Source organism: Colius striatus, chromosome 22 (assembly GCF_028858725.1).
Source record: "Colius striatus isolate bColStr4 chromosome 22, bColStr4.1.hap1, whole genome shotgun sequence".
Classification (NCBI taxonomy): Eukaryota; Metazoa; Chordata; class Aves; order Coliiformes; family Coliidae; genus Colius; species Colius striatus.
In genome coordinates, this window is record NC_084780.1 from 7,869,188 (window position 1) to 8,002,316 (window position 133,129).

A 133,129-nucleotide genomic window follows, 5' to 3' on the forward strand; every position below is an offset into this window, starting at 1 on the left:
GCAGGTGGGTTGGCTGATAGAAAGCAAAGAGATGCTGCCGGTGAACCTGGAGGGACCAGGGTAGGGAGATCCCTGCACCTCTAGCATTGAGTCCCATCCTCTCTGTGACCTCTCCTGAAGCTCCCTGTTCACCCCTTCCTCTCTCATGATGTTAGGTCCCCTCTTCCCTGCCCCACTGGGTAGAGCTTTCCAGGGAACACAAGTCATCACTGTGGTCATCAATCCCCCTATTTCCCAGTCAACTCTGGTCATGCTTCACGTTGCTAGAGACCTACTGGTTGAGCAACAAGCAGCAAGAGCTGGATTCTCTTCCTACCAGGTGAGTTTGGTATAAGTTACCTTGATGAGGACTCTGTGCTTCCATTGGACAATGAATCGTGTCAGAAGGGTGAAGGGACCCTGCCCTGGAAGCCAGAAACACGAGTACTTAGCTCCACAGACTCTGAGGATGGCACTGAAGAGAATCCAGAGACCAAGCAAGCTGCAGATGAAGCCTCACGTCACCTTCTCCACCATCAGAAAGGTAGAGGACCAGCACTCCCTTACCCCATCAGTTTTCATTAGCTAAATAACACTTGCCCAGGGCTCTCACTGCCAAAAGGGCCTGTCTGGCTTTTTGCAGGCTCCAGGAGGTGAAACAGGAGAGTCCACTCTTGGGTCAGTTGTGGTGGGTGAGCACTGAAGGCTCAGGCTATGGCCAGCTCTGAAGGGCTCTCTGGAGAAGCAGCTTTTTCTGTGAAGGCCATTTTCTCACCTTGCAAGTCGTTAACAGGTTCTGCCCAGACATCATTGCATTGGGGCTGAGGGAAGGAGCAGCAGCTCAGTGGTTTGAGCTGGGTTTGCTGGGCCAGTCAAATCAAGATTGCTGCTTATGGAGTCTGGTGTGCAGCTGTGTGTAAATGCTCAAGGCCAAGAAAAGTTTATTGGAGCTGCAGCTAAACCTCTACCTGTGCCATTTCTAAGCCACATAAGGCAGGTTTAAATCCAAAACATCTAGTTTTGTGCAGTCCTCTGCAAAATAATGTCTCTCCTTTCTGCTTTGGCCTGGAGAGCCCTCAGCATCTCAGACTCCAGTTGTGTTACTGTTGCTGGGGGGACACAGGACAGCATGGGCTGCAGCACCACATTTCTTTCCATTTTATTGTTTTCTTTTGAGTGTTTCAACATTTCTGAACCTGTCAGCTGAGGAAAGATGACCCAGCTTTTCCAGCATGATAATGGTTTAAAAAGATGCCACATAAATCAAATGAAAAGTTAAAAACAGAGACCCAAATCTTGTTCTGCTAAATCCAGGAGAACACAGCAAGTGAGAAGTGTAAAGGGGGAAGAACAGGACCCATTGCCATTGCAGATCTAAGAGTAAAAGCCTGATAAACATAAAATGAAAGCAAAGGAGACATTTCCATTGCAAACAAGACAAGTCTACCTCTGGGAAGAGACCCACAGCACTAGGCTGTAGAGTTTGCTTCCATGCTTGCCTTTGTAAAGGCTTCATCAGCCTGAACTACACGAGGGTTTTGAAAGCAACGCAGCAGGAGCCAGGTTTGTCTGGAGGCTGGCAGGCTCTGGGCTAGCAGGAGTCTTGGTCTCTGGTTTGCAGCTGGGCTGCAGCACTTTTCAGCAACCTAAGGTTACCTGTGGAAAGAATGGAGACTCATTTGTGAGACCAGACAGGAAGCAAGAGCTGAGTCAGGAATCCCAGAGAAGCAGCAGAGGAGACTTTTCAGTTCTGGGCAGGAAAAGCCCTGCTGATCCAGGCCAGGAGAAGGCTCTTTTGCTCCTTATCTGCACAGTATCATTGCTGGTACCAAAGAAGCAAGAGTAAAAACCTGTCAACAGCTCAGCCCTGTTTTGCTGAGTCAGGATCTTGCCAGGACTGGTGCCTGCACACCGGCCAGGCTCAGCTGGATTAGCAGGTTAACCACAGGCATCTGTTTCCATTTGGCTGGATTGCATGGATCAGGCCCCAGGACTGCCCTGCCCACTAGATCTGTGGTGGGATCCAGCTTTAGAGAGGGCTCCTGCTGACTTGAATTGTCTCCAAACTCTCATCTCATCCAGTGCCCCTCAGGCTCATGTCTCTGCTGAATTCAATGCAGACCAGGGAAAGCAACAGGACAGTGGTATGGGGGCAATATTTTAAGGGTATATCAAAGCCTGTGTATCCTGTGACTCTCTGGACAGCAGGAAGGAGGGAGGCAGTCCTGATCACATATTTGAAACCAGTTTGTCTCATCAAGAGCTTCCAGAAGTGTCTCTCAGGTTGACCAATGTGATTTTATTCATTAGGACCTCGCCAGCCACAGAAGAACATGTGACCCCACTGCTGCCTTTGCCCCCAGTTCATGTGTTAAAGAGACAAACAGCAACTTGCAGCCCTGCCTGCAGACAGCCCCTGAGCTGCACTGAGGAGCAACTGTGGCAGCACAGGCAGAGCCACAACCCCCTTCCCTCCCCACCACAGGCCCCAGGTGAATCCTGTGACCCAGCTTTACAAGAGGCATTTCAGGCTGAAGACAGGTTCCCTGGGTGCAGCTGGGGTTCCCAGCTTGCTCCCCTAAGGGTGGCACAAGCTCCTGCACAAGGTGTTGCAAAGAGATGCCCAGCTTTGCCTCTATCCATCGCCTCTGGCAAAGCTGCCTTTTGCCATGACCCCCAAGCTCCTGCAGAGGACACAGCACCAGGTGTCCTTGCTTGAAAGGATGGGGATTAATAAAGCAAAAGGCATCATAGTAGACTGATGAGTCATTAAATATTTCTGTCTTAGCACATAGCTTTAAGTCAGGAGCAGCTCTGTGAAAGCTGCATGAAGGGAACTAACATGCCTGTGAGATGTCAGCTCTGGCTGCAACAGGAGATGCAGCTGCCATGGGGCCTGGAAGTAGGGCAAGGTGACTATTTAGAGTTCTCCATCCTTCTCTCCAGCTGCTAATCCAGAGTCAATGAGCCAGCAGAGGCAAATGGCCCCAGGGATGTTTGATCCTGCACAGCTTTTTTATAGCTGAGGGGTTGTGTAGCTGCCTGCAGTTAGGAAATCATCCCAAGTCTCTTCACCAGCTGTACACGAAGTAACTTGCAAGCAGGTTTTAAAGAGGTATAGCTTAAAAGCCATCCCAGTGATAAGTTAAATGCCTTGAGTCCTTGAGAGCTTCGTGCCAAAACAACTCCCAGGATCCTGCTGACTGGGGCTGATGCCTTGAGCTCAGCAGATAAATGCTCTGGAACAAGAATATGTTGCTGGAGGGAAGAAGCACTAAGCTAGTTCACAGCTTCTTTCAGATGTTACAACAAGTGATACCAAGGGAACAGAAATTAGCTGCTTTTAGTGTGAGGCACCCAAGATCTGGAATTTTTAGGCACACTCAGTGTCAGCCATGGCTGGGGGCCCCTGGGGATCCCCTGCCCTCCTTCCACTGAGGGTTGCATCCCCTGAGCATCTCACCTCCTGGCAGCAGCTCTCTTGGGCAAATGAGGCACCATGGTTTGGAGGAGCTTCTGGAACCCTTTTACCATGGAGCTGACACCTTCCAGCAGCCCCCAAAGCTTCTTCACCCTGCAGAGAAATAATAAACAGGCCATTTTTAGTGAGTGGCAGCTGCAGCAGAAGGGGAGGGTTTGGAGCACAGGCTGGGATGCTCTTTTTCATAACCTAGCAGTCCTGTGGTTAGCCACAGCCATCCCCTCTGAGAGCTTGCTTCAGGGAGCAGCAGCCCTCCTGCAAAGGGGATGCCTCTGAGCCTCTTGAGGCAGCAGATGTGCATCAGCTTGCCCTGGTCTATAGGACAGGAGCCCACACAGCCCATTGCACACCCCAATGCCGAGCTTGGGGGATGCCTGTGTGCCTCCTGCTGATCCTGCCCCGTGTCCCTTCACATGCCCCACCACTGCTGGAGGCCCAGCCACTGGGTTCTTTATCTCTCTCAGCTTTGATGCCTCTGTCAAGATGTTCTTACCCCTTCCTGAGAAAAGCTGGCAGCCTGTACGGCTGCAACAGGACCTTTGACAGCGGATCCTGCAGTCCAGTCACCTGCTCCTTCCTCCCCAGATACAGGCCTGTGCCCATAAATGACAAACACAGAAGTAAATAAAGACCAGCAATTAGCAGTAACCCAGTAAATGCAATAACTCCTCTTGCCCAGCAGCTCTTGCTGCAGCTCAGCCTGTAGGACCTGAAGCCCAGGCCAGAATCCAGCTCGAGCTGCTCTTACAAAGCCTCTTTGCAAACTGCTACTGCAGAGCTGGAAACATCTGCTGTAACAGACCAAGGCAGCCCTCCGTGGCCCCAGCCACCCCCAAGACTGGCACCCCAAGTCCTCTACCTGGCAGGAAGCAGTGTGTGGGGCTCTGGGACAAGCTTTGGCACAGGTTGGAGCGTGTCCCGTTGGACTGGGCAAAGTCGTTCCTCCCACACATGGTGGGGAAGCGGAAGTTGCCATCGAAGTAGTTGAAGCCAAAGGCATCTGAGAGACACAGGAAGGGTGTTTGAACACGGGTCACGCTGCCAGGCTGCCCCTGGGGGCTTGGGGTAACACTTACTGTTCCTGTAGAGGAAAAGGGCAGTGTCCTGGTACCCTTGGGAGAAGATGTCATTCAGGACCTGCAAGGAGAAACGCTCGAGGTCAGCAAAGAGCCCGCAGGGAAGGCAGCTGGGGCACTGCCCTGTGGTAACCAAAACAAAGCTGGGCGGGAGAGCTGGTGGACTTACCATGGTGCTGGGGGGAAAGAGAGCGTAGCTAATCCTGCAGAGGTTCTCTATGGAGATCTGAATGCTGCCATTGAAGATCTGGAAGCAGTAGAAGATGGCAGGGCAGTCCCGTGGGCAGATGTCCAGCTCTCCCGTGAACGGGGACACGGTGATCACAGCCTCCTCCAGGCTGGAAACGGGCTGCAGGCCTGTGAACCCTCCATCAACATAGCGCTGGGGGAAGCAGAGGGAGGGTGTGCTCTGAGGATTTGCAGGCTGAGGGGCACGGGGTGTCCCTGAGAGCTCAGCACACAGCTGCAGAGGGGACATCTGCTGCCACCCTGTCCCACCACATCCCCTCTCCCACCACCTCTCCTGTCCCCACCACATCCTCTCTCCCCACTTGCAACAGCATTTCTTCCCTCTCCTTGCTTTATATCCTGGCCCTCATCATCTGTCCTGGTTTCAGCTGGGATGGAGTTAATGTCCTTCCTGGCAGCTGCTCCAGGGCTGTGTTTTGGGTTCACACTGCAGAGTTGATAACAGAGGGATGTTTGGGTGTCACTGAGCAGGGCTGCACAGCATCAGGGCTGTTTCCCCTCACCCTGTCCCACCAGTGAGTGGCCTGGGGGCAGTGGGGGAGGCTGGGCTGTGCACAGGGAGCTGGGGGGGAACATGGCCAGGAGCCCAGCACAGGGCTGTTCCATGCCATGGGAGACACAAACAGGTCACAGTGCACCAGCTGCTCCGGGGTCCATCTGCACAGGTTTCACCATCACACTGCTCTGCTCCTCCCTCACTGAGGGGCAGCAGCCAGGCACCCACCTTTGTTGGCTTCCCTGCGGTGTTCTGCTGAGCAGGATCTGAGCTGCCCATGGTTGGGGGAGTGGGGGAGGATCCTCCCACCAACTTTTGATATCTGAGCCATGTAAGTCAGCAGCAGAGCTGATGGAGACACCTGCACTGTGTGCCAAAGCCTCAGGAGTGCATCCACTCATCTCCCTTTGGACATCCCCAAGGCGAGACCCAGTCATCCAGCCCCTGTCAGCAGCAGAGCAGGGCAGGGCTCTCCACACGGCAATTGCACCCAGCTGTCAGCTTAGGATGGGATGAGGAACAAGCTAAAAGGCTTTATCATCTTCCATGGACTAAAGAAGAAGCCTCCACACGAGTGCATCTCTCTATGTCCCGCTCTGCTCAAGGGAATGTAAAGTTCCAAGGCAGGGACACGCTGCTGGGAGCGTTTCACTGGCGCCACTCACCACACCGCGGTAGGACGGAGGGATGAACCCACAGTAGATGGGAAGAAAGCAGCTGCAGAGCAGAGCCTGGGGGAGCAGAGGGATTACAGAGGTAAATGTTCCTGTCAATGTTCTCCTGGCCAAAAGCTGTTGACCGAGTTCCTGCAGATTGAGGCTTGGCAGCTGGTCTGGAGCCAGGCTGTCGGTACCACGTGGACTTTGCACTTTGTCAAGACAAAAGGGTTCCAGGAGAAAACATCTCATTTTGATGAGGCTGAAATGCTGCTCAGGGGAAGGGCAGAATGCTCTGGGGTGTATTTCTAGAGCTGCAGCAGTGAGTCCACATCTCACTGTCCAAGCACAGCCCTTGGGTCATGGCAGGGTGAAGCTTTGGGGTCATTTTTTCACATATTTGGGTTTGGGGACACAGCCACGACCTCCTCACGCTGCATTCTGCTTCTGCTGGCATTTGTCAATGGTAAAGCTACTGCTGGGCTGTTTGCAGCCATTTCCCATCAATGTCATCAGCTGGGAATGAGTATCCTGGGTTGAGCTAGGACAGGCACCGGGGGCTGAGCTCCAGCACCTCCAGGGACTTGCCATCCTCTCTCCCCGGGACAAGCAAGCCCATGACCTCATAGTCAGCTCTGCTAGGGTTTTACCCTGGCATCCTTTCCTCAACAGCTAAGTTAATGATTAATCAGCTACCTGTTGTTTGGCAGCACAGATGCTTCCTCCAGCTCTTTCATCCCAGGAAAGTGCTGATGCAACAAGGAAGACAATTGCCAATGGGATGTGGCTGAGGAGAAACTTGCCCAGAAAGCTGAGCAGTCACATCAGCATTAACACAGCTCTTTGCAAAGAGTCTCTTTGGCTAGAGCTGGCCAGCATGTCAGCATCAGCTTATTGAGGCTGGAAATAAACCTTCTGCTTTTTTAATGTGATTTATTCCTGCCTGACTCTGGACCAACATCTTCCCCCTTCCCTCCAAGCCTCACGTTGCTCTCTGTGGTGGGGCTACACCTTGAGCAGAACACAGTGCAGTTAAAGTCATCAGTGCCTGGGTACCTCCACTCCCAGCAGTGGAGAGAGAAAGTAAGAAAGTCCCTTTACCTGAATGAGCTCCTCTTTAGAGCTGAACTCAGAGGCCATGACGTTCTGGCCGTCCATCACCCGTGTCAGGGAGATGTGCAGCCGCCCTGAAGCCAGCTGGTAGGAGTCCTCTGGGAGCATCCGCTGTAAGACAGTCTTGATATTGGCCAGCAAGCTGCACTTGGGAGAGAGGGGGCCCAGGAGGGTTTCCCTGACTTCCTTTGCCATGGCAAAGAAAAATTCCTTCAGGTCATCTGACACAGAGAGGAGGAGAAAGACAGAGAGTAAGGCACAGTCCCTGCTGCCCTGGCAGTTGTGTTTTTTAAGCTCCTCTTTAACAAGCCTCTTGCAGACCCTGTGCATGACCCCAGGACCACGCTGCTGCTGTGATGGGGGACACTGTGGCAGGTCAGGAAGGGGGAGATCACTGCCATGATATCCTCAAAGGACAATGAGCACGATCCCACTGGTGAAATCCCCATCTGCAGGGGCTCGAGATGTGCCTGGCCAGGGGTTAGGAAAAGGCTTCAAAGAGCCCTGTGAAGGAGGATGGAGGTGCAGACACCAAGTTACTGGTGCCAGTGTGTCTTGCACAACACATTCCTGCCTTTTGCCTCCAATTTTGCAAGTGAGCAGCCTCACAGAGGAGCTGGCACAGCTGGAATGTGAGGCCAAGGGGCAGAACTCCACCTCCCCTCACCCTGTCTTCACTGAGCTGGGATTCTCTGCACATCTGAGCTTCCCTGGTGACCTTCCAGCCAGTGTCAACAGTCATTACATGCGTCTGCACATCCCAGAAGCTGGATTAAAGGAGCAGAGCTGCAGGGCCCCAGCCCAGGGCTCAGGAGACACTGAGTTTTAAAGGCTGCCCAATGACTGGGGAGAAAGGGTTGCAGCAAACCCCATGCTCAGCCTGATCCTGGAGAAGGAGCTTGGTCCCTCTGCTGAAATATGGAGCTCCCCTGGGGGAATGCCCCTCCTTGGGTAGTCACCCTTGAAGCAAAAAGCTCATCCAGCTCCCAATGCTGCAAAGAGCCAGCCCTCAAGCGCCTCAAGCCCTCTGCACTGCCACAGAGCCTCAGGCTGCCTTAGCACCGTGGCCTTGCAGGGGCAAAGCTTCCCACGCTGGCTCGTGAGACTGCTGTAAGGGCACAGACAGACACAGGGATTAAATGGAGTGTCCTGAGGGCAGCTGGAGCAACACAGGCGTTAAGAGGGGTCACGAAGGTCTGAGCAGAGGTTCAGGCCGTGGTGTGATGATTAAACCTCGCTGGGCTCACGCAGGGTCCGAGGGGATGTGCAGGGACAGCCCAGGCAGGGGACGCTCCCACAGGCACTGTCTGGCTGCTCTGTGCTGGAAATGGGGGAGAACCTGGGGAAAGCTGCCCATGAGCTGCCAGGTGGGAGCTGAGAGCTGCCCCCAGCTTGGGGGGCTTTGGCTCTGGGTGAGGCTCTGCCTTGGGCGAGCGAGGGATGGCCCTGGCATGCAATGCTGTGCCCATCCTCACCTGCACCAGCTGGCTGGTGACAAGCATGTGCCCAGGAGGTGACCTGTGGGGTGGCAGAGGACAGCCTGGCTCAGGGAGCTCAGGTCTGGTCAGGGCAGAGGCTGGGTACACAACCACAGTCACCCCATCAGGAGCCAAGCACAGCTTTAAGCCTCCCTTTGCCCCCACCTTCCCCAGTGTGAATTGGACAGAGCTTGTGCCACACTTGTTTTCATGATTCGAAACCCAAGCAGAGCCCCTCAGTACCCAAAAGGCCTTTCCTTTCCTTCCCCTGGGGAGGATGTTTTGGGCACAAGATCATCTCTCAGTGACGGTGCCCATCACCCTTGCAGAAGCAGACCCCCGTTTCAGCAAGAGCAGTTTCCAGACTGTACCTGTCTGTAGAGGAGTTCATCCACATAAGGGCAGAAAGGTTCCTTTCTGCTCTGTCTAAATGCATTTGCCAGAGGTTTGCATTCCTCTCAGCTGCAGCAGAGCAGTTCTGTCACCCACCAGAGCTTTCAGGGGCTGTGTGTTTCCTCCCCAGCTCCTCCATCGTTACTGGGACCCTGAAACCCCTGCTGCTCCCAGATGTTCCCAGTGCCTGAAGCAGGGCTTGGATCAGCCTTTGAGGACTTAACACTTGTTTACACCTGAACACTAATTAGAAATATGGGAGGATGTGATTATTAGAAGTGGATTAAGGGCTCTGAATTAATTCTACACATAGGTGCTCTTATTGCTGGGGGGCCCATTTCCACCTTGCCTGAAGAGGTTCAGAGTTGAGTCTGTTTTGCAGCAATAAGAGAAACCCCAGCCCAGGTCTGGAGTGGGAGCTGCTGCTGCCTTGGGCACGTCAACTGATGAGCCCTCGAGCTTTTACCATGGGGGAAGGTGCTCCACTGTCTGGAGACGGGAATCAGGCTGGGATTGTGCTCAGAATGCTGAGTGGGATAACCCAAAGCAACATGCAGCCAGGGCTGTCAGCTCTGTGGGTACCTCTGTGACCCCCACCCGTGCCAAGGGACCTGATCCACGGGGGACAAAGGGACTTCACGTGGGCACCTCCCTCCACGGCCACGTGGACTTGCTTTGGGACACATCTCAGCACTCCTTGCACCTTGTAGGAGAAGGGAAGGAGATGTGCTCCTTCAGCAGGAGGAGGAAAATGAGCTAATAAAATGCATGTGTGTCCAGATCTACCCAAGCAGTGTCTCCCCAGCCTTGGGAGAGAACATCCCGCCAGCAGTAACCGGCTGCTTTAGCTTGCGGCAGCCGCAGCGCATCAGGGCGGCTGCCACAGGGGGCAACGTCTATGGCTTTCCCTTCTGCCACCTGAGTGACAGCAGCCACTGCACCCTCACTGGGCTTTAGGGCACGAGCTCTTCTGTTCCTCTTCTGAAACCAAACCACCTTCAGGAAGGCCCCGGGGCAGGGAGCAGCTTACCCAGCCCGATGCCGCACACCACGGCCGCAGCGATAAGCGACCCGGCCGACGACCCGTAGACCTTGCAGGCTGACTTGAGGAGTTCAGGAGCCAGCTCCAGGAGGGACTGAACCACCCCGACCTGGTACAGGGCCAGGAAGCCACTGCCTGAAAAGGAGAGGGAGAAAGGGGTGCTGGAAGCCCGGGCGTCCTCCTCGGCCATCTCCAGGCTGAGCTGGCGTCTCTGCCTCGATGTCTTGGGTTGGTGTTCTTCACCAGCTGAACCTCAAGCTGTCTTCTTCTCTGCCTCCTCCAGGCTTAGCTCTGGCTGCAGAGGAGTCCAGAAGATGGACTCAGCACCCTCCTTTCTGACAGCTCCCCAAGGTGTTCAGATTCACAGGTTTTAACTGCTGCCTGTGCTAAAGCAGACGTTTTCCTCTGAGCAAAACAGCTCCTGTAATCCTCAGCCACCAGCAGCTCGGATGCTCCCCTTATGCCCAGGGACCTGCAGTGCCCTGGGAGCCCTCCCAGAGATGCTGCCTGTGTTACACTTGGAAGTGTCCAGGTACAGCTCCTCTTTGCTTCAGGCTTTTGTCGTCAAGGGTGTTGTCCTAAATAGGATTCTCCATCAATCCCAGCTTAGGCACAGCTCAGCACTGAGTGAGTAAAGGCTTGTGTAAGACACTTAAAACCAGAGGGTGTTACACAAGCCGTGGATGCAGGGTGTTATGCTGGGTTGGGTTTGAAATAATTTCTTCTGTTTGCACCCCTTTGGGAGGGTTTTGTCCTCACCTGACTCATGGAGATCCTGAGGGGCCAGAACAAGGAGATGAGTTTGGTTTTCTCTTCCCCTCCGACACTGTGAGAGCCCAGAGAGATGCCTGCAGCAGCCTCATGATCCCCAGACCTGGGGTCACTGAACAGAAACCAAACTGCCTTTGGGCTGTTCTTGGTGCTGGGTGGTGGGTAAGAGCCAGGGAGGTTTCCAGTGCCCAACCTGATGCTGCTGCCAACGTGCAGACAGAGAATTGCTGTTTTGAGCAGATGCATTCACTGAATAGAGCTAAATATTGTGCTGCTTCTGCTGTCCAGACACAGTGACCACACTAGGCAATGAGGGTTATGTGTGTTAATGCCAGGTTGTGTATACATAGATGACCTGGGCAGGGGGACAGTGACAGGCTGAAGGTCAGAGCTTTCCTTCCCTGTGCTGGCCTGGCCAGGGCAGGACAATGGTCCCAGCATCCTGAGGCAACCTTTGCAGTGCTGTTTTACCCCAAGTTTTCATATGCTTTTCCTTGGCCTCTCCAGCCATTGCTGGGGCCTCATGGCAAGTGTCCTGTGGCACCTGGGGACAGACACTCTCCCACCTCCATGTGCAGGGTGCCTCAGGCCTGATGTTTCACTGCCCATCAGCAGCTGGATGTCTCCTGCAAACCCCCTAGGTAAGTATCACTCAGCATGGCCAGGGCTGTCCATCTGCAGGCAGAAAAAGAGCCAAAGCTATCATGTTGCCATGACTGATCTGAACATGCAAGTGCACAAGTGTTGGCAGGCTGGAAGAAAGTGTTCCCGTGCTCCCTGGGCATCAGCTCAGGTGATTACCTGCATCAGGCCCCTGGGGAATTCAGCATGGAAGAGGCACACGGTGTTCCTGCTGCGCTCAGCGTTTTGCACCTCCTTGGTCAAGCCCATCCCCAGCTGCCAAGCTTTGGAAGGGCTCCAGTGACGCCCCAGGGCCTGCAGGAACACGCAGGGGCCCCGGGACGGCATCCCGGGACACAGCATCTGCCTGGCCGGGTGCCACGCTCACGAGAGGTGAAGCCGTGTCATCAGCTGCTCACAGGCAGCAGCTTCTGCACTCATTGGCTCATGAGGCGATTTTCTAAGGCACCCTCCCCCTCCTGGCCCTCAGCAAAGCAGGATTAGCAGGGGCTAAAGGCGCTGGAGATGTGAGATCCCAGAAGCAGCCTTCACACTGAGCACTGGGCGGGCAGGGGGCTGTGTGGGGTGCAGAGCTGCCTTTTGCCCAGGCAGGATGAGTGCCCAGATGGCCGGTGTCTGTGATCCCAGGGATTGTCAGGCGATGTCTGAGCTGTGTGAAGCCACAGAGGGGCCTTTAGGGAAGGATGAAGGTAATACCCAGAGCTGGAACCCAATCAAAGCCCCAGGGCTAATAACTTGCCTTTCTTTAATACCTTCTTAATATCTTCAGTGGACACAGGCACTCAGGGTCCCAATTTTATAACCAAGAGACGAAGCCAAGATGCTGGAGTCGCTCCCAGGGAGGGGCCTGGGCTCAGGGAGCTGGCCCTGGGTGCTGCCACCATCCCTCTGACATCCCTGCTTTGGGTTGGCTTATTTGGGACCAGAAGCCTCTTGTGCAAAGGGTGCTGGAGGTTTTGCTCTCAGTTTTCCCAGCACCACTGGGAGGGGAGGGGAAAGTTCCAGTGAGCACAGAGGAAGGGTATTTGGTTCAGCCACGACATCAGGAGAGGCGCAGGAGAAGGAAATGGGAGAGGTGGCTGTTTCATTCAGCTGTGCTTTGCCTGGCAGACACATCCCAGGTGCCCAGGGGAGATTGTGTCCTCCAGGAAGTCAGCACAGAGACAAAACCCTTTTCTGCCCCATGCAAATCCCAACCCACACCTCATTAGCTCAGAAGCAAAACAAACAGTGGCATGTGATGCTCCTGCCAGTCCCCCACCACATCCCATCCCATCCCCAGCTCACCCTGCCCCAGGCACATCCCATCCCATCCCCAGCTCATCCTGCCCCAGGCACAGCCCATCCCATCCCCAGCTCACCCTGCCCCAGGCACACCCCAGCAGTCCCCAGCTCACCCTGCCCCAGGCACATCCCATCCCATCCCCAGCTCACCCTGCCCCAGGCACAGCCCATCCCATCCCCAGCTCACCCTGCCCCAGGCACACCCCAGCAGTCCCCAGGGCTCCAGGCAACAGCAGTTTCGGTTTCTCCTGCAATAAAACTCTCAGCCTGGTTCCCAGCCAAAAGGGAGCACGGTGCTGGCACTGTGCTTCTTCCTGGTGTCCTCAGGTAGGACCCAGGAGTGGGGTTTGATGTTTTTCAGACTCCAGACAGAGCCTCTGCCAGGTGCCCTCCCTCCTTGGGGCTTTTCAGCAGCCTCTGCAGAGCCTTTCCCTAAAGGCTTTGCAGCCAGGGGCATCTGGCTGGGGAAGGGCTGGGATCTGGCTGCTTCCCCGTTTTGCTTTGCTCAGGGTTTCACCAGGGCTGCAAAGATCAGGGCCTGGGGGAGAGGAGGTGCTGGGCAGACACAGGCTGCCACGGGGGGCCCGTGGGGACTGTGACTCCAGGCATGGCACTGGCTCAGACCTGCAGGCTTGTTTGCGCCCATTGCCACCTTCAACCCACCCAACCCCTTCAGCACAGGCTGTGCCTGGCCCTGGCACGGGAGATGCTCCCGCTGGTGCCACCACACTGAGTGCTGGCAATCCCCTCCCAGCCCCAAACTGCTTTAATCCATGGCCTTACTTAGGGGTCTGGGCAAAGATTAGCTGGAAACATTCCCAGGGATTAGGGTTTAATCACTTTGACATTTCACATCTTCTTAGGGCTGGTAGGTGAGACCCTGGCAGCTGTAAATCCTCTGGGGCCTGAGGGAGTCACAGCAAGGGCAGCTCCTGCACCACCTGGGAACCAGCTTTACCCAGTTCTTGGTGTCTGAGCAAGCTGCTTGGGCTAGTAAATCTTCTACTTGAAAGCCACTTTGCATCTGGCCTGAAAGGAGCAGCCCAGGCGAGCAGCAGCAGTGGGTGATGTCTGTGCACAGCACTCTGCCCTCAGACACTGTCAGTGCAGGACGGTTTATTGGAGCTTTGAGGGGTTTTTCCCTGACCTGGGCTCTTGGCTGACAGCTGAAGCTGCAGAAATTGTGTTGCACATTCACAGATGTGGATGGAAAGGCAGGGGGAGAAATAGACCTGCACAAGCAAACAGGGAGGTCCAACACAGGCACTGGGTGAGAGCTGAAACACACACACAGGCTGAAGTCTGGGGGTTGCTTGGTTACAGAGTCTTTGCCCCCAGGCTGGTGGGGTTTCAGCATTTCATCCTCTTGTAACTCTCACTGTGGTTTCCCTTAGAGGATTTTTCAATGCACAGCTCAGAAGGTCACCCCCCATCCAGGTCACCAGGGGGCCTCTCCCTCCCCTCTCTGCATCTGCATCCTTGGGTTCCCAGGCTCCACAGGCCCTTGGCAGCAGCTGGTGTCAGTCTGGGCTCTCACACTTGTCTGTGCTGAACTGGTCTCTGTCCTGCCGAGACAGAAGGAAACGTTCAGGAGGCCCCTTCCCCACTGACCTGGTGATATTGGTCTCTGCATGGCTTTAGGAGGAGCTTCTCCCCAGGGAAAGCTGCAGTGGCAGCAGGTTGCAGCAGTGCCAGGCACCGTGAGGCATCTCACGTGCTCCCTGTGGCCATGCCCACGCTGGGGGAAGGCAAAGGCAGCCCAAACAGCACGGGGCAAGATCCAGCACCCAGTCACACCCCACCCAGGACAAGCCAGCGTGACTGCTACCCCCCAGACCTGTCAGCCACCCTAGAGTGACACCACTTGCCCTATTCTGCTGCTGGAAGCTCACCCCCAGACTCAGTCCTCCTCCCTACCTGGAGCATTTTGCCGTAGGACAAGGGTGCAAAGGAATCCTCCAGGTAGCGGGTGCCAAAGCCCATGATCCTGTTCACTGCCTGGTTGCAGATTCCGGCCACCTTGGCCGTGAGATGCACCGTGAAGGCAAACTGGATCTCCTGGGGGCTGGCATCAGGTCTGCTGCTCGTCATCTCCTTGTGCACATAGGCATCAGCCAGGTGCTTGAAGGAGCTGTAGGACATGTCTCTGAAGAACAGCCGGAGCCGTGCGTCTGCCTGCACCTGGTGAGCAGCGAGGGAACACACGCTGGGAGCCGACACCGCGGCGTGTGGCTGAGGGAGGACGGACACACAGCCACGAGCACACCCAGCCACGGCAGCAAGAGGTGCCACTTCCTTCCTCTCACTGTTCCCCCACCCCAGGGAAAGCCAGGTCTGCTCATCCCCACGGCAGCCCTGCTCTCACCTGCCTGTCCAGCTCATCTCCCGCGCTCTGGAGCAGGGCGACGATCCTCCTGATGGCTTCCTCTGCAGAGAGATCCCAGTTATGCCCTTTCCCCAAGCCTCAGCCCAGGGGGATTCCCTGAGCAATGCTTATCCACACCCATCCCTCCCAGATCTGCTTCAGCCTCTCGCCAAGTGCCTCGTTGTCTTCAGCAGAAACACTCTCCTGCATTTGAGGTTTTTTCTCCCCTGATGCTGAAAATCTCCCCAGGAGTCTGTTCAACTGGTCAGGTCAGGTAAGCCCCTGTTCCCTGGCCTGTCACTTCTCTCTCAGGCTTAATCTGCCTCATTTGAGCCCCTGGGGAGTCACTACAGCCAGTTACCCAGAGCACAGTTTCAGGTAGAGAAACTCAGGTTACAGCAGGCTGGTTGTTCTGGGCATTATATCTTGGATGCTTTTAAAACCTTTCCTGTAGGGATTCCATCCTGTCCAAAGCAGTTTTGAGGCTGAGGGTCTCTTTCCTTTGCTGTGTGAAGGTCCATCTGCTGTTTTTCTAGAGCAGCAGCAATTCTGATCCGAGCCACAGAACGGTTGTGGCTGCAAAAGCCCCTGAAGTTGCTGCAGCCCCAGCCCTGCCCTCACCCTGCCCAGCCCAGCACTAAGCCTTGGCCCTCAGCACCTCAGCTTTTAAACATCTCTAGGGTTGGGGTCTCCATCTCCCCAGGGGCTGTGCCCCAGGGACTCAGCACCCCCAGCCATCCCTAGTGATGGTGACTCCACCGTGCCCCCGGGACCCAGCACCCACAGCTCGGCTCTGCACGGGGACGAGCCTCCTGCACACGTGCTCTGTGTCTGCCCTGGTGCTGCTGGCTGTACAAGGGCCCCACTCACCGGCCCCAGGGGCACTGGCAGGCGCTGGCAGGTCCCCGTGGGCAGGGGCTGCGCTGCCCTGGCTCCCGCTGCCCTGCACGATCAGCCCGATCTCCTCCGACACTCGCGTGTAGTGACCGTCACGCTGCTCCTGGGCTGCTGGAACAAACACACGCAGGAGTCAGGGTTGGGGTGGTTTGTTGGCCATTCATTGCAAAGCAGAAGCAGGTGAGGCAGTGGCTGCACCCTCGTGGTGCTCGTGCCCAGGCTGGATGAGTGCTGAGCCCCAGAGAGCGGTGGGCTGAGCTCCCTGAAGCACCCCGAGCGGCTGCAGCTTGCCTCGAGCCCACTGAAGCTTCACAGAAGTTCCCTGGGTGGGTTTTGCGGAGGGGAAGGGGCAGGGGTGGGGGCAGTGAGGGTCTCACCTGGCCTGGCCGGCGCCTGGACGTGCCTCAGGGGAAGGCAGCTGGGTCTCTTGGCCTTTGTCCCAGCTGCCATCTCCCCCTGCTCCCCCTCCACGTGCTTCTTGAAGGAGAAAACCCTCCTGAGGCCAGGTCTCCTCTTCGGGGCTCTGCTGGAGTCCACTCGGGGTCCTTTAGCCCCTTCTGGTCTGTTCTGGGGGGCTGGGGCACCCTTCTCCTTTGCCTTTTGCCCTGCATGTTCCTTCTGCTCCTCTGGGCTCTTCTTCAAGAGGAAATTTAAGGCACTTTTGAACCAGGTGTGCTGGATTTTGCCCTGAGAAGCGTTTTTGGTGCTTTTCCTCTTGATCTCCAGCTGCTCTTTAGGAGCCTCCACAGGAGCTTTGCTGTCATCATCAACAACCTCACCCAGGTTCTGTACTTTGGGTTTCTCCTCCTGCTCCTTCCTGGGGCTGTGTTTGGCACAGGAATACTTGCAGAAGTCGCTTTTTGACCGTTGCAGCCCATCTGCCTTCCTCCCTCCCCTCCTGGCTCCCTCCTTGGCTGCCGGTGAGTTCTCGCAGCAGCTCAGCGAGCGCCTGACGTACATCTCCAGCACCTTCTTGGCGCCTTGCCTGTCCAGGGAGAGGATCTTCCCCGAGGGCTGCCTCTCCATGTCCCTCCACAGCTTCTCTGCAGACACACACTGCACCTTGCTGCAGACAAAAGCAACACCTTCAGCCTGGTTTTCCCTTTCCCCAGGACACTGCGTGGTCGGGTTGGCCACGGTGCAAATCAGCCCTGCTCTGGCACCCAGCGTGCTTGGGGTGTCTGACACTGCTCCCAGTAAATGATCAACCTCTTATAGTTGTTGTCTGAGTGCTCCTTTACTCAGGCTGCACACACAGGGGTTTATGATGGGCTGTAGGAGCTGCTGGGAAAGGAAGTGAAACTGCAGGGAAGGGAGAGATGAAACTGGGCAGGTTCCAGAGGGAGAGCCTGGTTACCTTCCAGAGGGTTTAATCCAGCACAGGTATCATCCAGATACCATGGTGCTGTATCTTCCTACTGCAACCTGTTCCCATGCTATGATGTAAAGCTCCACACCAGGAGCACCATCCCCCCAGTTTTAGTATCTCCCCTTAAAGCCATGGCTGCTAAAAACAACCCCTCCAACCATTCCCCAACAGAGCTGGTGCTTCCAGTGCTTGGAGAGGCCACGGGAACGTGGGCTCTGGCAGATATCCTCAGCCACTGCCAATATTGGCTGAGCAGCTTCCAGTGCCAGCCCCTCTCTGAGCTCTCACCCCTGTAAACAGAGCTTGGAGCACCTGGTCCTGCCTTTCCTTTCCAAGCAAAATGAAACAGATGCTGCTGCTGTTGAGAAAAGCCAAGCAGCGAGCTGTGCCTGTGCCTCGTGCTGGCTCGGCTTCCAAAGCCAATTTCACCCTTCAGAGAAGGAGACTCAGACCAGACTTTCTCCAGCACTGACCAGCACAGGGGAAGCCAGCACCGAAATCCAGCTGCATGAACCTCCCTGAGCTGAGCATCAGCACAAGGCACAGGCACTCCCACCCAAACCTGGCCTTTATTGGGATCAACAGGGCAAATTCCCTTCATCCAAGACACCACCAAAGGCAACCAACCAGCCCAGAAGGGATCACTCAGCCAGATGTAATCACAGCAAAGCAGCAGCCCCCGTCCTGCTCTGGCCACACCATCCTTGATTTGCTCTGCTGGGATTTACCTTTCCATCAGGATTTCTGCCCTTCTGGATGGATGTCAGGACAAGCTCCTGGGCTGTGGGCACGAAGGGTTCTTGGGCTCTCCTGGGAGGTGCCTTTTTATACACCCAGAGCCAGCAGCTGGCTGAGTCAGCTCCTATTTTTAGCAGCCATTCAGGTAGAAGGGCCAAAGCTTCCTCCTGGGATCCCCACTGTCAGCTCCCCATGGCACAGGAGCGTGGGGTGAGTTTCACCGAGGGACTGAACCATTTCCTTACGATAAACTGCAGCAAAACAGCATCAAAGTCACCTGGTGGCAGCTCTGCCCTCTGACAGCAGCTCAGAACCAGCCCTGGGCACGTGGCTTTGGCTTGGTCAGTGGCTCTGGTGTCACCTGTGGCCTCTGCTGGGTTGGCTTTGTAAGGAGAAGTCGGAACTTGCCCAGGGAAATGGGGTTTGGGTGCCACAAGCTGATGGCCCCACTCACACCCGAGCAGCTTCCAGCACAGTGGCTGCTGGGGGCTGGTGTGTGGCCACAGACACGCTGGGGCACGCTGTGATGGGTTGTTGCCTAACACTGAGCAGAGCTGGGCTGCAACAGCTCTGAAACCCACCCTGGGGACCCTTCAGACTAAAACAGCAAACAGGACCAGCCTCAGGACCCAAATCCTCTGCACACACGTGGCTCCCACTCACCCACCCCAGCACGGAGCATCCCCCGGGGCCAAACCCACGGAGCAGACCTGTGCATCCTCACATCTACAGCCTGCCCTGCACCAGACAAAGCTTCTCAGCCCCGGAGCCCCCTGTGCCTGCCCCACCTCCCGCAGGCTGCTGCCGTGTCTGTTTTGCCACCTGATGGCACGGTGTGGCACTGCAGCTGATGGCATGGTGTGGCACTGCAGCTGATGGCACGGTGTGGCACTGCAGCTGATGGCAGTTTGGCACTGCAGCTGATGGCATGGCTTGGCACTGCAGCTGATGGCACGGTGTGGCACTGCAGCTGATGGCAGTGTGGCACTGCAACTGATGGCACAGTGTGGCACTGCAGCTGATGGCAGTGTGGCACTGCAGCTGATGGCATGGCTTGGCACTGCAGCTGATGGCAGTGTGGCACTGCAGCTGATGGCAGTTTGGCACTGCAGCTGATGGCATGGTGTGGCACTGCACCTGATGGCAGTGTGGCACTGCAGCTGATGGCATGGCTTGGCACTGCAGCTGATGGCAGTTTGGCATTGCAGCTGATGGCATGGCTTGGCACTGCAGCTGATGGCACGGTGTGGCACTGCAGCTGATGGCATGGCTTGGCACTGCATCTCGCAGCTGCAGCACAGCCTCTGCTCTGCACAACTCCTCTGCAACATTTCCCCCCCAGCAGTGCTGCCTTTTCATCCCAGTTTTCAGCTGGGATCATGGTGCTGCCCAGGTCCCTCCCAGGTCAAACTGGTGTTTTCCTGCTCCTGGGCTCAGCCTGGAAATGAACCTGTCCCAGGGTTTTCCCTCTGCCTGTGCCACCCGTTCCTGTAAGTGTGGGAGTTGCAGCCTCTCCCTCTGCGCTTCTCCTCAGCTTTCAGCAATGAATCAGAGCCTGCTATTGATTAGGAATCACCTGGCTTTGTTTCTCAGCATCCCCATCTACTCCTGGAAAATGATTAACCCAGCCCTGAGGAGCTCTGTGCTCTCACTGGCACATGACCACATCCCTTCACCAATCGATCCCAGGGGCTGAGAAGGAGTTTCACAATCGATTCTGTTGGGTTTTTCCCTCTGCAACATCCACAAAACAAAGAGCCACATCCACACTGGTGACCTGGGCACCTCCAGTTTGGAGATGTGGCTGCTGGAGCCCATCCCAGGTGAGGCCCAACATCGTCCCTGCTCCTGGAGGGCTGATTCCTCACAGGTAACCTGGGAAGTCTGTGACAAGATGCACCCTTTGTGGAAGGAAGGATGAAGTCAGACTGTTGGACTCTGGTTTAGGGGCTGCCAAGCCTGAGGACAAAACCTGGGTGCCCACAGGAGCTGGTTTGAAATGAGGGAGGATTAGATTTCCCAGTTTCACACCTTCAACCAGCAATAAGTGGCATTTTCAACCTTTACCCAGCCCCAGGGCTTTATTTCCTCAGTGCAAAGCAGCCTGAAGGGATGAGAGGGTACTTTCAGATGTGAAACCCCTCACACACTGTTCCCTGCAGGTCACTGGCAGTGCCTGGGCTGCCAGCTGGTTCCTGCTTTGGGCTCTCAGTCACTGCTGGGTTTGTTCCTTCTCACAGTGACATAGACAATTACAAGGAGCATTACATGGAGGGAAAGGAGCTGCAATAACACCCAGCACTGGGTATCCATGAAGCCTGCAGCTCCAGCCAGGTATTTCACTGCATCACTCGTGGGAGCAACCTCCCAGGAGACAGTGAGACTGCAGCATCCAGCACATGTGCAGTGTGAGGCTGTGCTGCAGGGGGAAATGGCTCAGATTCAGAGCAGAGTGCTCACACTCAGGGCTGCTGCTCACTGCAAAAGCACTTCATTCAGGACATGCCTGACCTGGTGCTCTCTGCCCAGCACATCTCACTGCAAGAGTGGAATGGTCTTTACCAGCAAGTTTGAACCTTAAAGACAAGCATCAAAATGTACAGAGCAAGAATCACACATTCCCTCCCCAGGGGCAGAGGAGAAACAAGCAGCAGAACAGCCCCATGCTCCCTGTGCTTTTGGGGCTGGGGGACAATTTCTGGGTGTGTTTTGCTAACGAAGCCTCAGAGATGTCACAGCTCTGGCTCTGGACAGGTTTTGAAATCCAGGACCAGCTCTGTGGCCTTCTGCCCAGGAGAGGAAAGAGACATCAGCAGTTCCCAGCAGAGCACAAGTCCATCACCTCAACCACTGCAAAGATTCCCTATGGGGAAACCTCCAGTGGGTCTTCTTTCAAATCTTCGTGCTCCTCATCCTCCAGCTGCTCCAGCTTGCTGCATTTCTCGTGGATGATCTCCCCAGGAGTCTTCAAAAACCTGCAATACATCTTCCAATGGCTTTCAGGGCATATCCACAAAGCAGGCTGCTGGAAGCCCTGCACCCATCAGCTGAGCTCTGGAGCTCCCAGAGGGCATCTGCCATCCCTGGGCTCTGCTGAGGATCCCAGAGCTCGCTCTGCACCCAGGACACACCAGCACTCATCACACCAGAGACAGCATTTGGAGTCCAAACCCGTCCCAGGGAAGCAGCCAGCACTGCAAACAGGAGGCTCCTGACTTATTGCCACCCCTTCCTCTACTTGGAGGTGAACCTCAGAGCTGCTGTCTCTGGGGAACAGGAGAGTCCTGTCCAGGTGGGTGGGCTGGGGGCCATTTCCCCCAGCAGCAGCTGCACTCCATGCAGGAGAGCTGGTGGATGCTGGCCCAGGCCAGGCCCACGGCCCTGGGAAGTGCATCAGGTGGGATGTGGAGCCCAGGCAGCCCAGCTCCTGCCTTGCAAAGGACAGAGCCTGGACACAAACCTACTGGGGTGTTGTGTTTGAGGGGGAGGATCTCGCTGGATGAAGCAGCTGCCACCAGCCCAGCACCCTCCCAAGCCCCATCTGCACTGTCCCAGGCAGCTCACTGATCTTCACCTGAACAACAGCTTCTGCCCTGGCTCCTTCTTGATGATGTTGAGTTTGTAGTAATGCCTGAGAGCCCGTGACATCTTCTCATATGTCATGTTCATCCGGTTCTGGGGGAGAAAACGACTGGGGGATGCTGAGCAGGAACAAGCAGCAGCAGCTGGTTTGGGGCTGTTTGCAGCAGAACCACACGTGGGACACTCAGGGTGGCTCCTGGGCATTGTGGGGTGCAGTGTGGGCCTGTAGCCAGCCTGGCTTCTGGCTGCACAGCTCGTGGTTTGCTTTCCAGGGCTGGGGAAGCCTCCCTCGTTACTCACCAGGTCACCAGCAGCCCTGGGTCCACCCTCTCACCCTGCCCAGGCCCTGTGCCATCAGCTCTGGGCAAAGGGCCACGAAGGTGACATGCAGAAGCCCAGAAATGACAACTCTGATCTGAACTGCATTTACCTTGTGGTTCCCCCAGAGCTGGGCAAGTCCATTTGGGTTTACAACCCTGAAGACTTTGGCTTCCTTGTCTTCCCACTTGATGTAGGGCTCGTAGCGGCTGTCAGAGAGCAGCTGGTACACGTAGTCCCACAGCAACCTGCAGTCTGGGCACCAGGGCACACAGTCAGAGCTCCCACTGAGGCAGCTGTGCTTCAGGGAGGGTCAGTCAGCAACAGGACTGCACATGTTCCCAGGGGTGATAAATGCAAGGAGAGCCCAAGGCTCACACAGGGCTCGAGCAGCCAGGATCGTTGCTCAGGGGGGGAAACTGAGGCAGGGAAGCACACACTGATACACACAATAAACAGGAGCCAGATGGGCAGACAGGACAAGGCACAATCTCAAGGAGCCAGGCTATAAATTCCTATTTACCTGCAATTTTCCCATCCACTGTGGCTGACAGGGTTGCAGGGAGAGAGCAGATGGCATCTGCCCTGCAGCTGCCCTCCAGGCTGGCATGGGAGAGGTTCAGGGGCTCTGTGTGGCTGTGGCACGTGGGCTGTTGTGCACAAGCCAGGCAGGAGGAAACAGCAGCTGGGGCAGCCTCAGTACTGCAGTCCCTCCCTGCAAAAAAACCCAAAGCCCACTGTGGTGCCTGATGGTCCCAGGAGATCTCCCAGAGCCCCAGAGCAGCTGGGGAGGAACAGCCCAGGCTGGTTGTCAGCCCTGTACCAGCCCAGCCCGAGGAAGTGTGTGCTGAGGAAGGCCTGGCACCTTCCTAAGGCAGGAGCAGCAGCAGGTCCAGGGAGGGATAAACACAGAAGAAAAGCTGGAGTGGGAAAATACAGCAGAGAAGAGGCATTTCCCTGTAAACTGCTGCAGGAGCATGTTCCTCATTCTCCAGCTGAGCAGCTCAGGAAAGCACACCCAGATGCAGCTCACTGCAAAGCCAGACCCTGCTGGACTCCCACCTCAGCTCCCCCTGAGCAGCCTCACTAGGGCTTCTCCCCACTCCATCCATTGCCACAGCAGCTCTATTTAAGCTTCTCCCTGCTTCTTCCATCCTTTCTTAGCTACACTGCAGGAGGACTCATCTCCAGCCAGAGCTGTACCTCTGCCTGGCTACTGACCCCTCCTGATCCAGGTCTCAGCCTGCAGAGAGGCTTCCTGATGTAGCCACAGCCTTGCTGGGGGATCAGCCTGGTGCTGTCTAAGCCTGATTCTGCCCAGACCTGCTTCATTACTACAGGCTTCCTTCATGACCTGGACTTTCTTGGACCTGGCTGCCACCTCCTGGACTGTCCTGCTTGCCTTGCTCAGGTAATGTGAGATGGGTTCAAACCCCAGATGTGTGCAACCCACTACAAGTGAGGGCAGGCTCCCCTTGATGGACAGCTGCCATTCTCCATCATACCTTCCTCTGTGCTCCTGGCTTCTGTGAAGGGTGAGTTCAGCAAAGGGCTGCACACCAGAGCTCTCCTCTGAGTCTTAATGTACTGGAGTATTTCATACAACACATCACCTGCAGGGAAGGGAAGTCTGCTCAGATGAGTGACTGAGAACATCTGTTACAGCATCTCTCAGCTGATGGTGCTGCAGAGTAAGAGGTTATTCCCCCTCCCAAAGCATTTATTGGACATTAGGAAGAACTTTTTTCCCTGAGAGGGTTGGAATGGGCTGCCCAGGGAGGAGGGGGAGTCCCCAGCCCTGGGGATGCTGCAAAGACACACGGCTGAGGTGCTGAGGGATATGGTTTAATTTGGTGGTGGGCTGGGCAGTGTGAGCAGCTGGACCCGATGATCTTAAAGGTCTTTTCCAACCCAAATGACTCTGTGGCTTGTGCTGTGCTTGGATGGGCCTCAGAAAATCCCCTGCACTGGGTCTAACCTGAGCTGGGAGCTCGGTATCTGAAGTCATCCTTGGTGAGGATGCACAGCGCCTTGCCGTTCATTTCAAACCTCCTCTCGTCCGTGTGCCGCAGGGAAAACTCCTCCTCAGCCCATCTCAGCCAGTGGATCACGTCATCCTTGCTCCACAGCGAGGGCTGGATTCCTGGAACCAGGGGCAGCCTCTGAAACAACTCAGCCCCAAGCCTCAGAGCTGCTGAGGGGCAGGAGCTGGTACTGGTCGCCTCCACTGCCAACCTTTCCCTCTACACGAGGCGCTCACAGGTCAAAAACGCACCAAGGAGAGAAAATGGACCCTGATGACTGGTCCATCTCGTTCCCCGGGCTGCAGGGCTTATCAGGGCTGTACCCACCGTGTCCCACCCTGGGGGGACTCTTTCTCAGCACAGGTTTTGCTGAAGTACTCACTCAGCCTGCCTGGCAGCCCCACGACGTGCCCCGGGCTGTGTCCGGCCTCGGCTGCGGGAGCTGCGACCACGGGGCTGGAGAAGCTGGCTGACACCTTACCCTGGGGAGAGCAAACACATCAGAGGGCAAACAACCCCCAGCTCTGCTCTGGAGATGCCTCCACAGCACTAAACCCTGCTCAATAGCTCCACGCTGGTTTCTCACCCAGCTCTTTCACGCTGGCTCCAGGTCCTTTACCAGCCCCAGCACCAATCCCTGGCTGCCCAAGACAGGGTTTGTAGCCACAGATCCCACCCTCTTCAGCTCTTTTGTACATCTGCCAGGAGGTGCCTGCCCTCAGCCCTGCTCTGGGTGTGGGTTATCCAGCCCCATGGCTGCAGGGAAGGTGGAGCAGAGCCTGCAGTGCCCAGGCTGGCTGCTGCTTCCCACAAGGTGCTCACTGGATGCCCAGGGTTAGGACAGTACTTCAGTTATTTAAAGCTGTGACAATGCAGCTGGCAACAGTGCTTGGACTTTGTCTTTCAACCACTGTATGAAGAGAGATCTTTAACTTTTCCCTTAGTGATCATTTAGGCATAAGGTGGAAAGAGCCCTCCCACACTTCAGGGAGCTGGCCACTCACCTTCCTCACCTGCCAGTAAGTCCCAGCTCCTCCAGCATCACTCCTCTCTCTCAGGAGCTCATTAAGGAGCCCCTTAAGCCTCAGCCAAGGGGTGAGATGGTTGGTGCTGGGAGGAGAGGCAGCCCCAGCACTGCTGCTGGGGTCTGGGGGAGGGCAGGGAGGGGTCAGCATCAGCCTTGCTCTGCCTCTGGGCTCATCCAGAGCATGTGAGCCAGAGGGAGCTCCCATCCTGCCTTCAGGCAGATTTGAACTAGTACTGGCAGCCAAGCAGATGTTTCCCCTTAAAAACCTGTTAACATCAATCCCAGCAATTCCTCAGCTTCATTCTCTGGAAAATCATCAGTTTTGCCTGCAAATGGTATTGTGTGAAGCTCTGGGCACTTCAATCCACCCTCAGGCAGAGGTTTGGAGGTTAGAGCAGCCAGTGCCCCTCAGCTCTGTGTGTGGGGTGGGGAGAGGAGCTGGGCCAGCAGCATCTAAAGGGGGTTTTGGTTTCCTCCCGTTGCTGTGACTCTCCCAACGGCATCTGCAGTTAAACCAGAGCCAGCGCTGGACATTCCCAGGCTCTCAGGGCACACGGGGCACGAGCTGCAGCCGCGGGGTTGTTGCTTTCTCCTGACTTTATGCTCTTGCTTTTTACCCCTCGCACTTCTGAGATGGCATTTGGAGAGAAAATACTGTCCTTGGAGAGGGGAAACAGCGAGAAAAGGGGGGTGCCAACAAAACCCTGGCTCTGTGTCAAGTGGGACTTGGGGGGGGGGGGGGTTGGAGGGGAGAATCCCCCTGCTCCAGGCTCTGTGGGGCCGTTTGGAGATGGATCCACAACCCCCCCAAGCTGGGGCATCAACTTCACACCCTCGTTGCAGCGGTGGGCGGCTCTCACCTGCATCCCGGGGTCTTTGAGCTGCATCCCGGGGGGCTCTCACCTGCATCCCGGGGGCTTTGAGCTGCATCCCGGGGGCTCTCACCTGCATCCCGGGGGGCTCTCACCTGCATCCCGGGGGGCTCTCACCTGCATCCCGGGGGGCTCTCACCTGCATCCCGGGGGCTTTGAGCTGCATCCCGGGGGGCTCTCACCTGCATCCCGGGGGCTTTGAGCTGCATCCCGGGGGCTCTCACCTGCATCCCGGGGGGCTCTCACCTGCATCCCGGGGGCTTTGAGCTGCATCCCGGGGGGCTCTCACCTGCATCCCGGGGGGCTCTCACCTGCATCCCGGGGGGCTCTCACCTGCATCCTGGGGGCTCTCACCTGCATCCCGGGGGCTCTCACCTGCATCCCGGGGGACTCTCACCTGCATCCCGGGGGGCTCTCACCTGCATCCCGGGGGCTCTCACCTGCATCCCGGGGGGCTCTCACCTGCATCCCGGGGGGCTCTCACCTGCATCCCGGGGGCTCTGAGCTGCATCCCGGGGGGCTCTCACCTGCATCCCGGGGGCTCTCACCTGCATCCCGGGGGGCTCTCACCTGCATCCCGGGGGCTCTCATCTGCATCCCGGGGGGCTCTCACCTGCATCCCGGGGGCTCTCACCTGCATCCCGGGGGGCTCTGAGCTGCATCCCGGGGGCTCTCACCTGCATCCCGGGGGGCTCTCACCTGCATCCCGGGGGCGGGGGGGTGTCCCGGAGCTGCCCCGGGGCCCGGCGCGGCCACGTCCCGTCTCTGCGGGCTCGGCGCGATCTTTCCGGGAAACGAAATTGAAAGGATCCGGAGCGACGGGAGGCCGGAGAGCGGCGGGAGGGGCAGCGGCCGGGGCCGTGTGGTGCCATCGCCCTGTCCGGGACCGGCGGGTGCCTGAGAGCCGTGCCCGCCCGCCGGTTGCGGTGCCGCTGCGGGCGCTGTCCCGGGGCACCGCCGCGCTGGGACGGACGCGCTCGAACAGCGGGGAGGCGAGGGCCAGGGGCCGTAACGAGCCGCGTCCTTACACGGGCACAGAGCACGCCAAAGCGCCCCGGGCCCGCCGGACGACCCTGCCCGCGGGCACGCGGAGTGGCCCAACGACCCTAATGGCATGCTAATGATATGCTAATGAGCGCGGGAACGTCAGACGGTGCGCGGCACCGGCACCGCGCGCGCCTCCACCTCCCTCGCTCCCCATTGGCCGCCGGCGCTGGGAGCGCGGCCAATCGGGTGGCGGCGGGGGCGCGGAGGGGGCGGGGCGTGGCGCCGGGACCCGCCCCCCGCGCGGCGGAGGGAGCGGCCTGGGCGCGGGCGCGGTGAGTGAGGCCTGAGGGCTGGCGGGGGGCGGCCGGGCTCGGGGCTCGCCCCGTGTGGGGCCTGCGGGGGGCTGCGGGGCCTTCCCGGCCCTCGGTGGGGCCTGCGGGGGGCTGCGGGGCCTCTGTAAGCCGTGAGGTGGGGGGTTAGAGACCTTCTCTCTGCTTTGAGGGCCTGGGGACTGCCGCCGGGCGCTCTGAGGGAGGGGGAGGGCCCGGGGGAGGCCCTCGGTGTCGCTGCGGGCGGGGAGGAGGGTGTCTGTGGGGCCGAGGGAGTGTCTGTGGGGCCGAGGGAGCGTCTCTGCTGGATTTGGAGGGGCTGGAGGGTGCCGCCTTTCTCCCGTGGGCGCTGGGGGAGGCGCGTGTGGGGCCTTGTTGCCATGCGCTGAGGGAGAACCTTCAGTGAAGCAGGGGATGCCCCCTCCTGCCCCGTGAGTTGCCGGAGAGGAGGCCTTTGGGGCCTCTTCTGCACTCTGTGTTTGGCAGGGGGCAGGGACTGTGCTCCCTGCAGTTATTGCGGCATCCCTGTGCCTCTGACACCTTGCCCCTGCACTGTGTGGGAGGCCTCGGGGCCTGTACTGTGCCCAGTGCCCTTTGGTAAGGCTGCTACTTGTGACCACCACACCCGGAGCTGGAACACTGTTGGTCACAGTGCCTTCCTATGCATGCTCTGGGGTTGTAGGCTGCTGCTTTCTTAAGCAGGTTTTTTAAGCTTGAGCCTACCTTCCCTTTCCTCCTCCTGTTCAGGCCCCACAGTGCTATCCAAGGGAGCAGGAGTTTTTAAGGGGTTTTCCCCAAATGGATACAGTGTGTGAGGCCTCAACACTCCTCTGCTCTTTGTGTCGTGACTTTTGTTGTCTCTGGTTAAGACAGTGTCACAATCCTTCCTGCTGACATTAGCAGCAATCACAAACTGTTAATGAGAAGAAGGTTGTGGCTGGGGAATCAACAGAAAGGCTCAGCTCTCCCTTCCCAGGCATGTCCTTTTTTGGGAAGCCTCGCTAACAGAAATGTATCATCTAAGGTCCATGTGAGCACAGTCAGGTTTGCTGGCTGTGCCCAGTATAAAGTCAATGTTACAATTTTCTGCTGTGTTCCAGAGCCTTTCCTGAGCTGTACACACCAGTAAGCTTTGTTTCCTTCCCCAAAGTATTTTTAACCCATCAGAATTGAGAAACCCTCTTACTTGAGCTGATTTGGTGATAAATCTGATCTTACCTCAGCCTTTTTGAGGTGCTGCCTTCATGTCTTGGCATGTCTTGCCTTCTTGGGATCCAAGAGGTTTCATAAGCACCTGCTTTGAGTTTTCTGTTCAGGATGTTGCAACATTTTTATGTGTGGCACTTCAGTCTGTCTTTATAGGCCAAGAGAGGCAAGAATCATGTCTGAGGTTATTAGTTGATGCTTTCAGCACGAAGTTGGGGGCATGTTAGGATGTGTCTGTCACTCGACCTCATGTTGAACTCATTCCATGTGCCTCTGCCAGGCAGCCAAGTGTTTAGTTCCCAGTGTAGTCAAAGGAAGCAGAGTTTATTATTTAAAAGTAATGCTGTTAACTCCACTTTAAATACCTGAAAACCCAGAAGTAGACAATTTATTGTAGAGAAAGTACAATCCTCATTAATAAATGCAAAATGAGTCTCCCTAAAACTTGATCTTGGGAAGTGGCTCTGGAGCTGCTGAGTTGTTCTTAGAGATCTCAAGGAAATGTGTGGATAATGAGCTCTTTCTTTAGAGGAAAAATACTGAGTTGATGCCTGCTGATAAAGGCCACTCCAGCTGTCTAAAGGATCTCCTGGTTTTTAAATGAATGGCTTAATAGAAACAAAATGTAGCTGGAGGATCAGTTCATCACTGGTCAAAAACTGTAAAAAACTGTAAAGCTACATTCATTTAGGTTCAGCTTTGAAAAACAGATGAGGCTGGCAAAAATGGTGAGGCCATGTTTAATAAAAGGAAGGTTTCTTCAATAAATGTAATTCTGGGTCTAGAAAGTGTAGCTGGGTCTCTTGGAGCCCCAGCCCTGTGGCTCACTCCGCAGGGACAATGGCTGGTTCCATTCCCTGGTGCCCAAGTGTGGCCTGTTCACAGGCTTGGTTAAGCACATGCCCCAAGTGTAGGGGTTTTCTCAGTTCAGTAACCACTGATGTTGTTTTTCTCTCAGGGGTATCTGTTTTATAACTTGAGTGTTTGCAGTTCTTGCTTTGGGATGTTTTCCTAGCTTGGAAAAGGTGGAGTGAAAGGTCCCTGAAGGAGGTGAGGAGGGAAAAGCAGGAAGAGGGAAACTGTTCCCAGCCGCTGTGTTGCAGTGACACAGCTTCTAGTAGGACTGGAAATAAGCTGAGTGGGTTTTACAAGTCTCCCAGTGTGTGTGCAGTTAATATCATCTGCTAGTTCATCACAACTGGAACAAATAATGGAGGAAAACAAAATAAGGAAGCTTTAACCCATGTGAAAGCTGGCTAATTTCCTTTTCCCCTGGGTGACTGGCTTAGCAATCATGGCATTACATAATCTCTAGCCACAGAAAACGTTACGTCTGCCTGGAATGTTATCTGCTGTGGCAGCTGGGAGTTATGAATGAGCCCCTAATCCATTGACAGAAATGTTGTGGCAGGCACTTGCAAAGCCCCTTGTAGCCTAATGCTTTCTGAGAACACTGCCCTTGGTCAGGTCTTAGTGCCTGATAACAGACTCGGGAGGTGGAAGTTTATGATAGCAAAGGCCTTTTATACAATGATGGGTTTCAGACAAGGGCTTCCCTGCATGTGTTGGGAAGGAGTTTCTTCACAATTTTCAGACAGTTTCCTTTAATCCTTGTGACGTTTTTTCAGAGGCCAACTAAGGAGTAGTAAAGAAACAGAGATTATTTCAATTTCACTACGTGCCCATTTGCCATTTCAATTTGATTTGTTAAATCAGTGGAGCTTCTCTAATGTATTTGAGCACAATCTTTCATCTCTTACAGGCTGTTTATTCTTTGTCAGACCAAGTTGAAAATATGAAAACCCATGAGATTATTCAGTGGTCTTCAAACCAGATGATTCAGGTGTATTTGTGGAATGGTTTAGCTGTAAGATTTTGCTCATCCCCAGTTGCTGTGAGTTCTGTTCTCATGGTGTGGAAATTGCCCAATGTTTGAGTCATTTTGAACTGGGCAGCTTTTAGCTTTTACCCTTAATGCTGCTTATCTTTGGATTAAGCTGTACTGCACAGCAAATGAAAACCTTTTATTTTGAGGATGACAGAAAGCCATTGATTTGGATGCTGCACTAATGGAGAACAGTATTGATCGTGTGTGTTTCTTGGGCGTGTGTGAGCAGCAGGAGGGAGAGGAGCTTTCTCCTTATCGCCTGCCAGGACAGATCCCAGTTTCAGATCCTGTGTCGAGGCCTGAGCATGTGTCTGCCCCTCTCCCTGCAGCAACCTCTCCATTTTCAAAGCAGGCTGTGGTCAGACATGCTGTTCTGGCTGCTGCTGAGTGGGATGCAAAGCTTGCTGTGACTTAGCTCTGCATCCCTGCTCCCAACCTGCTGAAGATGGTGCTGGAGGATGTGGATCTCTCAGAAAGACTTAAATCAACGTATTTGATAGTGAGGAAATGTGTTTATGTGCAGTTTTGCCGTGAGGAGCAATGATAAACAGCCAGGATTGTGATGGTTAGCTCAATGTGCTGTGCAAGATACTGAAGTGGAACCAGGCTGACTCTGTTACCTAGTGTTGGATGAGCAAGGAGGAGACTGGATTTCTGTTCACTGGTAATTAGAAAGCTGTGGAGAGCTTAGTGCATTAGGGCTGTGCTATATTTAAATGGTACCCTGTCTGTCAGATGTTCCTATTACAGAATGTTCTTTGCCAAGATCATGGGGTGAGCCTCTGCTTTTAAAAGCTGGTTTTTTAACTCTCAATTGTGTTCAGAAGATTGGTTAATATGTGGTGACTGTGTCTGGCTTCACTTTGTGCTGCTCAGTCATTCCAAGACCATTTTGAAGGTGTTGTGGAAAACTGCAGGAAATGCCACTTCACCACTGGTAGAGTGGAATTACTGCATTTATGAAAGATGAAACTCTAATTAATGCAGAAAATAGATTCTTCTCCAGTCTCTCAGGCTGTGGGTGGCAGACACTTAGTGCTATCTTTAATGTAGAGACTGTGGCTGCTGAATTAAAAATAACAATTCAAAACAAAACCTCCTGTGAACTCTGGCCAGACACATTGACAGCCATGAGACTCTGAGGCTTTCCTTATCCCAGAGGAGCCGGAGCCTTGACAGCGAGCATGCCTGCACCCTGGTGCTGCCCCAGCAGTGTCCCACAGGTGGGGCTGGAAGAAGCATTCACCTGCTGCTGAGTGTGCTGAGGCTTCAGCCCGTGTGAGTTTTGGTCCAGATTTACACCGAGCTGCAGTGAACTGTTCTGGGAAATGTTGCTATTTTAGGACTTTCCATTGTCAAGAATGACCTTATTCAGTGCTCAGATGGGCACCTTCCCCCTGCACCAGCACCTCACTGTGTGTGTTGACTGAGGCATCAGCTCTGCTTTTTCACATTTGTGTTTTTCAGGGGTATTTCACCTTTTTTGTAAACTTCCACACCAGGGAGCTACAGTTCCTGGCTCATTTGGCTGAAACGTGACACTAGCCAAATATTTTCATGAAGGAATTATTAGTCACCTAAGAATGAATGGAATGGAATATTCTTAGAAAGTGCTATAGCTATGCCTGGCATGTAAAATATTTACCCAGACATGTAAACAAAGCAAGAGGCTCTTGCCAATGTGCCACTGTAAACCTCAGTTATTTTGAAAGCATGAGCAAGATGTTTTTCAGCTCTTGAAAATAAGGTCTCAGGTTCTCTGGTGACACAGATTGACAAGAGTGCTGATGGTTGGCTTTACCTAGCTGAGATTTTAACCCCTGCTCTTGCCTTCCTAAAAATAAATCAAGATGTGCTTCCCTGAAGAGCTGCCACTGTGATAATAAAACTCTGGTGTTTGTTTTGGTTTGAGATTACTTTCAGAGTTTACTAAGGTGGCTGCACTCTACAAGGACATGCCTTGTGTTTGTTTTGCTTTTTGGTACAGTCTGTATCTCAAGTGTGAATTAAACAACTTGCTTGACTCCAAGAACTCCCTTGTTTCCTTCCTATAGCACTGCCAGTCTTCACTCTGAGCCTCTGCTCATAGGAGTCAGAGTCATTTTGGTTGGAAAAGACCTTGAAGCTCATAGAGTCCAACTCCTCACCTCACACTGCCAAGCCAAATATCTCTAGGGATGGGCAGTGCACCACCTCCCTTGGCAGCCCATTCTAATACTTAACAGCCTTCTCAGTGCAAAAGTTCTTCCCAATGTCCAACCTAAACCTCCTCTGGGGCAACCTGAGCCCATTTCCATTGAGTACCTCAGCCCATCAGCCAGATGGTGCAGCAGGGCTTTATCTGAACTGGCTTCCCGTGTCTTGCCCCACTGACTGTTGTGCTGAGATATGGCAAACCCTCGTGGGGACAGCAGATAATCACCCTGGCACGGACCCCGTGCCAGCCTGCCTTCTACCAAGTTAGGTAAAGATCCCCTGTGCTGGGTTATGGTGCAGTTTTGCCAAGCCTGGTTCTGCTCTTCCTCACTGGACACACACTGCTGCTGGACTCTGAGCTGGTGACCGTCGTGGCTGGACCAGAGCCCCAGGGCCCTGTGCTGCAGGTGGAGGGGCTGACTTGCAATGCTGTGCTCTCTTCCCATTCCCATCCCCCTGCTGCAGCATTGCCTCAGGCCCTGAAACAGAGGTGAAGGGGTAAATCAGAGCTTATTCAGGTGCATCAGTAAGCAGTGAGGTCCCTCAGGGCTGTAGGACACAGGGACTGCGTTTTCAAGACTGAAATACTTTAAATTGAATTGCATTTCATTACACAGCATGCAGCTTCTCTGGGGTTTTTAATGCACTGTGCTCTGCTGTGAGATCTCTGGTGAACAGCTACTGTAACTGCATTCAACTTTCAAAAATCTGCCATCTATTGTTAGATTTTTAAGCTGCTGCCATGTAATTGGTTACAAATGAATGGCAGTTGGAGTTATAACAGATGAGCTGGGAATGAGTGAGCAGTTACTTGTTGGGATCCCTTCCAGAGAAAGAAGGTGGAGTTTGGGTTTGGTTTTTTTTCAGAAAGGCTCACAGCCTTTCTAAAATAAGAGTCAAGGCAAGTAGATGCTTTTTGCTATGGGTGGAACATCAGCTGGCTTTCTGTAGGAATCTAACAGCTCAGTAAGTCCAGAGAGGAGTGTTCATCCTGAGTGTTCCCTTGTGTGTAAAATAATCCACTTGTTTGAAAGCTGTTGTGTGTTTCAAAATATACTGATGCTTAACACTCCAATCCTCATCTCAGTGGGATCCACACTGCCTAGGTGCTCTGCCAAAAGTAGAGTGTGCTTTATCCTTTACGGTGCTGCAAGTTGGGTGTTGGTGTTAGAACCCTGCGTTGCAGGGCAAACGTGCAGGTGGTGGTGGCAACAGCTCCAAGTACTGTCCTTTGGGTGCTGTCAGCAGCTCTTGGCTCTCCTGAGGCTGCTGTGGTGAAGGAGACAGAGGGGGTTATGGTGTGTTCAGCCCCTTGGTCGTATGCTGCAGGGGTAATTTGTACTGTGCTGTCATCTCCTTGCTGGTTTGGGATTTTATCCTCTGTTGCTGTAAATTTCTTTAAGCCTCAGTCCAAGTTCTGCTGGCCTCTAGAATGTGTATGCACGTGGGTTTGTACCTATGCAGAAATTGGGGTAGTTAATTCCTCTCAGCCCGTGTGAGGGATGTGTAGCCAAGGGGTATTTAACCAGCAAGGGTTTAATAAAACTGTGCCTTTTCTGCCACATGATTCCTGCAAAAGCAGGCTGGCCCAAGATTTGGGGAAGCTTTTGCTGAAAATCAGCAGCTCACAATAAAGCTGTTTGTTACCATACAGGCTTTCCTGTTCAAACTTTTAATGAATCAGCTGAGGGGGAGACTTTTAAACTGAAATATTTAGATGAATCAGACATCTGGGCTTTGGGGGAGTGACCATTGCTGCACAAACAGTTTAAACTCTGAAGCTTTGCTGTGACTTGGTGCTTCCCTTTACTAAAGAAGGATTTCAGGCTATTGATGCTGGTAGCACTGGGAACATATGAGCCGCCAGTAAGTAAGGAGCTGTGGTGTTGGTGAGGGGCTGCTTTGCAGAGGGTTTGCTCCAGAGTTACAGTAGGAAACGTGGGTGATGGTTTCTGTCCAGGAGTCCTGCTGGCTGCAGGTATATCAGACTTGGGGTTAGAGCCTTCTCAGCAGTATTGTTGTCCTTCTGCTTTCTTGTGACTTGTAACTTAAGTGGCTAAGGAGAAAAACTGAGGAAGAAAGTGGCATTTTAAAATCCAGAGTTAAGGTAGCTCTTGCTTTTATGTTTTGTTAAAACCTTTTTTCCCCTGAAGGCTTTGCAGAAGGTGATGGAGCAGAGAATACAGGGCAAAACTCTGTTTCTGCTGCTGTTGCTCCTGTTGGAAGATTTTTACATCAGCATTTGGAGCTTAATCTGAGGCGAAGACAAAGTGTAACTCAGGTGTCACCTGACTAAAAGCTTTGTGTATCTCAATATTGTGTATTTTAGCAGGGGAGCATTTGTTTTTCCTGTCTCTAGAGAAGAAGATCCTGTTTGTAATTGCAACAGCTCAACTTTCACCAAGGTTTTTCCCCTTATTGTGGTCAGATCTGCGTTCTCCATCTATCTAGAGAGCAGAGATGTATTTTGTACTGGCACGGGCAGCTCCATTTAAATTGCTGACTGCATTGGATCAGATAGCAGTAGCACAGCTGCCATGACTGTAGTGTTAAGAAGCTTTTTATGTGGATCAAATATACAAATCATAATTTTTCAGCTTGCTTGGTTGTGCTCTTTGACACTGGCACGTTTGAGCCTGAGGCAGAATCACCCTATCAAAGCACCAACCTACTGCCTTAGGCAGAACTCTTATTCCCTTCTGAGGTACCCAGCAGTAGGACATTGCTGGATGCACTTCATCTGTGCCAGTGGTTGCTGCCATGGAGTAACTTTCCTATGTTGGAAAAGCCTACTTCAAGTTAATAAAGCTCAGTGAGTTTGCTGTGTGTGTTATGTTAGTCTTGCTGATGATGGGTTGGCAAAAGAAACGATGCTGTTGGTGTTGGGTGCTGGTGCAGGGTGGTGCCATCAGCAGTGATCAGCATCCACCCTGTAAACCAGGCACTGGCACCCACAGGAGGACCTGGTGAGCCACAGGTCTCACGTCAAGGTGTGGATGTGCAGTGTTAGACCATCAAATCCATGGTGCAGGCTGCAGTTTTGAACTGCATTTGTAGAAACAGTGGATTTTTGTTTAGACCCAAGTAAACCAGCCAGTCTGTAAACTCTGCTAACAGTGAGACACTATGCACAGAATGGGAGAAAACAATCAAGCATTTCATCAGCCTTCTCGCTGTCTCTTGCCAGAATTTGGAGGCTGCCCTGCATTGCATCAGTCCTGCTGGACATTATTTTCCATCTATACTTTGAAGACAGATGGAAAATGATTCCTCTGTATATTGATAGAGTTATTTCATAACAAGGGAAGAGCCTTTTGTAATGTGCCTGTGCTAGTTCAGCCTATAAATCAGCCTTTCATTGTCTGGTTGTGTTTGTGTCTAGAGCAGAAGATGAGGTGAGGATCATTAGTAGGTGTGAGAAAAGCCTGTTAAAGGCTCCAGGTAGATTTCTTTATCTGATGCAATTTGGGTGAATGCACTTTTATGTTGTTCTCCTGTGGTACTGGCATATCTACAGGGGCCAGGGAGTGGCCAGCCTCAAACCTGCCAAGTCTCCCGTTGCCTTGAGCATCCCTTGTGTGATTCCACTGCACAGGGCAGTGCCTGGGGCTCAGACCCTTGTGCTAGAAGGTGTGTGTGCCCAGGGCAGCCTGAGGACACCAGTGTCTCTGCTTATGGAAGACTTCATGCATGGCCCCTCACCTTCTGGAAGAGGATAAAAACTGATCTCCTAGACAAGTCTTAAAAGTAGTAATGAGGAACCAGATTTGTACTTGCCAAGTGGAAAAATGCTTTAAAAAAAAAAACAAAGACCAAAAAACCCACCTGCTATGAGAGTGAGAGACCCTCTGAATCTTAAAATACTTAAAGACCCTAGTCTTTGGCTGAAAGCAGGGAGCAGAAGGATGTGCCAGTGCTTTAGAGGCACCTTCTGTAAACTCTGCAGGACTGGCAACGGGAGCCTGTCACTTTGGGGTTTGAGTAGATAATTGATAGGGTTGTGTTTATGACTTGTAAAAGTCATGGCAGCCTCTTGCATGTTAAACTCTGGATGAGTTTTATAAACTGTGCTGCAGAGGTGTTTTGGTAGGCAGGTTTTATACTTGTTTGGTCTATTCCAGTTTCCTAAGGATGGTGTTATTCCTTCCTGGGAATGCAGAAGCAAAGGAAGCAGAGCATAAGACAAGAGGCTCTGTTGAGACTAGAGCAGGCACAGCCTGGCAGGTTTTTTTCCAGTGCCCTTCTGTGCTGGTTCCTTTCCATACCTTCTCCATTTTATTTGTTAAAATCTTGGGGGATTCTGAAGTTACAGGTGTGGGAATGACAGAAACTGGGGCCAAAATTCCTAGGGTTGGACTCTGGTCTCATTCAGAAAGTTTCCCTTTTGGCCTTTCCTTCTGGAGTTCTCTTTCTCTGCACAGCCCTCTGGAATGCTTCTCTGCCACTGGAGAAATGTCCTTGCCACTGAGCTGAGCTGACATGGTCAGTTTTCCTTGCTCCCTGTCCCTGGGAAGTGTGCATCCACTGATCAAAAGCAAATAGTTGTTATCAAACTTTAGCAAGTTGGATTGCTGCAGAGTTTGGTTGGTTTTATTTGGGTTTTTTCACTTAACCCAGTTTCAAAGCTGTGTAGGGGCACAAGAGCAGAGCAGCTGAGAGGAGATGAATGTGGGCGGCGAGTACAACACGAGAGGCCAGGTTCAGTACCCCAGCATGGCTGCTTCAAGAAACAGGACAGTTTTGGCATATGCCAAGGGTGTCTTTTAAACAAATTAAAGCAAGGGTGAAGTTTCTTGAAAGCTGTACAACTGTGTTAGAAATAGCGTGTGGTTCTGAAGGAGCAGCCTGGAGAACTGGGTCAGGCACACCCTGCCTCTGTGTGCTTCCTGCTCACCGATTGCTGAGAATAATTGCACATGGGGATGTTTTGTAGGTTTCAAGGAGTGCTGTCACCTTAAAAATTGGATGTTTGGAGTTTGGTTGAAGTCACTGTGGTTAGGCTGTGGGTTAGGAAGAGTGGAAGGTTGCTAACTGTCTGATTCACTCAGTGTGCCGCTCGGGCTTCGCCGTTCGCAAACCCGACGGTGACGTGACGTTACTCACTTCTACTGTTTTGCTCACAACTTCCTTCTTGTCATGCCAGGTGACAGTGAAGCAGTGCATAAGCTGTAGATGTTACAGTGAAGGGCTTACTCTTCAGTGGATTTTAACAGCTCAGCTTTTCATGATTTTTCTTGGAAGTTTCTGGGAAGTTTCTGACCTTGATGCTGAAATGTCATGGTGGCTCTTCAAGAAAAAATCCCAAGGGTAGGGGTAAAGTAGAAGGAATACAAGAAAAAGTTAGAAAACAGCCAGTTTGTTCATGAATTCCCAGCTCCCAAAACCTCGTTGTCTACAGGCTCTAATCCTCAGCTCCTCTGCTGACTGCTCCCTACCTGCTCCTTCAGGATCTGGGCAGACAAGTCACTAAGAAGTCAGAGTGCTCATTCAAATGATCAATTCTGTGGTGCCAGCCAATTTGTGTTTCCCAGAGGGTAGAAACATGCATGGAAACAGACCTCAAAAGGAGCTGGTAACCTGCTAGGATGTGTCCTGCTAACCCCAGGGTAACTGCCAGTGCACGGCCAGGGAGCTTTGAGTATTGAACGTGCTAAGAGTCAGCCTAACACCCAGTTAGGTCACAGGCCTGATGCTCTGGCTGGTCCTGAACAGTGTGTCTGTGTTTTCTCTCATAAAAGACTTCCCTGCAGCACTTCCCAGGGCTGTCAGGAGGAACAAGAAGTTAACATTTGTAAAAAGCTTTGAAGCTGAATAGTGCTAATTATTATATATAGGTATTTGTTCTCACCACAGATAGTTCACTTTGATCCTGGGTGTGAAATGACATTTGTAAGGTGGTCAGGCTTGAGTATGACCTTCTGAAGCCTTTATGTGGTAATCTGCTATTGGGTTGCATGCATGATTGTGACATATTTGTCATGTTAAATGACTAGTTTGGATATTTACTGCACCAGCCAGATGTGCTAAAGGAATCCTTACTCATTGACCTCAATTCTGCTGACACATAATGTGTAGGGAAACTTCAGTTTGTAAGTGGTTCATGCTGTTTGGCAGCACTTGAGTGGGGCTCATAAGACAGACTTCTCGTGAAGGTTTGGAACAGAAGTGTCCTCTGCTAAAGCTTTTGCCTGGGTATAAATTGCTTATTGATCCAACTCCCTGCCTAAATTCTCCTCTCTGCTGAGTAAGGCATTAAATAATTAAGGGACTGTTCAGACAGTGCAAGGGGAGCTTTATTGGCAGAACTGCAGCTGCTGAGCACTCTTGAAATTCGAGAGAGCCCTGAGAAGTGAATTTTGTGTTTATCAAGCTCTCTTAAGAGTTCTTGTCAGGAACTTACATGTGATCTGGAGACACCAGTGTCTTTAGATTTACTCTTAAGACAGCAAAGGTTTATGGATTAAATAGACCCCTGGTTACTTTAAAACCTCTTTTTTCTTCTTCCAAGGTAAGTGTAGGAGCAGAACTGGCATCATAAGCCTCTCAGAAGCACGGTTAAGTATCTGAAGAGAAATGCCTTTTGAGCCTGAGGGACTTTCCTTGTGGTACTAGATACAGGGATCTGAGCTTCACTGCTTGTGAGTTTGTTTCAAAACCTACAACCTGCTGTTTTCTCTCCTAGCTCTGCTCTCAGGAAACGCAGCCAACTCCTTCCATCACGGAGGCCCAGCATGAATGTGAACTGTGCCGCTGGGACAGACTGGTCAAGGAATCAGGAGTCCAGTTGCTCTGTGGAAAACAGAACTGTAGCAGTCCACGAGGCAGAAGAAAGCAATGTGGTGCTAGGCAGTCACAGCCCTGCAACAGCTCCCAGGATAGAGGGTAAGGATAATGCCTTTATCTTATAGTAATCTTTAAGAAGGAATTGTTGTTGTTGTTCCTGAGGGGTTATTCAGCCTGGAGAAGAGGAGGCTGAGAGGACACGTGATCACTCTCTGCAGCTCCCTGGCAGGAGGCTGTGGTGAAGTGAGGGTCGAACTCTCCAGTAATGAATTATAGGACAGAGGAAGGGGCCTTAAGTTGCCTCAGGGGAGGTTTAGGTTGAAGATGAGGAAGAAGTTTTTCCCTGAGAGGGGTGTCAGCCCCTGTGCCAGGCTGCCCAGGGAGTGCCCAGCCCTGGAGGGATCCCAAAGGTGTGGAGCTGAGATGCTGAAGGCTGTGGGTCAGTGCTGGGCTGGGCAGGGTGAGGGCAGGGCTGGGCCTGCAGCAGCTTCAGGGGCTTTTCTAACCAAAATGATTCTGTGATTCTAACAGTTGTGTATATGGGCATCCTTTGGCATTGTGTGACTCTTCCTACTGTAAAGGGACAACCCTGCAATGCTGTTTTTCAATACTTGCAATGTCCCTTTGTCTCTCTCAGGTTTAGGTTCTGAATACCGACACACTGCTTGTCCAGCAAGTCCCCAGCTCAGTAGCATGTTGTCTGCCCCTGAGGACACCCACAACTGTCATTTCCAAGAGGGAAACAAGAGACAGACAGAGTACTTCAGTCCCCAGGAGCGCCATGGCTGCTGCGGCAGTTCACAGACAGCGGCTCCGGAGAAAGTGACGCTTGTGGTAGATGGCACTCGCTTTGCAGTGAATCCACAGATTTTCACTGCTCACCCTGATACTATGCTGGGAAGGTGGGTGATTTCCACTGTTTTCAAGATACCTCAAGGGAGTCCAATGTTTGCTGAAGTGGAACAAATGCCAAGTGTTTATTTTGCAATCTCATCCGTGACTCTTGCAAAGTGCGGTTGACCTCATTCAGAACTTGGCTGTAAGTGAGGTCTTGAAGACAAGAGCAGATGTAGAGAGAGTGGGTAGTTCTCTAGATAACGTTCTCCCTTCAGTCTACTTCCTTCAAGCAATGTGCACTTTTAGCTCAGCATGGTGTGCATCTGCCTTCTCCCCAGGTATCTGCCTTGTTTGTGAGCAGTACATCTGTTCACTGTCGATAAATGCCCTCCCAAATGGGGAGCGTGATAATGCTCCACCCCCTCCTGCTATTATGATACTCTCCTGTAAGAGAAGTTAACTCAGCTTCTTGTAACATAGCTTAAAGGTCTGAGCCTATTGATGGAACGAGGAGCACTCCTTTTCTGTGTTGGCAGTACTTTCACTCACCTCAGACCAAAGGGAGATGGATTGCACTGAGTGACTGACCCTTGTGAAGGTCACTTTGTAAAACAAGGCATCAAAAGGCTCGTGGCAGTTATCTTGCATAGCCTCAGAGAAAGAGCTTATTACCAGTGTTTCCTGACCCTCTGAGCTGTTTCTTGTTCCATATGATACAGTAGTGACAGATCAGAGATCAGCTATGGGAGGACTAAGCTGAGACAGCTCTTGTGCCTGTTTACTATGTAAGAGGTTTGAGTCTAGGTTTCAGGTTACTGTATGGATGTGTCACTGCTTGTATTGTTTGACCTCAATGCACCTGTTGGTCTCTAGAAGGAATGGATTTAATATACCTGTGCACTTACAAAGATTTTTGTCTGTTCAGAATGTTTGGCCCAGGAAGAGAATATAATTTCACCAGGCCAAATGAGAAGGGAGAGTATGAGATTGCAGAAGGAATTAGCTCCGCAGTGTTCCGGACTGTGCTGGTAAGCAGATGTTTGCAGACTGAGAAGAGAACCCATCTGTCCCACGTACAGAGCTGAGCCATCTCACAGGCAGCTGCACACCCCCTGGGACATACTCTTTTGTTACTGTTGTGCATTGTGATTTTTCTTAAAGAAGTTCTGATTGGCTCTGCTGTGACTCAGTTGCTCCTGTTGCCTTTGACCTGTCTCGTGTCATGCCATTGTAGTTCCTGAGCTGTGTCCTGACCTTGTGGTTGCATATACAGGCATATTGCATCTGAGGTGTTATCAAACCCTATGCCATGGGAAAAGCTTTAGCTGGAGCTTCCTGTTTACCTGCAAAGAGATGTGGATTCTCAGAGAAGCAGGGCTGGTTTTGCTCCTCACAGAGCTTTGTATAGCCTCTGTAACTCTCAAATGTTGGTTGTCAAAACAAAGAACTCATTCAAAATGATCAGGGTCCAAGATAGTCTTATTTTTTCTCTACCAAACCTCCTTTTTTTAACAGGATTATTACAAAACTGGAATCATTAATTGCCCTGATGGGATTTCCATCCCAGACCTTCGAGACACGTGTGACTACCTCTGCATAAACTTTGATTTCAACACAATCAAATGTCAAGATTTGAGTAAGTATGAAGAGAAATCAGCTCTTAGGAGGTCAGCTGCAATGTGTCGAGCACTCTGATCCTGGTTCAGTGCAGTTCTTACTCATGTATTTTAGCTTGAGCAAGGAGGAATGGACTCCACTAGATGGCTGTATGGGTTGCATTTAAACAGCTTCCTTTTTTGCTGGATCAATCCAGACAGCAGTGATTGAATCCTGCAGAACACAGGCACCTTGCTCAAAAGAGCACATTGAAATCATCAAAACTCTACCTTCCTCTTGTACCAGAGGCTGAGAAGAGCTTGGTGTTACAGCCAAACAAAAGGAAGGCTAAAAGCAGGGCTGTAACTCCTGTCTGAAATGAATGGGAAGTGTGGAGCTGGGACAGATTTTCACACTGTATAAAAAAGTTCATCATATGGTTTCTGTCTCATCAGGTGCTCTGTTACATGAGCTCTCCAATGATGGTGCTCACAAGCAGTTTGACAGCTACCTGGAGGAGCTCATTCTGCCCATCATGGTGGATAGTGCAAGGAAAGGGGAACGTGAATGCCATATTGTCGTGCTGACAGATGAAGACACCGTGGACTGGGATGAAGATCACCCACCTCCCATGGGAGAGGAGTACTCACAAAGTAAGGGCTGTGTAGTCAGCACACACTCAGACATCTGGCTGTAAACCCAAAGTAGCTCTTGGAAATGAGAGCTGCTTTTTTACATGCGCAACTGCAGGGATGCCAAACATGGGAGCAAGGTTCCTCCTTGTAGATTCTAATAACTTTTCTTCTTTCTCCAGTCCTTTACAGTTCCAAGCTGTACAGATTCTTCAAGTACATTGAGAACCGTGATGTTGCAAAAGCCGTGTTGAAGGAGCGGGGCCTGAAGAACATTCGCATTGGGATTGAAGGTAAAGTCTTCAACAGGGGAAACTGAAGCAGCTGGCTCCATAGTCAGTGAAGCCTGGTTTCCTGTGCTCTCTAGACATTGCCTGGTTTGCTCTGTGTTTTCCTAGGCATTTATTTCCATGAGACTAGTAGAAGCTGGGTATGTTTCTTCACCTCTGTCACGTTACACTGCAACTGGCCAGCGGACTTAAAAAGTTAAGGGAAAATGAAAGGTGTTGCAGTGTACACCAGCAAGCCTTGGCTCTTCAGGGCCGAGTAGACAGGAGCCAAACACTTCCACCTGCTCATCCAAGCATTTCTTTAGGGAGCTTAGAGCATGTTGTGCTCTGTCCTGTGAGACTCTAGTAGCTGTTCTAGCTCACCAAGTGGCACCAGCCACAGTGACTACACAGGGGAAAAGGCAGCAAGCCCATGCTATGGAGTGTGAGCATTTGTCTATGAAGTCCTCCCTGCCCAGCTGTTCTTTTGGGACCTTACTTGTGCAAGTCAAAGGTGTGTATTGTAACTGCCTGGCTGTCTCTGTTTTCAGGGTATCCCACCTGCAAAGAGAAGGTGAAGAGGAGGCCAGGTGGCCGCTCAGAAGTGATCTACAACTACGTTCAGCGGCCGTTCATCCAGATGTCCTGGGAGAAGGAGGAGGGCAAAAGCCGTCACGTCGATTTCCAGTGTGTTCGGAGCAAATCTCTAACAAACCTTGTCACTGACGACGTTTCAGAGGACCATGAGGTTATAATGCATCACCCCCCACAGGTAGATGAACTGGACAGGCTGAATGCACCTTTCTCCCAAATGGCTGTTAATGATCTACCGGATTAGCCGTGGCTCAGGGCGGATGGTCCTGCTTGGTGTGGGAAGGACTCGGCGGAGTTTCATCCCAGGTGATGGAACAGACTCCTGCAAGGTGCTTCGTCCTCACTCGTGCTCATACCACGTTGTCATATTTCAAAGCATGTTAATAATGAGCCACACTCTGTAGGCTAATTGTGCAATCAAAAGCAACATCTGCTCAAACAAAAACAACTTCTGCTGTTTATTTTTACTACAAAGGCTTCCAGATTGGTGGGTGCTGAATATTTTATCTAAACTTCTGAAGGAAGAACAGAAGTATTTAGAAATGTCTTGTTTGACCTGAGAGAGGAAGTTCTAGGCCTGTCAAGACAAAGCTTTCCATTAGGCACTTAGCTCTGCTTTTGTGATAATCAGTTGCAAAGGACCGAACATCAAAGCAGGACAGATGATTCTCTTTCATCAACCAGCACAAATGTAGCACAGTTGTGACAGCAGTGAGCCTGAAGGAATGACAGCAGAACCCTGAGTGTGGAGGAATCTGTTTACACTGCCACCTGGCTTTGCATCCAGCGTGTTGCCCTGCTGTTCTAGGGAAAGATGAACTAGATCAGTAGGAAGCATACACCTGCTCACAGGAATTTCCCACATTACTGCTGGAATTGCTGTTTTAGGGGTGTTGTCTGTTCAGTAAAGCAAGTAGATCATGCTGACAAAAAGCAAAAAAGAAGAGACTGTAGTTGATATTTTACCAACAAAGTAAATCTGTTCAGTAGCCTAATAGATGTAAGAAGCTTTCTAGAGGTACCTGTGCATGCTAAAGACTTTCATTTGTCTCCTCCATCCCCTTGCTAAGACAAAACAAAAAGCCAGTGCAGACACATCACTACCTGAGGTAGTAAAGGATTTTACCCTTGGTCTCATCAACCTTAAGCAGTCCAAGTTTGTGTAGACTGTCCAAGGAGCCCTCTCCTGTGTCAGCTGTAAAAGGCCAGCTACTTGCTTCCTGATGTGGAGCTGACTGGAGGGGTTTGCTGCCAGGCAGGTAAGAAATACCCAGCTTTCAGTAGAGAAAAATGCACATACCTGGGAACAACTCTCCTTTGCTGCTCTGAATATATTATCCTGGTCTGTGGTTAAGGCTCTGCTCATTTGGGGTTCAGGGCCAACAAAGCTGTGACTGTAGGTACAGACACGGGCCAGGCTGGTTGAGCTCAGTTAGTTACACTGGAGCACAGAGTTCCTTGTAGGCTGCTTAACCCCCTGAGGAGCACACAGGGAGTTCAGTACTGCTGCACTGAGCTGCTCTGGCCATCAGGAGGGGCTGCCTTACAAAACCATCATTTCTGATGGCTGCATAGAGGTTTTATGTACCCAAACCAGAGTCTTGACATGGTGCTCACATAAGAAAAAGCTGAAACCCATTCAAAAGAGAGAAGGAGAGAGCTCCTCTGCAAAGGTGTTAAGTTCAGGTGAGTTCTGCTCTTGCAGCTGGCTGCTATTGAAACCTGTACCACTTATGCATTGAGTTACCTGGCCATACTTGGCAAAAGAGAGGTAGGTATCAGTCTGCCCCTAGAAGGTTTATGCCTTTGTTGTCAGGGTTGCATCATCAAGTGAGTTTTTATTACCCTCTGCCTGTCTGCAAAGTGGATGGCAGACTTGGCATTGGTGGTTGTTGTTACTGGTTGCTGCTAAGGATGTTTGGGTTTGTTTCAGGTTAAGTAACACAACAGTATCAAGCACAAATTGTTTTCTGAGTGTCATTTTAGTGAAGAGTAACAAAATCTCTGCCAAGGCATATACTTGCTGATATATTTAGTTCCCATTTATATGGATGCAGGTTCCATTCTTTACAGTGTTTCTGTTCTTAGCTTCTTTCCTAAGTGCAGCAAATAGATCTCTTCTTTTTATAAGTGCCTATGGGAAGATTTCCAAGAGTGCTTCAGGACCCCCTGAGAGTCCCAGGGCTTCAGCTCTGCAGGTCCACCCGACTGCTCTTGAAAAGTCCTCCCTGTTTGTCGTTGGATCAGTACTGAGAAGTGTCCTTCAGTCTGTGCACAGTGGTGCTGTGCAATTGCTTCCCATTATTGCTCTAGATGAATTCTATTTTTATAGTAGAGAAAGGCAGACCTACAGCCCATTAACCTTCCAGCTAAGGGCCAGAGCAAACCCGTTACTTGTCTTGGTAAGGAGCTGTTCTCACAAGTGAAGCAAAGGCACTGGTGAGACTGGCCCCCAGCAGTGATGGAGCTTCCCCAGGCTATATGGATTTTCATTTGTGTGTGTGTATTTATTTTAGAGCAGTGTAAGTTTGAAGTAAATGTGTATTGGTATTGACCAGCTGACTGGGAGCTGGAGCTAACACGTGTTGTGCTCAAAGAACCCGAGATGTGGGGGCTGTTCAGTCCTACAGCAGTGTCAGGGCCGAGCATCAGAGTGCCACGTTCAGCCACATCAAATCCCACCCACGTCTGTCCCAAGGCCCAGCATTAGCTCAGGCCTCTCAAAGGATTTGGCCAGTTGGTTAGCAATAGCCATCTTAACTGTAACCAGCCCCTGCCTGAGGGTTAAAGACTGTCAGTGCCTGGTAGGAGCTTGTTCATACTCTGCATCCGTTGGACCTTCAGCATGGGATGGAGGGATCCGGTTTCCAGGACTTCCATGCAGTGTTTCCCACTTCAGAAAGCCCACTGTAAGTTACTGGCTTTCCCAAGTAATTAAAGATGAATTTTGTTAGAGTGAGTTCCCCTGGAACACTGAATCAAATCCAAAAGGTGTGTGTTTGCTTTTCCTCCTCCTCCTGTGGTTGACTACTTCAGGTACAACATCAAGTTTCGTCTTGTTGTGGCTCCACTGCCGTGTTACCCGTGGTGTGGGTGAGCTCCACACCTCTATGGTTTCTGTATTAAAAGTATCAATTGCATGTGGTTTGCTTTTGTCTCTTAAGAATTGTTTTCAGCGTGATGTATGAGAATGGGCAGGGGGAGAGGTTGCTAGGAAGGGTTGTTTCACCCATCTGAGAGGGCAGCACAAACAAAACATGCAGCCAAACTCTTTACTAAGAGGATTTATTTACACAACACAATGCAAAGATGGCTCCATAAAAAGTTGGCTCCCCCAGAAACACACAGTACATCTGCCAAATTTTACAGTGCAATTCAGTAACAGCTTTCAAATATTTACACAACACTTTCAACGTGCAGGTTAAGGCAGAGTCAGGGCACAGTGATCAGTTTTGTGCTAGGCATCATCCAGAGATGAACTGGCAGCATAACCCGTGCTCAGACCCCTTGGAAATTCAGATTGGAATTACTCCTAGAAGTCCAGCAACTGCTTGCAGCTTTGTAGAAGAGCTGAAAGATACACCCAACCTCAAGAGACAAGGCAGCAGCCAAGAACAGCGTTTGTCTCCCACAGAGAGGGAACAGGCATACGGAAATCTTCATGTCTGCAGGGCCGTGTGGCTCCTGGGAAGATACTGCTGTACTTTATCTCCCTAGTGTTAGGAGGCAGGCTTACAATGCAGCTGATAAAAACCTACTGCTGGAAAGGTGTGTCCAAGAGAACTATATCCCAAGACATCCAACTTCTACTGCAAGACAGCAGCAGGGAGGTACCCATCTGCTCCCTGTGCCTCTGGAAAGCTTCACCTTAACTCAAGCAGTGAGCAGCCTGAGGTCTCAGCAGACTTTAAGACACATGCACTAAAAATGCAGCACAATACATGTTACTACATAGCTGGGGTTTTTCACAGCCAGTTATCACAACTTACAAGTGTTTAACTACTTCATCTTTGGTAAAGAAAAATGCCAGTCCCTTTTAGTAAAGGGCTACTACTGCAGCTACCAGCTCGAAATCCTTTAGTCCCAATCCACAGCAGCTGTAAAGGATTTGGACTTCTTGGAGGTTTCTCTTTTAAGGCAGTAACTAAGCTGTGAGGAACTTTAGAAGCACATTTTGATATTCACACCTCTTGGTTTTCTAATGGCTTGTAAGGCAACGTTTCAAAGGTGTAGAGGAAACTGCAGGGTAAGGGGAGAGATCAGTTCCAGAAGCTGGCATCAGACCTTCATAACAAGTGAAAAGGGAGCAGAGGGGATCTTACTGACCAGCTGCTAAAAAGCCTGATCCCAGAAATCATGGTTTCAGTTAGCCCTTGTATTCATCTGAGGAAGCCCTACTGACTACAGTGCTGCTGGTACTTCTCACTGAGATCTTTGCATTTCAGCTTCATGTGACCCATCCAGCTGTTTATGGCAACTCATTCAGCTCCTGGGACCCACGGGGACAGCACAGGGATGGGCAGGGAAAGGGGCTATAGAGTTATCACCCAGTTTTAGCTATGTACATTACTTTCAATCCCCTGCTCAGGCCTGCACCATGGCACTCACAGCAAGAGACATCTAGGTAAAAATTCCATAAAAGCACCTATTTTTTAAAAAGCTTCACTCCAAACCCATTTTCTTTCATCTCCTCATCTAGAAAGTCAGGACTAAATGGGACTGAAAGTCTTCCTTTGACACACTGCACTAGCTTTGTTGGGGTTGTCTGTGCTATGGAGTTAGTGCTGAGCACCAGCAGAAGCTGACAGGACTCCCACCAGTTCCCTTTGCTCCTCTCCTTTAGAAACCTCATTGTTTATATTAAAGAAACCCTGCAAATTAAAGCCTGGAAGCAGGCAGGGCCCAAGATTAGGAAGTGCCCTTCCAGCTGCTAACTACAAAACAGGTTCAAAGTGGAGCTCACAGTTAGAAAAATGAAGTACCAAAAGCTCAGCTGAGGCAGAATCCTCCTTCCCAAAATGCAGCCGTGTTCTGAGAGATGCCTAAGCAAGGAAAGGCACTTTGGGGCTCTCCTGGAGAGTGTCCTTGATCCTAACGGAATGTACTTGTAGAAATTACACTAGGCAATGGTCAAAGAGTGGACAGGGTGGGTTGCACTGCCCCAGAGGTGACCCCACGAGGCACTGTCTGGTTGGAAGCCTACAGGGACATGGTTCACAGCAAGAGGAGCTCCATAAGGAAGAGCCAAGGAGGCCTCTGTCAGCAAGAGCTGGAAGAAGCTGCTCCTGTTCTGCTCAAACCCACGAGCAAAACAAGGTGGTTTTGTCTCTAAACCGTTGAAGATGCAGCACATCTTAGGAGTGGCCAAGAGATGGCAGCAGCAGGACTGGGAAGTCTCAGGGCTGACCCGGCTGTACCCACCAAGGATCAGGTTAAACAAATTCCCCTCCCTCTGCCCTAATTCCAGCTGCAGTTTGTTCTATGCACTGGTTACTGACCTGGCCTTTCACGCAGCAGGTGGGAGCCGGTGGTCTGGGTGCAAGAAGTGGCCCTGTTTCTCCTGTCACTGTCTAGAAAAGTAAAGAGAACCTGATGCACAATCTTTTAATTTAGAGAAAATACTCAGTGGCCTGAGGGTCACTGTCTTAGTACCAAAAGTAAAGTGCACTGCAGCTGTGACAGGTGAGGGATGCTACGAAGAGGCTTCCAAGGAGCATTATAAAAACAGCACTACAAACTAAGGTTAAGGCAATACAAGTTGTGTCCTTCTACTAGCCAGTTTACTGGAGAGTTGTCTATCTCAAGCTTTTAATTATTGCTTTGTTTCCTCTGTACTGAAGTCCTCAGCCACTGGGGAAACAGTGCTGGCAGAGTTGGCAGACTGAGCTTGTCACTTGATGCAGGACTGGCAAAACACTCCCTATAAACACCAGGTGCTTCCAACAGCCAAGTGAAGGCTTGCTCTCATCTGCTGGACTGTACAATCTGGCAAACAATGGAAAAAGATAAAACTCTTGCTCCTGAAGCAGCAAAAGGTGCTTCCAGCAAACAACACAAAGGGTTGGTGGATGTTTTTCCATGGCACAGAAGGAGAATCCTCAGCACCGAGGGTTTGTAGGAGAGCAGGGTCCTGGTGTCTCTCTGAGACTTGAGAGCCCTCAAGTTTTCTTTAAGAAAATAAAAAGTTCTTTTATGGGTATAAACCCAAAGTAGAGGAACAGAATCCCACAGTTCAGAAGTCCCAGGTACGACTCTACTACTTTCCTCCTTTCATGTAGGATGGGATTGCTCCCCGGGCTGTCAGACCTTCAAAACGCTTGTAGGTGTAGTTGATAAAAACCCAGTCTTTGTTCTTGTAGTCTGTCTCTGGGTGGTTGCTCGTTGCCACTGGTGAGACACAGGAAAAGCAAGATTACCTTTTGAGGACAGCAGTTTCTTCTCACACAAAAAGCCTGGCTGTGGAGTAAGGGAGAATGCTCCCAAGAGCTGCTCTAATGTGGGCAGCAAAGGTGGCACTGTGCTTTGACACCTAAATACAAGGATATTTTAGAGCCTTACACCACAAGATACCATCCCCTGCTGTCCCCCCCCTCCCTACCCCTGCTCTCAGCATTGCACTCACTAACAGGAATCAGCCAGTACCGAGAGGCACCGGCAGGGCTGGGCTCACAGGACGTGCTGGGAGCTCTGCTGCCTCTCAGAGATGCCCTTTCTCAGGAAGCTCCCACACCACTTCCAAGTCTGCATCCCAGCTCCTGAAACCCAAACTCCAGCTTGCACACCCCTGCAGCACCACGAGACTGCCAAGCCGAAAATCTGATTGCAATAAAACCAAACCCTTGCATCTGGTGAGATCCTTTGATTAACAGGCAAGTGACATTGCTCTGCTGGAGCAGGGGAAGGATGGCTTGCATGCAGAATCAACACATTTACCTGTTGGTTTAAGGATATCAGATTCTGGAAATTCATCAAAGTTTGAGGTATCATCAATGCTTTTAATTTCTATTGAAATTGCAGCAGGTCTCTCTCTGCCAAGAAGAGCAGTTTCAGCATTAAGATTTCAAAGGCAGAAGCAAGCAGGACTCAATCACTTTCTTAACAGAATCAAAGACCAAAGGTACCTAAAACTTAGCAAGCTTCAGATAAGGAATACTCTCACCCACACCTAGATATAACAAATACCAGTCAAGCTGCTGTCTTCTGTTCAACCAGACTAGCCTTAAACAGTCCACAGAGAAGAGCAGCTCCCTTTTCTGCAAAGCATCTTACCTGATATGCTCCCAATCAACCCCTTCAAAGAACGGGTTACTCTTTATTTCCTCCACACCAGATGCACCAATTCTGTGCTCCCATTCACAGCAAAATCTGGGATGGAAGGAAGAATGAAAATGAAGGCAGAATGAAAGGGAAAGCATTCCATCCAGAAATGGAACAGCTTTCCAAACTGATCCTACTGTGGTTTCTTAATACATAAATGGAGAAGATTAAGAACTCCCACTGCAAAACCAACACACAAAGTGTCATGTCAATGCTACAATTAAGATGTGGTATTACTGCACACCAGGATAACGTGCCCTTCAGGATCAGTGTAGAGCAGGGGGACACACAAAGCCTCAAGAGCTAGACATTTATATTTCTGTCCTAAGGAAAGTGACAATATCAAATGGAAGAGCAAGAGTCAGCATGCACTGGGCTATGTTTGTGTGCTCCAGGGCACACAATGCCAAAACCATGGCTGCTGGAAGGAACAAGCTCTGCAAAAGGACTTCAGGTGCTTCAGTAGAAGCTCACAGGCAAAACAAAGAGCAGAAGTGGTTGTGTTTTGCCAGACTAGCAGCACTTACAGAGGAGCTTCTGTTTACCACAGTTTAGTTGCAAACCACTAAGTGACGTCTGAGAGACAAATATATTTGATGAGGGAGTTCAGCATCTGATGCATGAGCATAAGAGTCGGCAGCACTGGGGTTCCTCAGGTGAAGCAAGCCTCTCATGGCATCTACTACATTTTGCAGGACAAGAAAATCAGTATTGTATTAACTGGCAAAATCAGCACTCTATTAAAGCTGGCACCTTAGAATGAGATCCTTTGCTTTATCAGATATTGGGACTTCAGGGGGAAATGTCAGAGTCTCTTTCCAGTTCATGACTTTCTTGTACGTCTCCTGAGGAGTCTCAGAACAGAACGGTGGGTAACCTGAAAGGAGACCAAAAGGCAACCTTGTAAAAAGCAAAAGTAATTCCTGCAGCTCCTGAAGTCTACAACACCCCAGGACAAAGCTCACAAACCATGCAAGGAGTGAATGCTTGCAGAACCTGGCCCCAAGCACACACACCCAGCTCACGTCCTGCACCACCAGCGGCTTCTTACCGATCAGCATCTCATACATGATGACCCCCAGGGACCACCAATCACAGAGCTTGTTGTAGCCAGTCTGCATGAAAACTTCAGGGGCAATGTAATCCGGGGTCCCCACTGTAGAAAAAGCCTGCAACAAACACCACCAGTGATGGATCTTTAAAGAAAACTGCCTGACCTGGAAGCAGGAACTTAGACAGCGATGGTTCTTCTGAGGAACACACCAGGTTGGCTTTAAGATCCTTTAGCAAAACTGTTTAAAGCCTTTATTTTAAGATACATAGAGATAAAAAATCAACATGTTCAAGTGAAGAAGCCTTAAAATACCACCAGGAAGATGGGGAAAGGTAGCACTGTCTGTAGACACCTCAGAATGAGTCATTAGTTCCTTGTATTGAAAGTGGCAAGAACTGTTACTTTGAGCTGTAATAACATCAATAATTATGGCAGTGCTATACTGGGCACATATGTCAGCAGCTGCTCGGCAGATGGATGAAGGACAAACTAGTCATTCCTTGAGGACTGTGAAATGGATTGGTGCCTGTCATTTCAATGTGAGTGCAACACTGAAGTACAAACGCAGCAGCTCAGCAGGGAACATTTCCAAGCAGGTGAAATGTACTTACCAGCTGCCTTCTGTTTCTTTTCCAAGTCTCTGCTTTCCTTTTGGAATTCATGTTCTGGAAAGCTAAAGGAGATTGTTATGTATGTGACTGAATCCTACTGGTTACCCAATATTATGTTTTTACACCAAAACCATCACACTAAAAATCTCCTTTATGATATCAAAAAAGGTAGCCATGGCCTGGACAGACAGCCCTGGTCAGGGGTTACAGTCCCTGCTGCTCATCACTGGCCCCAACAGCCACTTTGTCACCACAGCAGAGGTGGAGCTGTTTGTGGAAGAACACCTTAATTCACCTCACTGAAGCCTCATCAGAGATGAAATAGTTAACCTGCCCCAGCCTTGCCCTCCTCAGCTAATCTGGCACAACCCCTTGAGAAAATGACTGACTATTCTGTGTGCCCACTCATTTCAATGAGTAACACATGAGATGCAGCTGACATCTCCCAAGCCAGGCTGAGCTTTCATTTGAGGCTTCTTACACGTGGGAAGAAGGGCTACAGCTGAGTCTGTTTCAGGGACAAGCTGCTCAAGATGAAGATGGATTTATACACTCAAGTAACAAACTACTCTTAAAAAGACATCTTACAGAAAATCAAAATGACCCCTCAAGGTGATTATTGTAATTAGAGCCCCCACTGTGGCCTTCCAGCCTCTGAACTGAGTTATGTCAGGCACCAGGAGCAGATACCCATGTGAAGGCAGGTAACTTACTGAAGTCACTAGGAAGACTATGGTTCAAGTTCCTGTAAAATTCTGTTCTGTGAGCTTTCTTTAGTCCAGTACACAGACCAAAGTCTGAGAGTTTCACATGGCCCTAGGAACAAAGAAAAACCCAAAATGCAAAGTCAGTATGAGACATTATCACAGCAAGTAAACAGCAGGTAAAGTTTTCTGCTTCTTCCCCTCCATTTCTGTTGTATGATCAATAGATGTTCTGTTCTTGCATTCCTTGCTTTAGCCTAGGACTGTGTGTGTACACAGGATCAAGCTATTCATACTTTCATCACTACTACACAGAGAAAGCCCAGTAGCTATTTAGTGCAATAAACTTCTGCTCCTGCAAGCTCCTGGCTGCCTCAGAGGGAAAGTGAAGTCTGCAGAGGGAGCTGGAGTGCCTAGACTGCGTGTTGATTCCAACAGACAGGAAGAAACCCCTTCAGTTCAGTGCCTGGATCTGCAACCACACTGTCTAGGTGCAATTTTTAGATGTGCATCTAAAATATTCATCCTTTTTGAAGTCCTGAGCTGATCTACAGCCAGATGCAGACATACTGACACCAGTAACCCCAGCAGTGCCTTATGAGCTGCCCTGTGCTCAAGGGTCCATTTACCCTTGGCAACTTTTTTCCAAACAAGCTCAATTTTAAGCAAACCTGTACTGAGCAGTAAGAGTGAAACAGCCTGACTCTGTGCAATCTGCCTGCAACAACCACCCAGAAGCAATGGGGTGGCCAGGCCAGCCTTCAGAGCTACATCCTGATTCTGAAGAAGGGAACACCTCCCTTTGCAGTCTCCCTAAAGGAACAGCTACCTCCTTTGCATTTGATGTGATCATCTACCCAAGAGCTGGCAAGTGTGTGTGTAACATGTGAGACTAAAAGGAAACATCTCTGGCTGAGGGGAGAACTGAAACTGTGTTTTATATTGCAGCTGAAACACCCAAAAATAGCTTTTAACTCTCAGAAGAGCTCAGTGAGCTGTGAACACATCTGGAGGTGGGGGAGAGGTCTTTCCTGGCTTGTTTTTTTCCCCCCCAGCAATAGGGCACACATGCCCTTGAGGCTAGATGGAACAAGGCTAAGAAAGAAGCACCATGTTCTTTCACAAATGACAACACTAGCTCAGGTCAATATTAAGAGTGACAAGACCTATTTACTACTGCCCAGCCAGCAGTTACCAGGTACCTTGCTATCCAGAAGAAGGTTGTCTGGTTTTATGTCCCGATGGATAAACCCTAGCTGATGGATGGAATCGATGGCTAGCACAGTCTCAGCTATATAGAACTGTGTCTCCTCTTCTGTCAGTGTGTCTTTCTTCATCAACAGTGTCATCATATCACCTAGAAGCCCCCCAGAAATAGCAAAGGTAAATACAAGTCAACTCTTTTCTCTTGTATCACTGCACATAGAGAGGCCTGTACTGTAACTGCATTCAACTGAGACAGCACAGAAACATCCCTCAGCCAGGAGTCAGCTGTGGACTGCTGCCACTCTCCACTACACATCTGAGTCCCAGATTAAAACAGACACTTTCAGGTACAGAGCTGTTACAGATTGCATTTCTGCAGTGTCATCTCAGCATTCTTGTGGTTTCAACAGTCACACACATTGCACTTTCACTGTAGCTTCTCAAGGGAGTTACAGCAGCATTATCATTCCAGGACAAATATCATCATCCTCTGAACAAAAAGGGACCTTAAAAGCTGTTTGTGCTGCAAGCCAGATACAAGCCAAAGGCCAGAAAACAAGTGGCAATAGTGTGGTTCTGCAGGTGGCCAGTGTGCAGCACAAAAGACTAGCAGAACATTAAGACCATCTGCAGCTAGCCAACCCAAGCACACAACCTCGAGCCAGCCAACCCAAGCACACAACCTCGAGCCTGCCTCAAAGAACTCCACAGCTGAACTCCTAAAAGCAAAAAGCTCCACAGTGACTTCTTTGCCCACACGTGATGCCCAGTACAAACAGCAGGGTCTGGTAACCACACACACTCTCATCCCAGGCTACATTTGTAATGAGGAAATGAGAAACCTGCAAACAAAAAGGGAAAGCAGCCTTCTGATCTCAGGTGGTTACCTCCAGGCAGGAACTCCATGATTAGGTAGAGGTTTAGCTTGTCCTGAAAGCTGTAGAACATTTTCACAACCCACAAACTGTCGGCCTCCACCAGAATGTCCCGCTCGGCACGGATGTGGCCAACCTGGACACGGGCACATGCAGCTGGTTAAGGACAGGTCTGTGTTTTATTGGATACATTGATTTCACAGTCAATTCAAGCATTATACTGCAAAGCATCAAATATTGAAAAGACAGCAGTCAGACTTCTGCACAAGGGCAGCAACACCTAAAACTTCCACAGTTACACACCTCGGTGTTTTGAGGGAAAACAGCCCAACGTGCTCAGCAGCAACCCCAACAGCCACACTTCTGACAGGGAAAAGTAACCAAAGCAGCTGGGTTTCATAACAATATCTCACAAGCAGATGTCTAAGAGCCCAGCTCTCCTCTAAGCAGTTAGCCTGCCCTTCAGCCGTGGCTTCAGCCTGTCCCCAGCGATTCAGACCAAAGCACCAATCCAGCAGTGCTGCAGGAAGCTCGTGTGTGAACGTGCTGCTCTTTGGGTTTGAACCAAGTGCTCCCTGAACACACAGAGTGCTTCCAAGATTCACCCCAGCACCAAACAGGAAAGTGGTCTCAGACTGTTGTATTCTCAGAAGTTCTAGCAGAGGAAAGCCTTAAAAATGTTAAAGGCTGCTACTTTATGTGTCTCTGAGTCAGAATTGCACAGGTGGATCTCTGACATTTATGTCTGATTCCATAGACTGGGAGTGCAGTAAAAGCTTGCTGCCTGTACTGACTCATGTGCACGTGTGTGTGGGGGACACCTTATCATAACATGAGGAGGAGGAACATGTCAGATACACAGAACCCTCCTTCTTTTCACTGGAGAAAGAGAAACCTACTCCTTTGAACAAATGCTCTGCTTCCCCAGGGCTGCAAGTGGAAGGGGATTCAGTCCTACCTTGCTTTAGACTGAACAAGGTGTTGCAAGTGCCATTTCCATTAAACTCCACACAGCATTTGTTGTTGGAAGCACTTGTGAGCATTCAGTTCCATCCAAGAGCCTGCATCCCTACTCAGACAACTGCATATCCCTCAAACTCCTGCACTGTTGCAAGGAATGTTTAAAAATAAGAAAGACTTTGAAGAAGCCACTAGAAGACAATTCCTGGCAGTTCCTGGGAGGCTCCTCTGACTTATTTCCTCTGTAAGGGTGAGGGAAAGAATCACCCCACCATTTTTTAGGTACTAAACCTAAACCTCAGGTGCCTGTTACTCCTCTCCACACATCACAATGACCTCTCAACATCAGCCAAAACATGGCTGGCAGCATTGCTGAGGTGGCTACTCACTTGCTCCTTCTCAAGCATATCAGCTTTACGTAGGATCTTCATTGCATAGACGTGCCCGGTGTCTTTCTTCTGGACAAGTCGCACCTGGGAAGGAAGCAAAGAACACAAACACATGTCACTAACCCACTACAAACAGTGCTGACAAATACAGCACTACCAGCACAGCTCTTGACTAGTTTGGATATGGAGCTTCCATTCAACAACATCCTACCAGAGTATAAAACCAACAGCCTTCCACAACGCCCAGCCACAGCAAACACGTTCTGCTGCTGCTGCTAAGGGATGAAACCATCGGACAGAGACGCCACCGTGAGCAACCCCACGCCTAAAGCACACAGACCAAAGGCAGTTCCTCTGCAGGTGGCCACCAGAAGGGATCACTGTAGGTGGCTCTCCAGCTCCCCTGTCTGTAAGGCCAGCCCCAGGAGGTCAGAACTGAAGTATGCTGCCAAGCTCATATTTAGTTTGCCCACTAAGTCCTTTTCAACAGCATTCATCTTCCTTCAAAGCATGTTTTGAAGCCAGCATTTACTAGGCAAAATCACAGATGCATGTGACTTAAGCTAAAAAAAACCTGCCCTTCGGTTCTTTGCACATTTATCTTTCAGTTGTGTGAACTGTGCAAGTCTTCAGCAAGTACCAGTGCCAATTAGAAATGCTTTTAGTCATTTTTGCTGAACTTACCTCTCCAAATGCTCCTCTGCCTATTACTTTTAAAGACTCAAAGTCTTCTAAACCAAGTCTTGTTCTCTTCAGGCGCAGAAACTCTGTTTCCTTTTGTGCATGTGCTGACCTCCTGATTCTCTTCTAGAGTTTAGGAAAACAACAGCACCACGGTGAGAATCCTGCAAGGGGCTCCACAAAGAGCACAGCAATTCCAAGCAAAGATCCCAGATCTCCATTTATAAAAGGAAGTCACTTGTATTTATCCATTAAGAGAGTTCTCCCATTACCTCTTCATCTTTTAAGCCTTCCTCTTCCATCATTTGTTCCAGCTTCTTTTGTCTACAGCAGAGAGAAGTTAGAAAGATAAAGGCTGAGTCATTAACGTTGTCTGTTAATCACATGTACGTATCCCACACCTCTGCTATGCTTTCTGTGAAAGGAGGTTGCAATGCCACCAAGCAGCAAGTTCAAAGGATATTAAGGGAGACTCAGACATGAGATAAACTTTGAAGAACCTAATATTACACCTTTGCCATTCTAGTCCTGTGCTCTCAAGTTCTGACACTCTAAACCTGCCTTGACTTTCCCATCTCCCTGAAGTGCATGCTTTTGTTGTATGTGAATGCAGATTGAGGAGATCTGGCTTCAAGTCCCGTCTCTCCCTTTCACAGCTGGGTAAGTCACTTCAGGCCAGAGCCATAATAGATATTTAAGCATCAAAATCTCAGTTATTCCAGGGAAAATTGGCTGAACACATCTGTGGATCTGCACTGTAATTTCTCTGCATCTCAAACTCATCACGTGCAAAATATCCGAGACACTCAAAGCAGGTGGAAGAGGAAACATGTCTGTGCACATCCTGCAGCTTGAAGCATCACAAATATTTACAGCCTTGGTACAAAATGATCATTTGGAAGAAAGGAAAGGAAGCAAGGCTTCAGAGGGGCGAGTGGCTTCAGGGGACACGTGTCATGATGACTCTTCCCTGTGGGAACGTTTTCCCAACACCGACCATATTCATAGCTGGCTGAACTGGGACTGGTGTCCCTGGGTGGTTTCTTCCCTCTAGGCCTGTTTTTATTGGTATAACATTGCAAACTGTTACTATGATATTGGAAGCATTACTAAAAACCTCCTTCTCTTTGTGCAAGTCACTCTTGGCAAGATCCCCTTCCTGCCTCCTGTGCCACAACACAGCTGCTGTGACATGATAATAATTTGGGTTATCGCTTCCACAATCGGGCACATTTCAATTGCAGCGCCCTGTAAGGACCCAGGGAGTCCTGTCTGGTCATTTCACACCCAAAACAGAAAAGACACGCAATACAAAGGATGAAATGAGCAAGCATTGCTGAAAACCCCCCAGATGCCCCTTCCAAGCCCTATCTGCACTTCAGGGCACCTTTTGTCATCACCATTTAAACCCCAAACTGGGTATCCACAGACACATCTCTTGTTACAAAAGCATGTAACTTGTAAAGAGCAGCCTGTTTGTTCAGACAGAGTCTTGAACCTGAGCAGACAAACCCCTGTCATTGAGCTTTTGGGAGCAGACAATAGCACTCACAGTAAAAACCAAAAGCTGTGCAAAGAGAAAGGAAGGAGTTCAGTTAGTGACACTTTCTCTTTTGATTAGACCTCAGTCTCTCATTACTGATTTGAGGCTTTGAAGACAATACACAGGCATGATGGTATTTCTTTCTAAATCACTTCCTCATCTCTGCACTTACTGCAGTTAGTTATCTGGCATTCCTCTGGGATCTAGCTCAGGTTTTGGCAGCAAACCTGCAAGGGGACTAGACATGGCAAGCTGGGAGAACATGAGAAGTGCCAGTGCTACAGCTTGAGGGTGTTCAGCAAATTAGGGGGTTCCTGCCACAGGAAAGTAAAAGTAATACTTCTCAGTTCAATCCCTGGTTGTATTTTGACTGATGTATTTAAAGACACAGGTTGAGCTGCCAGGAACTCAGCATTAGGTGACAATCCTTCCAGCAACCCCTCCTTGTCTTTGAGATGATTGTCTTCCTTTATCAGCTGACTCGGTCACACATTGTAATCCAAACCCCTGCTCCAGAAGGAGTCTGAAATACTACAACCAGGGATACAAAATGAGAAGAGGAAACAGAACAGGCATAAGCAGGATAAACATTTGTAAACGTTGTCTCTCTGCTTCAGAATCGTACTTGAACGCTCCCAAGCGCATCTCAGAGCCAGCTGCACAACCCAACCTATGGGTTTACAAACACTTGGTAACAACCACGTCCCTTGTGCATTTGCAAGCACCTTTCAACTCATTTCAGCAGCTTCAGAACTCAGAAAGCTCCAGCCTGAACTACTGTGGGACTCAGAAACAAGGCAGCTGCCTCTGCATGCTCACACCAGGCCCCATCCAGGCGCCCACCGCAGCAGCTCAGGCACACTCAGCAAAAACACTCTATTTTTACTTTGGCTCCAGAAAACCAAATGCAGGGACTCTGTATGTTTGGCTCTCACCCAGTCTGGCAGGGAGGCAAGACAGGGGGGTTTTACCTCATCTCTCGCTCCTCATGCTGCGCAATGAGGTTGCTGTAGAAGTTCTCCAACGTCACCTTGGTCATCGTAACGCGCTCCTTGGTGTGGTTACTCATGGATGAGCAGGGTGTTGGGCCAGTCATTGCCATGCTCTTAGAAATAAAGGAGGGGGAAACATTTCATGTTATACATAACAAACAACCTGCAAATGAGAGCTGCAAGCAATGAAGTGATGCTGAGTCACAGAGTTATCGGGAGCTGAACAACAGATGCCAACAGAGCAGCTGTCTGCACGAAGAGCAAGGAAAAGTCTTACAAAAGGTACGAGTCAAGCTTCCTGTTTTGAACATTTCTGATCTGAAAATAAGAGGGAAGGAAACTTAAGAAACACCATGCCTCAGAAACCACAATTTCAGGCAGAACTGCAAATGTTTCTTTCTCTCAGAGTGCTCCATCTTCAGTGAACGTTGATGAGCCAGAAACATCACACTGAAACAGCTAATGCAGAAGTTCCTGCGCCTCTGGCACAAATAACTCCACTGGTCACCTGCTGGGACTTCTGCCATGAAACCCATCACAAAGCTGAAAGCCACCCCAACAACGCAGCAACAGAGGAAGGAGCCAAAAGGCATTTGGTTGCTTTTAAGAACTCTCCTTTTTACTAGATGATTTCACACAGAAATCTGGCAAAATCAAGACTGCAGCTTTCACTAAGTTCTAGGTTAAAAAACCCCAAACCTCTGGTGTAGCATCCTACATTTACCCACAGGACTGTATACCAGAGTATGCCACTTCCACCCAGCAGCAAAGTTTCAGGGCACACATGACAACCCAGCTGCACTTTCTGAAATGCACTCAACACAAAGACTGCAAGTGTCTAGTTCTGCTGGTCACAGTGTAACTCGCAGCGAGGTGAGTGAGTTCTGCAGCTATCACCAGGAGCTGCAGGCAGGTCAGCCACACACTTCCCCTTCTCACAGCACCCAGCGCTGGCAGCACATGATGGGTCTTTCTTTGCTGTTTATTTCCTGCAGATCTTCACGAGGCCCCGTTACTGTGCCTCTGCAAATCCCATCCTCTACAGACAACGACAGCTTTGCTGCCTTCACAGGCTCCTTCATACAAACTGTAACACCGCGGGAGCCGGGAAGAGCGTCCAGCCTTGGCGGTGGGACTGTGGCCCGACGGCAGAGCGGCTGGGAGTGACACCACGGCGGGAGCCGGCGCGTTGCATCCCTGTGAGCTGTAAGCAGGTGAGTGGGAAAGCCAGGCCTCTGGTTAGCGCTGCCTAGAGAGCAGAATGTGACTGTCTGTGACAGGGGTGGGGTGGGGCAGGGGAAGGAAGGGATGTGCGGGGAAAAAAATGGAAGAAAAAGGAAAGGAAGCGGCTGGAAGGCGGCGACACCGAACTACCTGTTGATACTCGGGTGCCTTTGCTATGAGGACAGGCGCTCGGAGCCAGCCGACACCCGCCAGGGCCGCGGGACGGTGACGGGGCAGGATGCTCCCGGCACCGCAGCTCGGCCACGGCCGGGCGGGCGAGGCAGCCCTCGGGGAGCCCTCGGGGGCGGCGGCTCCGCGGCCCTCGCTGCGGCCCCACCAGCCGCGCTGGCAGCATCGCCGGCTGCGGACAAAGGGGCCCAAGTCTCCCCCGCCCAGCCGAGGGGGAGGAGGGAGTCTCTGCAGCCCCCGGGCGGAACGAGACCCCGCCGCTGCAGGGACCCGGCCCAGCGCCCGCTGCCAGCCCCGGGGGCTCCGGGGGGCCGCCCTCTGCTCCTTTCGCCCCGGCAGCGGGCTCCGTGGGGCGGGAGGAGAGCGCGGAGGGGATGCGGAGCACCGCGCGGACGGGGGGGCAACACGGGGGTCGCCATGGCAACGCGCCGGGAACGACTTACCGGAGCCCCCCCGGGAAGGAGGCGACGAAGAGCTGAAGGCGTGGGCGGAATCCCGGCGCCGCCAGGCCAGGCAGAGCGACTGCAGAGAAACGAGGCGGAGCCGGCGGGTGCGGGGAGGGGACCGGGGCGACCGGAGCCCCCCGCGCCGCTACCGACGGCGACGCGGCCGGGAGCAGCCCCGCGGGAGCGCGGCCGCAGCGCGCATGCGCCGCCATCCCGCCCCGCCCGCCGTGCGCGTGCGCGGGGCCGCGGCCGGGGCTGAGGGCGGCGGGAGCGCGCGGCCGCGCCATGGCGGGCTGGGGCCGCGTCCTTCCCCCCCACAGCGCTGTGCACAGGGACGGGTGCCAGCGCCGCTGCAACGGCCACCTCAGCCGCGCAGGGCTCAGGGACCAGCCCTCGGCCCAAGAGGGAACCGCCTGTGGCAGGGCCGACGGGCTGATGCCACCAGCTGGGAGCTCGGCGTGGTCGTGTCCCCTGGGCTTCATCCCCTGGCTCTGAAGTCCGGCGTGACACAGTTTAGGGGAGGAAGGGCTCCCGCGTTGCAGCTCAGCAAACTGGTTGCTTGGGCAGCACAACCTGTCTGCTGCTCGTCCCATTTCTGCTCTCCAGGAGCACCTGGAACCATGTTTGGTTGGCTTGGCCTTGGGAAGGTGCTGGGGACCTCAGAGGAACGGCATGACAACAGAAACGTGACTCGGCACCCATCCCAAACGTGTGGGATGTCAGCCCAGGAGGACTTTGTTTCATTGTGTTTATATTTCGACCAAAAAAAACGTACCAAGTGCAGTTCAGAGGGTGAAAAGGGCTTTATTGTTATGAACAACAGCGAGGAGGTCTTGAGTTTGAACCTCACTGAGAAATACCTTCTGTCTAAAGCAACAGACAGCCTGAGCTGGACTGAGGCTAGTGGGAGTAGTTCTGTGGCTGGGTGCTAGGACTTCTCTTGCTGCCCAACTCTTCGATTTGAAAGAGATTGAAAAGGTCTTGTGGGTTCCAGTTACCCTCTGGGGTCTTTGCATACCGTAGCAAGTCCAGCTGCTTCAGCAGGGGGAAGCCCTGCTCTTCATCCATCAGTTCCAGCAGCTGCTTCCTCAGGCTGGAAATCTCCCTGTCGATGCTGCTGTAGACTTCTGAGGGATTTTGGCTCTTCTGTGAATCCCACATGGCATTTGAAAGGGAAATATCCCTGCTGCTAGCAGTGTGCACGTTTCCCAGGGCATTGTGCAGCCACATCAGACGCTTCAGCCCCTGAACTGCCCTCCCTTTGTCATGCATGAGCTGATGCTCTGTCACTGCTCTTTTACTGCAACGAGAAGAAAGTTAGGAACCAACCTCAGATGGATCCAAGCTCTGTATCAAACATGACTGATTTGCATCCATCAGCTGAGGAAGGAGCATTGCTGGTGTCTACACATGGTGAGGACAGTCCCGAGGTGAGAACAGGATTGCTGGTGCCCAGCGCCAGCTCAGCCCTGCAGAGCCCACTCAGGCCAGCTCGGGCAGCCCAGGTGGCAGCCAGTTCCTGAAGGTGGGGACCTGAAACACCAGGAAATTCCCCAAAGTGTGCCTTGGATCTCTGGGGAGACAGTGACAAAGTGACCTGAGCTTTGGTCTTTCCCAAATCTGGGTTCTTTTCAGAGGTTTAAATGCTAGAATACGAGTTCCCTTAAGAGTTCTGGGATTGTTGGGTTTGTTTCTTTCCTTCTGGAGCTGTAAGACAGGAATAATTTAACTGAAATCAGGGATGTCCACGAGATGAAAACAAATCCCTGTTCAAATATACCAATACTTCTGAGCCAAATGCTGTCTGGGGAGGGCAGGCTAATTCTGAGATGCAAACATTTCTGGGTCTCAGGCTGTTCAGGTGACAGCTAATTGCAGCTATAGGCTGCCACTACAGATTTGGATCTGGATGGGACCTTAGTGCTGGTTTTTAGTGTGTGCTGTTTCCACAGCTTCAGCTGCATCCCCTCGGGGTTTTGCTGCGCTCTTTGAAAGCAGCAGCTGAAGTGTGGTTTGTGTCAGGTGTCTGAAAACGCCCTTGGTCTAATTTTATGCTGTAAAGTGTTGCCATATCATATAGAATTTACCTTCCACCATCCCCTGGAGTAAATGACAGCAGTGGAGAATACAGCCTGTTAAATCAAAGGCAAGCAGCCTTCTAAGGACATCACATCAAAGGGTGATATTGCTTACTTTTCAGTGTCTTGACATGTTGCAAAACAGGCAAAAAAGAGAATTGCCAAGAACTTAACCATCTGCAGAGATCTCTGGGGCAGGAACATTTTCTGTCTTCGTTAGATCTCCTCCACAGGACACGGAGCTGACAGTGTGATCAAAAATCTCCCTTTTTTTCTCTCTTTCACCTGACAAAACGAACGTGAGCCTGTAAGCACTGGTACAAACGGAGCACTGTGCCGTGGTGCCTCATCCCAGGACCCCCCAGAACATCTGACGTGTGTTGCTAACATACCAGTAAAAGATTCATAGATTTCACAGCCTAGTAGGACTAGATGATCTCTAAAGGTCCCTTCCAAGCCCTACCATTCTATTTCTACATTTCCTTGCTAAGAGTCCTAAATCTCTTTGGCCACTGGTGCCTCTCAGGGTGCTGCCTCCCACCCTGCTCCGTTTGTAAGCACGGGAACGTGCTCCATGTAAACTGCCCAGAGACCTTCCTGATAAAAGCTCAGTAGCAATGTAACCAAAAGGTCAGGATTGCTGCCCAAGGAACCTGTCACAAAGCTCAGAAGTGGAGGTTCAGGCTGCACCTGAATGCACCCGTGCATCTGTACTTCCAGCCTGCACCGTACTTCAAGCTATGCTGAGCAGAACTCCTGCTCACACATAGTGGCTAAGCTTTACCTTCCCATTGTCACCAACAGTAAAAGATGTATTAGCTAAAAAGCACCTTCCAGTTACAAAAGCAACGGGATGTACTTACTGCTGTGGCAGAGATCCCGGTGAGCTTCTGACCTGCGCAGATGTGTCTCCTCGCCAGTCCCGCTGTGGCGTTGCAGGGACGAATGCCTTTCACCTTCTTTTATACCTGCCCAGAAACCACAGAAACAATAGAAGTGATCTCTAGAGCACTTTGTGACTCAAAGACCTTCCCTCTCGTGCCAGTGAAAGGAGGCAGCTCCCTGTCTCCAGCGATCATACATCTCAGATTCTATGTTCTGTCGAGCTGTGAGTAAGGACAAGCTCACGAGTGGGCAGTTTGTTATTGTTTGGGTGTCTCTCCCATCTCCTCAGAAGATTTTGTTCTAACACAACATTGCTGTGCCACAAGGTGATGGAAAAGGGATGCTTCAAACCTGTTCTTCCAGGGTTGATCAGGAAAAATGTCTCTGGTGTGCAGGAGAGATCTCCCTCCTTTGCTCTCCTCATGGACCCTCAGGTAGAACACTAATGCAGAGGAGGAATCTAAACCAGCAATACTGACAAACCCTGTAATGCCAGCCATCAAAATGGGACAGTTACAGAAGGTCTGAGGAGCTGCTCAGTCAGATGCCTCTGCATTTTAACGATCAGTACCAATTTCATTCCAATCCACTGACTGTACAGCAAACATTTGCTTTAAATCTTGGAGCCTGGGGGGCTGTGGAGGAGACATCAAGGGACTCAACAGGAAAAATGCAAGTAGTGGCTCAGGCAAGAAGCCAAATCCTGATCTGCTTTGAAATCCCACCAGCTGATGCTCTGGGAGGTTTCATGCTCACTTTATGATCTCTTAACAGGTAATCTGAATAGAAATTGGGTACTTGGGATGTGGCTGGACCATCAGGCTGAGGCATTACCTCAGAGGAGCAGTTCCCATTTCTCAAAGGTGAATGGATTTGTCACCTCTGAGGAAAAATTCCCTGGAAAAAAGGAAAAGATCATTTGCTTAGTGTCACCAGAGGCTCCTGATTCCTTTCCTGTAGGCACAGCCACACATTCCCATCACAGCCACGCTCAGGTGGTGGCAAACACCTTGTCAAAGGGAGCCAGGCTGTGAGTGCTTCTCGCAGCTTCTCTGGCCATCACGTTGCTTTTGAGCAATCCTGATTTCATTGTGTAAGTCCCAGTCATTAAGCAGAGTGTCATTAAAGAGAACAAAGTGTCTCAGCAATTAAGGGTGACATTTGTTAACTGCTGGTACAACAGGGCCCTGCTTCGCCTCTCGGTTTCCAGGGCAGCGCTCCTGCTGCAGTGACACTGAATTACCTGCCCCTGGAACCAAGGCTCCTTAGTTACATCTTCAGGGACTTAATAAGCATTGGCCAAAGTCATGTCCAAAACATCTGGTCTAATTCATCCTTGAACTTCTCGAGTCTGGGCTGTGTTCTGGTGTTCATTGCACGCAGCCACCCAGCCCCACGGGCATTCTGTCCCCACCACAGCGTGTCACCAGGGATACGCTTTCCCTGAGATGCTTCTTTCCACCCAGGGTCACTCAACAGAGCCCTGGATGTGACTGTGTGACATCTCCCTGATGATGTACTTTATAGAGTGGATTTTTCCTTCAAGCAAGGACGAGTTGCTGAGTGTCTTGGGAAGCGGCTGTGGTGGTTAGAGGAAAGGGTTAATGCCCAGGCCATAGTAAAGCCGTGTACACTGGGGTAACTATAGATCAGCAGCTTCATGGTGTGAACCTCACCACTCTGTATCCTTCCAAAGGGACTAGAGACTGAGAAGGAGGGAACCTTCAGCCTCAGAAGGTGCCCAAGGCTGGATGGTGCCTAAATAGCATGAAATCATCAAACATGCAGTAACTGGGGGAAAGGGGAAGGTGGCAGAGGGAGATGGTGACCACCAACTCTCCCCAGGCCCAAGAGAAGAGGGTGGAGGAAGTGAACTGAGCATGGGCACTCGTTTACACGCTGGGCAGAGGATTACTAACCAGTCATTAAATAGAGTAACAGTGCATGTGTATTAGAATATAGAACCACAGAATCCCAGCATGGTGGGGGCTGGAAAGACCCTGCAGAGCTGCTCCAGCCCCAGCCCCTGCTCCAGCAGCTTCCCCTGGCTCAGGGGGCACAGAAATGTGTCCAGGTGGGGTTGGAAACCTCCTGAGAGGAGCCTCCACACCCTCCCTGGGCAGCCTGGGCCAGGGCTCCCTCACCTCAGCACCAAAGGAGCTTCTCCTCCTGTTTCAGTGGCAGTTGCTGTGTCCCAGCTGATGTCCTGTCACTGGGCACTACAGCAAAAAAGTGTCTCCTCATCCTCCTGCACCCAGTAATATGCTGGAGACTAATATACCCACTCATGCACATGGGGCATTGTTGTGGTGCTCACTTGGTGGAATCACCCCCCAGCACCCAGCTCTGCACAGGTTTGCCATAAAGCACTATATCTCAACTGGCTGATGGCACACCAAGATCCCAGACCCCACCTGAGGCACTGTGAGAGGTGTCTGTGAGCAGCTGAGCTGAAGTTACAGCCCGTTTGAGAAGCACCCCGGGCAGAGCCCTGGGGGCAGCAGCAGCACAGCAGCAGCAGATGCCTGCAGGGACTGATTGGCCCCGTTTGCACTGCTGCTGAAGGAAACACAAGGTGTGGATTGCAGAGCTTAGACCACAGCCACCCACAGAGCAGTTCAACATTTCTCACTGGGGTGAGAACGTTGCTAATTTGACAAAGAGAAATTGTACAGGCAGCACAACCAGAGGGTCTGTACAGCTGGTGTGGAATAAGCTCTGCAAGGGCCCTGGGCAGCACAGAGCAGACCAGAGCCCATTCTGCCATGGAGGCAACCGGCAAACCCAGCTGATCTGGGCTTGGTTACCTCGGGGCCTCCCTCCCAGCACCCTCAGAGACATCAAAGGTTCCAGCCTTGGCTTCAAAGCCTTCGCTCCCAGCCTCGGGCTGGCCCTAAGGCTTGACTTCACATCACAGGGTGCCTTTGCTGTTCAATCCCCTCTTTCAGTGGGAGCCTTTGAGCCAGGAGAGCTGTACAAATGGTTTCCCAGTGAGTGATTCTTTTGTTTTGCTTCCCCGGGTCCCCTCCCCAGGGAGCCAGGTGGGGGAGGAAGGGAACAGGGCTTGCTGCAGTGCATGACAGAAACAGGAGAGAAAGGCTGGAGGCCCGGTGTAGGGGGAAGGAGGAATGGAGGGAGGGAGGAGAAAGCAGAGCAAATGTGCAAATAGCTTCATTAGGGCAGGGGGGTCCTCTTGCCTGGGATTTGACAACGTAATTAAACAAAGACCAGGCAGCATCAAAGGGCTCCTCTGCCTCTGGGGAGCTGAACACAGACCTGGTTTGCTTCCACGTGCTGCTCTCTGTTCCTCACCAGGAACAGGAGTGTGGGCTCCAGGAGGCTTGGTGCTTCTGCGGAGTAAAAACTTGCTTTGGGATTCTGTTTTGCTTTGGTTGGTTGGGTTTTTTTTAGCCTAACAGGCTAAAATTAGCGTGAGCTGCTTTCTGAGTGTGGTGTGTGGAGAGAACGACACCGCCCTGGTGAGAGGAAACGGTTTGACCACACCGGGATGGTAAATACAGCTCCCCTGAGCTGCTGCTAATGAGTGGCTGCTCCCTCCTCCCAGCCTCCCTGGCTGAGAGCAGAGGAAATGACACCCCGAAGCAAAGCCTCAGGCACCAGGCTTCTGCACCCCTGCACTCCAGTCTCTCGGTACTTCCAGGGGCCATCACCAGCCCTCAGCCCTAGAAGGAAGGAGGCAGCAGCAGAGCTTCAGTAGCCACTTAAAGGGGATGAAATTCAGCGCCTGGAGAGCAGGCTCCAGGCTTCCCCTGGCTTTGGGTGCTTACACCTCGTTTGTATCACCTTCTCCTTGCAGGAGGGACAGTCCTGTGCAATCCAGAGGGGCACAAGTGCTGCTGTTTGGCAGTAGGAGGCTCCAGGGACAGCATCTGCATGGTGTGGGCAGTTTAAAACCATGGCCCCTAATCCACTACATACTGCATCATCCCTGAGAGCACTCCCAGAGCACTAAAACTGGAGCTGAACAGCAGTGAGTCAGGCTTACTCTTTTCACCATCCACTTTGTGATTCCAAGCCAGATTTACAGAAGTGCCTGAGACTCACAGCTCACGTTGACATGGCTGTGTGGACCCTGTGCCATACAGAGCCATGCTCCACCGGGGCTGTGCAGCCATTAGGTGCCTTTCAGTCTTGCTTGTGAGGTCGAAAATCCAATCAGTGCAAAAGTTCTGTGCATAAATATTGGACACAGATGGCATTTTCTAACTGCAAAAGCGAGAGAGCTGCAGCACAGCAGGGTTCTCCAACACTATAGACTTGGAACAAGGAAGAAAGGTGATGTAAGACAGACAGTGCATCTCTCCTGGGATGTGCACACGTGCAGTGCTGCTCAGATGTAGGAGTGCATCTCTCCTGGGATGTGCACACGTGCAGTGCTGCTCAGAGCTTTGCTGGGATACCATCTTTCAGGAGACAACCAACATGCTGACTTCAGAATGACTGAAGTGCTTCGAGGCTGCATTGGAACATCCCAAAACCACCTGTGGCCATGGGGCTGGGGTTTGGCTGATGCAGCTGCCTCTGCTCTGACCTCTGCCTTTTGCCATGGTGATGTGCCACATTTAGTTTCTTTATAATGCCAAAAGCAAACTGAGAATGGATTCTGTTTGGGTGAGGCGGGTTTTATAGGACATGGTTTATAGTTTATAAAGCATACTGATGGGCCTGAGCCCGGGTAAGAAACGGCCTTGACTAGAACAGGTCCTGTGTCCCAGATGAGTGCTGAATGCCACGTTTAGGTTGCAGGAGGTGCACTTACTTGTGAATAAAGGCTCTGTTGCCAGGTCTGTCAGCTGCAGTGATTTCACACGGCAGGGGTACCTTTGGTAAGAAGTGAAGGGATCTGTTAAGATTCCAGGGTTGGCCCAGCTGCTCTCTAACCAATGTTTGTCTTGTCCTGGTTCCTTGTTTTAAAATGTTAATCACTGCAAAACTTAAACCATGTTTCACAGGCCCATGATGGGATGTGGGGCAGGTTTCCCCCGAGAAACTCCGAGGTCCTGTTGCTGATAGCAGCAAATAGTCTGTCTCCTGACGTATGCCTTAAATTTGGCTGAGGGTTCTTCCACACACGACAGACTGGTGATACCGGTTTTCTTACGTGAGATTTCCATCTCAGGAGCAGCGAGAGCTGCTCTGTAACACCTTTAATGTTGCAAACACCACTCAGGGGAGGCGAGCACGGGAAGTCATCTGATTGGTGCTTAAAAGACGTGGCCTGACTATGTCCCGGCGGGCCGAGGAGACACAAATGGAGAAGAAACCTCCCCTCGCTGTTCCGTGCGGCCGCCGCCGCCGCCTCCCGCCCGCCGCCGCCGCCTCCCGCCCGCCGCCGCCGCCTCCCGCCCGCCGCCGCCGCCTCCCGCCCGCCGCCGCCGCCGCCTCCCGCCCGCCGCCGCCGCCGCCTCAGCGGGTTCCGGGAGGGGGCGGGCCCGCAGGCTGTCAGTCATCCGATCGGCGCCCTGTGATTGGCCGCCGCGTGCCGTCACACACGCGCGCGCGCGCGCTGCCGGAATATAAGGGCGGGCGGGTGAAGCGGCCGCCGCCATTTTGTCCAGGGAAGAAAAGCGGAGCGGGAGTGTCGTTGCGGGTTGAGTCGGACGACGAATTTAGCGCGGGCTCCCTTCGCGGGCCCTCCCTCATAGCATCGGTGAGGAGCTTCGTCCTCGGAGGCCGGGGGGCGGGGGGGGGGAGCGACGGCCGTGGTCTCGGTCCCCGGAAGGGCGGGTGGAAGCGGCGGGGCCCGGTGGCGGCAGACAAAGAGCAGCCGCCATTTTGTAAAGCTGGGCCGCGGGCGGCGGCCGCCGCTGCGCTGAGGGGAGCCGGGCCGGGACAGCGCGGCAGGCCGGGGCTCGCCCTGAGGAGCCCCCTCGCCTCCTTCTCCCCGCGGCCAGGGAGGCGAGTGCGGCGGGGCGGGAGGTGTCGCGGGGCACTGCGAGGCCTTTCCCGCCCGCTCCCCACGCCGCCCTGAGGAGATACTCTGGAGGGATTCCCCGAGCGCTCCCGAACGGCCCCTGCCGGGGATGGCGCTGCAGGGCCCCGGGAACAATGCGGCCCTGCTCCCGCGCAGGCTCCCGCTGTACCGGCGGAGGCGGAGAGGGGCGCCGGGAAAAGCCCGGTCAGAGTTGAAGGCCTTAAAGCTAAACAAAATTCCCTGAAGCAGCGGATCTTTAAATCACGGCTATGATATAACTCTGTTCTTTAGCTAAAAACACTCTTTTCCTTTCCATCGCCTCGCACACAGGTTAATGTTTCTGTCAGGTCAGGGAACCGTTGAAGTTTCTGAGAGTAGCAGCCACCAGAATCACTTCCCTTGGAAGCGAAATAAGCACGTGCTGTGTGTTAAAGATTGGTGTTCTTGTTTGTCCTAGCAATGCATCGAGACTCTTGTCCGCTGGACTGCAAGGTTTACGTGGGGAACCTTGGAAACAATGGCAACAAAACTGAGTTAGAGCGAGCTTTTGGCTACTATGGACCACTGCGCAGTGTATGGGTGGCAAGGAATCCTCCTGGGTTTGCCTTTGTGGAATTTGAAGATCCACGAGATGCAGCTGATGCAGTAAGAGAACTAGATGGAAGGTAAAGTATGTTTCTTGCGTGTTTGGCTTGCCTGGTGAAGGTAAAGAGAAACTGAGGTGACGATATGGTTTGAATTGGGAAGCTTCAACTGGCTAAACTAAGGGCCTGGTGCATTTGTGTTGTGATGTTTATTCCTACAGTGATCTAGGAGTGGTCTTAATATTGCAGGAATAGCAATGGGGTGGTTAATTTTACATCTAGGAGTTGGACTCCCAGGTCAGTTGTGACTTGGACCTCTTGGCACACGTTGGTTAAATTCAAGATGGTGTGACTATGAAGATGCAAAACGGGTCGGGGAGACTCCTTGGTTCCTTCCCTGCCCACTCTTGAGAGCCAGGCGAGCTCTCAGAAGCATCTTTTATCTTGGGAGTCTACTTTTTTACACCGTCCATCCTGTGACGGGATGGTTTTGCTCTCATCTATCCTGTTTCTCTCCGCATTCAGCCAGTTTTCTGCTGCAGGCAGGCTCCCCCCTGCAAATGCTAACAGTTGCCACCTCTGTCTCCCCAGGACCCTGTGTGGGTGCCGTGTCAGAGTGGAGCTCTCCAACGGCGAGAAGCGGAGTCGGAACCGTGGTCCCCCTCCGTCGTGGGGCCGGCGCCCTCGAGACGACTACCGCAGGAGGAGTCCCCCTCCCCGCCGCAGGTACCCGCCTCCCGCCGCGCTCCTAGAGCTCTCGCTGCTCTTACCACGTAGCATCCTAGAAGCAGGCTTTTTGAAAAGCATGTTGATGGATAACATTCATCTCTCTGATCACAATTTGGAGATGGCAAATGCTAAAGAAAAGGAGAGAAAAAAAACAAACCAAGACAAACAAACCAACCCCCCCAAAACCAACCCCAAAACCCCGCAAGGAAATGGAGACGAACTTAAAGTTGTGTTGAATGTTGGCTTTTGTCCTTAGGTCACTGTGCAAGGCGGTAGTCAGAGCCCTCTGTCCCGGACTTACCCTTGTTCCTCCTAAAATCTGCTCATCTTCTAGTCACGCTTTCCCTCTCTTCCCCATACTTCAACTTAGGCTGTTCCTTTCCTTTATTCCATAATGGCAGGACATGACATGCAGCAGCTTAGCATTTCCATGCAGGTGTGTTTCCTCCGCTTGGTTTGCACAGTTGAAATAGTCTCTGAGCAGGCAGCTGTTCAGTAAGAGATGACAAAACAGTTGCTCGAAGCATCTCGAGTCTTCACACCTTGGTGCTAGTTTGGAGTTAGAGCAGCCGCGTGACGGTCCCGTCACTCGAGGTTTTGCAGAGGAGAGCAGGATTTTTGGTTCAGGGCCATGTTCTTGGGCCCAGACGAGCTCGTCTGGCGGGTTAAGTCTGCAACGTGGTTTTTGCAGGACTGAATTGACCTGTTGCAGGTGAGTGAAGTCCTCCCGAGTCAGGCTGTTTGACAAGTAACACAGTAGGAGTGTTTGTTAGCTAATAGATGGTTGTACTGATGGCTTGTTTTTCATTTTTTTTATGCTTTTTTTTTGGTCCATCTATTAATAAAAATGAACCCGTTACAGAGTCACCATCATGTCTCTTCTCACCACCCTCTGAGTCTGCATTAGCCAGCCAACTAGCCCTTTCAGCGTCATGTGACCAGCGCGCCCCATTCAGCTTGGCTGGTGTCGTTTCACATGACCCAGGCATGGCCAGTCGTCAGGTTGCACCGCCCTTTGGTTCCCGAGCATGCTGTTTTCTCTCAGCCTTCTCTCCAACCTTAACCAAATCGGCAGCAGCCACCTCGACCGCCCACACATTCCCGGCCAATCAGCTCAGCTGTTTATTTACCAAATGTCTTCACAACAACTACAGCAGCAGCCTTCGGCTAACAAAAAAGCAGGAAAAATCCACAACACCCCCTTCGCCAACCAACTAAATACAACGCAACATCTGGCAAAACCTTTTCAGCAAATTCTTCTTGGCAGTCAGTCCGGCAGCCTCACCTCACCATTTCTAGCTTGTTGAAACCAAAAACTAGTAAGTTTTTCCTGCTTATACAGTTTACTGCTGGTTAAAATTAAGGAGTAAGCGGCTTATAAGTAATTACTTTTCTCAATCAAAGGCTGGCTGTGCATAATTGAGTGGTAACGTACCTATGTTGCTTGAGAAAACTTTTAAGGGTGATACGGAAGCTCTTACACTGTGAATAACGTGAAAACCAGGATACTTGCATGTGAGATGCCGACTAAATTCCTTACCGAAGCGCTAACCGGCGTGGCTTGTCCCTGCCAGACAAATCCTATCACCTTTAAACGGTTTTACTAACAAGTTCTCAGAACTTTATGACAGTGACTTTTTGGGATGAACTGGGCCGAGCTAAGGTGATTTTTTTTCTTTATTTCTTCTTTTTTTTTTCTTTCTGTTGTTTTTTCTTTCTAAAGAGAATAGTCTGAACACCCTCTGGCATTCAGAATGACAATCCCAGAAGCGCAGTTCTAACGTAGCACGCACTGGCGTTATCGATATTGACACCGAGCGCATTGTCACTTTTTTTTCCCACTTGGTATCTCCTGTGCCTTGGTATGGACCTTTGTGGCTTGCATGAGTTCCAAAACATTTGGTCTGTGCTACTTTTGGTAGTTTTTTATTTGTTGTTTTTAAATATTTCTGGAGCCACTGGTGGGACTGTGGTGTGTTCTGGGCAGTGGATGTAGTTGCAATGGAAAGTGTTGCATTGGACAGCTCTGCTCTGAAGCATTGGTAGTTAAAAGTGAATTCGTGGTTGGAAACGTGCTGTTCGCCCTGAGCTTTGTTTTACTGCCTAATCTTTCCATGCCTTTTACTGGATGATGGATGCCAGTTTTTCTTGGCACTTTTCCCTGGGCCCAACAGGGAGTTTGACAAGTTGGGAAATGCCTCACCCCGTTAGTGCTGAAAGGGTTGGTAAAAAGCCTCACGTGCCTGTTTCTGGTTGTAGATCACCGCGAAGGAGAAGCTTCTCTCGCAGCCGCAGCAGGTAGGCACCGCTACTCACTGCTTTGAACAGGAGGGGTAAAAGAAACAAACCAGAGCAACAAAACCTGGCTGTTTGTGTCCATGGGCTCCAGGGTAGGTGGTGTAATTGGGTCGGATGGGTTTGCCTCTTGTGCCCGCCTGGAGCTGCTGTGTTTATGTTTGAGAGCCCAGGGTTATCAGTTGAAGGACAGAAGCCGTGAGGTTTTCTGCTCTGCAGCTGTCCCGGGTTGCTGCCAGCTCTCACACAGTTGGTGTTACTGTGCTGCTCTCCCCCAGATAGCAGGAGCCACAAGTACAGCCATGAGAAACATTGAGCCCCTTCTGTCAGCTGCTGCGGGGTGTTGGGTGGTGGCACGGCACAGGGTGTAAGGCCCTTCCCAAAGGGGAGCTCTGCAGGTTGCCCTGTTAACCCAGCGCAGCTTTGCTTTCGTGCTAGAACATAGAATGGTTTAGACTGGGAAAGACCTTCATCTTGTGCTGTGATCTTTACCAGGTCCCTCTCCAGAGACAGAAGAAGAGAGAGATCACTCTCACGGGAGAGGAACCACAAGCCTTCTCGTTCCTTTTCCAGGTCTCGCAGGTAGGTTGAGGCTTTTGGTGGTTATGCATTTGGAGTGGAGCTGGGAAAATGCTGGTTTCCTTATCTGGGTGACACTGCAGGAGGTTGTGGCAGAGAATCATCTCTTTTACAAATGCTTCAGCAGCATCTCCTGACGGGAGCTGGGAGGTTTGCAGCAAATCTGCTCTAACACATCTTTCCTTCTTCAGTCGCTCCAGGTCAAATGAGAGGAAATAGGACTCTGAGGAGGAGCTGTGTACAGGAAGCTGTTAGAGCTGAGGACAGGAGGAGTATGTACAGAACATTGTTTTGTTTTGGAACTTCATAAAGCTTGGTGCATTTTTAAAATGTTTTAGCTGTTGAACTTGCTTTGTTCCTTGTATCTTGTAACAGGTGGCAAATGTAAAGATGTGAATCTCTATATGGTTCTGAGCAGATCATATGATTTGTAATGTTCATCCCTTCACAATGTACCCTTACACACAGCTCTGTGTTTGTCTCGAGTGCTGAGCAGTGTCTGGCATGGATGGAGGAACGCTGCTGGGCTGGGCAGTGCTTGGCTGGGGCTCAGCTTTCAGGAGGGCAGTGGGAATGGGTTTGTTGTGGGAGTGTGGCTGGGTGCTGCCTGTGCAGATGTAGGTGCTTCATTGAGCAGTCGCTGGGAATAGTCGGTGTCGCCGAGCAGGAGTGTGCAGGGAGTGTCTGTGCTGCAGCTTTGTCCTGAGCTCCAGTTCTGTTACCTAGAACTGAGCTGCTTTATATTATGTGAAATATAAACTCGTAGTTGTAGGGTCAGTTAATTTTGTACTTCGTGTGACTTGAGTACTTCTTAAATAGATGATTGTTGATTGACCATCTATTCCAGAACCTCTGAGTAGACCAAATACACACAGGACTGACAGTGTGTGTGTGTGTGCTGTGTAATGGTACATTGTGAACATTCAGAATTCAACATTTCTGTACAAGAATTTTCATGTCACTTGTAAAATGTCTTTTGTGAGATCCTTGGGATTAAAGTTTTGGTTACAACTCGTTGTGCAGTATGTGAATACCTGTTGTTGGCATTGTGGAGCGTGCTCTTGGGTCTTGGTGCAGCTCTGTTGGGACAGAGGGGTGACACTGTGACCCAGCAGCTGCTCAGATGGGCTGTGGGTCAGGGCTGTGCCCAGATGGTCTCGGTGAGGGGCTGGGCTGCCTGTAACTCCTGTGGCAAGCACAACCTTGCTGAGCTTGGGAGCTGCTGCTAGCTGGACTCGTTGCCTCATGCTGGGCTCTGTAACACTGACTTAGAGAACTAGCTGGAGATGGAAAGGTTCATGGTGGTGATTTGAGAGCAGTGGGAGCTCCCAAACTGCCTCACTGGCAGCTTTTTTCCAGTATAGTGGGTAAATCCACCCTCCCAGACAGGCTGGGGGTTCCATGCAGGGATGAGGTGGTGGCAAAGCTGTCATGGAAAGAAGTTGTGTTGGGAAGGGGATGTGTGAAGGGCGGCGCGGCCAGCTTGGCTGCTGAGGGGCAGGGCCTTGTTTGTTTACTCTTTGGAACTGGGAGTTGAGAAGCGAAGGGCAGGGGAGGAGCGTCCCGGGCTGCAGGTGGCGCCGGAGGCACACGCAGCCAGCTCAGCGGCCGCAGAGCTCACACACACATCTCTAGGAGCTGAAACGGGGCTGGCACACACACTGCCTGTGGGGGAGATGAAATGGGACTCGCACACCCCCTCTGCTCCCACCCTGCGTGGCTGGGGGGTGGGTGCTGGTGGGAGGCACCAGCCTCAAGCCAGGGGGCTGCTCTGCACTGGTGAGGATCCCTGGCAGAGGTTGGAGCAGCCTCCTCACCCATTTAGGCATCTGGTGCTGCCAATTCTATGTCAGGTTTGGCCTCCAAATGTTGACAGGCCAAGTGCTGTGGGGATGTTTGTGTTAGAGGAGAGGCAGGCACAGGCTGGGATGAGATCATGTGCTGCAGACAGCTGCGTTCCCTTTTCTCGTCTGGGCTTCGCCAGGGTTTGGTTTGTGGTGGGCTTGCAGCCGTGTTGCTGGGGAGCCAGTCTCGCTGCCCACACCTCGGTTCCTCCTGTGGTTATGTGCAGGGAGCCAGGAGCCTTCAGCAGTTTCAGCTACAGAAGGGAAAGGAGAAAGAAACGTGGGGGTGCAGGCTGTGGGGATGGTGCAGGGGGGAGTCTGCAGAACCTGGGCAGTGCTTATCAGGTTCAGGTTTCTGACCTCATGTCCTGGTCCTCAGCTAAATGAAGTTGGCCCTTAGGCTGGGCCACAACTGCTGCTTCATGCCAGATAACTGCCCTTACATCATCAGATGGGGAACAAAATGAGCAGCTTCCAGAGGAAGGTGGCAGATGTCAGTGGTGGCTGTGAGCAGCCCTTCTCCCAGGGCATCGTGAGCAGACCTTAGCTCTGCTGCAGCAGCACCATGGCTTTAAGGCTTCCACTTCTACAGGAGGGTGACCAGCCTGGGCAGGGCCTTGTGTGGAATTCGGCCTACGAGGAAGTTGTTGTGTTGACCTTGTAAGGCTGGGGACATCCCTTGCCTCTCCCCAGAGATTCTGAAACCAGGAAGAGCAAATGGTTTTGTGAAGAACAGGATTCTTGGTTTCCTTTTTCTGTACTTGCTGCTCTTTGTTTATGGCAGAAAATCACGTTAAGAATGTGCCTTGTGCCCAGAGCAGCAGATGAGAGGTTAAATGTGTTCTTTCCCCATGGGAGATGTTCCACTGACCTTCAGCCGGGCTCAGCCCCCCAAGGGTCACGCCTGGGTGAGAAGCTGCAGCGCTGCCCAGCACCAGCAGTGGTTCTGCTGCAAAGATCTCCCACTTGGGCTGCTGCACGTCCCTCCCGCAGGAGCGTGAGCCTGGAGCTGGGCTGCTCTGTGCTCCAGCCACACCAAGAGCCCTGACACAGCCTTGGTGGATGTGTTGTGTTGGTGTGAGATGAAGGGGCAGCCGTGAGCAGGGCAGAGCTGGCTGCTGGCAGTGTCTGTGCCATCCTCTGCAGGGGTGTTGCCAGTTTTCCTTTCCTCAGCACCACGAGATGTCCCAGAGTCTCCTGACCAAGATCCATGAACCATCTGAACCTGTGACCAACTCTCTCCCATTTCTGAGGGGTTTAAACTCCACCCCAAAGCTGAGCTACAGCCAGGCTTGTCAGGCATCCTGCTCTGCTGCAGGTGTCACCTGCATGGAAAAGCATCAGCCCCTTTGGCAAACAGGGCACAAGGGCAGCTGGGCAGCTCCTGCCCTGTGCCAGCCCTGCCCTGGCTCAGGGAGCTTCAGTGACACACCTCACCCTGCCCACAACGGGCACACTGAGGGCAGTTTTCAGTCTGCAGCTGGTGAGGAAGGTGCTGAGGCAGCATCCTGCCCTGTCAGCCCAGGGCTGTGCTGGGGCCCTGCACAGACTGGCACTGCCCTCGTTTTCTGTTTCGGTTCTGAAGCTGTGCCGCGACTGTCCCGGGTCCCTGAGGCACCTCAGCAACATGCTGTTGGTGCCCTTCAAACACATACTGTTGTGGGCTAAACTAAACACAGGATGCAGACAAATCCAAAATAGACTGTGCCACAGGAACACAATGTTCCCAAGTGATTCATTCACCTATTATTTAATAATTTAGTAGCTGACAGAACTCTCAGCTGAGCAAATCTCTGCGTGGCTGCGGGGGGCCTCGCTCTGTGTCAGAGCAGGTTCAGTGGGAGCAGTTGTGAGGGAACTGTGCCTCCTGCCCTGGCGTGTCCTGGCACTGCTGTGGCACCTGGGCTTCTGACAGACCCTCCTGCCCCTGGGCATGGATGGATGGATGTTCCCCCAGCGTGGGGCCGGCCCTGGGCCAGCAGCTCCGGGAGCTGTGGTATCAGGGTGAGGCTGTGTGGCACTGGGTGTCTCCTGCCTGTGGCTGCTGCCAGCTGATAGAGGGAGGCACCGTCTGTGCTGTGGGCAGAGGCTGCTTTGCCTGTGACTGCTGGGCCATGCTCAGTGGTGTCTGGGTGAGGCAGCCCAGAGCTGAACCCTGTGACTGTCCCCCACCACCTTTCCTCCCCTTGTACCCTCTGCTGGAACCATTTGCAGTCCTTCACGCCTGATGACTCCCACCGGAGCTGCTGTGGCATTAACCCCCAGTGTGTGGCTGCAGAGCAGCCTCCTGCCAGCCTGGCTGCCCCCCTCCTGGGCTGGGTAAGCCCTGGATCCGTGGGCTTGTCGTGCAGGACCTGTGTGAGCTCCCTGGGAGGAGGTTGCCCAGGGCAGCGACAGGCTCCAGGCTGGGACGGGGCTGCTCCTGCCAATAGCCTTTGTTCCAGCTGCCTGCTTGACTCAGCAGCCCGTGGCTCAATGTTGACCAGATTTGGAGTCAGGAGTTTCCCCTGCACAGGCTCAGCCTGACAGGAGCTGCTGGGCTGGGCCTTCACCTATAGACATTTCCAGGTCTGCTTGTTTCATGACCTCCCTGTTCATCTCTCATGGTGTGTTTTTGCCACACGAGATGCTCCGTGGCACAGGACACTGTACAGCAGCTCAGCTCTGAGCCCTGGGGTGTGTGCAGAGGCCAGCCCTGCTGTGGGGTGGGAAGGGCTGCGCTGTGCCTGTGCTCTGGGGGAGCAGTGCAGCCCGTTTCTGCCCTCAGGCACCGCTCACAGCAGCTCCAGGGCTCAGCACGTTTCCTTTCCCCGGTGCCCTGTGTGTTTGGTGCTCTCACAGCTGAGGCAGAGCAGGGAGTGAGAGTGGCTGGAGCTCAAAGGTTTTGTGTCAGCCCCTGGAACTCCCTGACTCAGTGTTTGGAAGGGAGCTGAGCCCTCCCGTGGCACAGGGGCTGTGGCATTGCCTGTCCCAGCGTGGGGCAGAGGCTGCTCCTTGCCCTGGGCTCTGGGAAGTGCTGCTGTGTGTGACACAGGGAAGTGCAAGTGACCTTTCCCCTTGCCAGGCTGCTGCTGTCCCTCCCTGGGCACACTGTGAGCCACAGCCCTGGCTGTGAGGGTGAGGGCTCAGCACCCCAGGCTGCTGGTGCTGGGCCGGGCCGTGTCCCCAGAGCCGTGGTGCTGGGCTCAGCCTCCCTGTGTCTGTGCTCTGGTGCTACACTGGCCTGGGGGTTGTTTCCAAAGCTCACACCCTGTGTTGGGCAGCAGCTCCCCACAGCCACCTCCTCACACAGCTCCAGGGGCCACGTTGGGCTCCCGATGGGTTCCAGCCATTGCCGTGGCTGGGGAGGGGAAAGGGCCGGGGGGGTCGGTGCCAGCGGCTGAGCAGGAGCCAGCAGCGTCCCAAGGGGCAAGAAGCAAAGGGCATCCTGGGTGGGATCAGCACTGGGGTGGCAGCAGGAGCAGCGCTGGGATTGTCCCCTGTGCTGGGCCCTGGGGAGGGGAAGGGGCTGGAGCACAAGGGGCTGGGGAGGGGCTGAGGGGATGGGGGTGCTGAGCCTGGAGGAGGCTGAGGTGGGGGTCGGTCTCTTCTCTCCAGTAGCGAGTGACAGGACAAGAGGAAACAGCCTCAAGTTGCTGGAGGTCAGACTGATGCTGTGGCTGTGTCCCTGCTGCCCTCAGCTGCCCCAGTGCCTGTTGCAGATGGACTTTGCTCCCTGCAGGAGCTTTGCAGGGGTCTGGGGCCGCTCGCCCCGTGCCCAGGGGGTGTCTGTGCCCCTCGGTGGGTGCCACCCCCTGCCCATGGCGCTGCCCTGCTCGGGGCTCCTGGAGCCAACGAGGGGAAGCAGATGAAGGGGTGAAGGACCCAGGGTTGGAAGGCAGGAACCAGGGCTGCCCTCCCTGCGCTCAGAACAATGAGCTCCTTTGCTACCAGTGAAAAAACATCCCAAACCCACCCCCCAAAGCTTCCCCCAAAGCTCCTGGCAAGGGAGTGAGTGAAGCAATTACGTTAATGACTGTGAACGGGGCTGTTGCAGCGCGGGATGGAAGCGAGCGAGGGGCCGGATGGTTCCCAGCCAGGGGCACGTGCAGTGAGCTGAGCCCTCGTTCCAGGGGCTGCCTCAGCCCCATTTCTGCTTGGTGGGACTCTGTTTCCACTCTGCTGGGCCCGGCAGCGATGGAGCACGGGGGGCTGTGCATGGCAGGGCAGCAGTGCATTAACCCCATCCCGGCTCCGGGGCTGGGTCAGGCAGGCATCCAGCGTTTTTTCAGCCTGGGAAAATCCTATTAGTATAAAATCACTTAATTGGGCACTTCAAAGAGCTGATGGGAAACGGCCTTCCCCGGGCTGTGACGCCCCGCAGCACAACACTGGGCTCATTTAGGCTTCTGCTGCAGCGGGTTTCATTAGCAGTCTTCACATTTCCCGCTTAAAAGGGAAAAGCTTGTTAGTGGAGATAATTAAGACAAAGGGAAGACATTCCTGGAGCCGCGGATCTTGCTGCTGAGGGGTTTTCCTGCCCCAGCACACAGGGCTTTGTGTCGGGGCTTTGTCCTCAGCAGAGCCTCCTGCAGCTCCGGGAGCGCCCTGCACCGGCCAGCCCCGGGAGAGAGAGCTGGTGCAGGGGGAGAGTCCCCAGGAGAGGTGGGTGACAGCCCGTGGGGTGCAGGGGGGCTGTTCTGACCCCCGAAGCCCCTGTGCCAGGGTGGGGGTCCCACCTTTGTCCCCCATTCGTGGCCTGTTTCCCTGGGCAGAAATTCAGCCTGTTGCAGGTGTTTATCCCACATTTACCCCCCTGGAGCAACAACCGTGTGTGCCACGACCTGTCCTGGCTGCCTGCAGCCCCTCGGGGTGCCCATCTCTGGCTCTCTGCTGCTGCTTCCCTCCACGTGAGTTGGTGTGACAGGAGCGTGGTGGTTTCCACCTTTGACCAGCACATCTCCAGCCTCCCCTGGCCGGGGCTGGGGGAGGCACTGACAGGCTTCTCTCTGGGAAAACGTTTCCAGGTCATTCAGGGGCTTCTCTGTTGGTGACATTTTGTGTCCAGCCCGTGTAAAACCCTCCCATGAGCAGTTCCTGTGAGCTGGGGCTGGGCTGGGGGTTCCCATCACACGCCCGGATCCGTCCCTGGCACCCGCTGGGGCTGTGCTGTGGGGAGAGGCTTCTCTCGTGGCTCCCCAAAGCCCTGTGTCCCCGTTCTCCGTGGGGCAGCCTGACCCTCGTGTCCTCCCCCATCCCAAGCCCAGCTGGGCGCTGTTGGGCCTGGGGTGCTGCTCCCCGTGTCCCCAGAGAGGGTGAAGCCGGGAGCCAGCGGCTCCGCGCCCGGGCACGTTCCTGTGATGAAACCCCGGCTGAGGAGGGGCTGAGTCACCGACTCTCCCCCTGTGCCCTCATGTGTGTGTGTCTGGGGCTGCAGGGGCTTCCCCCCACCCCCCATCTGTGGGACCCTCCTGGGGAGCCCCTCAGGGTGGGAACAACCCCGAGCTGCCCCTCCCAAGGCAGCAAAAGCCCCGCTTGGGATTTAGGTGCTGGAGAAGGTGGCTCTGAAGGCTGTGACCTGTGCATCCATCTGACAGGAGCCTCTTACTGCCAGGCGTGGGGCTGGGGTATTGCCCAGGCTGGGACACCCCGGGGGGCTGAGCCCGGGCAGGGGAGGTGGCAGCTCCCGCTCTGCAGGCGGCGAGAAGGAAACACAGGGCTGCTGCTCCCCAGCGCAGCCTCCTGAGCTCCTCCTGCTGCTGTGGGGTTGAGTCATCTCTGGGAGTTGGGTTCTTTTCAGTTCCTGTGCCCATCAATCCTGTGCTGCGTTAATCACACTTTTTTTTCCCCTTTTTCATGATGATGCCACTGCAGCCGTGACCAAGGACTCTCCAGCCCCAGCCCTGACGCCGTTCCGCTCCCCACTTCCCATTTCCAGCAACCCACGTGCCTCGGGTCTCCTCTGTGGGGACACGGGGAAGGACTCTGCAGCAGCCAGAAGGTTGCTGCCCCTCACCCCAGGGTGCTGGGACCAGCCCCCCAGCCCCCCCCAAACCATCCCACAGTGACAGAGGTACCCTCTGAGGCAAACTCCCAGCCATGGCTTTCCTGGCTGGGTTGTGCCCCCTGTGTGACGGGGCTGTTCCCTCCAGGCCAGGCTGGGGGGTTCTCTCACGTCACTTTGCTTTTCCCCTCCCTCCCTCCCGCAGCAGCAGTTGCTGGAGTTGCCTGTGGGACACTGGGCACTAATTTACAAGCTGCTGGTTTTGACAGTTCCATCCCTTTGGTGTATTTAGGGCGTTTTTATGAGAAAGGGAGAGCTGGTTTAAGCAGTGAGCATCCTCCTGGGGAACGCTGGGCACCTGGCTTGCAGGTGCTGGGATGCTTGGCTGTGTCTGGGATGGACAGTGCTGGGTTCCCAGCCCTGTGCAGCCCAAGCAGAGCTGCTGCCTGCTGAGGAAACAGCTGGTGCTGCAGCCAAAGCTCTGCAGTGCAGCTCTGGAGCCTGCACTTTGCAACCAGGAGCGAAAATCATTCCCACATGGAAACACTGGCAAGAGCTCCGTGGGGAGAAGCTGCTCTGCTCCCCCTCCCCTGCACTTACCCACACACAGACTGAATTCAGCTTTGCAGGGATGCATCTCCTGCAGTGGGTAGTGTTAATTTAGGATGCTTTCAGTCCCCATCCTTTCCCCTTTCCTCCCCATTCCACTGTGCCTGCCCACAGGCAGCTGAGGGGGTGAGCAGCCACCGATGACCTGTGGCCCAGCACCATCCCGGGGACACCAGCACCAGAAACGCTGCTGCAGTGCGTGGCAGCCTCCAGCCAAACATGCCCCAACATATTCCCCAGCTGCTGGGGCCAGGGGAAGCTGCTGGTCCAGCTGGGAAATGCAGAGCTGGGAAATGCAGAGTTGCTTTGGACACTGAGGGTCTCACTCAGCCCTCCAGCACCCGCTGGCTCCGGGGGCCTCTGAGGGCCTCTGTCCCTCCCAAGCTACCACCTGAACATGACCTTTGCCCGTGGACATGCTGTCACCAGCCTGGGCCCCACAGGACACTGCCTTTGCACCTCTGCTGCCCAAGCTGTGATGCCCAAGGCACTTGGGCAGCTTTCTCCACGCTGGGAGGGTGCCGCAGACCACGACCCCCCCCGTGGGGGCATCGGCCCTCCCAGACCCCCTGTCCCTGGGTGCAGGTGCCCACCACCGTTCGACCCGGGCAGGAGCTGCCCCGGGTCCAGCCCTTTCCCACCTGTGCATTCGGATGCATTTTCCAGATCAGCCACAAATGGCTCCAAATCCCCGGCGCAGGTTCCTGCGGGACATGCACGGGCTTGTTCCTGCTCGCCGCTGCCCGGGAGCCTGCGGGGCTCGCTCCGGCAGAGCCATCCCGAAAGGCTTCTCTGGCCGCGGCATGAGCCGGGGGCTCGGAGACAGTCCCGGGGGCTCAGAGACAGTCCCGGGGGCTCAGCCGGGGGCTCAGAGACAGTCCCGGGGGCTCAGAGACAGTCCCGGGGGCTCAGCCGGGGGCTCAGAGACAGTCCCGGGGGCTCAGAGACAGTCCCGGGGGCTCAGCCGGGGGCTCAGAGACAGTCCCGGGGGCTCAGAGACAGTCCCGGGGGCAAGGTCCGGCTGGGGGGGCGCGGGCCGGGGCTGGGCAGCAGCATCCCTGCGGGGCCCCGCGGGAAGAGACGGCGGCCCCTCCTCAACCCTTTATCCCGTTGCAGTCCCTGCCCTGGAGCCCCGGTGGGCCGGGAAGCCCGGGGGGGTGTGGAGCGGCCCCTTCTCCATCCCCCCCAAATAAAGCGCTGCTGGCCGAGGGCCCCGCGGTGGCGGGGGGGCAGCGCTGTGCCCACGGCCGGGGGGCTGCATCCCCTGACTGAGGGGGGGTCGCTGCATCCCCTAGGAAACGGGGCCCTGGGGGTGTCTCCGCGTGCCCCCAGGACGGGGATCCCCGCAGCCGGTGACCGGGGTCCGCGGCCGGGGCTGGGGGGCCGGGGCTGGGGGGCGATGCGGGGGGAGGGCCGAGGCGGTTGTCCCGGGGGCGGGAGGGAAATCCCGAGCGACGCGGCGAGCGGCGCCGAGGCTCCGCCCCGCCCCGGTATAAACGCGGCCGGACGCGCCGGGCACCGGCTGCTGCAGACGCGACGCGACGGTGAGTGCGGCGGCAGCGGCGGCGCGGGAGGGGGCGGCCGCGGGGGAGGGAGGTGATGGTGGTGATGGTGGTGGTGATGATGGTGGTGATGATGATGATGATGGTGGCGGCGGCGGCGGCAGCAGCGGCCCCGGCCCTGCTTTGGGGGTGTCACCGGCGGCCGCGGGTGCCCGGCCGGGCTCGGAGGGGTCCCGGTGGTCGCGTCCCCGGCGCGGGGAAGGGAGGGGGGGAGCGGGGCCGCTCTTGGTGCCCGGGCCGGGGGCGGCGGCATTGGGCCGGTGGGCGCTCAGGAGCCCCCGGTTCTCCCCTGACGCGGGCCGGGCCGCGCTCGCCCTCCGGCGGTTGCGGGGCGCGGTGCGGGGCGATGCCCCCGGCGCATCCCCCGGCGTGTCCCTGCCCTGGCGGCCCCGCTCCGGCCCCCGCCGCCGCATCCCGGCCCCGGCGCGTTTCCCGGGCGGGGGTCTCGGGGGGACAGCGGCCGCCGGCTCCATCCTCCCCGCGTGGGCGCTGCCGCCCCTCCCGCTCCCCAAACTGGTGCAACTGGTCCTGGGTGTCGCTGGCGAGGGCGCGTGTGTGTCCCCGGGAGCGGCTTCATCACCCGCCCGGGTGCGGGTGTCGGGCATCTGCGTCACCTCTCGCCCAAGGTTTGGGGGTGTCCCCTGGGGTGCAGAAGCCCTGACGCTTTGGTGAGGCTGCTGGGAGCTGTGTCAGCCGCCGGGGAGGGGACGGTGACCCTGCCCTGCCCGGCTCGGCTCCGGGAGTCTGCCCCCGTGAGTCAGGGCAGAGCTGTTATCGGGGAGCTCCGGGGGGCGGCCGCGCCGTGGGGGTGGCGTGAGGATGAGGACGGCGCCTGACGCACGCAGGAAGGGCTGCAGGGAGGCTGCTCGGGGTGTTGGAACGTGTCCCCCGCCTGCTACCTGCCAGGGCTTGCCTGGACATGCTGGGACTTGCCCTGCAGTGAGCTCACCCGGCTCGTGTGCCAGCACATCGGAAGGCCGAGCTCTATTTTTAGTCGGGGATGGTCAGTGTGTGCCGGGGCTGGGCTGGGCTGGGGCAGGGCAGAGGGTTGGGGGTCCCAGGCTGGAGGGTCCCCGGCAGCCCAGCAGGAGGAGCTGCTGCTGTGAGGGGCTGGGTGGGGATGGAGATGTTCCCGTCCCTGGGGCGATGCAGCTCTGGGGGTCTGTTGTGTTCTCAGCTTCGGGGGTCCTGGGCTGGGTGGGCAACGAGAGAGCTGCACAGAGCAGCTGTATTTTGTTCCTGTGACTCTGGTCTGAGTGAGCAGAGCTGTCCAGAGCCTCTGAAAACCACCAGCTCCCAGGGCATCGTTGGCTTTGCTCTGCTTTGGGGGCTCCTCCCCAGCACGGGCAGCGCGGGGGGTGTCAGCCCTGGCTTGGGGGAGGCTGCTCAGGGAAAGGTTTTGCCTCTGGCTGAAGGCTGAGGCCTTTGGCATCCACTGAAAAGAAGATCCCAAACAAGTGGGTCTTGTCTGCAGTGACCCAGCAGATCCCTGCAGAGGGGGTGGGTGACAGTGGCCAAGCTGTGGTGTGTTCTTGCAGTTGCCTGGAAGGTTTCCTGGCCATAGGACCTTGGCTCTTGAGATGAAGAATGCAGCCAGGAAACACCCTGTTGCTTCACTTGCCCAAGTGCCAGCCTGGGCTGTGCCTGGGTGGGGTGGGAGGGCAGGGGGCTGTGGATGGAGCTGGTGGCAACAGCGAGGCGCTGGATGCTCAGCCCCAGAGGGGATGGACCTGCTGCAGGAGGAATGGGCACTGTCAGCATCTGCACCTTCCCTGTCCTCCTGCATCACACCAGGCTGGGTTTGACCTCAGGCAGGCTCGAGCCTCTGCCCAAGGCACCACTAAAACCCCAGTGTATGAGTCCAGGAGGAGTGCTGGCAGATGGAGATCTGCTCTGAGCTGCCTCCTTGTAGAGCCCAACCCAGCCTATCCCACCTTGGCTGCCCTGTGCCTTGCTCTGCTGGCAAACGTGCCAGCCCTTGGGCTGGTTTGGAGCTTGCCCAGCACCCCAGTAACTTGCTCTGCTCTCCTCCCAGCTGCCACCATGCCTCTGTCTCAGAGCAGGGCTGGGCAGATGCCATGCAGCAGCAAGGTGTGCAGGAACCTCTTTGGCCCTGTGGACCACCACCAGCTCCAGAATGACTTTGAGGACCTGCTGAGGCAACACCTGGAAGAAGCTCAGCAGCGCTGGAACTTCAACTTTGAGACAGAGACTCCCTTGGAAGGACACTTCAAGTGGGAGAGGGTCTTCCTGGCCAAGCAGTCGCCCCAGGAGGTCCCCAGCCTGACCAAGGCCACCAGCAGTGAGAGCAGGAGCCCCTTGGTCCACAAGGTCCCCTCCAAGGACCATCCTGGTGGGCTTTGCCCTGGGGGATCGCAGCAGAGCTCGGAGGGTTGCAGGGCTGGTTCCCCACAGAGCCTGAAACGTGGGCAGACCGTGGTCAAAGGTGAGTGCTGGAGGGTTGGTGGCATTGCTGGTGTCAGGGCTCTCCTGGTAGGGGCAGAGGGAGGGGATTTGGGTGCAAGAGCCCTGCCTGGCTCCTGGGCATGAGACCAGCCTCTGTGCATCTCTGCTGGGGCAGCTCAGCCCATCTTCCAAGGGGAACAGGCCCAGGCTGGGTGTCAGTTGCTGGGGCTGGGCAGGGGGCTTGCACTGGGCTTCTGGGTTTTACAGCTGAAGGTCTCAAAATAGCTCCTCACCTTCAGTTCCTGTGGCCTGAGCCTGTCCTTCAAGGTCAGGCCTTGGAGGGGAGATGCAGGTGAGACTCAGCAGAGGAGACAGTGGAGACCTCCAGGCTGCTCCCTCGGGGAGCTGTGGCTGGGTGGCTCAGACAGAGCCCACCTGGGCTGGCTTTTGGGGTGCTTCCCTAGGGACACTTCCCTCTTCCTGCCCCACTTCTCCCAGCAGGCTGGAGGCACTTCCCAACCCTCTCTTTCTGCCCTCCAGACTTCTACAGCTGCAAGAGGAGGACGCTCCCTGCCGAGCCCAAGCCCCCAGCCCGCGACGGGGCCCCGGCTGCTGAGGACAGCTGCTGATGCTGACGTGTCCTGGGGGTGTCTGTGGCTCCTTCCCCCACCCTGTACCGTGTAAACTGTCTGTAGGAAGTGATGTAGAGTCTGTAGTTCCCTATTTATGAGTCACTCTGGGGTCCTGAGGGACCTGCTCCACGTGCAATGTTGAGGAGTAGCCCACGTTGAGGCTTCGCAGCCCCACGGAGGGGATGGAGAAGGACTGAAAGGGGTCTGGTGTCCAGAATCCTCATGGTGCTGGGGCCAAGCATTGTCCTTGCCCCATCCTGCTGTCCAGTCCTGATGCCTGGCCACAGAGGACACGTGTGTCCCAGCCTCCTGATGCCACCAGATGGCCTTAAGAGTCAGCACCAGGCTGAGGACACCCTGGTTCCTGCCATGTGGTGGTGGCCCTTTTCCCAGCAGGATGGGTGCAGGGGTGCCAAGCCCTTGTCCCTGCAGAGTGCCACAGGGGCTGCCTGGGAGGAAAAGCTGCTCCCTGCAGCCCTTCCCTGGGCTGACTCACGGGGCTGTCACCCCTCAGACAGGCTGCACACGGGGACAGACCCGCTGCCCGTCCCAGCACTCGGCTCATGGTGGCACCAGCGCTGCCCAGGAGGCTTTGGGCTTCCCTGGACCCTGCTGGGGCCCCTCACTGCCTGACCTGGCTGTTGGTTCCCTGGTTCCTGCCTCCTTCAGACACTGAGCAGCCTGGGGAGCTGCCTGTGCTGGGCTGCTCCAGGGCAGGAATCACCACCCTGCTCACCACCAAGGATGACACCAACAGAAGGAATTGTAGCTGCTTTTTTCCCTCCTGGACTCTTTCCCCTTTGGGGCTGAGGAGAGAGAGAGAGAACCTGCACTTGGCTCTGCAGAGAGAGCAGCTTTGGTCACCCCAGAGCCAGGGCTGTCCTGTCCCAGGGCTCAGGTGAGTCCAGCTCTCAGCACTGTCAGGTCTCAGCACTTTGGTGGGGTTCATCTCCTGCTCTGCTGGATTTGGACTCTGGAAACTGGTGCAAGTTGTTTCCAGGCAGAAAAGGGCTGTGCTGGGCTCAGCCTCCCACCTTGCACCATGATGCACTTTGCTGCCAGTGGAGCTGGCCAGCTCCCAGCACTAAATCCTTATTTATATGAGAAGGAAAATGCCTGTTGAGTGTGGGGGGAAGGGGAAACACCTGATTGTCTCTCAATGTTACCTCTGAATAAATGCTTGTGTGAGGGAATGGCTGGCTGTGGGTCAATGGGAATGGCTGTGCTGGGGGGTCTGGCTGGGGCCAGGAGGGATATTCAGCATCCTCATGGAAAGCAAAGGCAGCAGCCAGCTGTGTGTGTGCAGCAGCAACAGCCCCAGGGGCTGTGGGGAGGGTGACACAGGTGAGCTCAGAGGTGGTTTTTGTGAGCTGAGCACCTCAGCCTGGCCCTGAGATCACTTCAATCCAGGGAAACCTGCAGCAGCTTTGCTGGGCGAGCAGAGCAGAACCAGCTGAGCTCTGAATTCAGCCTTCAAATGCCCAGGTTGCAGCTGAGCTGGCTCCTGCTTCCTTAGGCTACGTGGCAGAGGAGCAGGGCTGGGGCTGGGTGTGATGGGGCTGGGGCTGGGTGTGATGGGGCTGGGCACAGACACTTCCCAGCAAATGATTTAACTGGTGTGGATGGGGAGAGATGGGCAGAGCACCAGCAGCCACCCCCAGCTCCTGCCCTGGGGGCCTGGGCTCAGCCTCTGCAGTCACCAGGGGATGGTAATTCCAGTTACAACTGAGAGATAACAGCTGGTGCTTCCCCTGGTTGTAATTTCAGTCTCTGGCTTGGGATCTTCTCCCATTTTGCAGTTAAAAGTGGGGCAAAAATCACAGAATCCCAGGTTGGTGGGGGCTGGAAGGGCCCTGCAGAGCTGCTCCAGCAGGTTCCCCTGGCTCAGGGGCACAGGAACGTGTCCAGGTGGGGCTGGAAACCTCCTGAGCAGGAGCCTCCACACCCTCCCTGGGCAGCCTGTGCCAGGGTCCCTCACCTCAGCACTTTCTCCTTGTGTTTAAGAGGAACTTTGTGTGTCCCAGCTGATGCTGGGGTCTGTTCTGCCTGTTCCCATCCGAGGGGTCACTTCACAGTTTATTTGGACTCCTGAAGGTTTTGCTGTTTCTCTGGTGCCCTTCCCCTGCCCCAAATCCCAGCCCCCTGCAGGTGGGGAGAGGAGAGGCTGCTCCCCATGCAGCAGCAGAGCTTTGCCCTGGGATGGGCTCTGGGGGATGCTGCCCGCTGCAGCCGTTGCACAGGAAGCGTGTGACGGCGGCCGCTGCGTCACCCCACGACCGAAAGGCGCCTGCAGGCAGAGGCTGAGAGCTCAGGCACGGGGCAGAGCGGCTGCCCCAGCACAGGAGCTGCAGCCCCCCTGGCCCAGGGAGCCTGGCTGCCCCCTGCACCCCCAAACTGAGCATCAGCAGGAGGGGGAGGGAAGGTAAGCTTTGCATCACCTGAAAACGTGGGGAAGCCAGGGAAGGGAGGGGGGTTCTCACTGCTGGGGAGCTGGGAGCTGGGTTCTGGCTGCCTTGGGGGGCTGCAGCCTCTGGTGAGGCCGTTTTCTGGCTGGGAGCAGGTTTGGAGGGGGTTCAGGTCACCAATTGGTGATGGTGAGAGGTGCCTCTGCTCAGTTCCCATCCTGGGTCTGTGCCTCTGGTGTGTGCTCGGCTCAGCTCAGCTCACGGGGCTGGGGCAGGTAACTGGGGGCTGCCCCACACCTTAAACAGCCCCAGCTGCCCCCCAGAGCTCCTGCTGCTGCTGCCTGGGAGCACCACACCAGTCCCTGGCTCTGTCTCTGCCTCTCTGGGTGTCCCGTGGGGCTCCAGTGGCTCCTCAGCCGCCTCCCGTTCCCCGTGGTGCTGCCAGACAGGGCTCGTGGCTCTTGTGCTGGAGGGGGATGGTTTGGGGGCCCGTTCCCACGTTTCTGCTGCACCCCAGGATCGAGAAGAGTTGCTGTTGACACTGAAAAAGGACAAGACAGAGGGGCAGGAGCCAGGGAGAGGCCAGGGACGGGTGGTCGGGCTGTGGCGGCTCAAGTGTGGCCCCGGGTCCCTCTGCCCATGGCTGTGGCTTTGCCAGGGTGGCACAGCGGTGATGCCACCCACCCATGCAGGATGAGGCCCCAGGAGAGGTGTGACGAAAACCTCCCGGAGGTGACTCAACTCGGGGCTGTGAAAGCCGGGGGAGGAGCTCTGAAAGCTGCTGCTGAGCTGTGAGACAGCGGCTGGAACCAGCACGGGCTGCCCAGAGCTGCAGCATCCCCTGGCTGCTCCCACCCGCCCTGTGCCCTGTGCCCTGCACAGCCCGGGCTCAGCTCTGGGGTGGGACCTTGGCCAGTGGCCATGGGGGGCTGGGCTGGAGCTGAGGGGTGCTGGGCTGGGAGCTGGGGGTGCTGAGCTGGGCTGGCCAGGGGGTGCTGAGCTGTGCTGGTAGCTGGGTGAGTGGCTGTTGCTGGCTGTGGGTCGAGGCTGGGTTTGCCCCGTGTGATCACTGATAGGAGCCTCTTCCTCTGCCCAAACCTGGGGCCCGTTGCAACAGCCAAAATGACTTTTCAGCTCGGTCCCATTGCACCAGAGCAAAGGTCTGCACCGAGCAGACACTCAGCTGAGGCTCAGCACCGAGCAGACACTCAGCTGAGGCTCAGCACCCTTCTCCTCAGAGGCCTAAGCCTGGAGCCATGGCCGAGCGCCGGGCGGCTGCCAAGAGCCGGCGTTTGGGATCCAGCCGGCGCAAGCAGCTGCCTGGGGACCATGGCGAGGCTCCAGCAGCATCCCCCAGCTCCAGTGAGGCTCCAGCAGCATCCCCCAGCTCCAGTGAGGCTCCAGCAGCAGCCCCCAGCCCCAGCAAAGCCCCAGCAGCAGCCCCCAGCCCCGGGGAGGAGCTGCCAAGGGCACCCCGAGCAGTGCAGGGGGCGCAGGAGTCCTGCGGGGAGCAGCACCAGGAGCAGCACCAGGAGCAGCACCAGGAGCAGCGGCGGTTCCTGACCGGCTCAGACACGCAGGTGAGGGCTGGGGATGGCCTCTGGGGTCACAGGCTGCTGGGGGGCTGGAGGCTGGACGGTGGGGAGGTTTTCCCTCTGATTTGCTCTGTGGTCAGGAGCTGCAGGGGGAAGGTTTGCCGTGCAGCAGGGAGGAGCTGGAGCTGGGGCTGGATGCTGCAGGCACCGGGCAGTCAGAAGTGGAGGAGTTCACTGCAGGGCTCTGTAAGTGCACACTGACTCCAGGCAGCCTGAGCTGCTCCTGGGCACGGCCTCGTTGCTTTCCCAGGGGCGCCTGAAGTGCTCCCCTTGCTTCACGGCACGTGATGGCTCACAAAGTGTCCCCATGGCCGGGCCTGAGCCCACGGCTCGCTGCATGAGGGGTCCTACAGTGCTGAAGCACCTCCTGAGCCGCCCTGGCTGGGCACTGAGGGCTCGGGGTGTCTCCTCAGCACAGTCCCTGGGCTCCCAAGCAGCTGCCCGGGAGCAGCGCCGGCGCAAAACGGCGTCTCGGAGGCTGCGGCTGCTCCTCCCCAGCGCGGCCACGCGGGACGCACACGGCGAGGAGAGGAGACACCTCGCTGCCTTCATGGACCAGCTGGGCACAGACAGCGTCTCTGGAGAGTAAGGCAGCCCGGGCAGCACCCAGGGGTGTCCTGCAGGGTGGGATACAGGGGCTTGGGGCAGGAGGTCCCCGTGTAGGCAGAGCCCAGAGGTGTCTCAGAGGAGCCTGAGGCCCGAGCAGGGGACGGGGTCACCCCACCTCACCGGCCCCCCAGGACTGGTGTGAGATGAATGACCCGAGAGCCCAGGCTGGCCTGGCCTTGGGGGTTCTGGGGATGCTCCCCACGGAACACCCCTCTCCCTGCAGACAGGAGATGTGGCAGCTCTGGCTGAAACTCCGGCAGGACGAGCCCCAGCTCCCGGGCAACCCGGAGGCCTCTGTGGCCAAGACGAGGCACCGCATCCAAGAAGCCAGGAGCAAGAAAGAAGCTTTGGAGGTGGCCCTGATGAAGTGAGTGCCCCCAGAGCAATGGGGAGGGTTGGGACTGGGAAGGACGGGGCAGGGACGGAGCTCAGGACACGCACCCGAGGAGGGAGAAGTCTGAGCGCTCTGAGCGTCTCCATCGGCGGCTGGAGCAGCGGTTTCACGGGGGGGTTTGGGGTTGGGCTCCCTCTACAGTCACTCGGGCTGCTGGATGAGTGAAGCCCTTTGGGTGAACCCGGCTGCAGCCCGCAGGTCCTGTGGGCACCGTGGGGTCCCTGCAGCAGGGTCTGAGCACCCCCTGGCCCCGCCGCCCCCGGCCGGCGCGTGGCTGAGCACGAGGAGCTGCAGCCGCTCTGCCAGGCCCTGCAGCGGCAGAGTCAGCAGGAGCAGCAGCGGCTGGAGCGGGAGGTGGGTCACCATCTGCTCCTCTCTCCTCGCCCCAAGCCTGGGAGGGGGCCCAGCACCCCGTGGCAGCTCGCGGGGCCGGGGGGCGCTGAGGTCCTTGTTGTGGCGGCGGCCGCACGGGCTGGAGCTGCGGCGGGCGCTGGCTGCCAGCGAGGGTGAGGCGTGGCGCCTGGCCAGGGCACAGGCAGAGGTGAGCCCACCCCAGCCCCTGCTCCTGCTCCCTGCCCCTGCCTGTGGGGTCTCTGGGACGGGCCTGGAGCAGCAGCACGGTGTCATGGGCCCGACCTCGGCCTGTCCCCGGCCCTTGCCCCGTGGTTGTCGCGCAGGACTCCGTGGTCTCTCCTTTGCCACCCTCCTCCCCACGCACGGAGCCGTTTCCCTCAGGGGCAGGGCTCAGCCCCGGGTGTGGAGCTGGGTTTCCCCCCTCCTTGGCAGGGGGTGACCGTGCCGCTGCCCCCTGCAGCTGGAGCCTCGGTGCCGCAGCCCGCGCAGCGCCCAGCGAGCCGCCAGCAGCGAGAGCCGGCAGCTGCGGCACAGCAACCGGCAGCTGGAGCGTCTGCAGCGCCTGCAGCTGCAGCACACCCACGGGCTGCTGCATGCAGACAGGGCTGCAGGGGTGCAGCAGCAGGCAGAGCAGCCCAGGTGAGAGCCTGGCCAGGCCCAGCCCGCTGGGCACACGGCCCCCACCAGCCGTTCACCCTGCGTCCTCCTGGAATGAGCGGGATGGGGCTCAGCCAGTGCTGTGCCTCAGGGGCCTCCACAGTGCAGATCCCTCGTGGCTTGGTGTGAAAAGCACGAGAAACAAAGGCAGGAGCACCAGCAGCATCACAGAGCAGTCCCTGCAGGGCAGTGCCAGCGGGCACGGGGATGGCCTTCACCCAGAGGGCTCGAGCAGGATGGATCCGAGGGCTGTGGGTTTTACTGCCCTGCTCCAGTCCCTCTGGGGCTGGGGACAACCCTGGGGCAGGGATGGATGTGGTGAAGGGGATGCAGCTGCCAGTTTGACCCCTGTGCTGTCTTTGCAGGGATGGAGCAGTGGCAGAGCCTGTCGAGATGCCAGTGTCCCCACAGGTACTTGGGGTGGGTGTGCAGGGAGGGGACAGGGACAGGCTGCCCCTGCTCCAGAGCATCCTGCTGTTTGCTTTGGCACTGCCAGGGAGCCCAAAAGCACAGGGGGTGCCTCTGTAGCAGAGGCAGAGCCTCACCAAACAGCTTTCTCAGGCTGGTGCTGCACACATCCCTGGGAAGGGAGGAGGGAGCAGCACCTTAGCTGTGGTACCCCCAAGATTTTTGGGTGGGTACATCTGGTGCTGCAGAGCTCAGCATCGTTTCAGGTGGACACTGAGCACTTTTCTGTCTCCTCTTCCCACCCTGTTTGCTGCAGAGGAGTCTGGAGGACAGTGAGAAGCATCCCTTGGAGTCACAGAGCAGCAAGCCCAGAGCCAAGAGCACCCACCAAGTGTAAGGGGTCCTGGGCCTGTCCCCCAGCACTGATCCTTCACTGCTCCTGTCCCACCCCTGTGTGTCACCCAGAGATCAGCTTTGCCCAGCTCCTCGCCCTGCAGCCCGTCCTTGGCTCGGGCACTCGCAGCCCTGCCCACGGGCCGTGGTTCCATCCCCACGATCGTGGAGCCTGGGAAGAGGCACAGTCAGTCACCAGGCGGGACACAGCCCGTGTCTCTGGCTGGGCAGCCCCCTCCCCTGTCCCCGTGGCTGCCTGTGGGAGCCTCCAGCACCCCCCGAGGGTAAACAGCGACAGGACAGGGGAGGGTGGGCTGAGGGGTAGATCAGAGCCCCTGGTGCAGCTCCAGGGGGGTGGGAGCGAGATGGAGCCAACCTGGGGCCTGACTCTCCCAACTTTCTGCCCTCTCAGGGTCTGGGAAAGGCTGCCAGCAGAAGCCCCGCTGAGAGTGAGCTCTGTGGACGAGGAGCCCTTCCCAGAGTGTCTGCAAGAGGAACGTTTCTCTGCCCAAAGCTCTTTGCTAAGAGAGATGAGTGATGCAATCGCAGCTCTGAGCACACAGCTGAAGCCACAGGCTCTGGCTGCACTCCCTGCGCTGGCAGGCGCTGCCCAGCACCTCCAGGATGCTGCTGAGCCCCAAAACGGGCTGCAGGCAGCTGCAGCCCACGGCACAACCCCCGGGGTCCTGCCAGACACCCTCCCCAGCTCTGTCTGTCCCCAGCTGTTGGAAGGAGACCTGGAGGAGGGACTGGCTGCAGCTGAGCTCCGAGCTCCAGACGTGACACAGGCTGGTGCGTCCGTGGGAGCCCAGGAGCCAGGGCCAGAGCAGGGCCAGAGCCCACAGGAGGTGCAGAGGGTGTTGTTCCTGCAGGAAAAGGGCACTGGTGTGGAGCAGCTGGTGCTAAAAGTGGCTGAGCATCTGCAGGGAGCATCAGGAGAGATGCTGGAGGCAGCAGAGCAGGAGCTGATGGAGGTGGAGAGAGGGGGATGGATGAAGGAAAGAACAGGTTGGGGAAAAGCACAGTCCCCAGGAGAAGCTGAGGAAGGGGCAGTAAGCCAGGGAGGAAAGCTGGAGGCAGGTCTGGGGCCAGCTGAAGTTGGGGAGGCAGGTCCAGCAGCAGGATGGCAGCTTGGCCTGGCTGAGGCTCCAGAGCACCCACAGCCCTGGGGAGAGGAAAACCCATCATTGGAGCCCTCCAAGAAACATGACCTAAAGCCAGGGGAGGCTCTGCAGCCAGAGCCACCATCCCAGGACAAAGTGTCCCAGGGGGATAGTGTCCTGCCTGGGGGGACAGGGGCTCCCAGCCCTGGGGTGCTGCAGGAGCAGTGTGTGAGGGGCCAGCCCCAGGCAGAGCCCTGTGGGGCAGATGTGGCTCAGCACAGGGGGAGCAGCAGGGCTGGGGCTGAGGAGGGGGAGCTGGGGGTAACACAGCCTGAGGAGGCCAAGGCACAGCTGTGGGGGACTGCAGGGCTGGGGGGTGCAGAGGTGCTGGGGGCAGCTGTGCCCCTGGGTAAGGGGCAGGGAGTGGGGACAGACAGGCAGGTGCTGCAGGCTCAGAGCAGCAATGCCAACAGGCAGCTGCCCACAGGGGTACAGGCACTGCAAGAGGGGGACAAACCAGAGCTAGGGCTGGGGCAAGAGATGGGGGCTGCTGCAGAGCGTGGGGAAGGTTCTTCCCCAGCAGAAACACCTGGGGGGAGACCAGACCCGGGTGGGCTGTTCCCCATTGCTCAGGCACTGCAGGCAGAGGACTGCCAGGCACACAGGCAGCTGTGGGAGGGCACCAGCCCTGAGGTGGAGGAGCTCAAATTGACCCCAGGAGGGAGCACAGAGGCAGATCTGCAGCTCCTGAGTGAGGTCAGCTCCCTGGTTGTAGATCAGGGAGGGAGTGTGGCTCCAGATCTGCAGCCCCTGGGTCAGGTGGATAAAGCAGAGTCAGTGGAAATGGAGGCAGAGGATGCCCAGGCAGACAGGCAGCTGTGTGTGGGTGCCAGCCCAGAAACCTCATGGGAAGGGGACACTGGAACAGCTGTTCAGCTTGAGCAGGAGGCTGAGGATGGGGCACAAGGGCAGGGTGAGCACCGGCTGCCTCAGGAGCCTTTGCTTGATCCTCAGGGAGCAGGAGTTGGGCAGGGAGAGGAGGCTGGTGCAGACCTGGAACCACAGGTGGAGGCCAAAAGCCTGGATACAGTGGGGGACCAGGGCACTGATGCTGATGTGCACCTCCTGGCAGAGGTGGAGGAGCACAAATCAGTCTCAGGAGGGAGCACAGAGGCAGATCTGCAGCTCCTGGGTGCAGCTGGGATGTGGGAAGGGGAGCAGAGGCAGACTCCTGTTTCAGAGGCAGGTGTGTGTGCAGGTCCCAGCACAGAGCTGTGGGAGGGGGCTGCTGGTGCACACGTGTCCTCTCCAGCTGAGGCTGCTTCACACTCTGAGCAAGCCACTGCTGAGGGGCCTGGTCTGGAGTCAAAGCTGGGAGCACTTGCTGGGTCTGATGGGCAGGTCCTGGAGGACACACAGACCCTGGAATCAGCACAGGGGGAGAGAGAAGCTGCAGAGGAGAGGCCTTGGGACAGTCCTGAAGGTCTGGAAGTGGAGGCAGGGGTGAGGAGCTCAGTGGAAGGTCAGTGTCCAGGGCTGAAGCAGGGCCATGGTGCTGGTGTGTCTGCACCAGCTGCTGCAGGCTCTGAGGTGCTGTTACAAATCAGGAGGCTGCAGCTGGAGCCCATGATGCAGGAGGGTGTTCTCATTCCAGATGTGTGGCGGCTAGGAGCCTCAGGACAGGCAGCCCAAAGGGAGCTCCAGGAGCAGGTCTCAGCACAGGCACATAAGGTGAGGCTTCCTGCTGCCTCCCAGCAGCCTGATGAGCCACCACATCCCATGGGAACAGAGCAAGGAGCTGCCAGCTCTGCTGAGCCCCCAAAGCAAGAGATGCCACCAAGAGCAGCCCTTCAGGCGAGGGCCCAACGGGAGGAAGACTCTGGGAAGGATCAGTTGGGAGACCTCAGAGGCAGCTCCCTGGGGGATGCAGCCAACAGCAGCACGAAGCCTCAAGGGCAGCTCTTGGGAGAGCAGAGTGAAGCCCTCAGTGCTGGTCACCAGGAGAAGCAGCAAGAGTTTGGGTGGCAAACAAAGCAGGACGGTGAGCCCAGCCCAGGAGAGCCAGGGGCTGTGGCTGCAGGGGGGGCAGGAGCTGCCCCAGGGGGTTGTCCTGAAGCCTGCCTGGACCCAGACCACCTCTACAACGTTCTGTTCATCGGGGACTCCCATGTGGGCAAAACGTCCTTCCTGTACCGGCTGCACGCCAACAGCTTCAACCCCAACCTCACAGCCACAGTAGGTAGGTCTCCTCCAGCTCCTCTCCAGCATCCCCTTTGGATTTGCAGTTGCCTTCCCTCCTCCCCACAGGCTGCTCACGAGGGTTCCCTGTGTGTTATGTCTCGTGCCAGGGGTGCTGTAGAACCCATCACAAGGACCAAACGGGACCCACAGCTTCACACCTGGATGCTCCTGAGCAGGCAGCACTGCTGCTCCTTGCCTGATCTAGGGCACTAACACAAATGGCCCCAGTGCTTTTCTCTCTGTTTTGCCTCTCAGCTGTATTCTTGTCTCTCAACCAGCCTGGTTTTACTCATCATGAGCTTAGAGACCTTCACAAAGCCCAGCCATTAAAGCTCCAAAAGCAGGAGGTTGGCTTGGGACCAGCCTGCAGCCTCAGACCACAGCTGCCCCATGTGCTGCCTCACCATTCTCTGTCACAGGGGTGTGACAGAGACACACACCATCAAAATGTCCCTTTTTATGTCTCCTAGGACTGGATTATCAGGTGAAAAACATAGTTGTGGACAACAAGCACTTTGCCCTGCGCCTGTGGGACTCAGCTGGCCAGGAGAGGTGAGGTTCTGTGCTGGCTGCTTAAGATCAGCCTGGGGTTTCCTTTTTTTCTAGTAGTTTGGTGGGAATGAATGTTCCTGGCTTTGCTAAGCAAAGGAGGGGTTCACAGAGGAGGGACAGTGTGTGACCTGACCAAGTGTAACCAAGGAAGTCATTCAGATGAACATCAGCACTCGGGCTGCCTGTGCAGCCTCAGGAGAGGAGCAAAGGCTGGGGGGTGTCTTTTCTGTGGGGGTGTATTCCCTAGCTTTCTCACTAGGGTTTCAGACTGCTCCTAGGCAAAACCTCCCCAGAGTGCCCTGGTGACCGCCTGAAACACACACAGGTACCACAGCATCACCAGGCAGTTCTTCCGCAAGGCAGACGGGGTGGTGCTGATGTACGACATCACCTCAGAGAGCTCCTTCTCAGATGTGAAGTACTGGCTGAGCTGCATCCAGGTGGGTGAAGCAAGAAAACTTCATCTATCCCTGAGCCCTGGGGACTGGCAATGATCAGCACTTCCAGCATTTCAGCTGGAAAGCTGTCCAGTGGGAAAGGATCTTCAACGGTGGCTGAGCAGGAGGCAGCAGCGTGCCCAGGGGGGCAAGAAGCAAAGGGCAGCCTGGCTGGGCTCAGCACTGGGGTGGCAGCAGGAGCAGGGCTGGGATTGTCCCCCGTGCTGGGCCCTGGGGAGGCTGCAGCTCCAGGGCTGTGTCAGTGCTGGGCCCCTCACTCACTGCCACGGGGACACTGAGGGGCTGCAGCGTGGCCAGAGCCGGGCACAGAGCTGGGGAAGGGGCTGGAGCACAAGGGGCTGGGGAGGGGCTGAGGGAATGGGGGTGTTGAGCCTGGAGAAGGCTGAGGGGAGACAGGAGCTCTCTCTGACACTCCCTGACAGGAGGCTGCAGGGAGGTAAGTTCTCATTGAAGAACGTGAGGGCTCTGTTGTCCCAAATCCATGGGCGTCCTTCACGCTGCTTCAGGATGTGTGTGGACAGTGTGTCTGGCTGTGATTCAAGGTGTCCTCCTGACCTTCCCCTCTTTACCTGCCCAGGAAGGAGCAGAAGATGGAGTTGCTATTCTGCTTCTTGGGAACAAAACTGACTGCAGTGCAGAGAGACGGGTTCCTACGACGGAGGGGGAGCGTCTGGCCAAGGTGGGTGCAGGGCCCTGCTGAGAGCTGCTGCCCCCCAGCCAGCAGGGACACCACCAGCCTGGGCAGCTGCAGGAGGCTGAAAGCCCTTGCCTTACCTTTTGTGTGTCAGAGGTTGGCAAAGTGATCTCTGACCCCATCTGCTGCCCTTCCCTGCCTTGCTTCCTCCTGCCACTGCAGCACTGAGCAGTAAAACGGTTTATGGAACTAGATCTACAAATGGAACCATTTTCAGCTCTGCTTCTCTTTTCTGGTGAAGTGTTATGTACCTTCCCAGCACCACATCAATAATAAACCCACCAAGTCCCATCCTGCTCTAAAGATGCTGACATGTTAAGGTAGGACTAATCCCTTCCAGTGCAGGAGCTTGGTTAAAACAAGTTGTGTGTCCACGTTTGCTGCACTGAGCAGAGGACACTGCCTCTCGGTCTGTCAGAAGCTGCTGTTGTACTCACCTGGAAAGCTGGATTTTGCTGCCACATTTCAGTAAACAAGTTACTGAGTTGTTTCCTTGAGTCCCTCCTGTTTCCCCTTGCCCACAACTGGCCCATGGCTGTTTACTCCCATTCCAAAGCAAGAAGATGACATTTTGATCTGGGCTCTGTGTCTTCCAGGACCATCAGCTCCTGTTTTACGAATGCAGTGCTGCCTCAGGCCACAATGTCTGCGAGTCCATGGTCAGCTTAATCAGGTGAGTCCTGTGCTGAGGTTTTGCCAGCTCTCCTGGATTTCATGGTCTCCCTCCTGCTGCTTTAAGCCCAAATCCTGGTGAGACTCCACGTGCCCAAATGTCAGAGAAAGCTTGGAGCAGCATGTGCACAGCTGGGATGAGCTGGACAGAAGTGCTGTGAGATGTGCTCTGAATAGTCAGCGTTGCCAGGAGATGAATAAAACCTTTCTTGGGATGCTGCTGACTTCTCCCTGACTGAGTTCAGTTCTGTCTGTGATTTGATTCAGGTTGGCATTTTTAGCAGGGCCCCACGGTTCTAAAATCACTCTGAGATGAAAGGCTCCTAACTCCCTTCAGCCATGCTGAGCCTCCTTTACTGATGCTTGTCAAGACAAATAGCACAGCAATGCAAAATATGAGGGAAATACCTGGCTAATTTGCTTCCTTTTCTCCCAGGTTGCTCAAAGTTCATGAAGATGAATTGAAAATCAAGGCAGCAGAGGTACCAAAGCCACTCCAGAAGAAAAAGGGCTGCTGCTGGTGATGGACTCAGCCCCCACCCCCATGGTCTGAAACCACAGCAGCAACCAGAAAGGTCTCAAATTGTCCCTCAGACACCATCTCTGCAAAATCCATTGCCATCATTATTTATATGTATATTATGGCAAAGCATAACTGTATCCAGCTTCTGCTTCACAAAAACAGGGTGACAAGCTTTGTGATAACACTGGAGATCACTGTGCATGTTTCTAACTCTGGTACAGCTCAGCTTTCCAAGGACACGAGGCTTCAGAACTGCTCATGCCCATGTACGTGCACCTTTTTTCCTCTTTCCCTGTCTCACACAGCTTTGCAGTCCCTGGGCTGTTTGTAGCAGGCCCTGATGGGCAGCACTTGCAAAGCTGAGAGCTGTTGTGACTTCTGTGTGAATAAAGTCCCGAGTCACTGAGACCATCCCTGAAGCACCTTCCCCCTGCCACAATGCACCCTCCTTTGGCTCTATCAGTAAGAGACTTTCTTTTCCTACCACAGTATATTTATTCTCCCATTCCATGTCAATCTTTAGCTTGTTTCATTATGAAAACACTTTCACTGCTGGAGCAGAGGGAGCAGCATCCCCAGAAGGTGGCTCTCACCAGCGGCTCTGGGCTGCCTGGCGCTGTGCAGAGCTGCCCCGTTGCACTCACGCTGCAGCAATCCATCAGATCAGCTTCTCCCTTGGCCTAAATTTGCTGGGATGGTGTGTGGAAGGTGCTGCTTCACGAAGTGGCAGCAGGATTCTGCTGGAAAACGTTTTTATTTGCTTGCAAATTAGAGTTGAAGTCGCCAAGGCCGAATTTTCCCATTAGATGGCAGCAAATGCAGCAATACCCTCAAACGCAGTGCTGCTGCTGGAAAGGGAGAGCAGAGAGCTTCAACAGGGCCCAGAAGGGATCTGCAACAGAAAAGGCTTCTCAGAACAGCGGGCAGACAGAAAGGTTTTGCACCAGAGATCATGTCTAGGAGAAAGGCTTGAGTCTGTGCCCCAGGGTGCTACACAACACAAGTGTTTGTGCACTGCACCCTCGCCTCCAACCCTGGGAAGGAATTTCTCATCTCCAGGTTGAGAGAAATGCCAGGAAGCAATGCAGCATGTTGGCAAACGTGGGCAGCACGTTGCATTTGCAAGCATGCTTCGCCTTTGATAATCCACAGCCCCAGCAAACATCCCCAGCACAGGACCAAGGGCAGTGCTCCTTCGCAAGCCGTTACACACGGGCACCCGTGTTTGGAGGATCAGGGTTGGACATATCAATAGAATCGGGGAAACACATATTTGTTTGGACCACAGGGATTTTTTTTCTGTCAGGTTCTTTCCCTTGGAGCTGTTGGTAATTCCTCAAGGCACTCCATGAGAATTAAAGGAGCTGCCTCAGCCAAGCCAAGATTGCAGAAGATCTCCAGATCCCAGCCCAAGCCAGCAGGCGTTCTCCACTGTCTGCTTTGCTGCATCCACCTTGAAAGCTGGGAACTGGGACAAGCTCCTGAGGAGCTCAAACCATCACCAGCCAAAGCTTCCTGTGCCCTAGCCATCAGGTCTCGGGTCTGCAGCAGCATCTCCCCGATTCCCCTTGGAGGGGATGTGGAGACCGTCCTGCTTCTCACCGTGGGATTGACGGGGCAGGAAATTCAACCCTGATAAGCAGAAGTTCTTGTTTAATTAAGCTGCAGAATTCATCACCACAGGAAGTTGTTGAGGCCAAGAACTTAAAGCTGAAAGGAGACAGCAGAGATACCAACAGCATCAACAGCTGACTCTCAAAGTACCTTTTATGGCAATTAAGGACTGAAACCCACATCTGAGAGCTGGGTGAGGCTCAGACCCTTTGCTCCACCTTTCTTCTGAGCCTTTCGTGCTCAGGGTGGCTCTGGAGACCTCTGCTTGCTCTGTCTCCCAGCCCTTTACTCCTGGAAGCCTTTCCCACACTTGCATGGCAGGTTAACACCTCCTGCATGGTCGCTGCTTGTCATGTGAGCTGTGGGAACGGGCTTCTGTGTCCCCATGGGGCTGGGAGTAAGTGGGGTTCAGAGAGGTGAAGAGGCCCAAGGGGGCTGGTGTAGGGTCTGGGGGAGTTGTGGAGGCAACGTGTGGGGGAAAGCTGGGGCTATGCCAGACCCTTAGGGGGTGCTTGGGGATGGGGAGGGGGTGTCATGGGTGCTGTGGGATCTAGCTAATGATTTAGGGGTGCTGTGGCTTCCCAGGGATGCTGCTAGGGAGGGCTGATCAGGGCCCAGGTGTGTGTTAGGGGGTGTCTCAATGTGCTTGGGGTTGATGTGGGTGCTGGGTGGGGTGTCTTAAGGTGCTGGTGGCAGCCTGAGGGTGCTGGGAAGGGTCCCAGAGTCAGAAGAGGGAGTGTCTGAGGGTGCTGGGAAGGGTCCTAGGGTGAGCAGAGGGGGGTGTCTGAGGGTGCTGGGGCTCAGTGAGGTGCTGGGAAGGGTCCTAGAGTCAGATGGGGGAGTGTCTGAGGGTGCTGGGAAGGGTCCTAGAGTCAGAAGAGGGAGTGTCTGAGGGTGCTGGGAAGGGCCCTAGGGTGAGCAGAGGGGCGTGTCTGAGGGTGCTGGGGGCTCAGGTGGCGGTTGCTGGGGGTCGGGAGGTCAGACACGGCGCTCCTGTGCCTCAGGTGGGTGCTGGGGGCGTCCGGCGCACCGCGGCTGGGACAGTGTCTGTGTTCTGGCCTCCGATGGCCGCCGGCCGCCTCGGCCGCACCCTGCGCGGTGCCGAGGGGTGTCGGGTCCCCGCGAGGGCTGCGCTGGGCGCCGGGGAGCGCGGAGGCCGGGGCCGGGGCGGGCTGGGCCGGGCATGGCGGAAGCAGGAAGCGGCGGCCCGGCCCCTCGCGGCCCGCGGCCCGCCTCCATCGCGGGCGGGAGGAGCCCGGAGCCGGGCGGCGGAGCGGGGCAGGTGCCGGGGTGAGCCCGGGGGCGGTTGAGGGGAGACGGGGCGGGGGTCGAGGGGGGCCCGGAGCGGCGGGCCGGGCCTCGCCTCAGCCCCTCGCAGCGGGCCCGGCTCTCGGGGCGGGAGGTGCTCGGCGAGCCCGGTGCGGCTCCGGGCCTCGGCCAGGGCCTCGCCAGCGCCCAGCCGCGGGGGTGGGGGTTGGTTTCTGCTTCACTTCACTGGTTTTGAGGTTTTTAAAACAGTAATCCCGTCTGGAGCCCCGCTGCCTCGGCGATAAACACGGGCGATGCCTGGGGCCTGCGGGCCGGGCACGCTCCTGTCCGGAGGGTGCTCAGCACGGGGCTGGGACCTGACCCCCGGCAGCAGGGCCAAGGGAACCACATCACCGCTGTGAGAGCAGATGAGCGTGTGTTCATTTATAGCGCTGTTTCAGGTTCACCAGCGAGGTGAGCAAGCTTTCCCTTTGCAAGCCTCCTCCTAACAGTGTTTCCCTCTAAATCTTTAGCGTTGGAAGCCTGGCTCCAGCCGCCTGTGCCTCGGGCAGAGCCCGGCTTTGGGCTGTAAACCCGTCAGGCTGAGAGGCGTTGCTGGCTGTGTTTGTGGAGAGAGCTGCTTATCCCTCCTGGGGTGGTGCAGCTCATAAAAATCCCCCCAAACTAACAATGACTTAGGGGTTGCTTGGATTAAAAGACCCGTGTCTGGGGGCTGCTGTTTGCGAGGGATGAGGCTTGCTCGGAGTGTTTGTGTGATGGCAAAGTGGGTACAGGAGTCTGTTATTGTTTTGTCCGTTGTATTGTGGTGATAGGAAGGGAAATAATGGGTTGTTATTTGGTTTTTAAGGCCTCATCTGTTCTGATAACAACGTGGGAGTGTAATGCCTTATGTTCTAGTTGAGGACAAGGGTTCCTCTTGAGTCTGTCGAGGAGCTGTGTTGGGTTTTTAATGGCTGTGACTCGCTGGGGTTGTCTACAAAGGTGTTTACAAACAGAGAGGAGGCACAACTGTGACATACCTCTGCATTTTATCCTGGTAGAATGCTTCTGCTGTTTGGAAAGGGGAAAATCACCGTGTTTGACTATTTCTGTAGGGATAATTGTTTTAAGTGGTTCTAGGCAGATCCTGCACGCAGGGGAAGTTTGCTGAACGTGCTGGAATTCAGCATGGGAGAGCCTCCCAGGAGAAGGCTCTGGCACACAGGACCAGAGGAAGCTAGATAACCTTTCAGGCCATTTAGTGCACCAGTTGCAGCATCAAGGCAACCAGAGTAATCATAAAAGCTGGTGGGAAAAAAAGGCATTTAATATCCTGCAGATGTGCTGGCTCTTGCTTGTGATCGAAATCAGGGTGTTCTGTAGATGAAAGAGTTAACATAGCAATGTACTGTTTTTATAGAGTCCACTGCATGCCAGGTGCTTTACAGCCAAGAAGAAAAGGTCCTTGCCTTGGAGAGCTTACGCTCCATGATGAGATATTATGGATCAAACCTGCTTTGGGGCAGCTTTGCTGGCCCATGGGGCTGCTCAGGTGGGAAGATCTGGGACAAATATTTGCATGGAGCACAAGGAGTGTCAGTAGAACGGGGCCAGGAGCTAATTAAGCTGGCAATGTAGTGCAGCATGTTCTCATTGCATGCTTGGGATCAGGTTTTGATTCGGCATTTTAGTATTTTGGTGTTTCTAAGGCTGTGGCTAGAAATTTGACACTAATATAACATCTGACACTGGCTGCCTGAGTTGGATACTTAGGCAGCTGCTGACCAAACAAATCAGGGTTATTTTTCAGCCAGATATTTTTCCTGATCTGATTCACCATGTGACCACATAAACAAATGTGCAAGAGCAGAGCAGGGAGTTGATCTTGGGGGGAGAAGAGCAATTGCTGTAGCTGATAGTCCTGTTAAAAAGTCTGGGGTTTATTTTTCTGCAACTACACCCTAGCATTGCAGGGAAAAACACAAAGACAGTGAAAATGCCATTGCTTGAGTTGTAGGAGCCTTTGGGTTTGCTGTTGGCAGGGCCTTTAAAGGCAAATGAGATTTGTTTGTTTGCCTAACAAACAAAGGAATCAAAGAGTCTTATTCCTTGATAAATACCTACATACATTATGGCCGGTTTGTCCTGTGGGAGCAGCCAGAACAAGTTAGAGCAGAGCACATCTAAGTTCTGGCAGCATGTTACACGGTGCTTGTCAGCTCGTTCCTCAGCGAAACACATCTGTGCTGTGGGAAGGCAGCCTGTGCTGTGAGGTGTGTGCAGAGCAGGCCCATGGGGAGAGTTACACCCTTCTTGCACTACAGCAACACACTTTGTGGGGCAAGGTGGATGCAGCAGCACACGGAATTCCTGACCTGCTTCCTCGTGTCAGGTGACATTCAGAGCAAAAGGGGGACAGGGGCCTGGTTCCCATTTCCAGCTGTGAGCTGGATTGAGCATGTTCTGTGTGTTTTTACTTGGTGGTCCTCAGTCTGTGCTTTCAGGGCAATGCATTGCTAAACTCTATCTCCCCAGAAAGTTTTGGTTGTCCCAGTTTGACCCAGCTCAGAAACAAGAGGCAATGCGAGACCTCACAGACGCTCCCTTTCTCTGGAGTGTCTGAGGCTAAATGTCTCTCTAACAATGGGATTCTCCTGTTGGCAGCTATTAGCAATGTCTTTGCATCTTTTCTTCAGCCCATCTGCTGCCCTTGGTATGGAGAGGCCCTGCCTTTGTGGCACACAGGGGGAGTGGTAGAGGAGTTTCTTTGGCATCTTCATGCTCTTTGCTCAGAGGTGTGTTCTTAGAAGCTTCCCTGTTGAAATTTTGCTGTCAAATGGTGGTTTGGCTCTGTCTCTGTTCACAAGGCAGGAGCACCACAAAATTAACAGCAAGAATGGCATGTGAATGAGCTGCAGGCAAGCTCTGAGGGGCGTAGGAGCTTTTGTTGCCTGCAGAGCATGCTGCTGTCACGTTCCTGTTACTCAATAATCAGTTGTCCTGGACATTAGATTGCGAAAATTTAAACAAATTGTAAACTGTTGAACTTTATCCCACACATACTGCTTATTTCTCTGCCCTGCTCTTACTGCTGACAGGGGATTGCATGAAAACAAACCCATGTTAAAATAAGCAACTAAAATTCGAGTGCAGGGGAGCTTAGGCTGGCTGCTGTGTGTGATGATCAGCTTTGTGCTGCTGGCTCTCATACCTGGTAAGCAATGGCTTTATGGGATGGATTCATTTGGAATTGATGAGCAAAGAAGAGTTCCATTGAGTTCTGGGAAGCTTTGTTCATTTACATAAGCTGCAAGTCTTGGCCAGTTCTTCTCTTGTCAGGAAATTTCACAGTTTCTTTAGTCCCCAGGAGATACAGAACCAGCAGAGACTGTTAGGGCTGCAGCTGAATGTTGTGCCTTTGGCTGTGCACAGCTCTGCTCCAGAGAAGCCTTCCTTCTTGCCTAGACATTGCCATGTTCCTGCCATCTCTCGGCACACGTTGGTGTTGAGCTGTACAGCTGGGTGTGTTCTCTGTTAACGTGCTGATTCTCTCCACAGAGGGGCTTTTCATCAGAGGCCATGGAGCTTTCTGCCAACGAGCTCAGCATTTATGACAAGCTATCAGAGACCATTGATCTAGTGAGGCAGACTGGCCACCAGTGTGGGATGTCAGAAAAAGCCATTGAGAAATTCATCAAGCAGCTCTTGGAAAGAAATGAACCCCAAAGAGGGCCCCCACGGTACCCCGTCTTAGTGGCTCTCTACAAGGTAAGGTGTCTTTTGTGTGTGCACAGTCGGTCAGAGGGTCAGAAGTTCTGTTGCACCTGAGCCCTTCACTTCCCATTGCATTTTCTAGATGATTTTTTGGGCATTCTTTATGTTAGAAGCTGTGAAGTGTAGCTTCCTCCCTTTGTCCCATGAGCTGGTTTGAAAACAGAAGACAAGTGACCAAGGCTTGAAATCGCTCATATGTGCAATTTACCATGTCAACACAAATGTGGGGAAGGAAGGAGATTCTTGAAGTTCAGAGTTGAATAACTGAGAGGTCCACATTCTGTTTCTGACTGTCCCAAGCTTCCACCTGTGCATATTCTCCTTCTAGGCTATAAAAGAAACCTGTCACTACGACGCTTGGTGCTAGAAAAATGTTTAGAGACCCTTAACTGAAAGACACTGTCAAAGGTTTTGCAGAGGCTGCTGTTGTTGGGTGGGTTTGGGATGTTTGCTACAAGGATGAAAAGCTCCCCCCTGGCACAGGACTCAGTAATGGTTTAGTGTCATCTTTACAAAAGCATCGCCATGGTTTCTATCTAGATAAAATTCAAGCTCTCTCCCTCGTGTTCTATAAAAAGCTGGAAAGCGAGGCAGGAGAACAGGAAACTGGCAATCTGAACTTTCAGCTTCTGTTCTTGTTTTCGCTGTTGATTCGCTTTGACTTTGGCCAGGGGAAGAAATGTGTCATGTCATCTCTTTAAGGCTTAGTTGGGGTTCTGGGATGGGGGAGGGAGCTCGTGCCAACTCTGCCAAAGTGTTTCAGGCTTGATGGCTGGTTGCAAAAAGCCTTGAAAACCTTGTGAAGAGGATGGCAGAGGTGCGAGCTGTCGTTGGATTAGGTGGGAGGAGTCAGAACTGTCTGCAGATAACCCTCATTGCTCTGGTGCTGGGTTATTTGCAGTGCTTAAGCATCCAAGCAGGCTTTGGATGTGAAGGCTGCTGACTTCATCCTCGGACAGCTCTAACGACGAAGCCAAGCGACAGCTCTGTGTCCGTGAGTGGCACTGCAGCTGAACGAGGAGCTGCAGCAAATGTATTCCTGTCACAGCACCCAGCCACAGCCCTTTGATAGCAGACAGAAGGTGTGTCCTGTTCTGAAGACACAGGAGTTCACTGCAGTGTGATTAATGACCTGCCTGTTCTCTCTCGCAGGGCCTGCTCACGCTGGGCTTGGTCTTGCTGGCCGTGTACTTGGTGATCCAGCCCTACAGCCCGCTGCCGCCCGAGGCGCCGCTCTCCAGAGCCCACGCCTGGGGCTCCCTCATCAGTCACATCCGGCTGCTCTCTCTGCCCATTGCCAAGAAGTACATGCTTGAGAGTAAGGAAGTGATTTCTCTGCTGTAACATAAGCCTAGCAAGAAGTACCAAGTTAAATACCAGCCATGTGAAGCCTTTGAGTGTCTCCCTGAGCACCAAATGACAAACCTGTCACTGGCCTGGCACCGTGGTTTTCTCTTTTCCTACCACTGTGCTTAAACATAGCATCCTGAATTCCAGCTAGGGCTCTTCCCTTCCATTCTTTGGAGCTGAAGCATATTTTATCTCTTGATGCATAATTTTGTTCTTGCACATTTTCTTTTCCTTGCTTTTAACACCTCAGGTTTTTTCCTCCACGAGAGTTCCCCTCCCTCTAAGAGCCTCTGCAGTGCTGAGGATCACACTGGGGTAACTGCTGGGTAATGTCACCTCTGGGGTTTCTTTTCTGAGTAAGCAGGCAAAAACAGTTTGTCCACCAGATCTTGACATCTGTGGGCAAAGGGCAGAAGCCTCGGCATGTGACCCGGGTTTAAGGAAAAGCAGTTTCTCCCAAGCAGCACGTTAGGAAAGGGCCGTGGGCTTGGCTCGAGCTGTGTACTGAGAGTAGTGTGTGTGAGGACTGCAGATAAGCAGCTCCAGAATGAAGTGGTCCCATGGAAAAGTTTGAATATTTCTCATTCTCAGTGAATCATTTCCACTGGCTTAAGGCTGGCAAATGGGTGTAAGCATGAGCTCTGCCTCTGATAAAACACAAAGGCTGTTAGCCATGATAAAGCTGGGGATTATTTTGAGCAGGGCTGGGGCACACTGTTGACCATCTCTTCAGCTCACTGTGAAAACAAACCCCTCCACAGGTTTATATTTAGCTTTGGCAGCCCATTGTATTGGAGTTGCCTGTTCTGGCTCTGACCTTCCTGCTGTAGCTAAAACGGGTGCCCTGGAGTGCCAGCACCATCGTGCGTTTTCTCTGGGTGTCTCCCTCTCTTCCGCTGACATCTGCGATTGCTGTTGGGTGGGATGGGGTATCCCCCATTGTTTGTCTCCTTCCTTAAACCCTGGGATCTGTCCCAGGCAGGAAAAAACAAAGGCAAGGAGATGGCTCTGATAGCCACTTGACATGAGTAGCCTGCTTAGCTAGTGCATGCTGGTGTTGGCAGGACTCTGTGCACACCCCTCTGCTGCTGTCCAGAGGAGGAAACCAACAGGAACCCTAATGCTTGTAATTTGTTCAGTGAAATTTCGTTCAGAAAGTTGACAGGCTCTTAGCTGAAATGCTGCAGGGCTTCCTTGGGTGAAGAGAGCCCAGGGAGGGTCCTTGGGACAGCAAAAGGTTTATAGGAGATGGAGTGCCTGAAATCGTGGGCCTTTCACTATGGAGATGGGTAGGAGCAAGTCTGGGCTGCTGATGGAAAAGCCATCTGAACAGGGAAGAGACAGGGAAATCCAAAGGTTCAGGGAAAAGGGGAAGGGTAGATGGTGAGGAATGGTGTGAGGTGCTTGTTTAAATGTGTGTAAAATCCATCATGCCTCTGTGAGTCCCAGAAATCCTCTGATGAGTGGTGGGGTGGGCAGCAAGCCAGCTCTGGGGAAGGGAGCAGAGGTGCAGAGGGGATGAGGCAGTTCCTGCTTTGTTTGTCCAACAGTGTTAGGTTGTGACAGAGCCCACAGCATGTCCCAATTAAGAGTAGCTGGGGGTGGCTGGGGTCCCTCTGATCCTGCCTCAGCAAGAGGAACTGCACTAGGCCCTGGCTGTCTGAGAGAATGCAGCACCCGGCCTGAACCTTGGCTGGGTTCCTGTGGGAATCCCCAGTGTCCTGGTTTCCCGGCAGGCAGCTGCAGCCACCAAGGGCTGTCCCAGCAGCACTGGGGTCAGCTGCATGGCCTGATGCTGAGGGCACTGTGGTGAAGCCACCTGGCAGGGATCAGAGGAGGCAGTTTGATGGTGCAGGGCTGAACAGTCTCCTGCTCTCTCTTTCAGCCCTGCCTTGTGCATGATGTGATGTTTTGCCCTGAGCTTTGGCCTTGTGGTCTGCTGAAGGGAAGGAGTAAAGCTGCATCTTGCCATCCTGTTTGCTGATGGGAGGTCAGTCAGGCAGGTGTGTCATTCCCTGGTGCATGGCTGCACAGGAGAAGGCACTGTGCAAGGAGACTGAGCAGCAGAGAAAACCGCTGCGGAGGGACTCGGCGTACAGACAGACTCCCTTTCTCTAAGTAGATCCTGGTAGAGGAAAATGTTGAGGGGGCTGAGGATGAAACTGGGAGCTTTCAGTGCTTGGGCACCAGTTCAAATGTAGCTGGAGCTGTTCCTGCTGCAAGCCACCTGTGAGCCTGGAGGCTGCCTTGGCCCACCGGCAGCGCTGGCAGGCGGCGCCGGGCCTGGCGAGCGTGGGCGCGGGCGGCTCCGCTCCCCTTCCGCTGGGCCTGACGCCGCTGGGCAGGCAGCAGCAGCCTGGGGCCGTGCTCTGAGGCCCCTCTGTCCCTCCTGAGCCTGTGTGGGGACCGGTGGGCTTGGGGCCGCTTTCCTGTCTCTGGGTCGCAGGTCAGAGCCTGGTCTGAGCGGGGTTTGTGTTGCAGAGCGAGGGGAGCTCAGAGGCTCGGTTTTGAGAGGCAGAGCCCCAGAGTGAGGCTGTGGGAGGAGGGGTGACCTGCTTTCACCTCATCCTCGTCCCTTCCACCCCCAGGGCCGTGCTGTGGCTGGCAAGGTGGCTGTGGGTGGACCTTTGAGCAGCCGAGGTGAGGAGCAGGCTCAGCAGAGCTCTCTCTTGCGTTAAGTTTGTGGGATCAGGTCCAAAGCAAATTTCCTTTCCGCCGTGTCTGTGCTCTGTTGCTCGCTGCCGCTCTCCCCCGGATCAATTCCCATATTCAAACTAACGCTCCCACCCTTTGTTCCTTCAAAGCTGACCCTTAGACCCTCGGGTTTGGCATCTGTGCCTCTCTTTCAGCTGTTTTCCCAGGGCTGGCTGGGGAGAAGTTCTGTGAAATGTGGTTTGCATTTGCTGTCCCTGAGCTGGTGTTTGTGCAGCCCCAGAGCCGTGTCCCGACCCTCCAGGAGGAAATGGCTTTGCAGAGCTCTGGGCTCTGCCTGCTGTAAGGCACACAGAGGATTTGGGGAGTTAACTCAAGGCTTTCTAGTGCTGTTCCATTGAGAAAGCGGGGCCTGTGTGACCTGGATTCACTTCTCCTCTCTGGCAGGCTGGGATGGATGAGCCGTTTCCCCTGTGTTCCAGTTCCCTGGTGTAAAGTGGGGGTACGAGCAATTCCCTCTCCCCTGCAAGCACGGGGAAGCACTGCAGGGAGCTCTCAAAGTCTGTAGGAATTGAAGGCAAATGAGGAGGGGTTTTGGCTTTTTTTAACAGAAGTTTCAAAACCACAGTGGTCACTCTGCCTCTTTTTCAGTGGCTCTTCTTTCTCACAGCTGTGTGACATCCTTACAGCTCTGTTAATACCTAAATGTGAATTTCAGTGTCAGCTGGTTGGTGACTGTTCCCTGCCAGCCACACAGAGCAGTGACCTGCTGAGCAGGGGGTCAAGTTCCTCTCCCATTAACGTGTGTGTCTGCCCATGGTCAGCTCAGCCCCTGCAGCTCAGGAACCTCAGCAGAGCGGGTGAGTCAGTGGCAAACAGCTTCTCATCCGATAACGTGGCAATTTGCACGTTGTGCTGACACCAGGGCTGTGCAATGACCTGCTTCTGATCATGACACCCAGTCCTGACCACAGACATCCTACACAGTTCAAAGTCAACTGGGTCAGTAGCTGCTCTGCACACCTGCAGACACAAGCACACACGAAGCTTGGTGCTGGAAATGATCCTGTGCAAGTTATCCCCAGTGCAGGGGTGCCAAGCTGTTCTCATGTACAGCTTTACATTGGCCTCTGGTCAGCCAATGGACTGTTTATTGGGATTTGCTGACAGTAAACTAACTCCAAATCACTGCAGCAATCCAGAATGTGACAAGACTTTGCCTTTGCTTCCATATTTTGATACCTCCAGAATTTCTTTCATTGCAGAGCAAATGAATTCTTTGATTTGCTTCCCTGGAAGGACAGTGTGCCAGACATGGCCTGGTGCAGAGGCTTCAGCAGCCTAGCAGAGCCCTGTGCATCAGTGACACACACACATCAAACCTTTTACACATTGAAGCCACCATTGGGCAAGTGGCAGCAACTGGGAGAGATTTGTTTCAAAAGCATGCTGTGCCTCTGAGCCAGATTGCTGGTGCAGGTGCTGTCTTTCTGCTTTAGAGGCTTTCCTGACAGTTTGATCCCTGCCCTCAGTTTTCCAGGTTGGTCAATGTAGCTTTCTCCTGGAAATCATACTGTTTCACCCCAGGGAACTGTGAGTTCCTCTTGGGCTACACTGAGCAGACTTCATTTCACAATGTCTCGTTGGATCAGGATCATTTTTGTGCTTTGCTAGAGATTGACTGATCATCCTTTGACTGTCTGACCAGCCCTTGTGCATTAGTGGCAGGAAGGAGTAGTTCTTCAAGCTTATTACCCAGAACAAAGTAAGGGTTTCTTGGTGGGTTTATTTGTAGCTGTTGTGTTGTTTCTGGCTGTTCCTAAGCTACTTTCTTCTCCTGGCATAAGTAAATTCAACATACTCAGAGTTACAAGAAAGTTCTGTGTGAGGGAGAGGTGAGGATCTTGTGCTGAACAGGGACCCTTGCTGTAGTATGTATTTAAAACCCCACTGTGGTGCCTGCCTTAATCAGAACTTCCTTGCTGTAATTATTAGGGACTCCTTAATGACTCCTGTCTGACCTAAGAACCCCTCAGTTCAGCCTGACTTTGACATGATGTTATAAGTGATCACATTAACTTTTAGCCTAGAGAAAAATGTCAGCAAGATGGAGCTTGGGAAATGTTGCTTTTGCAACAAAGTGCTCTGAATGTCTCTGCTGAATTGTGCCACACAGTCCCAGAATCTCCAGGGCATCTGGAAGTGAGATGTGTTTGCAACTGGAGGGACAGCTGCAGCCCTTCTGTGGAGCACAGGAATTGGTGGGCTCCTTGTGACTGGGAATCTTACAGGTGGGATTGAAAGTCTGTGAAAAAGCCACAGGAGCCAGTGTTTGGTTGGGCTTTTGCTGTGCAAATGAAGGGAGGAGGGAATCAGCCCCAGGGCTGTCAGGTGTATATCCTGGCCTTAAAGGGTCAGGGGGGAGGGCTGGTCACAGGTAGCAGAGGGTAGGCTGGGGGTTTCATCCCTTCCTTTGAAGGATCTCTTCAGATGCACTTTGAAGTAGCCCCTGACTCCTACAAACAGCAGCTGTGGGAGATATTCTGGAAGTGGAAATCATCATCTTGCCCTTGTTGGACAGAGCTTGTGGCTGTCAGTGCAGCACCATGAATGAGTCACAGGGTCGGGCCTGGGTGAGTCCTGAGGTTTCCTCGCTGACCTACCTTGATTACGAGTATTTTGGCAGTTCCTGACGGGACTTTGGGGCCTGTGAGGGACAGTCCAGTAGTGTTGTGGGTGTTAGTGGAACAGCCAGGCTTGGGCAATGGACCTACAGGAAAGGGCAGAGAAGTGTCTTGTGAATACTCATGTGTGCAGGCCACTCTTTCTTGAAAGCCCTGAGTTCATCCTGGGCTTGCTGCAGTTGCTGAAGTAGCAACTTGCTACAGTGCTTCTCCAAGCAGCTGCAGTGGCAGACTGATGTTCAGCCCTCCATATCATCACTGAAAGGACAAGGGCTGTTGCTGAGCTGCTGCTCTCAGGTCTGTGGGCAGCATTCCATGGGTTTTATTGCTTTGCTGCAGTGGGCAGAAGCAGGGACAGGCCTCTCAGTAAGCTCCCAGGCTCCAGTCTGATCCCCCACACCCAGCATCTCTGGGGCTGTGTGCACACACCCCTCTGTCGTTCTGGAGACAGCCAAAACCTTGGGAGATCCTGTGTGCAAGTGGCCAGGGAGGGTGGGGTGCTGCTTCCAAAGCCATTGCGAGCTGCAGAGTCCACATAGTGTACAGCACAGTCATCAGCTCCTTCTAGCATTAATCATAGATGTGTGTGAAGGAAAGCTGTTATCTCTTCATCTGTGCTGTGTTAGCAGCTGGAAGGCCCCAGCCCTGGCTCTGCTCAGAGCTCTCCTGGCACAGGGCAGAAGGCAGCTCGTGTTGTGCAGAGCTGCTACAGCACAAGAGCAAATCTGAGGTGGGTTTGACGGATGGGGAGCTGAGGCGCTGCCTAAAGAGGGGTGAGAAGGCACAAGCGTGGGGGAGGGGTTGGCTGGGGCTGGGTTTGCCTCTGTGGCTGAGGGATGGCCGTTGGTGTCAGGGCTACAGCTGCTTCCCTGCCCTCAGACTCCACAGGGAGCTCTGCAGGGAGCGGCGTGTGCCGGCCGCGCGTGACGGCTGCGGGACCGTCTGAGCAGGCTCTGCCGGCACACACAGCACACCCAGCTTCAGCCAAAGCAGTCCCCCGGGCTGTCTGGGCAGGGTGATAATGTCGAAGGAATGCAGGGAGGGTAATCCAAAGACAGAGCAAGCATCCTGGGCAAGACTGCTGTGGTCCCCGCGTGCAGTTGCGCGTCCTCTCCTCTGTGCGGGGTCTCTTCTCCCTCTGCCCCTGGAAAGAGCAGGCTCTTCTGGCTGCCTGGACTTGTCATGCCGGTCACACACATGCTGGTGCACAGACCAACACCCTCGACAATAAATCTAAAAGATTAATTAACAAAAAGAACCCCACCCCAACAACCCCACAGCCTCACTGCGTTTGAAATGCGCCTCAGCTGTGCTCGGGGTTATTCACGGGGAGAAGAAACAACCTCCTGAATCGAGCAATTGAGAATGCAAATATCCCAGCCTGGCTCAAAAGAGGGACTGAGCTCTGTACTGGCAAGCTGATTAGCATCCCTTTAGCTGGGGTACTGCCCTGAGCCCAGAGAGAAAATTTGGGGATGAGTGTGCTTAATGGTGTGGGATGTGGTCTGTAAGTTTTGCCCATAGAGATGAGCGTGGGGCTCTCCCTGTGAGACACACCATAAGATAGTTTTCATGTTCTCCTCCTGGTGGCTGCCCTTCCTCTGGTGAGAACTTGCAGCCTTTTGTTTCCTGTGCCTGCCCAGCTGGTTTTTGTGAGCTGGGTTTTTGTTGCTGTAGAACTGAAGCTTTCTCCAGGCAGCGGAACAAAGATTTTCTGTTTTTGCTCTTGTGAGCAGGGAGGGAAAGTGCACTGGAGCAGTTTCTCATGGGAGTGGGCCTTCTGCTTGCAGTAAGGATTTTACACTGTGTTTTGCCTTCAGCCCTTGCCCTGACAGCAGTGTGCACATGTCTTCCCGAGAAGCTGGGGATTGTATCCCGATGCCTTTCAGTCCGTATCCCAGCAGCAGGGTGGGAAATGCAGCGCTTGGGAGTTGACTGTAAATACTCAGACATAGAAAAGCCAAATGGATCCAAATCTGCTCCTTGTTGTTCTGTCCCAGTGAACCTAAATCTTCCTCAAAATTCCTCACTGTCTGTTGCAGATGTCAGAGGAAAGAGTAGAGCAAGAGCTCTCTGGTTAAGTGCCGTTGCTCAGCGTGGGAGCGTGGCTGGAAAGTACCAGGCAGGCTGTGCCTGCTCTTCTCTCCCCCTGAAAAGCTGCTGTGCAGCCTTGTTCCCCAACTTTATTTTTCAGGCAGGCTTCATTGTCTCTTCTTTCTCCCCCTGGGGAGGCTGAGGGGAACCTGCTTTAGCAGGGGCTTGGGCTGGGTGAGCTCTGCAGGGCCCTTCCAGCCCCCACCATCCAGGGAGTCTGTGAAGGATTGCTGGGATTTAGGATGGATGTGGCTGTGGTCCAGGGGTTCCTCTTGCTGAGACTTTTCACCTTCAGCTCAGTGCATGGAGGGAATAGAAACAACAGCAGCACATGTGGGTGGAATCCCACATTCCCCAGCATTCTGCACATGGGTAAACTGCCTGGGACAGAGTATTTCTTGTTTAACATGGGTAAAGGGGCCAGGAGTGGTTTCAGAGCTGTCTTGGCAGGGTTCATAGCTCCAGTACTGACCATGGTAGAGTTACTCCTTTCAACCTGCACTATTTTTTCTGAGTGTCTCCTTGAGAACATGTTTGGATTGTTCCTTTGCTGCTGGACTTGTTCCAGTTTCACTGCAGTATACACAGGAGCTGCCACCCTTCTGTTGATAACAAAGGGGTAACTCAGCCTGGATGCCTTATTTATCCAGAGAAGTGGCATTTCCATAAAGCTCTGCCACTCCTCACAATCCTGAGCTGTGTCTCCAAACTCTTCAGCTGGAAAAGTTCTGTGGAAACTGTGCTCCCTGTCCTGGTGAAGTTCCTCTCTTTGAGCAACTCACAGCCATCAGAAGCTATAAGAAAGTTTCTCACCAAGTCTGTCTCTTTTCCATTTCGTTTTTGGTCTTATTAATAACACATTTCTCTTGTTTCTTCCCAAGAATGCCAGGACTGGTGGGCAGCAGGTTGCAGACAGAACACTTCTACGCTTCCTGCAAACTGCACAGTCTGTTCTGCTGTGAAAAGCCTTCAGATAGTGACAGACTTTGGAGAACTATCAGCAAAGCTCCAGAGGTCTCAGCCTTTTCTAATCAAGGTAATCTTTGTAAGGCTGGATGGTTAATCCAAATAGCACCAGCTATAGACCCCTGCCCAGTATTTTCAACCACAAGCTGCTGGTTGAGGTAGAACATAAACCTGAGGAGACACTTGGCCCCGGTTTAAAGATGTCAGTGATGAGGAGCTCGCTGCATTCTTAGCAAGTTGTTCCTCTGAGTCATTATTGCTGTGGCTGGAAACAGCAGTGGAGATGGCTGTCACTCTTGGTTGTTCTTCGATGGGCTGGAAATGGGAGTGGGAAGGAATCCTAGATGCACAGCTTTTAACTTTGCTTCATGTCCTTTAAGACAGGGCAGCATCTCTCCTATGAAGAACTGAAGCATTTTCAGTCCCAGGATCCAGAACTGGCAGAGGTTATAATAGAGGAAAGTTCAGCTGAACTGTGGAGCTGCCCATTTTTCTTTCCCTGGTGAGTCAGGGGGGTTTAAGGGGAGAGGGGAGGGAGATTTAGGCATCCATGATGATAGAGTTGGGCTCTGGGAAGCAGTGTCACTGTGTGATATTTGTTTACTGTGGGTTTGTTTTGTTTAGGAACAAATCTGTGAACAAAACTCGGATTCTGCAGAAATTTTTCCCCACTTTCTCTTTGCTGTCCTGGCCCAGGACAGTGGCCCTGCAGAGCTGCTTCCTTATCCGCCAGCCGGCCCTGGGGAATAAGGTGAGGAGTTCACAGCAGGGACGTTTTCTGTCTGTTAGTTGTCCCCCAGGAGCTGTGTGGTAGGTTTACTGGGCACTTTTAGCTGATACAGTCCTGACCAGAAGGGTTTAGGGTTTTACCAGTTCTGCCCATCCCTGTGTAAGGTGTCATCTCAAGGTTGCTGTGCCAGGCAGAAGCTGAGTGGTCTGTGCAGGTGGTACACTGTGCCCTCCTCCCCCAGCAGTTCCAGATGCCCATGTGGGGCCTCAGCTCTGTTCACACCGAGGTCCTGGCCTTGCTCTGCAGCTGGCTGACGAGACAGGCCTTTTGTGCAGTTGGGCAGAATGTGTTTAGCAGCTGTGTTTGGGGAGCAGTTCCTGGCAGTGAATCTGAGATACCTGCCACGAAGACACTTCAGTGAAGGCTGTGACACCTCAGGCCTTGATCTCCTTCTCCATTTCCTTGTGGGCTCTGTGGGTGTGGAGGGCCTGAATTGCCATGGTCAGAAGGTGGCAGGAGGAGCCTTGCACGCAGCTGGCCTCAGCTGTGGTCTGCTGGTGGCTGCAGGCAGCAGCAGACCTGTGGATTGCTCCGTCCCAGCTTGTGCAGGGCGGTGAGCTGCCCCTTGTTTGGTCACACGGGCCCAAGAAGAGCTGGCACAGCTTTCCAAATATTCTCCTCTCATCCTAGAGCTACAATTTGCACAGTCTCTTTGCTGTTGGAAGTGGACAGCTCACCCTGACTGTTGTACCTCTGGACAAGTGCAGAGGCCACTGTGAGATGTTCAAGGTGGAGCTGGAAGCTGGAGATTTGGGTGAGTCCTGGTGCTGTAGCACCCAGTCTGGGGGCTCTCTCGCACTCGGGGGAGTGCTGCCAGCCGAGTTTTCCCTGCCCACACCTGAGAACACGGTGTGTCCTTTGCCACCCCCACGCTGGGGGCAGGATGGGCCGATCCTTCTGGCCTGGCACACGGACGAGGGGAAACGGCGAGGCGTAAAACCGGAGCAGCGCGGGCTCCACCGGCCACAGCTCAGCCGGAGCGCCGCGGGCCCCGGAGCTGCCCAGCACACGTGGGCACAGCCCCGCCTGACCCGGGCTCTCCCTCGCACGCCCCAAAGGTTACGCCAGCGCGGATCACTGGGCCCTGAGCTTCGCGGCCAGAGGGACGCAGCCGGCCGTGCTGTGTGACGGAGCCGCGCGCTGAGGGCGGCGCTGGGCCAGGAGCCGGCTCCGCGACGAGAAGACTCAGCTCTGCGGCCGAGGCGGCGTCTGGAGAGGAAGCTTGCTGGGGCAGCTGGGGCGGGCAGCTCTGCCTCCTGCATGTTTACAGTGCTTAAAGTGACTGTTTTCCTGACCCTCGAGGCCTTTTCTCCAACGTGCTTGGGAGAAGCTCGAGCTATTTATGACCCTCCCTGTCCCCTCGGGTAAGCCCTGGCCCTGCAGCAGAGGCTTCGCTTCCAGGAGCAGCAGGGGCATTTCTCAGGGTGAGATTCACCTTGTGTCCTTGGTGGATTATGGCACTCCTGAAACTTCCTGGCGGGTTTGGGAGTGGGGGAAGCGTGTGGCGTTCCCGTGTACGTTCCTCCTGAGGAGGAGGCTCTGAGCCCGTTTGGTCAGGCCGGCTTTATAAAGGGAATGAATTGGTGTGTCCCAACTCCCTCCCATCTCCCCATCCTGGACAGAGCTGTGCCTCAGTTGTGTGCCCCGCAGAGCCCAGCTCAGCTCCGTGCTCCAGGGCTGAGGTGAGCCTTGCAGCCTGGGGCAGAGACCCCTACCCACTGTCCTTTCTTGTTCCAAAAGAATCTGTTCAGGCCTCTTCTTTGTGTGTTGTGATCACTCTCCTGTAGTTCTCTATCAGCAGGCTGTGAGTCAAAGATTAACTGTGCTTTTGTTTTGTCCCTCAGCCTCCTTTCCCACACACGCTGGGAGTCTCAGTGCTGATGGTGCTGAGAGTGCAGGAGCTCTGTGGAGATGTGGCTGGGCTCAGAGCAGCTCTGTACCACGTTCACCTCCTGGTTGCTCCCCCAGAGACAGCAGGGCTGCAGGAAAGCACACTTTCCCTGTACTCCTTGCTGCCTGTGCTGCCTGTGTTCCCGGCCCAGGGCACCTTTGGGAGCCGCTGAAACCTTCCTTGTCCCTGGTGGCTTTTCTTTTCCTTTTGCATTGACTCCTTCCAGACCTGGAGCTCTGAATCCACAATGAACCTTGGTTTTTCCTGAGTCCTTTCCAAACTGCCTTCACATGCTTCCTGTAGCTTGAGCGCTGCTTTATGCAGTGCCCTGAGAGAGGCTTGGTTTCAGTGTTGGGCTGCGGATGCCGCCATCCCTTCCAAGTCTGATCCTCTGGGTCTGATCCTGCCGTTGAAGATCACTTACAGATGTGTTAGGCTGAACTCATAGGCCAGGGCTGGGGTTCAGGACATAGTCTCACACTTGTTACTATGGAATTGGGAGGGGTTTTGTGTGAAAGCAAGTTAACTGTTCTCAGGAGCAAGAACCTTTTCCTTGTCAATGTTTTGGGTACGTGTCAAAGGGCAGCTGGGAGGAGTGTCTGTGCTGCCTCAGGTTGTGAGCAAACCAACATCCTACTGATGTCATTGGGGTCTGACAAAAGCTGCCAACTGGAATGACCATGTCTGGCTCCTCGACAAGGATAAAGCAGAGGACAGCTTCTGCCACAACGAATTCAGTCAGGGGCCTTGACACTACAAACATTTCTATGCATAACCCTTGTTTTTGTCCTGTAAAGGAGTAAGAGCCACCCCAGCACCCTGTCAGCCTGTGTGCATGGCCCTCAGCACCGCACCAGCACACCCAGGATGTGGTAGAAGCAAAGGGAGGAGAGCCTGAACGTCTCAGGACCCGAAAGGACTAAATGAATGAGTAGCAGAACGTTAAAGGGAATTGGATTAATAAGACTTGTGTGAGGATGGTTAATGCTTGGGGTGTGTTTCACACTTGTGACACTAGATGTGAGCCAAGAGACACCCCCCACCCCTCTCCCTCCCCTCACAGCCTGGGGCTTGGCTCATGGAAACTCGGGAGCTGGGTGATGGCAGGATTGGGGCCTCTTAGTGACTGTTGCTATTTACACTTCAGCAGCTTCTCCAGTCAAATTCAAAGGTGACTTCACCTCTTACTGATTTTGTACCTGATCCATTTCTGTACAGCATTTGCTTAGAGGTGTGTGGGGAGAGAACCTGCTGGAGAGGGTGGCTGAGAAGGCGGGTGGTGGCGAGTGGTGCCTCAGCTCTGAGTGTCCCAGGCTGTACCTCGTGTACAAGGGCTGTGGAGACAGTTCTCTGGGTGTGAAATGCCTGTGAGGCACCTCACAGATCCCTGGAGTGTTTGCTGAAGCCCTTGGGGCTGGCTGGCTCCTCTGGGAAGGAGCTCCAGGGCAGGTCTGTGTGTATTTAGCAAAAGTGCTCTCACATTTTGCTTCTCAGAGAGTTGCAGCTGGTTGGACAGAAGATGGTGAGTGTGGCCTATTTGCAGCTGAGCTTTCCAAGTGCACTTTATGGTGTGTGCTGAAGTTCCCAGGTCTGTGGCTGGGAGATCCATTGCACATGGCCCAGCCTCGCTCCCCTCGGACTTTACATCATTTGTTTTGAAACTTCCAGTGTATCTTCTCTTCCAAAAGCTGTAAGGAATTAGCTGCTAAACTAAAACAGGAGGGCAGTTCTCCTGCTGATACAGAGCCCTTCCTGGCCCTGGCTGCTGTGCAGTGTGGAGCCCCAGCCTGCAGCAGGGCTGCCAGAGCAGTAGTGCAGACGCCTGCTGGGGCACAGGCGAGGGGCCGGGCTGGGGACCTCACAGGTGAGGCCAAAGTGGCAAAACTAGGATGGCCAAGAGGAGGTGTTGACACCTTGGCCAAGTGGCTGCCAGCGAGCCCTGGTCATCTTCCTCATCCAGAGCTCCAGTCCCCCACAGCCTTTGCAAAGGCTTGTGAGCTTCCCAGAGAGCCTGGCAGCACCAAGGGACCTGCTCAGGCTGAACTGTGGGGAACCTGGTTGTTTCCTCAGCTGTTGAGGCACCGTGGCAACAGACACCATCAGATGGGCCTGTGCCCCATGGTGCTCTCCCTCGCCTCTGGCTTCACTGTGGCTCTCGTGTGTATCTCAGCACACGTGCTGGTGTGGACAATCCCCAGCTCAGGGCTGCCCAGGCAGTGCACGTGGCCTATGTTTTAAAATGACTGTTTGTGTGCCTCAGGACTCTTCTGCCTGTGAGCTGGGAGATGGAGCTGCCCACCCCACACCCCCAGAGCTGCTGGGAAGCACCAGCCAGGTGCAGTCAGCACTGCCCTGAGCCCAGCGGGGCTCGGAAGGGCTGGCAGCCACCAGCTTGTGCTTTCCAGCTGCTGTCCAAAAGCAGAGTGCTGGCAGTGCAGCTGATCTCAGGGTAACTGGAAGCAGGAGAGAGTGTTATTTACTTCAGTACCAGGACACCAGCATCCCCTCTGGGAGCCAAGCTGCCAGTTTCTGTTGATTCCTTCCTTTTTCCTTTGGGGGGTGTGTTGCTCCCCACTGGCCCTGCACACACCGGCTCTGCAGGTCCCAGCCTCACACGCCCTTTGCAGTGCCCTGGGAAGCTTTCTAGGGCCAGATTTCCAGGAGCTGTGGGCCTTTAGATTCTCCCCCAAGTCCTCTCACTCTGATGGTCTGGCAGAGAAGCTGGTTTTACTGGGCTGGATCGAAGCACCTCTCCTCTCCCAGCTCCCCTCCCTGGCTTCCCGCGGCTGGGACGCCCCGAGCGAGGGGAGCTGGGGAGCAGAGCAGCTCTGTCAAGGGCAGCATCTCAGCAAGGTGATCCCTCTGCCTCTACCACCCCACATTCCCCTCAGGAAGGCTGCTCCAGGCAGAGTTTGCAGATCCACTCAGGCCCAGTGCCACATTCAGCCCCCAACCAAACACCTTCTGGGCTGAGGCCCTTGCTGGCTGCACAAAGAGCTTTTGCTCCCTGCAAACCAAACTTGTCAGTTTGACACATGGAACTGTACATTCTCCTCTTCAGGAAGCTCCTTGGAAAGGACAGATGTGCTGTCCTGCTGAGGCACACAGGGAGGTGCTGGACCTCCCCTTTGCTGTGGAGATGCAGACACGGCAGGTGATGGATTCTCAGCGCTGCCTGTGCCGGGGCAGGGGAAGCAGCGTGGGGAGGCTGCGGGGTGCTGGATGTGCAGGAACACTGTCCCAGGGCTGAGCACTGTCCCTTCAGTGGTGGGGAAAGAGAAGATGAATGTAAATATGCACCTAATGCAGAATTTTATGGAGGATGGTAATTTAATATATTGCAACCTGTAAATAGCTGGGCAGAGCCTGGGAAGGGTGTAAATAAATGAGATTTGTATGGAAGAATAAAACAAGTTTTTACTTTTTGCAATGAAATACAAGTGTTGATGCACCTTTTCCCCCTCCTCATGGACTGGTGTTTCCTTCTCATGTTGCTTGTCAGCCACTGAGGAGTTATTTGACCCTCTTTAGGGCCCTTTTTCTAAGTGGAAATGTCATTTTAAGGGAAAAGTTGGAACGTTTTTGTGTGGAAAACGTCAAAAGAATCATTTTCAGAGACTTTTGGCACTTTCAGCGTTACGTAGCTCTGCCTCTCCCTGCTTTCTCTGCAGTAACAGTCTCTGTCCTTCCCAGTTCAGCTGATTTCAGGCAAACCCTGAGGGGCAGAAGACCATCAGCTCCTCCAGAGCTCATGAACCCAGGCACAGAGAGGACAGGAAGGTCTGGCTCCCTCCAGGCCAGTGCATGGGCCTGGTTGGACACCTGGAGCCACACTGAAGACCTTGAAGACGTGAGTCAGTAGGAAGCCAGGCTGTTGGTTCTGCAGGGGCAGAGTTGTGCCTTGCTGGGGGCTGCCAGGCTCTGCACAGCCCCTCAGGTGTCGGGGTGCAGCAGAGGGGCTGGAGCTGCATTCCTCACACTTACCCAATGTCGGCTGGCCACGAGCTCCTGAGCCCCAGGGTGGGGCTGTGACCTTGGGCTGCTCATCTCCACGCTTCAGCCCTTGGCTGGAGAAAGAGCTGTCAGGGCAGGTTGGGGAGCTGAGAGATGGCCCTGCACCCCCTGCCTGCAGCCCCCTCCCCTGGCCACGTGCATCAGCCGTTGCTCACGTTTACCCACCAGCCCCCTGCCCTGGTTGTGACTGCTCAGGGCTGTTTTCTCTTCCCTGTGAGCACCTTGTGTCCCACTTTCTTTAATCCTGGTTGCTGTGCTATCTCCTGTAAGTCTTAGGGGCTCCATGGAGCTTGGCCCTTCATCTCTGCAGCACATCTGCAGACATCAGTGTGTGCTGGGGTCTTGTTCCGTGTCAGCCAGCCCATGGCGAGCTGCTGGGGTCAGTGGTGATCCCTTCTAGAGGCTTCTCCAGGTCTCTGGAGGTGCAGCAGCAGAGCTGTTGATGTGCCTCACCATGGAGACAGGGTTGCCTCGATGGAGACTCCAGGCCTGCTGTTTGCCTGATGGATGCTCTGATTTGACCAGAGGAGTTGAAGACCGGCTCTGGAGATGTGAGCCTCCAGCCCTCCTGGCACCAGCTGAGAACAGAGTGAACCCTGGAGCTAATGAAGAAGGTAATGCAGAGGAAAGAGGGGCAGCAGGAGAGCCACTGAGGCATGAGGGGTGATCAGCCCAGGGCAAAGCAACAGGAAAAATGGCAAAGCAGTGCCTGGGGAGCTGGGAGGGGAGAGGGCGAGGCAGAGCCCCCAGTGAGTGATTAACTCAGCTCTGAGAGCTGCCCTGCACCAGCCTGCAGCCCCAAGGGCAGCTCCTGCAGCAGAGGCAGCTCCTGCAGCCCCAAGGGCAGCTCCTGCAGCAGAGGCAGCTCCTGCAGCAGAGGAAGCTCCTGCAGCCCCAAGGGCAGCTCCTGCAGCAGAGGCAGCTCCTGCAGCCCCAAGGGCAGCTCCTGCAGCAGAGGCAGCTCCTGCAGCAGAGGCAGCTCCTGCAGCCCCAAGGGCAGCTCCTGCAGCAGAGGAAGCTCCTGCAGCCCCAAGGGCAGCTCCTGCAGCAGAGGCAGCTCCTGCAGCCCCAAGGGCAGCTCCTGCAGCAGAGGCAGCTCCTGCAGCCCCAAGGGCAGCTCCTGCAGCAGAGGCAGCTCCTGCAGCAGAGGAAGCTCCTGCAGCCCCAAGGGCAGCTCCTGCAGCAGAGGCAGCTCCTGCAGCCCCAAGGGCAGCTCCTGCAGCAGAGGCAGCTCCTGCAGCCCCAAGGACAGCTCCTGCAGCAGAGGCAGCCCTTGCACAGCCCCAGGCCGAGGAAGCTGCTGGGCAGACACAGGGGTTGTCCCAGCAGGGACCCCTGAGGCTGAGCCCTCCAGGGGAGGGGGCACAGCTAGTGCTGGGGTTGTTCCAGACAGCCCTGAAAGCAGCTGTAGAATGTCTTCTTGAGGCAATTTCAGCTCTGAACCCTGTTCCTCCTCTTCTTCTCACTCTTTGCCTGATGGCACAGGGAAGGGACACTGACCCCCTGCTTCCCCCTGACCTCACAGGCTGGGGCAGCCCCGGGGGGCCATTGCCCACCTGCCTGTGGCCTTTCCCCAGCACAGGGGGTGCAGAGGTGGGCTCTGACTCCTGACTGGGGGTTATTGCACACTGTTCTTAGCAGCTGCATCTTGCCTTTGTTTCTAGACACAGCTGTGTTGCAGGGACAGGGGAGGACCCTGTGTAAAACAGGGCTTAGCCAGTTGTTACTGGGGAGGAGAAAAGGGAGATGGGAGGTAGGAGAGAGGAGCAGTAACTGAGGGCAGAGGGGATGGCAGAGGCTGGGAACAGCAGAGCCTCGGGTGGAAATGCAGGGATGAGGATCCAGGCCCAGGGTCCAGCGTGGGGAGTGGGCCCTGTGTGCTGGTTGGCACCAGCCGTGCTGCTGCTGCAGCATCCAGGGCAGATCTGTGGGATGGGTGTGTGCTGTGTGGCTCCAGACTCTGCTCTGAGAAAGAAACACGTTTCCTCCCCAATCTTGAAGCTGTTGGGTGTTCCTTGCTTTTGGGAGGTGCTTTAAATCTGCCTTGCCAGAGCCGTGGGCTGCGAGGAGCAGAAGCTGGCTGCACGATGCTGAGCTCAGGTCTCCCCCCCGTGCTCCTGTTGCTCACAGTGCTGCAGCTCAGCTGGTCCCTGAGCGATGAGGAGAAGAAGATCATCTTGGATGAGCACAACAAGTACCGCTCCCAGGTGTCTCCTCCTGCTGTGGACATGCTGAAGATGGTGAGTGGCTTTTATTGCAGGGCAATGTCAGGGGGTGTTTGAGCAGTGCAAGCCTCCACCCCAGTGCCAGGAGGGATCTGGGCTCTCTTTAGGGGAGGCAGAGCTGTTCTTGTCTGGGCTGTCAAGGGAGGGGTGCCCTAAGCTGCCTCTTAGGAGATGAGTTTCCCTTCACCTGGCCACCACAACTTGAGCATGACTGTCTTGGAGCTGAGGGATCCCCTGTTATGTGACTGCAGTGGCAGCAAAAATGAGCTGGTTTTTTGTCCTATTTGAGCCCTTGATTTGATTAAAAGTTGGCTGTTTGTGCTTTATCTTGCACCACATGTGATCTGCAGCACTGTTCCACGCTGTGTGCAGAACACACACAGGAGGAGCACAGCTGCTTGCTGTGGGTAGCTGGAGTGCTCTGCTTTTTCAGTGCTTGTGCTTGGAGACCTTCCTGCTTGGTTCAAAAGTTGTCCAGGCTGACAACTGGGAGATGGCTGAGCAGATGAAGCAAAGGCTGAATGGGAGGTCTGACAAGTGACTTCAGACTCGAGCGGGACAGAGCCAGAACTCTAAGCACCACCTGAGCAAGGCACAGAGGACGTGTATAGGGGCTTTGGAGCCAAAGTCTTAGAGGAAGCCTGAGGGAAACACTCTCTCAGGGTCCCTCTGAGGCAGTGCTGCTGCTCCCAGCCAAAGCTTTGGCTGCAGACTGTGCTGTGTGATGCCCCCTCGGCAGCGGGGCTTCGTTTCTGCTCCAACACACAGAACTGCCCGTGCTCTGCAGCCAAGGGCTTCTCTTCTTTATTGAACACAGCAAATGTTTAGCTGGCAGCAGCCCTGGCAATCCCTTGGCAGATGTTTTCCATGACAGCACCGTCCTCACTGCCCCGGGACGTGTGCTGGGGGTCACCTGCTGCTGCGGCACCGCGAGCTCGCCGCGCTCCTCCCCGGGCGCTGCTGCTGTGGAGAGAGTGAGCTGGGAAATAGATGAGGGGGACTAAAGCCCAAAGCCACTTCTCTTTTTTAATGAGGCCAATCCTGCAGGTGTGAGTCCCTGTTTATGGGGCCCAGGTCTGCTGCCAGAGGGAGAGGGGTGTGTGCTCCCCAGACGAGTTTTCCAGCGCTCCCTCAGCCTGGCTTGGGGCCATGGGGGAGGTCGGCCCCTGCTCTGTGCAGTTGTTCCTTCTCCCTGCTCCCTTGGTGCTGCTGCCCAGGGGCCCATCCTCATCCCCTCAATGCCTCTTAGGCCGTGCTTTGTCACCCCCTTGGGTCCAGCCCTGGATCCAAAGGTTCCCCCTTAGGCCCCCCCGTTTGTTGGGTGCCTTCCAGCCCGCTGCAGAAGCGCTCCGTCAAATGGCACGAGGACAGTCCAAGCAGCTGCACTGTTGGGTTCCTCGTGTGCCTCCCTGCAAGAAAACCTCTCCTCCTCATCCTCCTCCTCCTGCATTCAGTGTGGGGAGCAGGGAGCTGCAGGGCAGGGGCTCAGCTGGGGGGCTGCTGCTGCTCTGGGGGTCTGTGGGCAGGAGCTGCCCCACAACCAGGCGTGTGCTCCCAGGCTCTGGGCAGCTGCTGGGGCAGATGTGCTGTGATCTGCTCCCATCCCCACGCTGGTCAGAGAGGGATGTCCCCAGGCCCCCCCTGCATGAGCCAGGGTAAGTTTCCTCCTTTCCTCCATCCGACTTTGTCACTTCTCCATGCCGAGCTGGGGAAGGCCAATGGCATCCTGGGCTGTACTGAGAGTGGGCAGCAGGTCACAAAATACTCCCCTGGCACAGGAGGAGAAGCTCCTTTGGTGCTGAGGGGAGGGAGCCCTGGCCCAGGCTGCCCAGGGAGGGTGTGGAGGCTCCTCAGGAGGTTTCCAACCCCACCTGGACACGTTCCTGTGCCCCTGAGCCAGGGGAAGCTGCTGTAGCAGGGGCTGGGGCTGGATGAGCTCTGCAGGGCCCTTCCAGCCCCCACCATGCTGGGATTCTGTGATTCTATGATGATAGAGATGCTCCAGGAAAGGCTGTTGAAGTTGTGCTGGTGCACTGACCTTGCCTTGTCTAGTTTGTGCTGGGACTGACTGGGGAGTTCTCCTCTCCCCTCCTCTCCTGAAGACCATGTTGGGTGGAGATTTGAGTTGTACTCCCGAATGGGGAAGTTGTGGCCAGCCTGGGGGTCCTTGGTACATGTCCTTGTGGATGTCAGAGCTCTGTGTCCCTGTCTGTAACACTCAGCTCCTTTCAGAGCTGGGATGCAGAGCTGGAGGCCTTTGCTCAGGCCTATGCAGAGAAATGCATCTGGGACCACAACAAGGAGAGAGGCCGGCGAGGGGAAAACCTCTTTGCTATGGCCCCAACCCTGGACCTGGAGTTTGCTGTGGAAGACTGGAGTGGGGAGGAGAAATACTACAACCTGACAACTTCCACGTGTGTCCCTGGGCAGATGTGTGGCCACTACACCCAGGTACCGCTGCTGGGGAGAGGGGAGGGGTTGTTGGGAAAGGAACCATAGCAGAGCCCCAGCTCCTCCCAAAGTCTTTGCAAAGGGGCAGGGAACCAGGTGGGAGTCACCCTGCTAGAGGGGAGCCTGGGCATGATGCCAGCCATGACCAGCCTCTTGGAAAAGGTCTGTGTCTGAACAAGCTCTGCAGCCCTGTTTGGCTCCTCAGCAGAGCTGGGTGCCAGCTCATCTTAGCAGAGATGAGGTCTGAGTGTTGGGTGGGAGCAAGGAGGGACAGAGGTGGTGCTGGTAAATATAAGGATGGATGGACAGATGGATGCATGAATGGATGGATGGGTGGGTGGATGGATAGGTGGGTGGATGGGTGGATGGATGGGTGGGTGGATGGGTGGATGGATGGAGGGTTCCAGGACCAAAGCAGAGATGATGATGCTCTGCCTGGATCCTGGCTGGATCCTGAGTGCTAAAGCAACATGGGGCTGTGGAGTCTGGAGACGAGGGAGCACATTGGTGTGGCGACAGAGCAGCCTCCCAAGGCCAAGGGCCAGGCTGCCAACGGGGCACGTGCCTGCCCCAGTCACCTCCCGTTGCTGCTACTGCTGCAGGTGGTGTGGGCCAGCACCAGGCACGTCGGCTGCGGGGCCAAGTTCTGTGAGAAGATCGACGGGATCGAGACCGAGGACATGTACCTGCTGGTCTGCAACTACTACCCGCCGTGAGTCCTGCCTGCAGCTCCCCAGGGCCTGCAGTGTCCTTCCCACAGTCCCTGTAGCACAGCAGCATCTGGCCTTGGCCAGGAGCAGTAGCAGAGCCATGCCAGGGAAGGCCTTTGCTACCGTGGGGCGGTCAAAGGCCGCCTGGTCATCCCATGGCTGCGGCTGCTGGGGGCTGCTGCAGCTCCTGGCACAGGCCCAGGGAGGGACCTTCCCCCGAGAGCTGGGCTGCTCTGTTCTCAGGGATGCTGAAGGGTCTGGTCCCTGGGCTGCTCTGTTCTAAGGGATGCTGAAGGATCTGGTCCTTGGGCTGCTCTGTTCTCAGGGCTGCTGAAGGATCTGGTCCATGGGCTGCTGAAGGGTCTGGTCCATGGGCTGCTCTGTTCTCAGGGGTGCTGAAGGATCTGGTCCATGGGCTGCTCTGTTCTGGGGGATGGTGAAGGGTCTGGTCCCTGGGCTGCTCTGTTCTCAGGGGTGCTGAAGGATCTGGTCCATGGGCTGCTCTGTTCTTAGGGGTGCTGAAGGATCTGGTCCATGGGCTGTCTCCCCTGGTTTTAGCACCCTTGGGGTCAGGCCATGGAGTAAATGGCCCTGACTGTGTCAGGAGACCAAGACCTGCTAATCCTGACATGAACCCCGAGTTTTGTCTTGGCTGGGATGCTCCAGTGGGATCAGACCCCCTGTCTGGGGTGGGTGTTCCCCCCTCTCCTCACGCTGCCTCTGTCTGGTGTCTCCTGCTCCCAGGGGCAACATGAGGGGTCGGAAGCCGTACGGGGAAGGTCCGTCGTGCTCGCAGTGTCCCCAGGGCACGCTCTGTGTCGGCTCCTTGTGTGGTAAGTGAAGCAAAGTGCCACATGGCCCCTGTGACTCACACTCTTGGGTTGGGGTCCGAGCTCTGAACCCTCCTGGAGTTATTGGGAAGGCCTGGACCAGCAGGTGGGGCAGCAGCCCCTGAGATGGCTGAGCTGCTCCAAGATGAGGATGATCAGAGACCTTGAACCCCCTTAGGCAGCAGTTGTTGCCCCACGAGGATGCCTTGACCCCGAGGGGCAGGAGGCTGTGTGAGGAAGATGAGATGTCTCCAGGTTGGGAACCTGGAGTGAGGGATGGCCCAGGATGACCTGTGAGGGGTCAGCTGCTGCTTCTGCCCTTGCACGGTTGCTGCTGGCCCTGCTCAGCACAGGGGATGCCTCGAGCTCAGCTGACCCCCACCCTAACCCCTGGCACTTTTCATCTCTTACCAGAACCCACTGTAGAAGAGACCACTGCAGCCCCTGTGACAACCAAGGGAAGCCCCTCCACCCTAACCACAGCCAGGCCAAAACCCTCAGCCAAGCCAGAACCCACACCAGAGCCCACCTCAGCCAAGCCAGAACCCACACCAGAGCTCACCTCAGCCAAGCCAGAACCCACAGCCACACTTACAACCACAACCACAGCCAAACCACCACCCAAAACCACGCTCCCAAGCACAGCCAAGCCACCAACTACAACCACACTCAAGCCAAAACCCACAACCATGCTCCCAACCACAGCCAAACCAGCCACAACCACACTCCCAAGCACAGCCAAACCAGCCACAACCACACTCCCAACCACAGCCAAACCAGCCACAACCACACTCCCAAGCACAGCCAAACCAGCCACAACCACACTCCCAACCACAGCCAAACCAGCCACAACCACACTCCCAACCACAGCCAAACCAGCCACAACCACACTCCCAACCACAGCCAAACCAGCCACAACCACACTCCCAACCACAGCCAAACCAGCCACAACCACACTCCCAAGCACAGCCAAACCATCCACAGCCACACTCCCAAGCACAGCCAAACCAGCCACAACCACACTCCCAACCACAGCCAAACCAGCCATAACCACACTCCCAAGCACAGCCAAACCATCCACAGCCACACTCCCAACCACAGCCAAACCACCCACAACCACACTCCCAACCACAGCCAAGCCAAAACTTGCCACCACACTCCCAATGACAACCCCAGCCAAGCTAAAACCCACAACACCAGCAGCCACCACAGCTGTGCCCAAGCCCAAACCCACCATGCCAGCACCAACCACCACTACTGCAAAGCCAAAGCCCAGCACACCAACATCTACCACACCAAAACACACCCCATCAACCACTAAAGCAGCACCCACCACACCAAAATCCACCACAACTACCACTACCACCACACCAACAGCCACAGCAAAACCCAGCAGCACAACAGCCAAGCCAGTACCCACCACACCAAAACCCACCACAGCCACCAGTACAGCCAAACCAGGACCCACTACAGCCAAACCAGCACCCACCACACCCAAACCCACCACAGCCACCACTACAGCCAAACCAACACCCACCACAGCCAAGCCAGCACCCACCACACCAAAACCCACCACAACCACCACTACAGCCAAACCAACACCCTCTACAGCCAAACCAACACCCTCTACAGCCAAACCAACACCCACAACAGCCAAACCAACACCCCTCACAACCACAACAGCCAAGCCAGCACCCACCCCACCAAAACCCACCCCAACTCTGGCTAAGCCAAAACCTGGCACAGCTACAGCCAAGCCAACACCCAGCACACCAACAACCACCACCAGTGCAGCCAAGCCCACAGCAGCAGTAAAGCCAGACCCTGCCACCACAGCCCAGGCAGAGCTGGGAGCTGCCACAGGCGCAGAGGCAGAGCCCCCTGGGGTGGAAAGCCCCGGGCCCACCGAGGCAGCTGGGCTGGCTCTTTCCTTTAAGCCCACACCAGACCTGGATTATGAAGGATCTCCAGAGGCAGAGGCAGGCACTGGAGAGCCTGGCAGCCCCCTAACCACAGAGGATCCAGCCGAGAGCTCCAGCCCCAGCTCAGCTCCAGGAACAAGGGAAGGTGTGAAAGAGGATGGGAAGGACGGATCAGCCTTTTCCAGTCCATCTCTATCCCCCAGCCAGCCTGTTCCAGAGATCAGGTTGGGTTTCAATAAAGCTGAGCTCATGACCCCCTCCAAGGGGGTGGGTTCCAGCCCTGAGGAGCCGACCTTCCTGCGTTTGACCTCATCCTCCAGAGAGCCGAAGGGGCAGAGCCCGTCGTTCCAGAGCTCCCTCTCAGGTAAGCGGCCGTGGAGCCCGTCCTGGAGCACAGCCACCATCCCCCAGCAGCACTGGGGAGGAGCCAGTGTCAGGCTGGGCCTCTGCATCCTCCTCTCCTGTGTGGCACCACGTGTCCTCACTCTAACACTGGAAGGGGCTGGTTGGAGTTGGTCCATGGCTTTGGCTCCCCACTAACCCAGGGCCGTGTCTGCCCCGTGGGGTCCCCGATGGGGCTGCATGAGTGGGAGCTTCTCTTCTGGCCACCCCTTCCCCTGTAACTCCAGGTTTGCTTCTCTTGTGACAGCAGGTGCCCTGGATGCTGAAGAGGTGGAGACAAACTCAGCCCAAAGGAGCGTGGAGCAGCCCCCGGCAGCCGCCGGCACCCGCCCGGGGCTTTCGCTCCTCCTCCTACCCGCGGCCACCTTGGTGGGGCTTCTGCTCTGAGTGGCCTCTCCAGGCTGTCCCTGCACCAGTCACTGAGGCTTTCTTCAGCCCTGGGGGTTCCACAGGGAGACACCACGGACAGTTCAGGCCGACTCGCTCTCTTCTGCCTTCCCTGCCCCAGCCCCGAGGAGCCCAGGGCAGCTGGCGGCCCCACGGGGGCTTTTCCCCTTCCTCAGGAGCCCAGGGCAGGGGGGTGTTTGCCACAATGCTCATGGCCCTGGGTGCTGCTCCTCTCCCCGAGGCAGCCTGGGCCCCAGGCTGTGGCTGGCAGCTGCTGCTGCACCATGGCCCTGGGACAGCACAGGGCTTGGCACCCCCTGCACGTGAGACACGGGCATTGGCTCTGGTGTCTGTGGATGGGACCTGCTGGTTGAGTTTCCCTCAAAACTGCTCCTTCCCTCTCCTGATGGGCCTGTCTCTGGCAGTTCTGGGGAACTTTCTTCTCGTCCTTGTCCAGAAAGGGCACATTGTGGTGTGTTTCCAGAGCAGAGCCTCTCTCTGTACTGGTTCTGGTAGAGCCATGGCCAGCATTGCCCAGCTGTTCCCCTTCCTGCTCCTCAGAGCTCTGCAGCCTGTGGCTGCTCCT

General features: G+C 54.5%; 11 protein-coding genes across 20 annotated transcripts in view; 6 read left to right on the top strand and 5 right to left on the bottom strand.

Moving 5' to 3' along the window:
- Positions 1-1,631: 1,631 nt before the first annotated feature.
- On the bottom strand, positions 1,632-10,153 carry PNPLA1 (patatin like phospholipase domain containing 1). The gene is made up of 9 exons (XM_062013273.1): positions 9,952-10,153; positions 7,039-7,271; positions 5,947-6,012; positions 4,706-4,918; positions 4,537-4,597; positions 4,320-4,460; positions 3,954-4,053; positions 3,443-3,553; positions 1,632-1,635 (listed from the first exon to the last, which is right to left on the bottom strand). The coding sequence occupies exons 1-9, from the start codon at positions 10,151-10,153 to the stop codon at positions 1,632-1,634; spliced, it is 1,131 nt and encodes a 376-aa protein (XP_061869257.1).
- A 3,733-nt stretch (positions 10,154-13,886) lies between these two features.
- LOC104557168 (uncharacterized) lies at positions 13,887-20,939 on the bottom strand. Of its 2 annotated transcripts, none has more exons than XM_062013797.1 (6): positions 20,872-20,939; positions 16,300-16,988; positions 15,896-16,030; positions 15,026-15,087; positions 14,578-14,841; positions 13,887-14,225 (listed from the first exon to the last, which is right to left on the bottom strand). In XM_062013797.1, exons 2-6 carry the CDS (start codon positions 16,946-16,948, stop codon positions 14,181-14,183), a joined length of 1,155 nt encoding a protein of 384 aa, XP_061869781.1. In that variant the 5' UTR covers positions 16,949-16,988; positions 20,872-20,939; the 3' UTR covers positions 13,887-14,180. The 2 variants fall into 2 exon arrangements, with proteins under 2 accessions (XP_061869781.1, XP_061869780.1); XM_062013796.1 differs by having other exon boundaries at positions 15,896-16,033.
- ETV7 (ETS variant transcription factor 7) lies at positions 19,951-27,004 on the bottom strand. 5 transcript variants are annotated; one of them, XM_062013795.1, is made up of 9 exons: positions 26,881-26,947; positions 26,552-26,728; positions 24,336-24,435; positions 23,908-24,072; positions 23,435-23,542; positions 22,453-22,644; positions 22,042-22,184; positions 21,604-21,704; positions 19,951-21,004 (listed from the first exon to the last, which is right to left on the bottom strand). In XM_062013795.1, the coding sequence occupies exons 2-9, from the start codon at positions 26,555-26,557 to the stop codon at positions 20,893-20,895; spliced, it is 927 nt and encodes a 308-aa protein (XP_061869779.1). In that variant the 5' UTR covers positions 26,558-26,728; positions 26,881-26,947; the 3' UTR covers positions 19,951-20,892. The 5 variants fall into 5 exon arrangements, with proteins under 5 accessions (XP_061869779.1, XP_061869775.1, XP_061869777.1 ...); XM_062013791.1 differs by having other exon boundaries at positions 26,552-27,004; XM_062013793.1 differs by lacking the exon at positions 22,453-22,644 and having other exon boundaries at positions 26,552-27,004.
- Positions 27,005-27,122: 118 nt separating this feature from the next.
- KCTD20 (potassium channel tetramerization domain containing 20) lies at positions 27,123-46,317 on the top strand. Of its 2 annotated transcripts, none has more exons than XM_062013495.1 (8): positions 27,123-27,171; positions 39,141-39,340; positions 39,879-40,143; positions 41,004-41,106; positions 41,594-41,714; positions 42,130-42,327; positions 42,489-42,599; positions 43,127-46,317. In XM_062013495.1, the coding sequence occupies exons 2-8, from the start codon at positions 39,190-39,192 to the stop codon at positions 43,411-43,413; spliced, it is 1,236 nt and encodes a 411-aa protein (XP_061869479.1). In that variant the 5' UTR covers positions 27,123-27,171; positions 39,141-39,189; the 3' UTR covers positions 43,414-46,317. The 2 variants fall into 2 exon arrangements, with proteins under 2 accessions (XP_061869479.1, XP_061869478.1); XM_062013494.1 differs by lacking the exon at positions 27,123-27,171 and adding an exon at positions 34,226-34,324.
- Positions 46,318-46,438: 121 nt separating this feature from the next.
- STK38 (serine/threonine kinase 38) lies at positions 46,439-61,541 on the bottom strand. 2 transcript variants are annotated; one of them, XM_062013305.1, is made up of 14 exons: positions 61,358-61,541; positions 59,481-59,614; positions 57,239-57,290; positions 56,970-57,092; positions 56,286-56,369; positions 54,949-55,072; positions 54,058-54,212; positions 52,865-52,967; positions 52,152-52,213; positions 51,538-51,655; positions 51,240-51,363; positions 50,439-50,534; positions 50,103-50,197; positions 46,439-49,556 (listed from the first exon to the last, which is right to left on the bottom strand). In XM_062013305.1, exons 2-14 carry the CDS (start codon positions 59,609-59,611, stop codon positions 49,426-49,428), a joined length of 1,398 nt encoding a protein of 465 aa, XP_061869289.1. In that variant the 5' UTR covers positions 59,612-59,614; positions 61,358-61,541; the 3' UTR covers positions 46,439-49,425. The 2 variants fall into 2 exon arrangements, with proteins under 2 accessions (XP_061869289.1, XP_061869291.1); XM_062013307.1 differs by lacking the exon at positions 50,103-50,197.
- A 651-nt stretch (positions 61,542-62,192) lies between these two features.
- On the bottom strand, positions 62,193-63,642 carry LOC133627566 (parathyroid hormone 4-like). The gene is made up of 2 exons (XM_062013809.1): positions 63,554-63,642; positions 62,193-62,660 (listed from the first exon to the last, which is right to left on the bottom strand). Exons 1-2 carry the CDS (start codon positions 63,640-63,642, stop codon positions 62,261-62,263), a joined length of 489 nt encoding a protein of 162 aa, XP_061869793.1. The 3' UTR covers positions 62,193-62,260.
- Positions 63,643-69,871: 6,229 nt separating this feature from the next.
- SRSF3 (serine and arginine rich splicing factor 3) lies at positions 69,872-75,456 on the top strand. The gene is made up of 6 exons (XM_062013739.1): positions 69,872-69,994; positions 70,716-70,923; positions 71,434-71,568; positions 73,831-73,869; positions 74,362-74,448; positions 74,637-75,456. The coding sequence occupies exons 2-6, from the start codon at positions 70,718-70,720 to the stop codon at positions 74,662-74,664; spliced, it is 495 nt and encodes a 164-aa protein (XP_061869723.1). The 5' UTR covers positions 69,872-69,994; positions 70,716-70,717; the 3' UTR covers positions 74,665-75,456.
- Positions 75,457-84,367: 8,911 nt separating this feature from the next.
- Positions 84,368-88,674, top strand: CDKN1A (cyclin dependent kinase inhibitor 1A). The gene is made up of 3 exons (XM_062013673.1): positions 84,368-84,425; positions 86,479-86,889; positions 87,390-88,674. The coding sequence occupies exons 2-3, from the start codon at positions 86,487-86,489 to the stop codon at positions 87,476-87,478; spliced, it is 492 nt and encodes a 163-aa protein (XP_061869657.1). The 5' UTR covers positions 84,368-84,425; positions 86,479-86,486; the 3' UTR covers positions 87,479-88,674.
- Positions 88,675-89,847: 1,173 nt separating this feature from the next.
- RAB44 (RAB44, member RAS oncogene family) lies at positions 89,848-100,909 on the top strand. The gene is made up of 14 exons (XM_062013275.1): positions 89,848-89,903; positions 91,125-91,466; positions 91,562-91,667; positions 91,895-92,066; positions 92,314-92,457; positions 93,861-93,906; positions 94,220-94,296; positions 94,709-95,088; positions 97,054-97,638; positions 98,111-98,192; positions 98,518-98,632; positions 99,228-99,329; positions 99,941-100,017; positions 100,453-100,909. The coding sequence occupies exons 2-14, from the start codon at positions 91,143-91,145 to the stop codon at positions 100,538-100,540; spliced, it is 2,298 nt and encodes a 765-aa protein (XP_061869259.1). The 5' UTR covers positions 89,848-89,903; positions 91,125-91,142; the 3' UTR covers positions 100,541-100,909.
- A 1,412-nt stretch (positions 100,910-102,321) lies between these two features.
- Positions 102,322-123,042, top strand: C22H6orf89 (chromosome 22 C6orf89 homolog). 3 transcript variants are annotated; one of them, XM_062013735.1, is made up of 8 exons: positions 102,322-102,346; positions 106,960-107,169; positions 108,328-108,493; positions 116,837-116,991; positions 117,302-117,423; positions 117,546-117,672; positions 118,342-118,465; positions 118,770-123,042. In XM_062013735.1, the coding sequence occupies exons 2-8, from the start codon at positions 106,981-106,983 to the stop codon at positions 118,853-118,855; spliced, it is 969 nt and encodes a 322-aa protein (XP_061869719.1). In that variant the 5' UTR covers positions 102,322-102,346; positions 106,960-106,980; the 3' UTR covers positions 118,856-123,042. The 3 variants fall into 3 exon arrangements, with proteins under 3 accessions (XP_061869719.1, XP_061869718.1, XP_061869717.1); XM_062013734.1 differs by lacking the exon at positions 102,322-102,346 and adding an exon at positions 103,388-103,443; XM_062013733.1 differs by lacking the exon at positions 102,322-102,346 and adding an exon at positions 103,643-103,875.
- A 2,661-nt stretch (positions 123,043-125,703) lies between these two features.
- PI16 (peptidase inhibitor 16) overlaps positions 125,704-133,129 on the top strand; it is an 8,000-nt gene continuing 574 nt past the window's right edge. The window contains exons 1-6 of the mRNA XM_062013276.1: positions 125,704-125,856; positions 128,074-128,292; positions 128,895-129,004; positions 129,747-129,835; positions 130,247-132,118; positions 132,404-133,129. The exon at positions 132,404-133,129 is cut by the window's right edge and continues 574 nt beyond it. Coding sequence (XP_061869260.1) covers positions 125,704-125,856; positions 128,074-128,292; positions 128,895-129,004; positions 129,747-129,835; positions 130,247-132,118; positions 132,404-132,543 — 2,583 coding nt within the window. The 3' untranslated portion in view covers positions 132,544-133,129. The remainder of the gene's footprint in view (positions 125,857-128,073; positions 128,293-128,894; positions 129,005-129,746; positions 129,836-130,246; positions 132,119-132,403) is intronic.

Bases quoted from the DNA above. Each gene is read 5' to 3' on its own strand.
- PNPLA1 (XM_062013273.1), bottom strand. From the start codon at position 10,153: ATGGCCGAGGAGGACGCCCGGGCTTCCAGCACCCCTTTCTCCCTCTCC. The intron at 4,919-5,946 runs GTGAGTGGCGCC...TGCTTCCCCCAG, and splicing joins CTCCGTCCTACCGCGGTGTG to CGCTATGTTGATGGAGGGTT. The intron at 4,598-4,705 runs GTAAGTCCACCA...TTCTCCTTGCAG, and splicing joins TCTTTCCCCCCAGCACCATG to GTCCTGAATGACATCTTCTC.
- LOC104557168 (XM_062013796.1), bottom strand. From the start codon at position 16,948: ATGGAGAGGCAGCCCTCGGGGAAGATCCTCTCCCTGGACAGGCAAGGC. The intron at 15,088-15,895 runs GTGAGTGGGGCC...ATCTCTCTGCAG, and splicing joins TGCCAGTGCCCCTGGGGCCG to AGGAAGCCATCAGGAGGATC. The intron at 14,842-15,025 runs GTGAGAGCAGGG...GCTGCTCACCAG, and splicing joins GAGATGAGCTGGACAGGCAG to GTGCAGGCAGACGCACGGCT.
- ETV7 (XM_062013791.1), bottom strand. From the start codon at position 26,968: ATGCCATTAGGGTCGTTGGGCCACTCCGCGTGCCCGCGGGCAGGGTCG. The intron at 24,073-24,335 runs GTGAGTACTTCA...CCCTGGTTCCAG, and splicing joins GGGGCTGCCAGGCAGGCTGA to GAATCCAGCCCTCGCTGTGG. The intron at 21,705-22,041 runs GTAAATGCAGTT...TTTCTCCCCCAG, and splicing joins AGCTCTGGGGGAACCACAAG to AACCGGATGAACATGACATA.
- KCTD20 (XM_062013494.1), top strand. The intron at 39,341-39,878 runs GTAAGGATAATG...TGTCTCTCTCAG, and splicing joins AACAGCTCCCAGGATAGAGG to GTTTAGGTTCTGAATACCGA. The intron at 42,328-42,488 runs GTAAGGGCTGTG...TTCTTTCTCCAG, and splicing joins GGGAGAGGAGTACTCACAAA to TCCTTTACAGTTCCAAGCTG.
- STK38 (XM_062013305.1), bottom strand. From the start codon at position 59,611: ATGGCAATGACTGGCCCAACACCCTGCTCATCCATGAGTAACCACACC. The intron at 51,656-52,151 runs GTAAGTACATTT...TGTTTGTTGCAG, and splicing joins AAAGAAACAGAAGGCAGCTG to GCTTTTTCTACAGTGGGGAC. The intron at 50,535-51,239 runs GTGCCAGCTTTA...CTTCCATCCCAG, and splicing joins GCAAAGGATCTCATTCTAAG to ATTTTGCTGTGAATGGGAGC.
- LOC133627566 (XM_062013809.1), bottom strand. From the start codon at position 63,642: ATGTTCCTGCCCCAGAGATCTCTGCAGATGGTTAAGTTCTTGGCAATT. The intron at 62,661-63,553 runs GTAAGCAATATC...TTCTCGTTGCAG, and splicing joins ACATGTCAAGACACTGAAAA to TAAAAGAGCAGTGACAGAGC.
- SRSF3 (XM_062013739.1), top strand. From the start codon at position 70,718: ATGCATCGAGACTCTTGTCCGCTGGACTGCAAGGTTTACGTGGGGAAC. The intron at 71,569-73,830 runs GTACCCGCCTCC...TTCTGGTTGTAG, and splicing joins AGTCCCCCTCCCCGCCGCAG to ATCACCGCGAAGGAGAAGCT. The intron at 73,870-74,361 runs GTAGGCACCGCT...GATCTTTACCAG, and splicing joins TTCTCTCGCAGCCGCAGCAG to GTCCCTCTCCAGAGACAGAA.
- CDKN1A (XM_062013673.1), top strand. From the start codon at position 86,487: ATGCCTCTGTCTCAGAGCAGGGCTGGGCAGATGCCATGCAGCAGCAAG. The intron at 86,890-87,389 runs GTGAGTGCTGGA...TCTGCCCTCCAG, and splicing joins TGGGCAGACCGTGGTCAAAG to ACTTCTACAGCTGCAAGAGG.
- RAB44 (XM_062013275.1), top strand. From the start codon at position 91,143: ATGGCCGAGCGCCGGGCGGCTGCCAAGAGCCGGCGTTTGGGATCCAGC. The intron at 92,458-93,860 runs GTGAGTGCCCCC...CTGTCTTTGCAG, and splicing joins TTGGAGGTGGCCCTGATGAA to GGATGGAGCAGTGGCAGAGC. The intron at 100,018-100,452 runs GTGAGTCCTGTG...CTTTTCTCCCAG, and splicing joins TCCATGGTCAGCTTAATCAG to GTTGCTCAAAGTTCATGAAG.
- C22H6orf89 (XM_062013735.1), top strand. From the start codon at position 106,981: ATGGAGCTTTCTGCCAACGAGCTCAGCATTTATGACAAGCTATCAGAG. The intron at 116,992-117,301 runs GTAATCTTTGTA...ATGTCCTTTAAG, and splicing joins CTCAGCCTTTTCTAATCAAG to ACAGGGCAGCATCTCTCCTA. The intron at 117,424-117,545 runs GTGAGTCAGGGG...TGTTTTGTTTAG, and splicing joins TGCCCATTTTTCTTTCCCTG to GAACAAATCTGTGAACAAAA.